Genomic DNA, 125,753 nt, shown 5'->3' with positions numbered 1-125,753 from the left:
CAGTAGGATTAGCAACCAAAAACATACAGTTTTAGGGCCAAGTTGGCATACATAAGCATTGGTTACCACATTTAAAAGTGCCATTGACCAGTCAAAAACATACAATTACAAAAAATAAATGTAATAAGCTTCCAAAAGTGTAGATTCCTTCTAAAAAAACAAGTGGACCCCTTTATATATATAGATTCCTTTTCAGCTGGCATGGAACTTTGAATTACTTTGAAATATAGGGGGACTCAAATAGTGAATTAAAAAATAGAGGGATGATTGTTGAAATTAAGCCAAAAACTTATATTAATACTATATTTTGCACCAAATATTCAAATGAGCACTTGGGTGTAGTGGTAAAGGAGTGTGTTTTTCACTTTAAGGCCTCAGACATTTTTAAATTTCTTATTTTTAAAGATCAACTTTCTAGTCTAGTCAACGTCTAAAAGTTAACCGTCAATAGTTTATGGGAACTTAGACAGTGAATTTTGAAATATAGGAGGACTCAAATAGTAAATTAAAAAAATAGAGGGACGGATTTTGTAATTAAGCCTTAAATTAAAGTCAATTTACAATTTTAGTGAATGCATAAGTTACACATTACATCTTATTGGGTTTTGCTTAGTAGACTCCTTCTTGCTCCCCACCTCGGAGGCCCTACTGTGGTTTGAACTCGGCACGTGCACTTGCACCACCTCCTACATGTGATCCCTGCTCATCGTTGCGTGGACACTTTGATCGCATCAACACAAAACTCATCCCCCAACCCGACCGTTTTGAACTTCCCACAAAGCCCTTCGTTGTTGGAGAAAGATTATGCGTCGAACTGCAACATGGCAGCGGGGATTTCTCCCTGGAGCTTGTTGTTCGACATGTCCAAGGATTTTATGCCTTACTTAAGCTCCGGGACCAGGGCGAAGAACTGGTTGTTCTCGAGTTGGAGTTCGGAGAGGAAGCAAAGATTGGTTAAGGAACAGAGGATGGGGCCGGAGAACTTGTTGGTAGAAATCCATATTTTTTTTAGGAAAGCTAATTGAGAGAAGAAATTGGAGGGGATTTGGCCGAAGAACTAGTTGTGAGCTAAGTAAAGGGCCTTGAAGGCTCCAAGTTTGTTGAAGGGAGGAATTGGGTCGAAGAAGGAGTTGTTGATGAAGCTGACTGAATGGAGAGTGGGGATTTGCGTGATGTCAATAGTTGTAGGTATGACTATGAAAACATATGGATTCCATGTATTGAGAGTTGGTGTGGATAACTAATAATTTTTATTAATCAAAGTATAGTCTTAAATGCACATAAGAAATTGCAATTGGTTACTATTAAACATCTTTTGGTTGCAGAAACTTTCTCTTTTAATCATTGAGTCATACAAGGATGCACACTAGAAGGGTGTCCAGGTAAAAATCTCTATATTCAAGAGGAAGATTGGAAATTCATTTGTGTAAGTTGTTATTGGTTTTGGAAAACAAGTTCCTATTTAGGAATGCTGCCAGGGCTCAATGAGGGGTTGAAGTCATGACATTGACAGTGAGATGAACCTCATTTTGCATACAAAAACCCTGTCAGAAAAGGCTTATTTGTCCTTTGATAGTGATTTTCATTTTGCAATCTTATTTATTCAAATTATGTACGAACAACTGGAAATGGTGGTGAACCTTCTTTTCCCTGTTTCTTTTGTCCATGTCCTATTTTGTTTAGTGGGAAAAGTCAATTATATATATATATATATATATATATATATATATATATATATATATATATATATATATATATATATATCAAAATGGGTTTTTTTGTCCATTTTGAGAATAGTTTGAATCTGAATCAAAGTCCGAGTTGGATGAAGAACTCCTCTTTTCTTGCTTACCCTTAATCTTTTTCCTTAACCCGCCCGTTAGATGATCATATTGTGCATACGGTGATTGGTATTGATTGTGGAAATCTTCAATCAGTTCAATAAGTGGTTCCTTCTTAGAATGTTCTACTAGGGTACCATCCTCTTCACGGTTGTCCTCTTTAATAAGTTTCAATATCCTTTTCACTTTGTCTTCAATTTCTATAGGAAAAGTAGAAAAAAATTAAAATCATAGGTATGATCATAAGGTGATACATCATACATGCAAATCATAGTAAACTCTTAATCACTATTTTCAATGATTTCATATCATGATGTCATGGTAGTAGCTGAATTTAATTTTTCATAAAAATTGTACTTGTTTTAGCTTCCTGGAGCTGCTCTTCCTTATGGGTTGTTAGCTATATTGAATTATGTTTAAGTAACTTTATTGCTACTAATATTAATATATAAAACCAAATGATTTCTAAGTTAATTTTGGGTGATGAATAGTAGCTGATTCTATACCAGCTTATTGTTTTTTATGTTCACTTGCGATGGATTTGCTTTGTACCAATTACAAGTCAGGGTTTGATCTCCGTTTACTCACCATTTGATCATGAGAGTAGAAATTGAGTTGGTCCCTGTAATTCTCCACATGGTATGGATTGGTGAAGAAGACAAAACATAATCTCCTCCCCTATTTTGTGTGCATGACCCTGAAAAAGTTCAATGTTGAACATGCTCTTGGCACAATTGACATTACCTTAGTACCTTAGATGTTCAGAGTTAGGTCAGGTATTCAACTTCTATTCCAATATGCATAAAAAATTTTCACGCCCCTAATGTTAAAAGAACTTCTACATATCAATTTATTACTATGTACCAAAAAAATGTGGAAGCAAAGCTTCCAGGCTTATTTTGATGATGCCAAAGACTCAAGTCAAGAATCAAGAGTCAAGCAAGTTTCAAGAATCAAAAAGTCATTTAATCAAGAATCAATAGAAGAATCAAGATATGCAAGAACCATTAAGATAAGTATAAAAAGAGTTTTTCAAAAATATTGAATAGCACAATTTGTCCAATAGAATTTTTTCAAAGAAAAATCCTTTTATCAGAGTTTTTACTCTCTGGTAATCGACTACCAGAAGCCTAAACAGTTTTATAACTGTTTTACAAAGGAGTAATCAATTACCATGGGCATGTAATCGATTACCAATGTTTTGAACATTGGACTTCAAATTTCAAGAGTCATAACTTGTGATAAAACTTTTTCAAACTTGTGTAATCGATTACACAACATTTGTAATCGATTACCAGCGTTTCTAAACGTTGGTTTTCAAATCTAAACATGAAGAGTCACAACTATTGATGTGTAATCAATTACACTATAATGGTAATCTATTATCAATGACTGGTTTTGAAAAATAAATTGTCAAGAGTCACGATTTTTAAAGTGACTAGTTTTTGAAGAATTTGCCAAGAGTCACAACTTTTAAAGTGACTAGTTTTCAAGAGAGTCACAACTTTTAAAGTGACTAGTTTTGAAGAAATTGCCAAGAGTCATAACTTTTAAAATGATTTCTTCAAGAGCCATCAAATGACTATAAATATGTGACCATGGCACGAATTTCAAAAGATACTGATTACTGATTTCATTCTCAACATCTTTCTAAAAGTTTTTTTTCAATACTTGCTATGTCAAGAAAAGTTCATTGGGCAAAAACTTGTGTTATTCTATTTTCTTCCTCTCCTCCATTCTTACAAAAAGATTTTCAAGAGACCTACTTTTGGTGACTATTTTTCAAGAGAAGGTCTTCTTGGTTAAACACTGGACTTAAAAGATTAACCGCTTTTGGGTTCATTGCAAGAAGTGGGTACAACTTCTTGGTTGTTATCACTGGACTCAAAAGACTAACCGCTTTTGAGTTCATTGCAAGAAGTGGGCATAACTTCTTGGTTGCAATCACTGAACACAAAGGAGGGGATTCCTTTGTGGTTCATTGCTTGTAAAGGATTTTACAAGGATAGTGAAAATCTCAAGTGGGTTGCTTGGGGACTGGATGTAGGCATAGGTTGTGGCCGAACCAAGATAAATCCGATTTTGCATTCTCTCTTCCCTTATCTCTTTTACTTTCTGTTGTCTTTATATTTCCGCAAGTTATTTTCCTTCATTTATTATTTCAGTAACTTGCTAACAAAGAAATAATTGAATCTAGGGAATAATTAAGAAAGGGAAATTTTCAATTAGGAATAGTCAACGAAATCTTAATTCCAGCCCTCTTCTTAATATTTTCGAGGCCACTTGTCCAACAAAAAAGAATTATCAATTTATTTCCATCATAAGTTGGGAAACAACTATTCTTTATATAAAGGACTCATATAACCAAGAAACATCAAGCAGCACACAAGTCATAGTAGCAGTTTTATAAGACTTTAAATTAACATGTATAAGAAATTTGAAAGAGAGATAAAGAGAATGAAGGACTCATAAGAGCAATGCATTAATGCACCAAAGGCCTATAGTCTAAACAAATGTTTTGCCTCTCTAATAAAACAAACATTTACTACAAAAAAATTGTTTGTTTTGTAATTGATTGTTCTGCTTCTCAATGAAAAATGTTGTAAATAGATTTCATACACTAAGTGACACTCCATACATATTCCATGGTGCTTCTGGACAGATGCTATGTGTTTTTGGTTTGGTATCTACTCCTAAATTGATACTAATAAAATGCACAAATGTTAATAGTTTAAATACTCTAGTCTAGTATTGCAAATGATATAGTTGACAGTACAAAATGAGTAAATACTAAATTTGAGTAGTGTGTACAATACAAGACCCTGCTCAGTTGCTCTAAATGATAATTATGGTTAGAGTGAAAATTTTGCTTTTGTTCAGCCTAATGGTATCCATTAATCCATGTATTTGATAATGAATAGTAGAATAAGGTTAGGATATAATCAATGTATTTTGTGTACAAGATGTCTTTTAATACTTTTATTACTAGCCATTGGTAACTAGAGAGTACAGAAAAACTGTAATAGTTGTCAATTTCAAAATTTATGAATGGTATTGGTTTGAGCGGTTCTTTAGAGAAAAAAGATTACAATGAACTACAAACTCAAACATTACAAGTAGATATAATTGTTCACAACTGACTTTGATAGATGCAGTCCTTCACATGCAACATTAAACAGTTGGTTAATGAATAGTAGCTCATATAGTCTTCTTTTATAAAACTATTACCTCTAAATTAGACTACTGATATTGTTTTAAGATGATGTGTCATACTTGTTTTGTTTATAGCTGAATTGAACATAGTCTGTCAAGTATAACAAAGTTGTGTAGGACTCTAGATGATTTAGTTAGAATGTGATTTGGCACCAATTAAACTACATAAATTTTGGTGTAATGAAACTTTGATGCGAAGATGCCCAATGAAGATATTTAACCATCAAAGGGAATATTGTATTTGGATTGGTGTAATGAAACTGCACATATATGTATTTGATTCTAATATACTTTTTGTCGCTCTAATCTTGAAATTATGGTTTTGGTCCCTATGCTTTTAAATTTTGGTTTTTAGTGCCATAGGTTTATAAATTTTAAACAATTATATACTACTGGATTGAAATTATGCAAGTTTAATCTGTCTTTAGAATTTAAAAAGAAATATGTAAATGAAGAACTAGCAAAAACAAGCCAACAAAGATATGACAAATAAGCAAAATTTAAAGGATTTTTTCAAAAAACACCAGTTCCGGTAGTTAAGCCTATTCCAAAACCAATTCCAATTGTTAAGCTAGCCTATTCCTATTCCAGTATATAAACCTATACCAAAATCAATTTTCATAATCAAGCCTATTCCAAAGCCGATTATTACACCAATTCCTAATGAAGAAGAAAATTTTAAAGGACTTTTTCCAAAGCCTACTCCCATAGTGAAGCCTGTTACGAAACCAATTTTTATTGTTAAGATAATACCAAAACCAATTCCTATTTCAGTATACAAGTACGTACCAAAAATTTGTTCCTATTATTAAACTAATTTCTATTGTTAAGCCTATGCCAAAGTTAATTTCTGTTGTTAAGCCCATTCCAAAACCCATCCCCACTGTTGAGCTAGATTCTTGGATTTTCTTCCTACACCATACATAATCTTTCTACACCCAACATTTTTAATAAAATTCCAAAGTTACCCCTATTAACTACTTCTTCGTTTGTTGGTTCTTTAATTTTCTTCATACACCATTCATTTTTGTTTTGTTTTGGCTGAGCTCCTCCTTCCGTGTCATGGTTGGTTTGGTCGAGGTGAACTGTTGCGGTGGTTCGTTCGCAGTTTGTGGTTGTGATCATGGTGGGTGTTGCAGTGCAACGGCAGATGAGGTTAGTTTTTTTCATCTACAACTTCAATTTTGATCTGTGCAAATCTGTAAGAAACATACAAATTTCCAATTCGTAAGTTGTCAATCCGTATGAACCTTATGAAATGTCAATCCGTATGGTTCTTACGGATTGTCAATCCATATGAAACTTACGGTTTGTCAATCCGTATGAATCATATGAATTGTCAATTCATATAAGTTATACAAATTGTTAATCTGTATAATCTAAAAAAATTTAAAAAATAAAATAAATTTTATTTTTAATGTTTTTTTAATAAATTTAGCTATATTTTTTAATATATTTCTATAAATATTATTACATTAAATAGTTTATGCAAGTGCATAAAATATGAAAATTTAGATATAAATTTTCATATATATGCTTATCAATTTCAATGTAATATATTAGTATATGCAGTAAAAAAAATAATAAAATTGTGTGATAGTATATGTTAAAAAAACATATTTATTGATATGTCTGCATACTTATCTAGTGTGGAAGATTTTAAAATAAATTTCAACATGAAATTTTTTTAAAATAAATAGATTTATTTATAAATAATTAGAATTATGTATAGTGTCGTTAGTTGTCGTTAGTTTGTCATTGAATTTCTTTTAATATTTTGTTAAGATGGATGAAGATCAGTGGATATACGAGAGCATGATTTTTTAAGAATTTAATATGAATGAAGACAATGAAGAGGAACTTAGTGTGTTTGAAAATATTGATTGTTCTGATACCTTCAATACTTCTCAGATACTTATACGATTTTTTATTTTGGTAAAGTAAGTAAATGAATGTCCCTTGAAGACTAAACATGTATTATCCCTTTTATAAGTGTTTGCTACCCGTGATGATGTTTTACATTAGGCTCGTTCTATTGCATATGATATTGGTTTTGTGGGTATGATAATGAGGTCAGACACAGCTACTGGAAAATATAGAGCATATAAGAAAGATTTAGTACAAACGGTGACTGACAATAGAAAATGTAGGTGTTCCTTTAAGCTGTGAACGAAACCAGTCTTAGGAAGTGAAGGGTAGATGGTAAAGTTAATATGTGAGACTCATAATCATGCATTGACTAAGTCATTCGTTGGACATCCATATGCTGGTCGACTAATTGAGAATAAGAAGATTATTATTGGTGATATGACAAAATCAATGGTCAAACCAAAGAATATTCTTCTCACTTTGAAGGAGCACAATGCCAATAGTTGTATAACAATGAAGCAAGTATGTAATGCAAGATATGCATATTGTTCTTCTATAAGAGGCAGTAATAGTGAAATGCAACAACTAATGAAGCTTCTTGAACGCGATCAGTATATTCATTGGCATGAACTGAAGGATGAAGATGTTGTGCATGATATATTTTGGACTCATTCAGATGCAGTGAAATTAAGCAATACCTATAATTTGGTATTTTTCATAGATAGTACCTACAAAACAAACAGATATTGGCTGCCTTTACTTGACATTGTTGGTGTGACACATATTGGGATGACATTTTCAACTGCATTTGCCTATTTGGAAGGAGAACGTATAAACAATGGTGTTTGGGCTCTGGAACATTTTTGAGGTATTTTGCTAAGACGTGATGCAATCCCTCAAGTTATTGTTATCAACAGAGATTCAACATTGATGAATGCAGTGAAAATTGTTTTCCTTGAGGCAACTAACTTGTGTTGGTTTCATAATGATAAGAATACGAAGGTAAAATGTAAAACCCTTGTGGGTCAAAAAATGCATGGGATTATGTCATGGAAGCGTGGGGGAGTCTGGTGGATTGTCCTTCTGAGCTAGAGTTTGATGATTGTCTTATGAAGTTTGAAATTGCTTGCTCACCATGATCAATGTTTGTTGACTATGTCAAAAAAACATGGTTGATTTCCTACATGCAAAGATTTGTTAAAGCCTGGACGAATAAGGTAATGCATCTAGGAAACACAACAAGTAACACGTATGAAAATTGTAAATGTATATTGGTTTTACTAACACATCAATGGATAAAAATAATTGTTTGTGTTTTGCAGATGCAAGGTTGAGTCAGCACATTGGGCCTTAAAGAGACTACTACAGAATCGCCTTGGAGACCTATGTAGTGTTTATCTAAGCCCGAAGTTTGCATAACCAAAGAGATGGAAGTTGTAACACCCTGAAATTTCAATAATTGAAAATAGATGTTTGATGTTTTTATTGTGTTATTTGATTACTTGATTATATTGGATGAGTTAAGCTATTGTGTGAATTATCCATGTGTGATCTGCTTGATGTGAATGTTGAGTTATGTGGACTTTTATTGACATAGGTTGAAATTATGAGATTTCAAGTTTTACTTAAACCTGTTCCACTAAAACCACATCCTGGATTCGTTAACCGTTGGATCTCTTTCAAATATGGATTATAGGCTCGCAACCCAATTTTGCACATTCTTACCGTTGGGATTTACAATATAACATCTTAAGTATTAGATATGATATTTTAACCGAAGTAGTAAAATTTAAGCTGGATCAGCTCGCCCAGGCAAGCCAAATTTTGTCTGGGCGAGTCTTGTAGGCTATAAATACGTCCAGAAGCGTAAAAGAGCCATTTCTTTCTCCTTATCTTCCATTAAACTCTCCCCCAACACCCTGAACCTCCTCCTCCACCACAACTGACCACTGGTGACCGCCCCGAGCCGCCTTTGCTTGTCATCAGACCACCGCATGGAGAAGAACAATTTAATCGGAGCGAAATCTTCAAAATTCAACTCTTCTGACTTGGGTACCTTTATTGGATTTTTTAATTACTTTGAAAAACCCTTGGAAAAAAAACATTGTAAAGTTTCCTTTTTATAAAATAGACTTTTTTTGTAACATTTGTTGAACCCTGGTCACAATGTCGTGATCAGAATTTCAAAATGACCTCTCTTTGATATGAATCTCAAAACACCACGTTAGCCCCTTTTTAAATTGAATAGGTATTTAACCCCAAAAATTAATATTAACCTTGTCTTTGAAATCTATATTGAATTATCTTTGATTTGGTATATAGAGCTCTGCATTTGGACGAACGGACGTGAACCTAAGAGATCTTAGAACAATGCCACAAGGAACTAACAAAGAGATATAGATAGGTGAGGGAAGTTTATTGTTTGTTTACAACTTTTGATACCATAGTTGGGGTCAAGGAACCCTATTATGGGGATGTATGTTTGTCCCTGTGCATGATTGAAATTGTCAATGATGTTGTTGTTGTATTGATTGGAATTTTTGGGAAAAGTCTTAACTATAGAGGAGACTCTGCCCAAAATTTTATGTTTTTTCTTCTAGTTACTTCTTTATTAAATTTTAAATGGGCATAAGAATTTGTTTTGAATACCATAATTTTCCTCTTTAATTTAGAATTTTCCCTTAAAAATATGAGTCTCGTGATACCATAGATTGTTGTTGTGTGAGGTTTATGTTGCCTGAAGACCTGGGGAATGTGAATCCCGGGCATGAATTTGTATGTATGCATGTGGAATGTGATTGCTTGTGATGTTGATGATGATGTTGAGATGAGATGATGTTGATGTTGATGATGTATGTTATGTATGTACATAGGGGGTGTGGTGACCATGTTGGATATCCTAGAGGAGGAAATAAAGTGTTTTAAAGAGTTTTAAGCATTCTTGGAGAGAGAAGGGGATGGCTTAGAATCTTTAACTATCCATGGTCAGTGCATTGATGATGCTCATGTTTTATACTTCATATTGCATGGAAATAGTACAAACTTTGTCAATAAGTACTCGTAGTTTTTCATGAGGAAAAATACTTGTACTTGGGGGCATGTCACTCGGTTTGAAACTTCCTTGAGATAAGGTTAGAGACAAAATCCGTAGCCAGTCTGCTAATGGAGACATTCCATATGAGAATTTAAGTTACGGTCAATTAATTTCTTATGTCTAGAAAGCGGCCCTAAAATTCTGTCAAGATGACAAAATTCAAAGACAACTAGCCAAAGAGAAAGCCCAAACAAAGAGAGATTTAGGATCATTCTGCGAACAATTTCAACTACCAGCTTGTCCCAAACTTAAGAAAAAACAAAATTTTAGGAAAAAAACCCCAAGAAAATAAAACTATCCATAAAAAGAGATGTTCGAGAAGGAGATACTCACACAAACCATTGACCAGTAAAGAAATGGAAACTCTTAAACAAAAATTAAAATCCAAAATAACATGTTACAACTGTGGAAAACAAGGCCACATTAACAAATACTGTAGGTTAAAGAAATAAATTAAGAAACCTTAACCTAGAACCAGCCATTGAAGAGCGGATTAATAATTTGCTCATAGAAACTTCGGAGGAAGAAATAGAAACTTCATCCTCCATACTCTCCGATGAAAACCTCAACATGATTCAACAAGATGACCAACTATCATCTGCGAATGATGATAATGAAAAGCAAATCAACACTATAACAAAAGAATAAGATCTCTTGTTTGAGGCAATCAATTCCATACCTGACCCCCAGGAAAAAAAGGTTTTTCTGGAAAAATTAAGGAAAACCCTAGAAACTAAACCCAGACAAAAAGATTTTATTACAAATAATAAATTTGATGTTAGCCACATATTCAAAAGATTAGAAAACACTTTAGTAAAACCAACAACAATTCAGGATATCCAAACAGAGATTAATAATTTAAAAAGAGAAGTTAAAGAACCTCGTCAACAACAAGAAATTCATCAAATCATCCTTTGTCAGCTTGAAGAAAGCAGTGATTATGAAAATACTGAAAAGGATATAGAAAATGAAAATGAAAATTTAGAAGATGAAATGTTTATGGGATTAATCAACAAGATTAAAATCCAAAAATTTTACATAAACATTAAAATCATTATTAATGATTTTTTCTTAGATATGATGGCCCTATTTGATACAGGGGCTGATTCAAATTTTATTTTGGAAGGATTAATTCCTACAAAATTCTTTGAAAAGACTTCAGAAAAACTAAGTACAGCAAATGGATCAAAATTAAAGATTAACTATAAGTTATCTAATGCAATTATTGAAAACCAAGGCCTTAGGATTAATACAAACTTTCTTCTGGTAAAAAACCTTAAGAACGAAGTGATCCTAGGTACTCCTTTCATTATAGCTCTGTTTCCTCTTTAGATATCTAAAGAAGGGATAACTACAACTCATTTAGGCAAAAAGATTACATTTGATTTTTCTACTAAACCAATATCTAGAAATACAAATCTTATAGAAATCAAAATTAACCAAATTAACTTCTTAAAAGAAGAAATATCTTTTAAGAACATCCAAATATAATTGGAAAAACCTCAAATAAAAGAAAAAATTTAATCTTTATTACATCATATTGAATCAACTATCTGTTCTGATTTGCCACATGCATTTTGGAATAGGAAAAAACATATTGTTGATCTTCCTTATGAGAAAGACTTCAGGGAAAAACAAATTCCCATGAAAGCTAGGCCAATTCAAATGAATGAAGAACTCCTCCAATACTATCAAAAAGAAATCAAGGATCTGCTTGACAAAGGCCTGATAAGAAAGAACAAAGGCCCATGGTCTTGTGCTGCTTTCTATGTCAATAAACAAGCTAAGCTTGAGCGGGGTATGCCTCAATTAGTCATAAACTATAAACCTTTAAATCAAGCCTTACAGTGGATTAGGTATCCTATTCTCAACAAAAAAGATTTAATTAACAGACTAAATTCTGCAAAAAATATTTTCCAAATTTGATTTGAAATCTGGATTTTGGCAAATTCATATCCAAGAATCAGAAAGGTACAAAACAGCCTTCACTGTACCTTTCGGGCAATACGAGTGGAATGTAATGTCATTCGGTCTGAAGAATGCCCCTTCAGAATTCCAAAAAATCATGAATGACATTTTCAATCCTTATTCAAAGTTCGTCATTGTCTACATAGATGATGTTCTAATCTTTTCTCAAAACATTGATCAACATTTCAAACACCTACAGACCTTCATCCATATCATCAAACAAAATGGTCTGGTAGTTTCCAAATAAAAAATCAATCTTTTTCAAACTCGAATTAGGTTCCTTGGTCATAATATATATCAAGGCACAATCATTCCAATAGACAGATCAGTAGAATTTACCAGCAAATTCCCTGACCAAATTTTGGACAAAACCCAGTTACAATGATTCTTTGGTTGTCTGAATTATGTAGGAGAATTTGTCCCATATTTAAACAACATTGTCAAACCATTGCATGATAGGCTGAAGAAAAATCTGCCTTCCTGGTCTAACCACCATACTCAAACAGTCAAAGATATCAAACTCAAAGTCAAATCCATAAAATGTATGTATCTTCCTATCCCACAGGCATTCAAAATTGTTGAAACTGATGCATCCAACATAGGTTATGGTGGCATCCTCAAACAAAGAGTCCATGGCCAAGAACATGTCATTGCATATACATCAAAACATTGGAATTCTGCACAACTAAAATATTCAATTGTCAAAAAAGAAGTTTTTGCAATTGTTTTGTGCATTTCCAAATTTCAATCGGATTTGTTAAATCAAATTTTTTTAATCCGGGTTTATTGTAAGTCTGCCAAAAGATATTTTACAAAAGAATGTTAAAAACCTTGCCTCAAAACAAATTTTTGCAAGATGGCAAGCAATTTTAAGCGTTTTTTATTTTGATATAGAATATATCAAAGGCACCTCAAACTCTCTACCTAACTACCTTACCCATGAATTCTTACAGAAAACCGGTAATGCCGCCTAAGGCAGCAGGGACCTCCCTGAGGGGAAGCAGGAGTTCAGGCAAAGGTTTTAAGTTGGCTCTACCAGAGCCAATTATCTAGAAAAGTCCTTCAATATCCTCTAGGTCACCAACCCAGGCTGGGTCTTCCACCCAGATAACTAAAACAGAAGGGTCATCGACCCAAATCATCACTATAAAACCTGAGTCATCCACTCAGGCATCCCCCAAATCGACAACCGCCAAACAAACATCGGCCGACTATGCTTGGTCAATTCAAACACTTCAGGCCCTCCAAGAAATGGGTCTGACCAAAGTTCCAAGGTTAACCAAAAAGACTTGGGTAGATATGGCCTCAAAATCCGACAATGATTCTGAAACAAACTTACAAAACATTATTCAAGAGGCAAAAATTTCAAAAGCAACCAATTCCAAAGGGAAACAGGCCCTAACCCAAACTCAAACACCACCCACCAAACAAACCAACAGTTATATCTATAAAAATAAATGTTCAACTGTTTTGCAGATGGAACCTGAATTCTGGATAAAAACCCATTCAAGGCGACAGCCAAGGCTTTCCCGTCAGGATTTCATTTCAAACCAATCGCCATCAATAAAACAAGAAATTTTTATGAACTTATATTGGTAGAATCAAATTCAGTGTCTATCAAGCACTTCAAGGACCCAATGGATCAATCGTTGAACACTCACTCAACAATTCAAATCTTAAAAGTTCTTCAACCAAGACATTTTGGTCCAGACCTTAACAAAGGCAAGAAATTCTCGGTGCCATTTGATCCTGTAGGTTATACCTATTAGGATTACGTTGATGCTTGGACCAAGGTTTTTTGGCACCAGAACACCCGCTTCAAGCACTCATGGCTGATATATTTTAAGACTAACACAATCAATAACTTCCCAAACTGGTTTTTTCAATGGTGGGATTTCTTTGGCCCAATACCAGAGATCTTCCCAGAGCAGGTTCAACAAGGATTTGCTCAATTTAAAAAACAATTCAATTCTCAAGAATCACAAATTCCAGTAGACCTTAAATATTTTTCTAGTTTTGCTCTGTCATGGATTTTTTCATGGCAATATCATTACAGTAAAACAAAAAGAACAAATCAATTTCAATCACTACAGAGGCATGCTTTTGTGAAATGGTGGACACAATTTGATTCATCAAAGGCTGACCCAGAACAAGTCAAGCTTTGGTTCCAATCACATCCAGAACTTCTCAAACCAGTTGATCCAGAAACTACGATATTTCTGAACCAGAAGTCCTAACTTGTTGTGTTTTTAGCCGGCTCAAAATCTAAAGAAAGTCTAGCTAAGAATCTTAAAGAAGTTCTCCAAATGTTACAACAAGAAGAAGAAGGCTCTTCCTCAAAGAAGGAAGAAACAAGTTTGTTAGAAGAAGAAGAAGACCCTTGTTTCGCGGCAAAAACTTGTTTGTGAATAATAATCTACGAATGATAATCAACAAGTGTACTGAGTCGCACAAATAATATAAAACGGTAAGAACCGAGTATCGAATCACAGGAAACTTGTTTCATTCAGAAAATATGCGTTCAAGTGAGCAAACATTTGTTTAAAGCTAGTAAATAATCAAAAAAGGGTTTTTGTCTACAATTCTAATTAACTACAAACTAAAGTATCTAACAGTGAGAGGTGAAAACAATTAAGTAAAAGCGTTGGGTCATTCTACTGAACCTACTTTGATGTTACTAAATATTTTTCTCTATTTAACGTTGTTTTAGCGTTCTTAAGTTGAAGCAACTACCCAAACCAAGATCCTTCAAGTGAATGGGCCTAACTCTATTTAAACTTCATCCTTGATCCCTCAAAAAACTTGGTCTAAACGAGTTGCATTAAGATTATAGCATAATATAAACTAAATCACTGCACTTCGTCCCCAGACATACAGTCTAGCCTGCTCTATCAAGTTCTAAGGTTTTAAAGCACTTCCCAGTACTAAAAATCCTAACTTTACATACAAATGGGTGATCAAGCCACAAGCATGCAAGAAATAAGCACAGATAGAAGCAATGAACACATAAAAATAACTATAAATAGATAGTAAGAAGATATTACATCAAGTGTTCAACATAAATCCCCAACAAGAGGTTTAGCCTTCCATTGCAAGCTAGTAACTTTCAGCACAAAGGATAGATTCTTGAAGAAAAACTGAGGTTACAAATGGATGAGGATGTCTCCACCACCCCTAGAACCCTAAAATCACTCCTAAAACCTAAACTCTCTTGAAGGTTGGAGCTTTGCATTGTTTTTCATCTCTCTTGGTGTGTCTCTTCGTTTCCTCCCTCTCTGTATATCTTGTCTTATGCCAACTTCAGTGTTTTAAAGGCTCCTTGACGTTTCAGATTCTGAAGGCTCGCTTGGCGCCATTTTCTCGCTAAGCGCGAGTTAGTGAATTTTCGCTTAGCGAGCTGGGCGTGCTAAGCGCGAGAAGGGACAATCGACTCGCTGGGTGAGCTGACGGTGCGCTGAGCGCGGACATCTGTGACTGATCCTCTTCTAGGGTTTCTCCACGCACTAAGCGGGCTGAGTGTCTCGCTTAGCGGATGTCACTCGCTAAGCGCATATGCCTCGCTTAGCGAGACACCAGCTGCTAGACCTCTTCATTTGGCCTGAAACTGAAGTTGATTCACATTAATTCACAAAAATGGGAGTATCTACTGAGCAAAATCAAACTAAACATGAAAATATGTACAAATCCTACAAAAAGAACCATAAATTGAGGGAAAGATGCTAATTTCATATAACTATTCAATATAAAAGTTAGTCGTAAATGACGACTAACAACCCTTTCTACCAGAAAGAACATGATTGTTTTGGTATTTCTTTGAATGATGATTAAATTGTTAATTGTATTATCGATCACATAACCTATTGTATGTGTTACTGTAGAAATAGTTCCGGTCAAGTAACCGGTGCTGTAGCAAATAGTGAATTTTTCAGCTATAAAATGAGTCATCGGCCATAATGTAAGACACCCTTTCAAATAGCCATTTTCCAAGTTTTTAGAGAGAGGTGCTCTGCATTAGGAAATCTTTTGTAAGCTCTTCTTTCAATTTCAATTCGAATAAATTCAAAGTTTCTTTTATTTCTCTTCTCCCCCCTCACAGATCCTGTGCGGCTCTGTTGCCGCTTCTATTTCTTCTAATGTTTTAATTTATCTTACTCTTCTATTTCTCTTTTGTTTTCAAAAATCTGAGATTTGTAAGCCTGCAAAAGTGTGTCCTTGATATCTGCTTTTGAAATTGTATAATGCATAATCTTTCCATTATATTGCATTCTTACTTCCTATCTGTCCGTTGGATCCCTTCCGCAATATATATATATATATTAACACACATTCTATTATTCTATAGATTATTTTAAAATACACTAATGTAACAATTATCCTAAAGAAATAAGGATCTATACCTTAATAAATGTTAATGGATTTGTTAACATACGCATCGTTAATGTTAATGAGTTAACAAATTATAATTAACGGATATCTTAAAATATATTAATACTATAACTTTTTAATATATTCATACTAAAAAAACATAAATGTATAAGTATGTACATCAGTAAATTCACATATATAGAGAGATTTATTAATATACACGCTCTTCATTTTTAGGTGAGTTGGAGTGCATTATCATTATGCAACAAAATATGTATGAAAAAAAAACCATTGTTTTTATTTTAATTTATTTATTTTAAGAATAAAATAGTAATTTATGTTTAATTTAATTTAAATTAAAAAGTCTCGTTTCTCTTTCTTCTACATGCTTCACACTTTTCAACCCATTTCCTTTTTCTTGTTTTCATCTTCTCTCACCACCACGACTTGTACATGCCACCGTGCAACAGTAGCCACTCCAACCCATTATAATTAAATAAAATGATAGAAAACTTTAGTCAATTGAATGAAGATGATGAGCAATTTACATATACGAATAAGATCCCAACGAGAACGATAACGCAGCTTGCTTTTAGCAACTTTCAACTCTGTTGTACAATCTGCCTGCGTCGACATCGCCGCTTCCATGTACTATCCGATCACACCGCCGTCGTTATGCATCACGTTCCTACAACCACTAATGCACGCGTTGGGGGCAGGACCATGATACCAATGCTCAAAGTCAGATCGGCGTTGCATTGTGCGTAGTTGGGGCTTAAAAAAAAAAAAAAAAAAAAAAAAAAAAAAAAATATATATATATATATATATATATATATATATAAACTTTCTAATTCTCTAAAATATAACGACTATATTAGCACTTTTAAGCAAAGCCAGCTACCATTGAATCTTAGAGAGACACTGCTATAGAAAATTATTTTTAGCGATTAAAGAACTAGTTCAGTGATTACAACCACGAACAAGATCAGCACGAAAAAATGGTAATAGGTGTGGGTATTATTATAAGGAGAAAGAGATTTTTCAAAGTACAAATAAAATAAAAAAGGAAGATAAAGGAAGCTAAATAAAAAGTGAGTGTACAATTAATTCTATAAGAAGAGAGAGAAAGAGAGTTAAAGCAAAATAAATTATTGAAAAACATGGTAGTTATTTAATGTAGGGGTTATTTAACCCAACCCGTTAATTTGGTCTGATATGAGGTTGATTTGAATGAGTTCAAAGCTTTGAATTTTGAAAATGGATCCGATGCATTTTTTTTTAAGACGAGCAAGGATTAGTTTTGGGTTGTCCTGATAAAATTAGTATAATGTCTTAAAAAAATTAGTCAACTTGGACTTTTCTCATGTATTTTAGATCTTGATCGAATTGAATCTAGTTTGAGCAAGGATAAATCTAATCCAATCACTTAATGAGGCCAATGCTCACACCTAATTCAAAGAGAGGTTTATTTAATAAGAATAAATGACAAAAGTGTTTAGTAAAAAGTGGACATCAAATTGAGATATACCCATTATAATTATAGTTATTAAAAGACAACCTGTATCTTTTGATGTAAACAATTCTTATTAAAAGATAATATTTGTGAGATATACCCATTATGAATAATAATTTTTCTTAATTTATGTCACTTCAATATTAAACAACTTAATTAATTTTCTCTCCAACAGGTATGTTTATTAAAAAATTGATTAGCTCACAAATATTTTATTTTTCTCCTATATTCAATACAAAGTTAGCAATTCATGAGCAATAATTGTTTATATAAGCAACTCTCTAATTTTAAGCAATTCAAAATCATATGTGACACATTAAAACAATATTTTTTGTTTTATTAAACAACCCATTAAACAACACTCATTGTGGATGTTCTAACGCAGTCATAAGGATGCCCATGCCAACCATGATATGCTTGATAACAATATAATGGATCATCTTTACATTGTTTGATAGGTTGAACTGGCATGAAAAGAGGAAGAGAGTGAAAGTAAAAGAATGTTGGTGCTTAATAGATTGAAATGTGAAGAAATTAAAAAAAGCAAAAAAAAAAAAAAAAACATGTGGATCACACATAATTTTTTTTTCTATGCAAAAATGAGCAAAAGTGCACAAAATTAAGTTTCAAACACTACTAGTACTTCATCCAGATTATTCTATACCATAATAATAATAATAATGTTTAAATACATTTTTCATCCTGACAATTTAATATTTTTTTTTATTTTCGTCCCTATAAATTTATTTTCCGTTTTAATCTTTATAAAATGTTTGTTTTATTTTTCATCCTTAAAACACTATTTATAATGCTTTAAACAATAAAAAAATATTTTGAGCAACAAAAAAATTATTATCCAAAACACGTTAAAGATAAAAAAATAAAACAAATATATTTTATAAAAATTAAAACAAAAAAATGTCAAATTACAAGAACTTCTATTCAAATAATAATAATAATAATAATAATAATATTCAATATTAATTTCTCTTTACTTTTTTACCACCAAATAACTTCTATTCAAATATTTTCTCTCTATTCCACTTTTAAACCAAACCTTTATATCTAGTATTCTCACCTACTACTCTTGTTATTTTTCCCCCGCATATTCCCTTCCTTTCCTTCCTCATAACCACACACCATTAATTTAGTATAGAATGTAAAAGGATGCATTTAATAGCACAGAAAGAAAGGTTATCATAAATAACACTTTGTGCATGAATTTCAACAAAACAATCCGACATTGCAGATATCCAAAAACTAATTAGGTAAATCCAATACAAAGAAAAGTATTGAACTCCACGAATTAAGGCACAAGAAAAGTACTGAACTTCACAAAATTGACTATACTAATTGCTGAAATATCCTGGAATGTACATCTGACGAATCCTGAACTAATCCCCCTATCACCCAAAAAGAAAAAAGGAAAGAAAAAAGAAAAATATATCCTAAATGAAAATGACTAAATATTTAATATGGCACATCCTAATTTTAGAGAATTCCTAGGCTGGCTCTCAAGGTGGAAAACCGAAACTATGCAATGTACAATGATCCTACTCCAGTTATTTTTGCTGCCCAATCTTTGGCCGTGATCTCATGCTAGCTCTTCTTGCTACATCCCATGCCTTGGGTGGAGCATATACACCGAGCTGTGAGGCAAAAAAGGATTCATACCCAGGTGAATCAAAAGCAAACCCAGTGTGCTTTGATATTTCGCGTGGGAGTTGAGATATAGCATGACTCCTTGCCTCAGCTGGTGTAAGCTGGTTCCCTATCTCCAGCAGCTGTGCTCTACCAGTGCTATCTACCTCATCTCTATGCATTTCTTGAATAATCTGATAATCATAGGGGAAGAACCATCTTTGAACCCTGTAGCCAAATGAACTAAAATGAACAAAGCAGGATGAATACAAAAATATTGGTGGCAGGAATAGATGCCACCATTTCATAAGGGAATATAGTTAATGAATGTCAAGTTTTTTACATGCTCTAAAGCTATCGGTCACATACATACAAATAACATAGGATACTCACTTAAATTCACTATGTTCACCTGTCCATAAAATATGTTTCCATTGTTAAAATGCAAAATATTTCAAGTACAATGAGAGATGATGCCGCAGTGTCCATTTTATCAAATGAACATTATAAAAGATTAACATCTCTTGAAATTGAGATCCTTTTCATGTATTAACAGTTGTACTTCCAGAGCATGACGAAACATAGATATTTATCATTGTGTTTCTTGATCTTGAGTTCTGATAGCATACTGTTATCTTTATCCATATTATGCATAAACAAAAAATACAAGTTCTTCAAATCTGAACCTTACCCTTGGTAAACAAAGTCACAGAAAAGTGCAGCAATAGGAACTAGAAGTAGCATGACATAGAAGTAGAATGTACTCATCAAGACATATATGACAAAATAAATATTCTCCTGCAGAAAATGAAACAGAACTCAAGTTAACAGCATTCTTAATGGGTCATAAGGAAATTGCCAGATTTTCTTTTTCAACACAACACACCCAGAGTAGAAAGAGGGAATTCACCTGACGATCATAAGGAGTGCTAATCCCTGAATATATAAAAATAAAAATAAACCAGGCTAATATACTTCCACCAACACTAATATAGTGCCATCTAGTGATCGAATTACAAATCATAAGCAGTCGCAAGTTGACGGTTATTACAACACAAGTGAAGGCCATTGTACTGACATCCCAGAGTCCAAATACCTTGCCTGCTGAGTTTTTAGCACTTAAATTTGTAGTACTCACAAAATAGAAGAATATTAGAGACTGGTATACAGAAAAGAAAGCCCATATGGCCACAACTTTCCATTTGAAGAAAACATTTCTTATTCCTTCCATGTATAGTTCAGGATATTTCTTGGATAGAGATGAACTGACATCCTGGCAAAGGCACAAGAAACTAATCAAAACATGCCATCCATGAAGAAAAACTGTAATGTAACAAGTGGAGCACAACTGCAAAAGTAACTGTTGGAACGAATATCCTACCTTGTCAAATAATCCAACAATGATTACAGGAAGTGCTGTGAAGATAACATTATATAATGACTGAAACCAATCATCATAGAATCTCTGACCAGAAAACCCAGTTTGAAATGTAAACCAAAACTGAGTAAGAGTGAAGGTGAGGTTCTTGTAAAAGAAGTATATCACAACCTGCAATAACCAATTTGAGTGTTATTACAAATAAACAGTAACACTAGCATAAATTGCAGTTAACAAAACATTATACCTTGCATATTCGCAAATATGACCATCGGCCATGAACAAGAAGCAAATCTGCAAGGTAACGGAACTGTGCAATGGCAAAATCGCTGGCCATCACAGCTTGCATTCCCTCCATCCCACTTATGCCAACGCCAACATGAGCAGCTTGAATCATGCTAACATCATTGGCTCCATCACCAATACTAAGTGTAATTTTTTGTGCACCTTTCTTGACCATACTCGTGACCTGTAAGCAGATATAGTGAACAAATAATGGAAAATTTTCATAAGCTAAACAACGCCAAATTCTACTAGGCAGTTACTTTAAGCAACTCCTACTCACTAAGCCAAAAATTAAATCAAAAATAGCTTCTTGGACAACATAAACACTCTACATATAAGCAAGATTAGTAACTGAGCAATAAGTCAACAAATAAGTTATTGACACAATACAAACTTTACCTGTGCTTTCTGTAAAGGAGAAACTCGGCAGCAAACTACAGCGTGACAATTCAAACTTAGATTCAGCAGCATCACTCTCAAACTTGGATCCAATGCATACATTAGACATTTTCCATCAATTACAAGTGCTAATTTTGGTCCAGATAGGGACTGAAAAGAGCTCTGTGCTTCCTCGAGGCATTTCTTCAGTTCTCTTTTCACTTCTTCTTTAATAAACCGTGCAATTTCCACTTGGTCACCCTAAATAAATTACAAAACAATGCAACTATTGCAGTCAGAAAAACTAAGAACTATGAGCAAAACATGATAGCGAAAAGTGACAGTACCCTGTCTTCAACTTCTCTAATTGCATCAGTTTCTGAACTAATAACAAATTGCTTCATCTCATTGTTTATCAAGTTGCATGCTGCAGCAAGGTGGAAAAAAGATATAAAATGAGATAACTGCTGCTACACTTTTGGGCAGATTAACATAAGCATAAAAAGAAGAAAAAAAATGGGTCTAATTCAAAACAGTCTCACCATAGGCTATGTTTATCGCTGTTTCAATCTTGTCCCCTGTAAGAACCCAAATTTTAATACCAGCTCTTTGCAGAGTCTCTATGCAAGCTGGTACTCCCTCTTGAAGCTTGTCTTCAATGGCTGTGCTACCAATTAAAATGAGATCATTTTCAATAAGTTCTGCCACCTGTATCATTTCTAGACACGTCAGTAAGAGAATAATTCACATTAGTAACTTAACACAATGAAATCCAAGCATTCTGCACTCAAGTTAATCTTTTACAACTAGGGATTTAGTAAATTGATTATTGTTATAATTGATTGTGACATAAGTCTTATTCTTTGGAGGTTCGTAAAAAAATGGTTTTAAGATAATCTATTTCATTTGAATTGTCTAAAAAAAAAATGTTTTTAGTAAAAGCAAAAATACAAAAGAGAGTGTGAAGTTATTTGTCGTAGTTGATTTTGTATTTAAACTAATTAACTGTTGGGAATCAAATGGAAAAACAAAAGTTAACTCAAAAATAATCTGTTAGCTTTAATAATCATAATTTCCAAAATTTTGTTTGTCATAAAAGACCCTTTTTCTTTGTTAAGATTATAATCTCGGATTCCAATTTAAATTATCAAAAACTTTGAATAGTAACACTGACAGTTATTTTCTATCAATCAGATTATAATCTTGAAAATAAAACACATCCAAACATGCAAGCAGTTTCAAAAAGGAAATCATTACCATAAAAAATATGGTTGCAAACTGTGTAGCTAAGAATATTAAGAATAGCATAATTTTTTTTTTCTAATCATCATATTAGGATTTCACTCTCTGGTTGCAGCATTTAATTTAAGAAACAATGAAATGAAGCAAACTATTATCAATTATTACTTCAAGAAATTAGAGAAATTTAAGAGAAGGTAAGATGGAATTTTTTGTTTCTCTGTTTTGGTGATGTATTCTTAAATTTTCATACTGTCATGGTTTAATGTTTTGTAGTTTTTTAATAGGGTCCAAGTGGAAAGTGCAAAGTTTATTGATTGTTAAAACTAGCTCAATAAGTAAGTGCCTTGTGGGCACAGGGCCATTTTCACTTTATCAGAACCAAAATTAGCTCAGGTAACTGGTGGCAACTGTCTAATGTATGCATTCTGTCCAAGTTTGAGAGTAATGCTACAGAATTTAAGAATCTGCTGAATAGCATAGTTCCTTTCTTTTGTTCTGTGGCTAGTGAGGTTTGGTTTAGGGTTAAGGGTTTAAATTAATAAGACAGTGCATCAGTTTCTTTTTAATCTTAACTCTTTAGAATCCAATGATGTTGGACTGATGCAATGAAAAGCAAGCAAGCTACCTAACTTGACAAAATTTTACAGAGAAATCATCAAAACAATATTTTAGTGAAATTTAACTACTTATTGAGGTAATCCATTCAAAAAATATAAATTGTTTGATGCTAAATATGCATATAGAAGCTTCTGTGCAAGTAGGATAAACTTAACCTCATCCAATTTCTTTTCACGATCATTTAGAGAAGACTTGGCCTGGATAAACTTCTCATTCCAGCTTTCATAAACATCAGGATGCAATTCTTTGTAGGCTAGGCATAAGGTGCGTAATCCAGCAGATCCAAATTGTTCCAAATGCTCCCTGGTGACTTTCTTGATATTATTATTACCATCAGCTAGTCTCTCATAGACTACATTATCAGCACCCTGCGAAAAGCAAGCTCCATGTAAGATGTCATCATAGCCAAATCCAAGCAAATTTTTGAGAGGAAGCCTCAAGAAATTATTACCTTACAGTATAGTACAAGCCTTCCATCAGGATAACGACAAACAACAGACTGACGCTTCCTTGTACTATTAATGGAACAAAGATTACAATGTTCAGAAGAAAATATAAAAACCATAAAATTTAAAGTGTACCAGTAGGGGGGACGGTTACCTATTAAACTCGAGCACATTTAAAATCTCATAAGACACATCTTGAACTTTGCCCATTTTCTCAACATGAGATTCACGAACATATATCATTGTAGGTGTGCGTCTGACAAAGAATCATAATGATTTGCATCAACTCAAACTGAAATAACTTTAAATCTAACAGTTATATAGACAAACCAGTGGCAGAAGCAACAATAGAAAGGCATATTTGGCATTGTAAAAGGATTCATGCACTCATGTTGCCACTTTGCATATTAAATAACAGTTCAACTCAGATTTCAGAGTATAAGATAGACGAATAACTAAACCGGAAGAATAATATAACACTGTAAAATTTGGGTCCTACAATGCAGTATTGGTCAAGCTAACTACATTTTCAAGACATCCAATCCAAAAATTCAACTGAACACCTAATGTACACAAGAATATCTCTTTTATATTCTAAACAACGTATTAGTATTTAGTACTTAGTAGCACACATGCCCACTAACTAGATGTTCTCCTCATATCTAGAGTACCATTCATTTCTGGCGTCTAGATATAAGGATTGTATATCCCTTTTGTATTAGTACCTCTGGTACTGTTTCATTTATATATATATAATACATTTATTTTGCTGATCAAAAAACAAAACACATGCCCACTAACAACTCTGGATTATATATTATCATATATGCCTACAAACAATTAATAATAGCAGATGAACAATAAACAAAGTTCAACCATGGAGTTTTCCTTTAACATACAACTCGATATGTTCTCTATTGATCTCTCTGTGTAACTAACTGAATACAGTTCATTTAGCTGTCAAACTGCCAGTTATGAGTTAGTTTTCTCTATAAATAGCTTGTTCTGGAGTATTATAGTTGAGTTTTTACATTTTAAGCTCAATACACATTTATGATTCACTTTTCATTTCTCTCATACCCTAATATGTTCCAAGCATATGAATTTTTAAAATGATAAATACAAAATTAAGAAAGTGAGGAGTTATAATAAATCAGTTAAAGAAGTTCAGGGAACTTCAACTTAACCCAAAAAAAAAATCTTGCATTCCATGTAATTCTCATTATAACTTTTTACGATCATTTTGTCCCTACTAAAAAGGATGCAGATTCTGTGTCCCAACTGTGACTCTTCATGCTCATTACTCACTCAGTAACAAGTCTTTTCTTTTATAGCCACTTAAGCAAAAGACTATAATATATCAAGATTTTCATAGAGAGTTGGCATCAACCAATCAACCTTTCATGTACTGTTCCCATCAAGCTATGTTTGCTGCTCCTATAGAAGCATGCAATCCTTATTTTGTTGGAAACATGTATCAACGAGTAATTAGTGATGTCACAATTTTCATCCAACAGCAAACCATCCAGCATGAGTCTAAAGGCTCACTTGCATCTTTAATTTAACTTCTTTATTCTCTGATTTCCAACTTTTCAGTCAACAACAGAGTATAATGGGACTTCATGTTATAATTTTGAAATTGAAATTTGGATGAAAGACAAGTGGCAGGATTACTGAAAATCTATTATGTTGAGACAGAAAAGGTGAACACAAGATCTCCATCCTATTAACATGGGGATACCACCAATGAGGTTGTAGCTGGTTGTGAAGTGAATGTTGGAGGCTCAATACTTAACCATACCCACCCACCCACCCACCCCCCCCCCCCCCCCCCCCCCCCGCCCCCCAATTTTTACCTAGATGTTATGAAGATAAATAGAACATAATCAAGAAGTTTGAACATTGAACCTGTAGAAAAAGAAACCAAAGTGTTTTGCAGCAATAACCAAAGCAGCCTCATCTGGTGATGCAGCTTGATATCTGATCTTTTCAGGGGACTCATCACCCTCAGGCAGTACAGTATGGCATATAGCAAGGCATCTGAAGAATTCCTACATAGCAAAAAACAAAAAGGAATATTACATTGCTTTACATAACGTACTAATTACTAAACCATGGCACAGTTCATATCATGAGCATATTAAACAATATGAATATACATATACTTCTCTTCCAAAATGAAGAATCTAGACTTCGCCAACAGTGCTTGAATATTAGGTTTATAAATATAAGATCTGATGATTACCTAGGAATCGTGGATATGACACAGGACATGCATACATCAATACGACACAAACATTTCAAGAAACAATCTTTATATTATAATAAGACAAGCTAAGATTTAAGCCAACTATTTGCCATTATAAAAGAAATATATTAAGAAAAGTAAATGGATACATAGAACCTTTATAGTCAGCAAGGGTCATACTTATGAAGCAAGAAACCCAGAATTGAGTTGAGAAAATGAACAGACACAGCCACTAATACAAAGTAAAGCAGCAAATTCATTTTTACCTTGCAGACATCAGGATTTGGTTCATTCCTCCAAGCTCCTCTCATAATCCTAGCATCATCAAAATTAAAACCCCTCTCGTGCACTGCATTGGGAGATCTATTTTCCTGTAGAGAAAATACAATATAAGCACAATCCCTTGTTATAGATGAACTGCTTTTACACAATGCATATATATTTTACCTCAATCTTCATTCCATTACGCTCTGCTAATCCTCTCTCAATTTCAGTCACACCATTTCCATAGACCTCTCCTCCAATTGAACACTTAAAGAACTCCATCAAATTTCTTGTCAGAGTCCCAGTTTTGTCAGAGAAAATGTATTCCACCTACTCAAATCAGAATGTAGAATTGAAGTTAAAATTGTTTCTTTTATTTAAAAAAAAAAAATCATTCCCATTTCGAGCATAGTTTGTACTCTCTCTTTCACTTTCTTCCTTTCTCATTGTCATCGGTAATAATTGTTTTTCTTTCAAGCAATAAATGAGGCAGCAACTTACCTGCCCAAGTTCTTCATTCAGATTTGAAGTTCTGGCCAATGCAGGTGTATTGGTTTCATTATGGTACATGCACAAGTCCTTGTTGATAAATTGAGTTGACTGAATAAATTTTATCATCTGGTACAATAACCAAAATAAATTACATTTTCTCTTTATAATCATGACATTGGCATTTATAGGGTATAAATAAATGAGTGAGACACAAACCTCTATGGACACATAAAGTGAAATGGGAATGATAGTCGAGTATAGTGTGATTAGGGTAAACATAGTTAGGAGAAAAACCTGACAACAAAACATAGAATTAACAATAATAATTTAAGAGAGAAAGCAAGAAAGGAGATGGCTATTCATCCTGATGGAGTAAGCACACAGTACCAAAAATCTGTTTTTGGGGTTGAACTGTGCTGAGCCCTCCTCTGATGAATCAAGATGTAAGTAAAAATATTTTTTGTTTACGAAGATAGCACTGCAGTTTACACAAATACAATAATGTCATTTAGAAATAAACTATACTATTACACAATAAGGGATTACCTGTCTCAGTTTAAGTTGTCCAAAATATCATCATCATTTAATTCAAAATATATAAAAAATGGATACAGTCCTCCATTTCCCACTTTGTAATAACTGCTTTTATAAGATTTTATAGTTAGAAAAGGTTAATCATTATTCTTTTATAACACTATCTAAAGATTGAGGAACTACATGTAGTGTCTTAGATTCTTAGAATTTAAGTTTAGGCCTAACTCAACCCCAAAAGCTAGTTCAAGGGGTAAGGGTTGTCCCTCACTTATATACTCTAACTTGGCTTTATTTTTAGCCGATGTGGGATTTGGATTTTTCCCAATACAACCCCACACGCCCAGCATTTCTTGGGCTTGGTGCGTGGATAACAATGGTGGGTGACCCTTTGGATTAATCTTGGATATGCTCTGATATCATCTTAGATTCTTAGAATGTGAGTATAGGCCTAACTCAACCCCAAAAGCTAGCTCAAGGGGTGAGGGTTGCCCCTCACTTATATACTCTTGCTTGGTTTTATCTTTAGCCAATGTGGGACTTGGGTTTTTCCCAATATAGTGTCAATCAAAACACATTAACAGTAATAAATACACTAAATCTAACGCAGGGTTTAAACAAATCAATCGCAGCCTTATACTAATGTACTTGAACATTAAAGCCCAGTAAACATTAGCAACAGATTAGAAGGGTCCAGGCAAACTCAATTGTCTAACTCGCCTGCCTACGGCTCCAATGAAACACATCACAAAGAGAGTTGCAAATAGAGTTAGTATGAGCTTGTCAAGTTTCCTCTCCAATGTACTTCTTTTGGAAGGAACATTCATTGTATTCATCATCACCTGCAATGTTATTACAAATATCTGTAAAACAGTATCCACGAACAATCACAGTAGGAAAATACAAAGCAACAATAGAGTAAACAACATATCCTGGAAAGGCAAATATATAATAAGACCAAGTTAAACGAATCTGAGAGAGAGAGAATTGAGGTTTAGGGAAAACTCTGTTAAGAGTTTCTGTTATTGAATTGTAAAACCCAATGATTCAATACAGTTTACAAGTACATATAGTTAGACTAACTGTCTAACTATCCTAACTAACAACAGCTGTCATGACAGCTGTTGTGTAGTTAAGAAACTAACTAATAACTAACCTAAAGGGTTAGATAACTAAGGAAAGCAGTAAGGGCAAAATAAAACTACCCCCCCCCCCCAAAGCTCATGAAGGGTTGGCCAAAGGCTTGTCAACAACTCTGAGCTTGGACCTGTACACAATGAAAGTGGGGAGTGAAAGGGCTTTGGTGAGAATATCAGCTCTTTGATCCACTGCTAGAGCAAGTACAACCCGAACCTGCTTTCCAATAACCTTCTCTCTAACAAAAAACAGATCCAGCTCAATACGTTTGGTTCTGGAATGCATGACTGGATTGTGGGCAAGTACCATAGTGCTTTGATTGTCACAGAAAATGACAGGAGGAGCATGAGGCACTTTGAGCTCAGCAAGCAAGGACTTGATCCAAGGCACTTCAGCTGTAGCCAAGGCAAGACTCCTATATTCAGCCTCTGTGCTGGATCTAGACACAACAGACTGTTTCTTGGACCACCAATACACCAAATTAGGGCCAAAGAAAATAGCAGCCCCAGATGTAGACCTTCTGTCATCTGGATCCAATGCCCAGTCAGCATCACAATAGGCATGGACAGAATAGTGGGATTTGGAGAAACTAGGTTGTAGAAACAAACCAAAGTTGATGGTGCCTTTGAGATACCTCAAAATTCTCTTTACAGCTTGCCAATGCTGATCTGTTGGAGCACTCATAAAATGGCAGACTTTGTTGACAGAAAAAGCTTATTTCTGGCCTAGTAGTTGTTTCATACTGCAGTGCACCAAGTACTGACCTGTAGAGTGTAGGGTCAGCAAAATCTTCAGAACCTGTCTTAGATAACTTAGAGCCACCAACCATGGGCGAAGAGATAGGATTAGCTTCATCCATTTTAGTCTTAGTTAACAACTCCTTAATGTATTTGGATTGTGTAAGTAAAGGAGAGGCATTGGACTGACTCTTGACCTCTACGCCCAAAATATAATCAAGGTCACCCAAATCCTTGAGAGAGAACTCCAAATTCAGCGTTGAGACCAAGGATTTGATGAAAATGGGATTGCTGCCAGTGACAATAATGTCATCTACATACAACAACATATAAACCACAGTAGATGAATAATTGTGGACAAAGAGTGAGGGATCACATTTGCTAGGTTGAAAATTGTAAGAGAAAAGAGTGCTCTTGAGCTTTTCAAACCATGCCCTTGGGGCTTGCTTTAGACCATAGATAGCCTTGTTGAGCTTGCAAACTAGGTCCTTGTTAGGGTGCTCAAAACCAGGAGGTTGAGTCATATAGACTTCCTCCTCAAGAATGCCATTTAAAAAGGCATTGTTGACATCTAATTTCTGTAGCTTCCAATGATTTGTCACAGCAAAAGTGAGGAGAATCCAAACTGTTACAGGTTTAATAACTAGGGAAAAAGTTTCATTGTAGTCATACCCCAACCTTTGATGGAAACCTTTGGCCACAAGTCTGGCCTTATACTTATTGACAGACCCATCAGGGTTTTCCTTAACCCCAAAAACCCATTTACAGCCAATGGGAGTTCTAGAAGAGAGCAGATCAGGGTCCAAGTGCCATTCTTGATGAGGGCATCATATTCAGCTTGCATAGCTGCATGCCAAGTGGGGTTGGAGAGGGATGACTTGGCTGACTTTGGTTCACCATGTGTGAGAAGCAAATTGGGTTTAAGTCTAGGCTTGAAATTCGAGCCTTAGCTCTAGTAGTTATAGGATGGTTGTTATCTTCTCTGACTAATGCAATAGGTGAGGGTACTTCAGAACTAGAAGAATTAACTGAAGAGGTGGTAGATGATTCAATGAAAGGGGAATTAGGTGATATAGGTGAAGCTGGTTCAGAAACAGAATTGGGTGGCTCAACAGGGATAAAAACAGGTGCAGAAGCTGCTGACTGACTAGTGAAATCAGAAACAGCAGCCTCTGTAGGAAAAGATTGAGGTGAGGCTTGTGGTGAGCAAATAGGATTAGTGGCTGGGTGAGAAGAAACAGAAGGAGCAACAGTGGTATGCTCAGAAATTGTGGGTGGGTTGGCATTTAGAACAGCTAAAGGATTGGTGAGTGTAGGCGGGATGGAAGGGGAAGTAGTGTCACTAGGGAATAAATGAGTATAGTACTCTTTGAAAATAACATCCTTGGAAATGTAGATTTTACCATCAGCTGCAAGACACCTATAACCTTTGTGGGACATTGAGTATCCCAAGAAGCCACATTCTTGAGACCTTGGTTGAAACTTGTGAGTGTTGTGGGGCCTTAACAATGGAAAGTATTGAAGAGACTAGAGGTTGTGAAATGCTTGAGTGCTTAACCCACTCAGCTGATCTATATTTATATAGACTTAGGGAGTAAATACAATGTGAAATTTACAAGAATATTAATGAAGTTATAGTACCTATGTACATACATGTGAATCCCTAGATACATGAATATGTGACTAACTAGGTACATTAATAACTATTCTTTGTTGGAACAACTACCCATACAATGTGTGTAATTCTAACACTCCTTAGAGATTTTGAATTCTTGGAACAAATATTTTGAATTCTTGGTCCCCTTAGAGATTTTGTAAAGATGTCTGCTAGTTGATCATTAGAACTAACGAATTCAGTAATAACTTCCTTAGAAAGGACTTTCTCCCGGACAAAATGACAATCAATCTTAATATGTTTAGTTCTCTCATGTAATACTGGATTAGAAGTTATATGTAGGGCTGCCTGATTATCACAACATAACTTCATTTGTTGAGTATTTCCAAACTTCAATTCTTGAAGAAGTTGTTTAATCCAAATGAGCTCACATGTGGCTACAGCTATAGCTCTATATTCAGCCTCTGCACTAGACCTTGCAACAATATTTCGCTTCTTACTCTTCCATGAGACAAGATTTCCTCCAATAGACACACAATATCTTGAAGTGGAACGCCTATCAATGGGTGATCCTGCCCAATGTGCATCGCAAAATCCAACTATTTGAGTGTTTCCTTTGTCTTCATAGAGTAGTCCTTGTCTTGGGGTAGTCCTTTTAATGTATCTCAAAATTCGAATTACTGCATCCCAATGATCATTATGAGGAGACTGTATGAATTGACTCACCACTCCAACTGCAAAGGAAATATTTAGCCTTGTAATAGTGAGGTAGATAAGCTTTCCAACCAATCTCTGATAGCTTTCAAGATCAGAATAAGGCTCCCCCTGATTGGGTAGCAATTTTTTATTTGGATCCATGGGACTATCAGTTGGTCTACAATCTGACATACCAGTTTCTTTAAGTATGTCTAACGCATATTTCCTTTGTGAGATGAAAATCCCATCTTTTGACTGAGCAACTTCAATTCCAAGAAAATATTTAAGTTTTCCCAAATCCTTAGTCTGAAAATGACTAAATAAATATTCCTTCAATGGAGCAATTTTACCTTTGTCATTTCCTGTGATGACTATATCATCTACATAGACCACCAAGTAAACACATGTACTTGATGAAGTATAACAATAAAAAACTGAATGGTCTGCTTCACTTCGTTTCATTCCAAAAGCCTGAACAATTGAGCTGAATTTTCCAAACCAAGCTCGTGGGGATTGTTTGAGTCCATAAAGAGACCTCCGAAGATTGCAAACCAAGCTAGACTCCCCCTGAGCAACAAATCCCGGTGGTTGCTCCATATAAATCTCCTCTTCTAATTCCCCATGTAGGAATGTATTTTTAATATTGAACTGATACAATGGCCAATGACGAATGGCAGCTATGGCAAGAAAGAGTCGAACAGAAGTAATTTTAGCCACAGGGGAGAAAGTATCTCCATAATCTAGGCCATAAATCTGCGTATAACATTTGACTACCAATCGAGCTTTGAGGTGATCAATCTGTCCATTGGCCCCAACTTTTATAGCATATACCCATCGACAACCAACAGGTTTCTTTCCTGGGGGAAGAAGAACCAGCTCCCACGTACCATTATGCTCCAAAGCCTGCATTTCATCAATCACGGCTTGTCGCCATCCTGGATGATCAAGTGCTTCACAAAGATTTTTAGGAAGAGAAACAGAAGATAAAGAGGAAACAAAAGAATGGTACGAAGAAGAGAGACGATGATAACTTAAGAAGTTATAAATAGGATAAGGATTACATGTAGACCGAGTACCTTTCCTAAGAGCAATGGGCAAGTCAAGATTCTCTTCAGGTAGGTCCATGGTCGGGTTGTCTGCTGGAGTAGGAAATGATTTAGCTGGTCTTTCATTACCTTCAAGTTCTGTGTCAGGAATTCGAGGACGACGTCAATATACGATGGGTGATCTTTGAGTCTGCTCAAGTGGAGGATTGTTAGGAATATCTATGGTAGAATCTACAGTTGACTCTGATTCCTGCAAAGAAGGTGATGGACCAAGATGGGGAATAGGAAAAACTTCTTGAAGAGTATTGGACTCAATCATGGAGGGAGCAAAGTATGGTTTTTCTTTAAAATAAGTTACATTTGCAGAGATATAATAACGATTGTGAACAAGAAAATAACATCGGTAACCTTTCTGTAATCTGGAATATCCAAGGAAAACACATTTGATGGCTCGAGCAGCAAGCTTATCAAGACCTGGAGACAAGTTATGAACAAAAGAGGTGCATCCAAAAATACGTGGATCAACACGAAACAACGGTTCTTTAGGAATCAAAATGGAATGTGTTATTTTATTTTAAAAGAGGAAAAAGGCATTCGATTTATCAAAAAACAGGCTGTCAAAACTGCATCACCTCAATGTCGGACAAGTACATTGGCATGAAGTAATAATGTCCGAGCAGTCTCAACAAGATGCCTATTCTTCCTTTCGACAATGTCATTCTGTTGAGGAGTATGAGGACAAGAGGACTGATGGAGAATGCCCTACACTGACAAAAAAGAAGAAATAGCAGAAGAAAAGTATTCTTTCGCATTATCATTCCTAGGGATCTTAATTGTCTTACCAAACTGAGTTTTAATTTCATTAACAAAAGAAGTGAGAATGGACCAAATTTCAGATTGTTCTTTCATTAAGAAAATCCAAGTACATCGAGAAAATTCATCAATGAAAGTAACGAAATATCTATAACCCATAGACGAAATACGACTAGGATCCCATATATCAGAGTGAAACCGAAAAAGGGGAATCAACACGACTTTCAACATGCCTAAAAGAAGAATGGACATGCTTTCCTAGTTGACATGACTCACAAAATAGGTCCTTTTTTTTTTTCAAGACTTAAAACCATTATTTTTAAATTAGATAAATGTGGGTGTCCCAAACGTTCATGAAAGAGCTTTGGAGATGTGGCAGCACTGCAAACCCAAGAAAGATTAGGCTTGAGGTAGTAAAGACTATGAGATTCATGTCCTACACCAATCGTCCGACCCGTACCACGTTCTTGTATGACAAAGGAGTTAGCATCAAATGTCACTGAACAATTACGAGAACGAGTAAGCTGACTAAGAGATATTATATTGAAAGGACAACCAGGTATGAGCAAAACAAAGTTTAAAGACAAAGAAGAAATGGGTGATACATGGCCAATTCCTGTTGCTGCAACTCTAGAACCATCGGCTAAAGTAATGAAATGAGGAATTTTAGGAGGAGAGAGGGATGAAAATAAAGAACTATTACCAGCAATGTGATCAGAAGCACTTGAATCAATTATCCATGGACTTTGATTATTATGAGATTGGGAAATGCAGGCAGTGGAGTTATGAACACTTATAGTAGAAGATGTTCGAGATTCCTTGACAACTTTTAGCTGGAGATACTCTTGATAGTCAGCCTTCGAAAACTTTATCTCAGATGTTTCAGACTTTGAAATATTCACCGATTTTTTGGGGAATCCGTGAATAGAATAACAAGTGTCTTGTGTGTGGCCCACTCTCTTACAGTAAGACCATTGAGGGCGACCTCCTCTTTCAGCTCGTCCTCCTCGATTTCCACGACCACCTCGTCCCCCTCGATTAGATACCATGGCAGAAGTTTCAATCCTGTCAACTGAATTTTCTCCTATTTTTGGTGAGGGGACTCGAAGGAGTCGGGTAATTAAATTCTCTAGAGAAGGAACTTCTTGGCCAGTTAAGACTTGGTCACGAATATGATCAAAATCTGGATGCATCCCACGTAGTACCAACACCATATATAGATTATCAAGTTTCATCTTTATGTCTTCAAGTTTATCTGCTTCCAATGATAATTTTAACTCCTCCACTGCAGATTGGGCTTTTGAAACATAGGCAACCATGTCATGATCAATTTGTTTAAGAGTGGCCAATTTCTGAGTAGCATCATACAATTGTTGAATGTCATTAACAAAAATACTTTGTGCCTTTTTCCAGAAAGAATAACAAGTTTTGAAGGCTCTGATATTTGTCAATATAGTTGGCTCAACAGACTGCCACAAGAGAGCACAAAACTGATAATCAAGTTTCTTCCACTGCTCGTGTTTGTCTTCTGAAATCGTTTCTAAGGATTGCTCTAGATGTTCATGATAACCTTGGCCAAGAAACCAAAGTTCAACAGAGGCTGACCATGCCAAATAATTTTTTCCATTCAATTTTTCTGAAGTGATTGTTGGTGTTCCAAAGATAGAGAAGGTAGAACCATCAGTTTTCTTAGAGTCTAAAGCCATTTCAGCACTTGTCAAAGAGTTGTCTAATCGAAGAACTGATCACCTAGGAAAGAAGAAGAGAGGCCGGCGATTTTTGGTGAGGGTGACCAAGGCAGCCTTGGATAGTGGGCAGGTCGGTGGAAGGGACTTTTGGATATTGAGGTTGCTGTTTGGACAAAGGGACAAAGACGGGACTTTAGGTTCTGCTGACCAAATGCAGAAACCTTTAAAGAACAAACAAGGTGGCTCTAGATACCATATTGAAGAGATTAGAGGTTGTGAAATGCTTGAGTGCTTAACCCACTCAGCTGATCTATATTTATATAGACTTAGGGAGTAAATACAATGTGAAATTTCCAAGAATATTAATGAAGTTCTAGTACCTATGTACATGCATGTGAATTCCTAGATACATGTGACTAACTAGGTACATTAATAACTATTCTTTGTTGGAACAACTACCCATACAATGTGTGTAATTCCAACAGGAAGCCAGAGCACCCAAAGACTTTTAGGAACTTATAATCTGCCAGCTTCTTAAACAACCTCTAATAAGAAATCTGCCCTTGTATAGTAGTACAAGGCAACCTATTAATCAAGTAAACACTGGAAACAACTGCATAGTCCCAAAATGTTAGTGGCAAAGATGCTTGAGACAGCATAGTAAGTGTCATTTCAATAATATGCCTATAACATCCAAATTTTCGTAAACTAGATTAAAAAGAATTTTTATTTACAAATAAATAGAATTTTAAAAATAATGATGACATTTTATAAATAAATAAATAAGGAGATATAATTATTAATTAAAATAATGATTTCAGAGAAAATAAAAAAGATATTTTATTTATTTGTTTGATAGAGAATAAAATAAAGTTTGTTTTTATAAAATAATAAATAAATAAATAGAGTAAATAATAGGTCGAAAATGCCCCTAGCTATAAATAGCAACATGATAGGTCAGCTTTCAGACTGACTCCTCAGCCTCCTCTGCCTCACAATTTCGTTTTTTCTCTTTTCTCTCAAAACCCTCTCTTTTTCCCGCAGGTCACCTAACCTGTCTCAGAAAAATGACGATCTCGGACTCATTCACCGTTGGATCGTCGTGAAATTTGAGCATCACGTTCGCAACCCAATTTCGAACATTCTCACCGTTGGGAATTTCGATATTATGTCTGAGCTAAGAGAAATACCCTTCGCATTGTAGCCTTTTATTTTCTCGCAAAAACCCTAAACTGTCTCAGTAAAACTACAATCCCGGTTTCGATAACCGTTGGATTTTCATGAAATTTGGATATGTTATTCGAAATTCAATTGCGCACACTTCCACCGTTGGGATTTTCGAGATAATATTCGTGGAGGGAGAAAAAGAAATCGCATGAAGACAGTACAAGTGGAGGTTTTAATCTCTTCTTCGTCTCTCTGACGTTTGGGAATTCTATCGGAGCAGTCGGAGGAATAACTGAAGGAATCTTGAAGGAATAATTGAAGAAATATCAGGGAACCGCTAGAGATGTTATTATCGCTAGATGAAGACACGTGAGTCCGCTCAGAGGTAAGGGATGAGTTTATCGCAATTGGGGGTTAGAATGAACATGTGTAGGGATCCTTAGAGGACTAAATTTGGGTTTATTTTGGGATGTTTATTGAATTATAATTTTTCTTTATGATTATGAATATAATATTATTGTGTTCTATGTACCAATTGATGTCCTGATAAGAATTGATTGATAAACTTGAGTGCTCTTGATGTTTTTGTGTTAACCCATGATTTTGATTAATTGATTTTGATACAATTGTGAGGAACTATTTCAGAGGTTTTACATTCCATGTTGTGATAAAATATTTTGTATAAATTGTTATGTTGAGGTTATGAAATGATGATTCAAACTGTGAGTATGTGATAAATTGAACATGTGACGGATGATGAAATACATGTGTATTGAGATGAGATGTGTGTATTGAGTTGTGAACTATGAATTGTGCAATTACACAATTGTAAGACCCTTTAAGGGCGACGAGTATTATGATGGGATCCACTGTGGGAACCCGACGAGTTAAAATGATTTTGAAAACAATTGAGTAGATGTGTGTATTGCATAGTTCATAGGTAAAGTGTATATGATTCATGAGGTGTAATAACATGTTAAATTGAGATTATACCATTGTGATTGGGATTAAGTGTATGTGATAAATTGAGTATGTATATGATTGAGATATATAAGTGCATTGAGTTGTGAACTATGAATTGTACAATCACACGATCATAAGTCCCTTCAAGGGCGACGAGTTAATGCTAAATCCCTTTTAGGGCGACGAGTTGATGTTAAGTCCCTTTTAGGGCGACGAGTTAATGCTAAGTCCCTTTTTGGGCGACGAGTTAATGTTAAGTCCCTTTAAGGGCGACGAGTTAATGATAAGACCCTTAAAGGGCGACGAGTTAAAATTATTTTGAGAACAATTAAGGAGTCGTGTGTTTTGTACAGTTCATAGATAGAGTCTGTATGCTAAAATGTTTTCTAGGTTGGACCTGAATCAGGAGGGAGAGGCCCTGATGGACTCTTCGGAGTGTAGGCCTTGGGGGTCACACGGTTTGAGTGCTCCTTTAAGCCTATGTTGATCCCATATGGTAGGAGAATTCTCGCAAAACACTGTGACCCTGACTGGTCTCCCTATGATATTACCTAGTGAGAGTAACTTGACTTACTATTGTGTGGTTTGTCTTGTCATGTACTCCTAGGCGCCCGACGAGGTTTTTCACTGACATGGTACCACATTGCATATAGGCTTGAGTCTTAGCATAAATTGTCTCATGCGCTTGCTAATTGTTTATTATGAAATTGAGGTGTTATTATGTCTTGATCAGAACGTGTGATTCTTGTGTAATGTGATTGATGATTGAAAAGTGTGATTGACAGATGAAAAGTGAATTTTGAATGACAAAGTGATGAAATAATGTGAGATATGCTAAGTAAATTGTATTTGGCTACTATATGTTGTTTTGTTTCTCTCTAGTAGTTAGGAATGTGATAACTCACTCCCGGTTTGTTGTTTGTGTTTGGATCCTGTGATGATCTTGAACCTTGTGTTCGGGGGAGCAGATGGCTAGGTGAAGTGCTTAAAGGAACCTTGTGCTGAAGGACGTCGGGACATAATGCTCTGATAGGATGTGACGGTGGGGCATAAGTTTTATATTAATTGCATAATGTTAGTTTATTTTATTTTATCTCACTGATTTAACAAAATATTTTTGTAAATTTTGACGGCCTTGTTTCGAGCCGAATATATTTTTAATAAGTTTTAATTGATAATAGTGAAGTGAATGTGTACCTTTTACCCGTGTGAATTTGGTTACCGATATTTTTTATATTTTTTATGTATTTATATGTCGGGGTAGAGGGTGTCGCATTTAGTGGTATCAGAGCAGGTCGAACCTTTCGGCCAGTGTGTTATGTGCTTATCATATTCTGGTGTGCACTCTGTGTGGTTACTTATTACTAGTTTTGTTGAATATGCTTGAATTATTATTTTTATTTTCTCCTACATGATTAAATGAGACTTAATAATAATGCTTATATGTGTCTTGCATCCTTAATGTTTGCTATACCATAAATCCACTGTTGAGTCGTGAGTTATGAGACTGGCCATCTCTATAATTTATGAGACTGACTAGGTGTACTGAAGTGTACAGCAGATAACATAGGCAGTGAAAAACCAAGCCCAAATAAAAAACAATACAATACAGTAACAACTGACAAGATATGTCAAACCCCACTAAGAGACTTCCTCCCTCAAATTAGTTGACCAATGGTTAAAATGAGTATCAAAACCCTTCTCCATACACCTTAGCCATGACCAAGTATGGAATAAGGCTTCATCCACGACTTTTTAGGGGATGAAGAGCTGGTTATTAAAGACCACGTTGTTTCTGTGATTCCAACTAGTCAAGGACAGTGCTATCCATAAGGCCTCTCATCTCTTGTATGTGCTTCTTTTCGAATTCCAGTGTGAGAATTGCAGGAAATGATTCATTGGTTCTATGGGGAGAGGACCCACTCTATTGACCCAACTCATAGCCTCCCACCAGAGATTCCTTGTTTTGGTGCAGTTGAACAGAACGTGACTGGCAGTTTCCTCTTCAGATTCACATAGAGGGCAGCTATATGAAGGCATCTCCACCTGTCTCCTTCTCAAATTAGCCCTAGTGGGTATCCTATTTTCGAGTAATCTCCATGAGAACGCAGTTGCTCTTGGAGGGATTTTCAAAGACCAAATGATCTTCGATGCACTGTCCTCAAGAACCTCCCTATCAGCTTCCTGCAGAAATGTATAAGCTGACTTTGTAGAGTAAATACCATTAGGGTCAGCTTTCCAAATTAGAGAATCCCTGTTGGACTGATTAATGTGGACATTCTCAAGCTCAACCAAGAAAGCTGCTACCAAGTCAATCTCATGGTCAAAAAAATGCCTCCTCCATTTTAGCTTCCATTCCCAACTCTCTTTGACAAATTCCCCCATTAGGTTGATTGTAGAAGGCTGCTGACTACTCATTTGATACAGAGTAGGATATTTTTGTTGGAGTTAGATTATCATTCAGCCACTTGTCCTTCCAAAAGCTGATTTTATCACCAGAGCCCACCTTCCACTTCAAATGATTACTAATGGTGTTGATGTTCTATTGCTGGAAGACAACCTTGAGATCTTTCCACCAAGGAGAGGATACACTGTTGTTTCTACCAGAAATCAAATCCTTCCATCCACCATATTTAGACAATAGAATTCTAGCCCAGGGTTGATTCTGATTATTTGCTAGCTCCCACCCCCATTTGCCAAGCAAAGCCTCATTGAATTTAGTCAAATCTTTAATCCCTAACTCCCCTTTACTCTTAGGGAGGCAAACTATGTCCCACCTCACCCAAGGGATCTTGTTGGCCTCTTGATGACTTCCCCATAAAAAGTTTCTTTGAATAGAGACAATCTTTTGCACCACATGTTTAGGAATCTTGAAGAAGGACAACAAATAGATGGGTAAAGCTGTTAAGACTGAATTAATGAGGGTTATTCTACCCCCATTGATAGATTTCTTTGCTTCCATTTTGCAAGCTTGGCCTCAAACTTCCTAATAATAGGCTGCCACACAATCCTGCTTTTAGACCTCACCCCTACTGGAATTCCAAGATAAGAGAAGGGAAATTCCAGTTGACTGCAGTTGAGAGAAAGAGCTGCATCCCTACACCAGCCTTCAGATTTACCCAGGCACCCGAATTGGCTTTTATTGTAATTTATCTTAAGACCAGAAACCAACTCAAAGCATTTCAGAATACATTTTAAAACTCTAACATTATCATTAGTGGCAGCCCCAAAGAACAAGGTATCATCTGCATATTGTAGTATATTAACTTCCTCTTTTTGCCTTCCCACTTGATAGCTGCTGAGGAGATTTTTTGCTACAGCTGACCTCATCAACCCGGTAAGGCCTTCCACTACTATATTGAAGAGCAAAGGTGCAAGGGGATCACCTTGCCTTAAACCTCTCTTAGGGACAAATTCCTTAGAAGGACTTCCATTAATTAAAATGGATCCTGTTGCTGTAGACATACAACCATTTATCCATTTCCTCCATCTTTCGCAAAAGCCCATCCTCATCAACATGTAATCTAGAAAGCCCCAAGAAACTGAATCATATGCCTTTTCAAAATCCACTTTAAAGACCATGCAAGGTTTTTTCCTTGATTTAGCCTCACCTATAGCCTCATTAGCAATCATAACACCATGGAGAATGTGCCTCCCCTTCATAAACGCTGTTTGCCTTTCATCAATAAGATGAGGCAGCACGAGGGCCAACCTTTTAGTCAGAATTTTGGCCACAATTTTATAGACACAACCTATGAGAGATATAGGTCTATAATCATTAAGAGATTGAGGGTCTTTGAACTTGGGGATGAGAGCTAAAAACGATGCATTGCTGCCTTTTGGGAAGGAGCCATTAATGTAAAACTCGTCCATGAACCTTATAAAGTCAGGTTTCAAAGTCTCCCAGAAAAGCTTAATGAAGTTGAAATTTAAGCCATCTGGACCAGGGCTTTTGTCCCCACCACAGTCCCACACAGCTGATTTAATCTCCAATTTTGAAAATCTAGCTACAAGACTTTCCTTTTCTCTTTGAGGAAGAGAAGGGAACTTTACACCATCCAGGGTTGGCCTACTAGTATTCTCCTCAGAAAATTTGTGTTTGAAATAGTGAAGAGCTGCATTTTTAACACTGCTAGGATCAGGCACCCACACACCATCTATGAAGAGCCCTTGAATAGCATTTTGTCTCCTTCTATGATTGATCAATCTATGGAAATATTTGGAGTTGTTGTCCCCTTCTTTTAGCCACTTCACTCTAGCCTTTTGTCTCAGCATATATTCAAATGCATAGGCTGCATTCCAAAGTTGGTCCTGAAGTGATTTCTTAAGGTTGACTTCATCTTGAGATAGAGTTCTGTTGGTGAGACCAGCCTCCAAAGCATTCAGCTCCCTTTTTAAATTGATGACTTTTCTAGCACTGATATCGCCATTAGATAGACTCCACTGCCTTATGCACTCTTTAATGAACTTTATTTTCTGTTTTAGAACAAAAACCCCCATCCCGGAGGGTGATAATTGCCCCATTCAAGTTTCACCAAGTTTTGGAACCCTTTATCCTTTAACCACCAATCCATAATTTTGAAAGGTTTAGGCCCCCAATCAATGGTTCTAGACTTCAACAGGATAGGGCAATGGTCAGAGAAGTCCCTTTCCAACACAAATTGGGTAGAATCCGGCCATTGGGACAGCCACTCATCAGATAGTAAGAACCTGTCCAGTTTGCTCATAGCACTACCATTAGGTCTACACCAAGTGAATTTTCTCCCAACAGACCTAACCTCCTCTAAGGCCATATCTGAAATCCAGGAGTTAAATTCAGATATGCTTGATGATGTACCCACTGTCTGAGATGAACTCGGCCTCTCTTCTCGATGCCTTATGGAGTTGAAATCACCCAACACACACCAAAGGCCTTCTTGATAGGATGATTTCAACTGCAATAGCTCAGCCCACTGCTCTCTCTTCCCTTGAAGTTCACAGGGAGCATATATATTAATAATGAAAACCCTCTTATTCTCTTTAATCCACATGCCTTCCAGCATTATGAAACCTCTCCCTAGCACCCTCCTATCTACCAAGAAAGATCCATTATTCCAAATGCATAATAGTCCTCCAGCAGCATTAGAGGAAGGAACACACTCCCAAGAAACACTGCTGTCACCCCACAGGTACTGACATAACTTTACATCAACAGATTCCTTTTTGGTTTCTTGAATGCAAAGAATGTCCATGTTGTTTGCCAAGGTCAACTTTCTGATGCCTGACCATTTGACACCACTACCCAGCCCTCTAGAATTGTAGGACAAAATATTCATGAGGCATTAAATTCATTTCCCAACACAGCTGCTAATGTTGAAGGATTTTCACTGTTGTCCATGTCAGTCATCATCTTTACAACATTGCTTTTGTTCTCTGCGAAAGAGACTCCCAATTCTTTGGCTAAGTCCCTATAAGCATCATCCTCATCCTCCATGTCTTTTTTATTGAAGCTACTTGAAAGGGAAGGGCTTTGTTGGAGCTGGCCCTATTTTGGAGACACCAAGGCTTCGTCCGAACCACATGAAACAGCACTGTCCTTGTGGTTAATGGGGTTGTCTACAAAATCCAGTGTCTTTGGGTTGATCTCTTTCCCCCTATCCTGAGCCCATTTCTTTGAACACCCCTTTTTCCTCGAGTAAACCTGCAAGGCACTTACAAGTTTTTTCTGCTGGGCATTTTGCTGGTTCGTTGGGGTTGTGGGTCTGTAAGGGCCCATATTAAGGTTGGGCCCAATTAAGTTCACGTTAGTATCACGTGACTTATTTAAAAAATCCCCCAGAGGTCCGTTGCTATGGTTTTGAAAGCTCTCCCCCATATGTCCTTGGTCCAAGACAGCTACCTCCCCTTTTTGGCTCTCCCCTGTGCTAGCCGATAACCCTTATAGGTTATCTTTCCTTTTTTTCGTAACTTGACCTACTGCCCCTGCAGGTTGACTTTCCATTTCCTCGTACCCTGCTCCTGGTAATATCGGGTTACATTCCTCAAGGTTAGTCTCCTTTTCATTTTCAGCTCCTGGGTGGCTAAGTGCTCTGCTAGGTCCGCGTGCCCTTCTGCTACGGGCAATACCCAATGGAGTACTAGTACCGCTTTGACCGTTGGTTTTTGCCAAGCTTTGCTGGAACGTGGTATCACCGTGCATTATGAAGGTGGTAGATGGCAGCGAAGTATCGGTCTGCCACGACTGAAAGGTGTCGGAGTCTTCAAAGTCAGAATAGATTTCCTCCGATGACCCCCAAACACTCCGACGGTGTCGCGCGCATACTAACCCCGCGTTCCAGTTCTCCTCTACGATTGAAATTTTGTGGACGTCTCCGTCTATATGGGTTGTGACCATGTGCTCTACTGTCGGTCTCCACGGTGTTTTGACCAGTACCCGTGCTCTATCAAGCCGCTGCATGTCTTCGAAATCATCGTCGACTTCAACAAAATCGCCCACTGCAGCCACGATTTTGCGCAAATGATCAATACTCCACGCAACTAAGGGGATACCCCAACATTGCACCCAAATCAGCCTATTGCCTGGTTTAGTCTTCGAGTTCCATTTCTCCAAGCCGTAGAACGCAGATGTGTCGTGATTGATTTCTTCCTTAATCAGCTCTTGGGCCTTTGTGTCTAAAAGCCCGATAAGGAGAACCATGTCGTCTCCGAGATATTTGGGCGATACTTCTGAACCAAGGATCCATGAGAGTTCATCTTCTACTCGATCAAACACATGTTGTCTCTTCAGTCTTCCTACCCATGTATCTGTGTATCTTTTCTTCACCTCCTCCGGAATCTCGAGAAGGATCGAGGAGTGTGTTCTCCCATGCGCCGCCCTCAGGGAGGAGGTGCGTCTTCTTCGTTCCTTGTTCTCTGCGTGTGAAGTCACAACCTCCACGTATGACCTCTTCGTGTTTGGATCTGCAGCCACGCTGCGCCTCTGATTACCACCCTCCTTCTGCCCCCCTTGTTTGGCTGTGTTTAGTTCTTTTATCTCCTTTCCTCTCCCATACTTTGGGATGTTCACGTGCAATTTGAGACCCCCTACAATAATGTTATCTAACTTTTTTTCCATGTAACTCGCGTTTGAGACTCCTTTGTATCTCACGAACCCATACCTCCTTCCTTCTTTGTTTCTCTGTTTAGGGATGAAGATTTCCCTCACGTCCCCCATCTGCTTGAAATGGTACCACAGCTCCTTGTCCGACGCATCCTCTAGGAATCTAGTGAAGTAAAACATCGTGATATCAGCTCTGTCACACCAGTTTGCTTGATGGTGGTTACGTTGTTGTCCAGTCTGTCGTTGCCGTTGTCCGTCGTAGTGTTGTCCGGGACCCGCCGTCGAGTGCTGCCAACCTCGTTGCCTCTCTCTCTTTCGGCTCCTCACGATTGTCCACTCTCTATCTCTGACTGTGTCTCTCTCACACACTCTCTCTCTCTCTCTCTCTCTCTCTCTCTCTCTCTCATCTTGACTTTCCTCCTAACCCTACTCAGCACTATATCATCTTGGGTGTGTGCTATGGTGGGACTGCCTAGCACAGACACCCCCAAGCATCCCTTAGTTACAGCAGCTGGCGGAGGCAACGCAAATCAAGGAACTAGCAAGTTCTTCCGCAGAAGTCAGGAAACTAGTAGACCACAATTTGAGTACATTTTTGAAAATTTCAGAACTAGGATGACCTAGTCTAGAGTGCCAAATAGAACAGGAATCATCACTACTAGAAGCTATATTTACAAAGGAAGAATTTAGCATTCTATTTACAGAAACAAAACTCAAATTGGTGGGATTCACAGGGGTATGAACAGAAACAGTGGCTGGAGCAAGCTTCCTTGGAGGATGTAGAAGGTTGGGAAAGTGATACAGACCATCTTGCCCCACCTTTCCTTGAAGGAGTACCTCTTTAGAAATCTGTGATTTGACAACACAATAAGAGGGATGAAATTCAAAAAACACCTGAGGAAATGAAACAGAAGAATTAAAAGGTGAGGAAAAGGAAGCAAGAGCTGAGGAATTGATGTAGAAACCTTGACCATTTCCAATGGTGATTTGATCAGGGCCCTCAAAAGGACTCACTTGCTAAATATTTTGTGAGACATTAGTAACAGGGTGAGAAGCCCCTGAATCGGGGTACCAGCTATTAGAAGTAGAGACAACACTGGCCACATTGGCCTGAGAGACAGAATTGGAATGGTAGTGTTTGGCTGGGTTTGATTTGGTGGAGGATAGTAGAACGGTGGCATAAAAGGAAAGTATGGATAGTAAGAGTAAGGTTGGTTTGATGGAGGATAGGGATAATTGGGATAGGATAAAGATGTTTGGTTTGTAGGCTTAGAAGTGTTGCTTGGAGTGGGATTTTGTGTGTGCTGGTTTGAATTGGTGTGTTGATTCTGAGAATTAGACTTAGGCTGAGAGGGGACATAGTTATCATCATGACAATGATAACAATATGATGCTTCATGCCCATATTTGAGGCAGATTAGGCACTGAACATCAGCAAAGCGGCCATGGTCATGCCACCTAGAGAGAAATTCTGGCCACCACCTCGTCCTTGATTACTGTTATACCCACTATCATAACCAGAACCAGAAGAAGCTTGCGTAAGGTGCACCCTATGCTTCAAAATCTTGCGTCTCAGAAATTGAGGTAGCTTCAGCCATATTCATAGTACCTAGGTTCTTTTTGCAAGACTTTTCAAGGCAAGACTCTTGTGCAAGCAACATCGAAGTGACTTCATCAAGAGTCAGAGGCTCAGTTTTAGAGCCAAGAATAGTCACAATCGTCTCATACTCCTCGTGCAAGCCATCAAGTATGATGTCGATATGCTCATTCATTGATACAGAATCCCCAATCAAAAGCAAAGAATCGAGCAGTGTCTGAATATGCAGCAAATATGCCGTAATTGAACAATTATCGAGGGAAATGGAACGAAGTTCACCTTGAATTTGCTTCTTCTTGGCGCAAGCAATGGAGAGAAAGTGCTCATGGAGCTTATCCCAAAGTTGCCACGATGTCAAGCAATAAATCAAACGAGGGAGAATGGACTCAGAGACGGTGGATTGAAGCCAGGAGAGGATTAGTTGATCCTGTTGCTCCTAAAACTGATACTCAGGAGTAACAATATTATGATCCCGATCATGAATAGAAGCAAATTTCTGAGGAATTTGCAGTGCAAGTATGTAACTAAGAATACCAAGGCCCTTAATCACAGGCTGAACCTGAGATCTGCATTAAAGATAGTTCGAATCGGTCAATTTTGCAGTAACAGTGTGCAAAAAAGCCATCGAAGTTGAAGAAGACCCAGTCACCGCCAGCAATGTAGGTGGCGGTGTGGGAGGAGGCGGAGAAGCACCATTGTTGGTTGCGGAAGCCATGAACAGAAGATAAGGATCGAACCTTGCTCTGTATACCATAAATGAATCTAAGAGAGAAAGAGAGAATTGAGGTTTAGGGAAAACTCTCTTTAAGAGTTTCTGTTATTCAATTGTAAAACCCAATGATTCAATACAGTTTACAAGTATATATAGTTAGACTAACTATCTAACTGTCCTAACTAACAACAGCTGTGATGACAGCTGTGGTGTGGTTAAGAAACCAACTAATAACTAACCTAAAGGGTTAGTTAACTAAGGAAAGCAGTAAGGGGAAAATAAAACTGTACAATGGAGTTGAATACTCCTATACAGGTTAATTTATTTTTTTTATCAACAAAATTAATGTATTATATATATATAGAATTAAACAGTACCAGAGGTACTGATACAAAAGGGCTATACAGTCCTTATATCTAGAAACCAGCAATGAATGGTATTCTAGATACTAGGAGAACATCTAGTTTGTTCTATTTGTATCACCCATTACATATACAAAACCTTGTCTAATATTGCTTGACCATTGATTTAGATGAATTGAGAAGTCTTTCTCAAAATGTCTAAGCCAAGTCCAGGTCAAGAAAATAGCTTCATCAAACAATCGATTAATACCCATAAGTCGTAGTTACATCTTTTGAGCATGTTTGGTTTGTTTTCATTTACAGCTGATATGTTTTCAATTTTTCATTGACAATTACAAAAATGCCACCTTGCTTTCATTCAGTTTCCTGTGTTCAAAATTTTGTATAGGAAATGACAGAATATCCATGAACAATCACAGAAGGAAAACCTGTAAGCAACAGTCACATTTTCTGAGGAGGGCGTTTGGTTTCTTATTTACATTCAGTTTATAATTATTACAAAAATGTTGCCTTGTCTTCATTTTGTTTCCTTTTATCAATATTTTGTGAGGAAAAGGATGTAAAGAAACAGGAAATTCATTATTATGTACAAAAATTTTAAAACCTGGAAAGTGAACAAAAACATGGAGACTTTTTATATTTATTAATTGAAAGCATAAAAACTTCGTACCCCATTGCCCAGAGGCTCTTCGCTATGCGAAGGTATGGGGGAGGGATGTTGTACGCAGCCTTACCCTTGCATATGCAAAGAGGCTGTTTCCGGATTCGAACCCATGACCAACAAGTCACCAAGGCACAACTTTACCGCTGCACCAGGGCTCGCCCTCTATTAATTGAAAGCATATTAATTGAAAAATGAGAACTATAAACAGATTAAAATAACACCCCCTTAAGTTTCCATTTTCCAAATACAAGGAGATCAATCCATAGTCATCAAAACAAAATTTTCAGTTGTTTTCTTTTCCCATATCCCTGGACACCAAGGATAATTTTCTTGGTATTATATCCAAATTAAATATTTGAAATGCTAATGATTTATGAATGCATAATAAGTGCAAAACAATATCAGTTTGTCACTAGCAACATATTAACAATCAATGCATTACTAGCATTACATGTCTTTGGACAAGATGCAGACCAAGGGCTACGAAATTGATACAGGTATTATCATTAGGCATCATTTTATAAAGCAAACCTTTGTTTCATGTCCTGTAAATATAACAACCCCAACAATATACTCTGTATTCCTGAGACTGCAACCCTGAAAAGGCAGGATACTCCAAGTCAATGCAAGTTCAGATTCACAAACTAAGTAAACAAAATATTGGCATATAGTACAGAGAAATTTGTGTTGTTTCAAACTGAGGGAAAATATCATTTTCGTATAACCTAGTTAATTTTCAGTTTCTGCCAGCAGTCTCTTATTTGCTTTGAAGCATGGGTACTTCTAAAATCCTACCATACACCTACCAGGTACTTGTTGGGTACTCGTGGGTACGTACCAAAAATATTTTTCAAAAAAATAAAATTGGGTACTTCACTTCGGTACATATAGGTGCCCGTACCTATGTCTGTATGTCACGAAAGAAATTGAACCACATATTTCTTTATCCATCATGTGAAAAAAAAAACAAATAGGCTCAATCCAAAGAGAGATGAAGATTTAGTTCTTATACATACAAATCTTCATCTCCTCTTAAAAAAGAGTAAGAGTTATAAAGAGGTCAACATTCTTAAATTCAAGTTACTACTCTTTATCTTGACAAACCAGCTATAGAGACAATTCTTTTAAGTGACGATGGACAATAAAATGATGAGATTGAAACGGTTAAAATGTTGTATCATAATACTATTAAAATATGATATAATATGTATTATAATTTTTTATTATGAGATATTTTTTTGTCATATTGAACAATTTAATATCCTTTTATATTATGAATTATGCTTATCTGTGTTTAGTTTTACCACTTATAAGATTTAGTCATACAAATTAAATTCCATTTTTTATATACATACATGTTTTTTGAAATATATTAACGTACATGTACCCTAAATTTTTGAAAATTTCATCCATGCAACATAGCTTATTTGTAATTCTGTTAATCAGTTGTAAGACAGTTATAACTGTCACAGCTGCAATCTGTTAGGATCTGAAGCCTCTGTTCTATAAATATATAAATCATAGTTGTCAATCCTGTCATCGCGGCGCGGAATGGTCAACCCCTAAAGTGGGATAGCGGATAGTTGGATGACCTCAATTTTAATCTATATTTTTTTACCTATTCTGAATTTTTAATATATATATATATATATATATATATATATATATATATAAAATTGTAGATTTTTACATACATTATACATATAATTTATATTTTTTAATAATATTTATGTTCTTTTTTTACTGCATTTATATTCTTTTTTACTTATGATTTAAAAAAATTTATTATTTAGTTTCTTATATTATATATTATGTTTAATTTAGTTTTTATTACTATTATTAGTTAGTTAATTATATTTTTTTATTACTATAATTTTTAATTTATTGTATCATATATTCTGCTCTATTTGGTGTATTATATTAACAGTTTACAGATTTATTTTACCAGAGCAGTTTAGGTATCAAGTTAAAAAGTAACACTTGTAAAAATATCTGGCAGATAAATGGTGGACTTGAGACCCAAGGTCCAATAGATTAGAAAAGAGCAAAAAAAACACCCTAAGGACCCGATCCATCTACCCATGTTCTGTTTGCTGAACCGTCACTGTTAAAGTGAAAAATTGAAAATCACGACTCTCAAATGGAAGGGGGAGGTCGGCGATTGCATAAGGGAGGTCAGAGGTCGGCTACAACTGCATGAGAGAAGTCAAAGACTGTCCGGCACGGCGGTGGCATGAGGGTGTTTTTGAGTTTTCTTTTGAAATCCAAATCGCAGTTGTGAAACTGCTACAGAGCCCACAATAGCGCTGTCCCGCTCCGGTGCACTAGTGGACGTGATAACCACTACTTCAATCTGCCCCACAACAAAGGTCTTCGTCACAGCCAGGGGCCTACGGCCTGATAGCGGCCGCTATTGACTACATAGATATAAATGCAAGCAGAAGCTTCCACTGTACGATTTACTCTCATCAGAAATGCAAAATATTATCTCTATTTCCCTCTCTCTCAATCTAATACAAACCAATCCAACAAAGAAAAAGCACTCTAATTGCCTTATCAAATGAGACAATTATCACTAGTTTATCAATAAACACAGTTCACCAGAACAAAAAAACAGAAAATGTCATTTTGGGGGGGATAACATACCCGCAACAAAATTTGATTTGGACTGAGAGGCAGTGTTTGCTTTTGAGTTATAAGATTTCCAGTAAAGGTATACAATGAATTGTTTGGTTGTTCACATTGAATTTCACCTGCACATAGTTAGAAAACTAGTCAGAACTTGGAACAGACAAACAAGAAATCAAATTTTGCATTAATCATTGGAATTGGCATTCATCAACCTGATATGAAATAAGTCTTGCATAGACTTCAGAATAATTTTCCCTAAAAAAATTAAAATTAAAGACAATCCTTTCAAAGAGTCAAAAAGTTCTATGAAGACCAATTACAAATTAGGAATTTTTATTCAAAAAAAAAAAATACCACCAGTTGATGAACAGTTAAGCTCACAAAATACATCAATTTATCATGAACATAAATTTACTAGTATCTTCCACGATTCTCCTGCTTAAATCCAGTTGTGATCCCAAATTTAACACTTCCATCTATTTGGAGGATTTATTCAGTTGGATATATGACACAATCAATTACACAATTTTATAATACTTTTACTCAGCCTGAAATCTGAATCCTCAACTGTTCTAATGCTGGAGAATAGTGAATGTGAACATTAACATTTGAATATACAAATTGGAAAATGAGATTATAAATTTATAGCAACTTTCAGGGAACGTACAAAAACAAGAAAATTGGAGTAAAACAATGAAAATCCAACAGTAAGTGCATTTTTAAGTAACTAGAACATATCTATAAGATACTAATATACCATTTCACCAACTAAACTTTCCGTACAGAGAAGAGAATGCCAATTCAAAAGAAGATTTACATTTCTGTAGTCATACAACATATGAAATTAGAAGCAGAATTACAACTCAAAGAAACCAAGGCATGTAGCCAGTCCATAACAACATACAATAAAAGCTAACAGTGAAGGCCGAGGTGTTTTACAATTCAAGACTGGTTTGATGTCTGTCATCAAGGTAGAAATTTATAGTCTACTTTTATGTAAAATAAAAGTTAACAATTAAGAAGATGAGTGAGAGAGAGACAGCTAGAGAGAGAGAGAAAAGCTGAGAGAGAGAGAGAGAGAGAGGCTGAGAGGGGGTGGGAGAGAGTTAGAAATCGCAGACATAGGAGAGAGCACGACACCGACAGAGTGATAGGATATCCCCATCGGAACCAGAATCGGAATACAAATGGGCAACACTATAACATAACCAACTGGAGGGATCGGACTGAAATCACTTCCTATTACTTCACAAGATTCTCTGACGAAGTGACAGAGAAGGACTTGTGGAAATATTTCAAGAAGTGGGGAGATGTCAGGGAGGTATTCATATCCAAACAAAGGAACAGGAACGGTAGGAGATTTGGGTTCGCCAGATTCAAAGGGGTAGAAGACGAATGTCTGCTGGAGAAACAATTGGATAGCATCATTGTAGGGGGCCTGAAGCTATACGTCAATCTCCCACGCTACGGTAGATTGAGGGGAGGACAACCGAAACCGGGAGGGAGAAGGCAGGCACAAAGACAGGAGAAGAAAATAGTAGACACTAACCATACGCACAGAGGGGGCAGGACAAAGAAATGGTCATATGCGGAAGCAGTGGCAGGTTGTAGCAGTGAGGGAGGATCATCGTCAATCTATATTGAGCCAACAGAAAGAAATCTGAAGTGGTTGAAGGATGCGTGGGTTGGTAGGCTGTCGAACCCGACAATGTTTGATAAAGCGGAAGATGAGTTGAGGTGGGACTATGGGCTGGACATTTCAACCACGTATTTGGGGGATGATATGATATTAATAATCGGATTGAATGAGGAAAAAGCTGAGCAACTGTTGAAGGAACTAAACCAAAGAACGCCTCCTCTGTTGTACTCCCTGCAGAAATGGTCACCGACTTTACGCCCGGGTTATAGGCTAGCCTGGGTACAATGTTGGGGAATCCCAGCCATAATCTGGGATGATGTGGCAATCAAAAAGATATTGGGGTTACTTGGGGATGTATTGGAGTTTGATGAGGAAGTGGAGGAACGAAGAAGGATGGACAGGGCTAGGGTGCTTCTCAAAACTCCATGGAAGCCATTTATTGATCACACTGTCAATGTGCATGCAGGTTTCGAGGTCTACAAAGTCGCGATCTCGGAAGAACGAGGCCCAAATGATGACTTGTGGAACAGAATGAGAAGGAATGGGACGACGTCGTCGGACGAAATCCTTTCGGATTGCAGCTTCATGGAATCCCCGATATTGGAGAAAGCACGGTCATGGGTATCTGTGGAGGGGAGGATGGATGAAAAGGAGCAGCCAAACACCATGGCTCAGAGCAGGACGGCGCTAACCGAGAACGGCGAAGGCATCGGAGGACGACCACCTTCCCGGGAGGACCCACGAGGCCGACCACCTTCCCGGGAGGACCCGCGCACCCACGTTGACGACTTCGAAGACCTTCAGGACCATCGGTAGGGCTCGAGCACACCGGTTGTCGTGACCGACGGGAGCAAACCGCCTATACCCAGCGGTCCTAGCGTTTCAGAACACACAATGGATAAAGGCTATATCCAGGGGATAAAAAGGGGGAGTCAAAAAAGTGGAGCATCACCGACAAGAAGGCACAGTATGGCAGAACAGGAGGCGGGATTATCGAAGGAGCTTCATCTACCCTTGCCATACGAGGCAACGCCCCTACATACCTCAGGGGGTGTCGGGTCAGGAAAGAAATCAGAGGATGTCACCGAAAAGGAAAATCAAGCAGATGAAAGGAAGAAGAAAAAGGATTTCGAGGACAGCTGGGGGCAGAATAACTTTCGGGAGGAGCATGGGGTCAATATAATTTCAAATGAATTGGGCCCTATCATATACACCCCCCCCCCCCCACAAGCCCAATAACCCAACCTGCCAACACACTCAAGCAGCATATAGACGTAAACACCCCCTGGTTGGTTTATTCTCGAAATAGGAGGTGCAAAAGGCAAGACAAGGAGCGCAAGGAGAATACGGAACATACAATGGCAAAGAAATCACCACAAAAACAGACATGTAGATGGCAGCAAAAGAATTGTCAGGTTGAAGAACAGCAAAGTATGGGCAGCAATCACATGATACCACAGAACATAGACATGATTGAATCTATAGGAAATTGCGAGAAACAAAATATGGAGGAGAACACATAAATAGAAGAAAAGGAGAGGCATGAAGCAGAAACCTTATGGGACTTGGCAAAAAAATGGGGGTCAATGAAGAGGAGGAAAGCAAGCACATAGTGGGAAAATTTCTGTCAATGGAACAAAGAGACAGGAAAGAAGCAGAGAGAGTGGGGTGTATACATCACTCCTCATGAACATTATCACATACAATGTGAGGGGGCTAGGGAAGGGGGTAAAATGGGCAGCTATAAGGAGGTTAATTGCAAAGGAGAAGGCAGACATGATTTGTATCCAAGAGACCAAGAAGGAGATGATAGACAAAACAACATGCCAAGCATTGTGGGGAGACCCAACGGTGTCGTGGGAGATGCTGCCAGCAAGCAATTCGGCGGGGGGAATCCTATGCATGTGGTCTCACGATAATTTCAAGCTAGAAAGCAAAATCAGTGGAAACGGGTTCATAAGGATGACAGGGCAGTGGATTAAAGAGGCAATGCAGGTTCATATTGTTGCTGTTTATTTGCCATGTGATATACAGAACAAAAGAACCCTATGGAATGCCATTAATGAAATGAAATCAGCAAACAATGGGGGCCTATGGTGCATTACGGGGGACTTCAACAGCATTAGAGATCGTGTGGAAAGAGTTGGAGTGGCCCAAAGGTCGATAGAAGAGAGTATCATAAAAGAATTTAATGATTGGATAGACGACTTGGAGATGGAGGAAGCTCCTTGGATTGGTAGAACTTTTACGTGGTATCGACCCAACGGAACTGCAAAGAGCAAGTTAGATAGATTCTTAGTGTCTCCAGATTGGCTCACAAGATGGCCTGCAAGCATACAGCAACCCCTGAATAGGAATTTTTCTGACCATTGTCTTGTCTTACTCCGCTCTAAGTGTGTTGACTGGGGTCCTAAACCATTTTGAATACTGGATTGTTGGTTGTCGGATAAATCTTTTCATTCAACAGTGAGGGAGTGTTGGCAGACACACCAGCAAATTGGATGGGGCGGTTTTGTATTAAAAGAAAAAATAAAGAGATTGAAGGCAAGGTTAAAAATATGGAACAAACAGCAGTTTGGGGACACCTTCAAGAGATATAAAAAGATTGAGGAGGATTTGAATAGCTTGGAAGTGAGCACAACCAATAGACAGCTAAATGACCAGGAGATAGCACTCCGGAGACAGCTCCAAGAAGACTTGTGGGTAGCTGCACAATATCACGAATCATTATTGCGTCAGAAGGCGAGAGCGAGATGGGTTAAGGAGGGGGATTCTAATTCCCAGTATTTTCATTTGTTAGTTAATGCAAGAAGAAGAGGTAATTCCCTACACGGATTATGGATTGATGGAGCTTGGGTTGAAGAACCGGCAAGGGTAAAGGAGGCAGCTCGGCAATTTTTCATCCACAGATTCCAAGAAGTGGTCCAAAATAGACCCCTTCTAGATGGAGTAGACTTTCAGTCATTAGACCAACACCAAAATGACATGCTGAGTGGGAGATTCAGGGAGGAAGAGATAAAGGAGGCAGTATGGGACTGTGGGGGAGATAAGAGTCCGGGCCCAGACGGAATCAATTTCAAATTCATCAAGGCTTTCTGGAACTTAGTGAAACCGGATGTCCTACGATTTATGGATGAATTTTACATTAATGGCATCTTCCCAAGGGGAGGTAACGCATCCTTCATTGTTTTAATCCCAAAGGTGGTCAATCCGCAGTCGCTGGATGAGTATAGACCGATCTCACTGATTGGCTGTATGTACAAGATAGTGGCCAAATTGCTAGCCAACAGAATGAAGAAGGTCATACCATTTATAATACATGAAACCCAATCTGCGTTTATAGAAGGGAGGCATCTTTTACAAAGTGCAATGATAGCTAACGAAGTGGTGGATAAGGCAAGGAGAAGTCAAAAGCCATGTCTAGTCTTCAAAGTAGACTATGAGAAGGCCTATGACTCGGTTTCGTGGAATTTCTTGATATATATGCTAAGGAGGATGGGCTTCTACGCCAAATGGATTCAGTGGATAGAGGGATGTCTAAAATCTGCTACCGTATCAATACTGATAAATGGTAGCCCCTCGGCGGAATTTTCACCACAGAGAGGCATCAGGCAAGGTGATCCATTAGCACCTTTTCTATTCAACATAGTGGCAGAGGCATTGAATGGACTAGTGAGACAGGCGCTCAAGAGAAATCTGTATCGAGGCTTCTTGGTGGGATCAAACAAAGTGGAGATTAGCATCCTCCAATATGCAGATGACACAATTTTCTATGGGGAGGCTTCTCAGGAGAATGTCAGGGTGATTAAAGCAATTCTGCGAATTTTTGAACTTGCATGTCTTAAGATTAATTTTGCAAAAAGTGGGTTTGGTGCATTTGGTATGACAGAGAGATGGAAGTCTAATGCAGCCCTTAGGCATACCTATTGGGGCTAATCCGAGGAGGGCTCAGATGTGGGATCCTATCATAAAAAAGTGTGAGAGGGCATTATCTAAGTGGAAACAGAGGCACCTGTCCTTTGGGGGGAGAGTCACCCTTATCCAATCAGTCCTTAATTCTATCCCTATTTATTTCTTGTCTTTTTTCAGGATACCCAAGAAGGTGGAGGATAAGCTAGTCAGCTTACAACGCAGATTCTTGTGGGGTGGAGGTCCAGATAAAAACAAAATAGCGTGGATCAAATGGGATATAGTGTGCAGACCAAAGGAAAAAGGAGGTCTAGGCATGAAGGACATAGACACCTTCAATCTTGCTCTACTTGGTAAGTGGAGGTGGAACTTATTCCAGCATGAAGGTCAGCTGTGGGCAAGGGTCTTGCAATCCAAATATGGTGGGTGGAGGGGTCTAGATGAAAAACCTGGCAGTAATAAGGACTCTTTGTGGTGGAGGGATCTAAAGATAATTTTTCAGAATACACAACAGGGTGAGAAGATCAAAAAAGGGATCTCGTGGAAGGTGGGGAGAGGGGACAGGTTCAAATTCTGGGAAGATGGGTGGATACAAGGTGAGGTCTCATTAATCACAAAGTATCCCAGGCTGTTTGTAATCTCTCAACAGCAGAACAACTCAATCCAGCAGATGGGAGGCTTCAAGGATAATGTATGGGAGTGGAACTTGTCATGGAGGAGGCCACTGTTTGATAATGAGATAACAATGGCTTCAAATTTCTTAAGGGACATTGAGCGGAGCACAATTCAGAGGAATAGGAGGGATGAGTGGGTGTGGAAGGCAGATCAAAGTGGTCATTACACAGTACAGTCAGCATACAAACTAATGACAAGGGAAGCAGGTGAGGGGGAAAGGGACTGAGCATTTGAGGAGCTGTGGAATCTAAAGGTGCCAACCAAAGTTGCAGTTTTTGCGTGGAGGCTCCTTAGAGATAGGCTGCCTACTAAAGCAAATCTATTTAGGAGACGAGTAGAGGTTGTGGATAGAAACTGTCCATTTTGTGGAAATATGGAAGAGGAAGCAGGACATGTATTTTTTCACTGCAGCAAAATCCTCCCAATTTGGTGGGAATCATTATCTTGGATGAATACTTCAGCAGCTTTACCGATTGAACCAACACAACACTTTCTCCAATATGGTTCCATACTACCTGGTGGTTCAAGGATTAATAGATGGAAATGTTGGTGGCTGGCTGTAACTTGGACAATTTGGGAGAAGAGAAACAAGATTATCTTCAACAATGATTCCTTTGACAGCAACAGAATGATTGATGATGCTTCTTTTCTTTTATGGACATGGTTATCAAATTTGGAGAAAGGTTTTGCAGTACACTTCAATCAATGGTCTACTAATATGAGACAAGGCTTTTTGTATTAACATTGTAATTCATGGCAGGGTGCAGCCTCTTGGTTCCTTTACAGACTCTATTTTAGTCTGACTTGGAACCAGATTATGGCCATCCAACTACATGTATTTCAAGTACCTCTGGTACTTTTTATATTTTTTTTTGGAAGGCTGCAAATATATATATATCATTAATAGGTAAACCAGTACCAGAGGTACCAAAGAGCAGAATTACAAGGCACCAGAGTGCTACCCTCCAAAACAACAACAAACTCAACAAAAATTCAGACCCAAACCCATCTAATCAACAAAAGTAGATATATTAGAAGACCAGTGATGGAAATTAATGCTGAAATCTTTATCATAAGCCTTTAACCATGACCAAGCTAAGTAAATAGCATGATCCATGACTTTATAGGGATCAAAAGGTTTTCCTTGGAAAATCAATTGATTCCTATGCTGCCAAATAGAAATGGTTAAGGCTATCCACCACCCAATGGACTGAGTAATGTGAATCCTTGTTCTCATTACTCAGATGAACCAAATTTATAAAATGCCGCAAAATATTACAGTAAGCTTAAAATAAAATTATTAAAAAACAATAGCTGAAATGTTGTCATTGTAAATCCATGTTCACATATGTAAAATCACTCTAAACAAATTAAGTAAAGGTTAGAGGAACTGTATAGATTATAGGTAAATCAATTAAAAAATACAAACCTTTAAACTCAGATGCCTTCTCTGGAGTCACGTAATCCCAAGTCTTTTCCAATGCTTTCCTAATCTTCAAATTTGTTTCCCCATCCAAATTAGCAGTCTGTCACCCAAACCAAAGTTAATAAACTGCACACACTGTTAAAGAACATCAAGAAAACACCCATACCAGATTGAAAATTAAATAATAAACCTCAATGTAGCAGACACCATCTGCATTAGTGCTAGCCAAGAAAAGCAGATCTGCAGGAAAGAATGCATCCTGCTTAACCTGCAACATATAGTAAGTATTGTAACTAAATAGCAACACCCACAATGGAATCATGACAAACAGCTCAGGAGTACAAACACAGGGGTCTTATATTACACACAATCTGCAAACCAAACTTACAGTTAAAAATTAAAATCATATATAGACAAAGCAAAATAGAACGGTAACAAGAATTGGTGAGTTCCCTGCACATCTTTCTAAGGAAAAAGAAAATTCCAAAAATATAATTCAGCAGCTCAGAAATATAAAAAGAAAAATAAAATACATAAAAATTGTACTATAGAGAAAGAAGCATACCCATCTCAGCCACATATATTTAGGAATCCAAAATAAGAATTTAATGGAAAATGTGAGCAAACTTAACATTATAGGCAAAATAAATTAGCTACAAAATTCTGAAACTAAACAGAAATAAATGAAGGGTACTAGAGTAAATTATTAAAAAAACAATGATATTGTCATGCCATGTTGATGAATAATAAAATAAAACTAAATAAATCATTACTATTTAATATTGTATAATGCAAAGTAGGAAACCTATTGTTATCTAGAAATGGATCCATGATGCAAAAAATGAGTTCCACCTATTAACATCACCATGTCAGTAATGACATATTTATGGAATAGAAGGGGCAATAGCGTATTTAGAACATATGCAAGGAAAGATTGTTGCCCACAATCACAACATATAATAACCAACATCCAGTGACAGTTTAAAACCACAATATGAATTGTAGATATCCTTCCTTGTAAGTACTAATTCAAAACATAGACACGTCAAAATTAAACTAGCACATAAACATATAGCACACTCACCTTAACAAGGTCTCCAACCTGCAACTTTTTCCAGGGTATAGACCCCCACTTTTGATCTTGCAAAACATCTATTGTATTATTGTTTACAGACATGTCATTTTGAAAACGCTTCTGTTATACATAATTTAAAGGGGGGGGGGGAAGAAATTAGTAAGAAGAATACACATACAAATCTATTGGCATAATACAATCTGTAACAAAGTGTGGACAATTTCCAATTAAGGGTGCCATTAAAAAAATGAGAAGATCATAACTGCATTCTTCAAACAAAATATGTATAATGTTTCACAAAATTGTAAGTACATTGTACAATAAAATGCTTATTTCTACATTATACTATAAAAAATATCTCCAACATTCCTCTATAACATCCTCAGCCAGAATTTCTTTAAAATTCCATCTGAAAGATGAAACTTTAATCTCCTTGCCTTTAAAAAGTAAAATGTGTTAAAAAGAAAGCAATGTGCAAGGAGAGCAAAATATATTCTTACCCAGTCCTCAAAAGCTTCCTTAATAAGAGAGACAAGAAGCACCAGAGATAGAGGAAGCACATTAGTTATTGGAGACACAGGACTACAACATCACAAAATTTATAATTAGACTTAGTCTAACTTCTTTTTTAAAATTTATAAAATTAGCCAAAAGTATAAATGAAAAGCATTCAGCATAGGAAGACATATTACTGATAACAAACTTCATCATAATTAACACAAGGCAGGAAAGTAAAGCAAATGCAATATCCAAGAAAAACAAGATAAATGATACCATAGCCATTTGATGAGAAGTTCGTTGTAATAATAAGAGTAATTAAGTAATTAACTTATGAATGATTAATAAGAATTTTGTTAGAGTAGGACTCCACTAATAAAAAGCTAGGCTGTTAAGAAAGTCAAGCTAGATCTAGTAGATTTAGGTTGTCCATGTTAGTCTATTAATGTTTCCGTTGAATTTCAGATTTTTTTCTCTCACCCAAATACTGTTCTTTTCCTCCCACCCTCTTATGGTGTATCTATTTAGCATGTTAGTCTATTAAAGTACCAAATTAGATATAGCACGAAAACCATAATTAGGTGCTAAGAACAATAAATTGAATGGGAAATTTACATGCTAACAAAATCAATATAATTCTTAAAGAAATTGTTAGGGGGTGTTTGGTTTGACTGTTTTCTGTTTTCATTTTCACTGAAAACAGAAAATGTGTGTTTGATTGGATTTTTGAAAACATTTTCAGTGAAAATGAAAACAGAAAACAACCAGAAAATGAAAACAATAAAATTTCGTTTTCAGTTGAAAACAGGAACCTCATTTTGGGTAAAATGAAAATGCGATGACAAGGAATGTAATTTTAAGATAATCTAAAAATACAAAAAATACAAGAAGTCAATATATCATAAATTTTCAGTGTTTTTATTTCTTAGAAACAGAAAATAAGAAGTCAAACCAAACATATTTTCAGAATTCTAATCTTTTGAAAATGAAAACAGTTTTCAGAAAATGAAAATGCAAACCAAACACACCCTTAGAAATTCAACAAGACACAAAACAGACCATGCAGAGAGCATTTCAACAATTACAACTTCAACCAACTTAATACTTTGTCAACCAAAATCCTCAAACAATGCAGAGAAAATTTGAAAAATCAAAAAACTAAAAAACAAAATGAAGAACCAAAACCTTAGCTATTTCTTGCTTAATTTTCCCCAGACCGAAATTCTAATGTCATAGCCTCACAGGTATTATTCACAGCTTTCTAATAGCCACGAACTTGACCCTTAAATCCATCCAAAGGCTTCCAAATTACCCTAATCCTCTGATTACATCAATTTTCACCAAGAATTAACCAAAAAAAAATCCTGAATGCAACCAATTAAATCCTAAAACTTTCACTGTCCTATATAAACCATGCATGCATTACAAAATATAAATTCCCATATCAAGATCTATGAAAAAGATTAAGATCCAATGCAGCCATAACATATCTTGTCCATACAAATACTCTAATAAAAGGTACCTAAGTATTCGAGAGCTACTACCACCTTCACCATACAGATAGCAATGAGCTTAAGAAGATAATTTTCATGAAAAAGTAAGATGGTACAGTGCCCCTCCAGTGAGTACTGATTGCTCACTTATCTCAATAATGCTTGCAAAATGCAAAATAATCTTCTAAATTGTTAAGTTGACTAGTATTTACATACCTAATTGGTGTGGTTGACAAAATTGAGATCATAAGAAAGTAGAGATTGGCCACCCGTCTGAACTGCAAGACAAATAGGAATTTCTATCTTCTGAGTAACTTTAGTCAATAATATACGAACTTACAAAAAATACCAGAAAATTAATTTGAGCACAAGATGCTTTAATTTCACAGATTGTAAAGCACAACACAAGAAGAGCCAATTCATTTTTCTTTGTGCACAAAAAAAATCAAAAAGCCTTTTGACTCCACCCCACAAATTTGTAACAGAACTGGTGGCAAGAATGCTAATTTAAAAGGAAAAAGAATGACACAAAATAAAACAAACATAATCAGCAGTGTAAAGAATGTCTAAAACAATTACATGCCAAAAAAAAAAAAATTACTCCTTGATTAGGTTGGTAGTTCATACCCTCAAGACAAACAATTATATGAACAATCAATCAGGCATATTTAAATGTTTATTAAAAAAAATGAACCTATAAAAATGTAAAAAGTGCTCCACCATAAATGTAACAAATCATATAGGCCAAAGTGTGCCATCTAAAAGAGTCGCAATGTACTTTCAAAAAATACTGAAGAATATTAGTTTCCAGAAAATGCAACCATGTATGGTAAGAAAGCCTCATTTTTTTTAAAACTGGAAATCAATTGCATCTCACATGCTCTCCAAAATCAGAAGCTTAGAGTAACTTACCTGTTCAAATAATCCTTTTGGCAAAAAGGTGAAGAAGTTATATTTCGTAGTTGATATAGAATTCCCCTGTCATAATCAATATTAACTAATAAAAATTACTAAATATAATCAATAATATCTCAAAACGGAAATCTCCAATTTCTTAAAGCATGTAAACAGAAAATTAAGAAATATTCTCAAGTTGTGCACATAACAGTAAAATTACAAGAAAAAACAGAAAATAGAATCAATTTGAATCCATATTGATCAATCAACTGTAAGCCATACTGTACTAACTTCCTTAACTAGAACAACAGACATCCATGTTTAAAGAAAACTTATGAAAAGGAGGAACATTTCATAGAACTGTCATTTTCAAATGTCTGACCCATGCATGATGGCAATGTTATACTTATACATTGCAATCTTTTTATGTAAATTCTTCCATCCTAGAAAATCTGAAAGCTCCAAACTGGTAGAAACTATGCTGTCTAGGAAATAAAAAATCACTCACCAATAACCTACATGTTATGCTTCACAAGATTTTAACTTCTTTCATATCAATTCAACACTTTAAAAAACTCTTTAAGAATTTGCAATCAAACATTTGCAAGTCCACCTCATATTGCATATCTCATTACACAATGTCATAATTATAATACCACCTTTTGAATAACTATAATACATTTTCCTTGTATTTTTATTTCCTGTACATGATAGTAAATTACTTTTTAGGAAGAAAAAAAACTGTTTTTATTCAGAAAAAATGCTACAAAAAGTTCTAAAATGGAATCAACTGCTATTCCTACCCTGCTCAATCTTAAAATTGAGAAAAAATAGAACAGTGCAATCAAAAGGTGTAGTTGAACCCATGGTAGTTCAATTAATCTGTCTTCCTCCACTCTTCCTCTGTTCAAACCTCAATTTGCTGTACAGGAGTGGGTTCACTTTTGGGCTTTGTTGTTCTTGTTTGTTCGAACTTCAAACCCATCCTCACTTCTTGTTCAAACCCACACAGCCACACACCAACCTTTATGACATGTAAAGGAAACTTGAGAGAGAATTTCGAAAACTGAATTGAGGTGAAAAGAATGATATTACTCAACCCAAGAGGAAACAGATTACACCTCAGTTTTTATAATCAGTTACACAACTGTAACTGTCAACTAAATATAAACTAACTAGTAATTGTAGTTTAGCCTTTATAGATTAGCTAAGAAAAGAAAACTACACTACCGAGTAAGTATACTACTATACCCCCCCGCAAGCTCATGAGGGGTTGGCAGAATGCCTTTCAACCACTCTGAGCTTGGACCTGTATGTAGTAAAATTTGAAGGAGTACGAGCCTTAGTCAGAATGTCTGCTTTTTGATCAATAGCTGGAACATGGATGACTTGATGTTGTTCAGCCATAACTTTTTCCCTGACAAAAAACAAGTCCAACTCCACATGTTTAGTGCAAGAATGCATCACTGAGTTGTGAGCAAGAGCAACAGTGCTCATGTTGTCACAAAAGATAACTGGTGTGGCATGAGGAATGTGAAGTTCAGATAGAAGAGACTTTATCCATGTAACCTCTGCTATGGCCAAAGCTAAGCTGTGATATTCTGCCTGTGTTTCTTGGACCACCATGACACCAGATTGGAACCAAAATAATATGGCAACTCCAGAAGTAGACCTTCTGTCATCTGGGTCAGAAGCTCAGTCAGCATCACAGTATGCATGTAAGAGAATGGAGGTCCAGTGGAAGAAGGAAGAAACTTCAAACCAAAGTTAATGGTGCCTGCCAAGTATCTGAGAATCTTTTTTACTGCTACCCAATGCTGTTAGTTGGATCTGATATGTACCAACAGACCTTGTTGACATAAAAACTTATCTCAGGTCTAGTAATAGTTGAATACTGCAAGGCTCCCACAACAGACCTGTAGTGTGTGGGATCAGGGAAAGATTCATACCCTGACTTAGTCAATTTGCAACCACCAACCATTGGAGAAGAGATGAGATTAGCTTCGTCCATCTTTGTTTTACTCAACAAATCCCTAATGTACTTGGACTGAGTTAGAATAAGAGCACAATTGGGCTGAGATCTGACTTCAATTCCCAAGAAATATTCAAGACTTCCTAGGTCCTTAAGAGAAAACTCAGAATTGAGTTTAGTAACTAGTGATTTGATGGAGAAGTTGTTTCCAGTGACAATGATGTCATCAACATACAGTAGCATATAAACCATTGTTATTGGAATCAGTGTAGATGAATAAAGATGGGTCACACCTGGATTTGAAGTTAAACTGAAGTAGAGTAGCTTTTAACTTCTCAAACCAATCTCTCGGAGCTTGTTTAAGACCATAAATTGCCTTATGCAGTTTACACACGAGGTGCTTGTCGGAATTTTCAATCCAGGAAGCTGAGTCATGTAAATATCTTCTTCAAGAATGCCATTAGGGAGGCATTGTTGACATCTAATTGCTGAAGACTCCATTTGTGAATAATTTTTTTTTGATCGGCAAAGATATATATATATATATAAACTGAGTACCAGAGGTACTAAAGTACAAATATTTGATTGCCCGTGCTACTGGTTCCAAATCAGACTAAATTAAATCTAGATAGCAACCACAGCCAGGCCACACCATGGTAGTAAAAGCTACTGCTAATCTATGTTTCTGTCCTCTACTGATACACAAACCCTGCTCTAAGATTACTAGACCATTGATTGAAATGAATTGAAAAATCCTTCTCCAAATTTCTCAGCCATGTCCACAGTAGGAAAGTTGCCTCATCCATCAGTTTGTTGCTGTCAAAGGAGTCATTGGAGAATATTATCTTGTTCCTTTTCTGCCAAATAGTCCAAGTCACAGCCAGCCACCAACATTTCCACCTATTAGCCCTTATCCCATATTATCGATCCATGTTGGAGAAAATGCTGTCTTGGGTCTTGCGAGAAAACTCCTGAATTGTTCACCCAAGACAAGGATTCCCACCAAATAGGGATGATTCTACTGCAGTGAAAAAACAAGTGTCCTGCTTCCTTCTTCGAGCTTCTGCAAAATGGACAGCTCCTATCAATGACCTCTACTTGTCTCCTATGTAGGTTTATTTTAGTTGACAACCTATCTCTAAGTAGCCGCCATGCAAACACGGCAAATTTGATTGGAACCTTCAGCTTCCACAGCTCCTCAAAAGCCCGATCCTGGATCCCCACTATTGCTTCCCCCCTCAACATGTTGTAAGCACTTTGCGCCGTGTATTGCCCACTTGGATCTGCCGTCCACACCCACTCATCTCTTCTATGTATCTGGATAGGCTTACTTTTTTTTTTTGGAAGGCTGAAAATATATATATTATTAATAAGATGACCAGTACCAGTGGTACCAGAAAAAGAGATTACAAAGCACCAAGGTGCTACCCTCCAAAAAAAAAAACAACAACAAACAGCCAACCAGCAACCAGATCCACCCCCACTAAGCAACGAAAGTGGATATATTAGAGGACCAATGGTTGAAACTAGTACTAAAATCTTTATCCTTAGCCTTTATCCAAGACCAAGCTAGATAAATAGCATAGTCCATGACTTTACAAGGATCAAAAGGTTTTCCTTGGAAAATCAGTTGATTCCTATGCTGCCATATAGAACACGTTAAGGCAATCCACCACCCACACCTTGTAGTATAATTCCCATTTGTCCCAAACCCATCACAGAATTGATAGAAGTGGTGAACAGGATTAATGGAAAGTGGACCTGCTCCCCGAACCCAGCTCAGAGATTCCCACCACAGTCCATTTGTCTTTTTACAGTTAAAGAACAAATGAGCCGCATCTTCTTGCACACAATGACATAAGGAGCACGTGGTTGCCTGAGTAAGAACATTTCTTCTTAAGAGGTTGACCTTGGTAGGGAGTCTATTCTTAAGAAGTCTCCAACAGAAAATGACTGCCCGAGGGGGAATATGCAGCTGCCAAATTGTCTTAAAAATCTTGTCTTCAGAATTTACTGAGCTGGTATTCATACATAAACTATAAGCTGACCTGATGGTGTACTGTCCATTAGGTTCAGGCTTACTTTCAATATCTTTTAGGAAATTAACAGCCATTGGTATCTCATTGCCAAACAATGGCCTCCTCCATGATAAATTCCACTCCCAAAACAACTTTTTGCAAAGTTAATTTTGAGGCCTGATACTAGTTCAAAGGTCCTCAGAATTGCTTTGATTGCCTTGACATTCTCCATTGATGCCTCTCCAAAAAATATTGTGTCGTCCGCATATTGGAGGATGCTAATATCCACATTGTTTGTGCCCACTGGGAATCCCCTGAATAAGTTTTTCTTCACAGCCTCTCTCACCAGCCCATTCAATGCCTCAGCAACAATATTGAAGAAAAAGGGTGCTAATGGATCCCCTTGCCTAAGCCCTCTCTATGGAAAGAACTCAAACGAGGGACTGCCATTTACCAGTACCGCAATAGATGCAGATTTTAAGCACCCCTCTATCCACTGGATCCACTAGGAACAAAAGCCCAACCTTCTGAGCATATAAACCAGAAAGTCCCAGGAGACTGAATCATATACCTTCTTGTAATCCACTTTGAAAACAATACATGGTTTCTGCCTTCTTTTAGCCTCCTCAACCACCTCATTTGCTATCAATGCACTTTGTAACAAGTGTCTTCCCTCTATGAATGCGGATTGTCTTTCATCTATTATGAGTGGCATGATCTTCTTCAATCTATTGGCCAGCAGCTTGGCCATTATCTTGTACATACATCCAGAAATTGTGGATTCACCACCTTAGGGATTAAAACTATGAAAGAGGCATTACAACCCCTTGGAAAAGTTCCATTGACATAGAACTCATCCAAAAACCGTAGGACATCAGGTTTGATTATAAGCTAGAAACTCTTGATGAATTTAAAATTAATTCCATCTGGGCCTGGGCTTTTCTCATTCCCACACCCCCAAACTGCATCTTTTATCTCTTCCTCCTGAAATCTTCTCGATAGCATGTCATTTTGATGATGTCCAATGGTCTGAAAGCAAATACCATCTAAACGGGGTCTATGTTGGTCAACTTCTTGGAATCTATGGAAGAAAAATAATTTGGCTGCCTCTTTTACTCTTGTCGGTTCTTCAATCCATGCTCCATCAATCCACACCCTATTCAAAGAGTTGCTTCTACGGCTTGCATTAATCATCAAGTGGAAATAACGAGAGTTGCAATCACCTTCTTTAACCCATCTAGATCTCGCCTTCTGCCTTAGTAAAGATTCATGAGATTGTGCAATTACCCACAAATCTTCTTGGAGTTGTTTCCTGATTAACAATTCTTGAGGAGAAAGTTGTCTATCAATTGTGCTCACTTCCATCTTGTTTAACTCATCCTCAATCTTCTTGTATCTCTTAAAAGTATCACCATACTGGTCCCTATTCCATATCTTCAGCCTTTCTTTCAATCTCTTAATTTTTTCTTTAAGCATGTACCCTCCCCAACCCCTTTGCTAGTGAGATAGCCAACATTCCTGCACAATTGAATTGAATGATTTGTCCAGGAGCCAGCAGTCAAGGATCCTAAACGGCTTTGGGCCCTAATCTATAAACTTGGACCTAAGCAAAATCGGGCAATGATCAAAAAAGTTCTTATCCAGTGGGTGTTGTGTACTTCCAAGCCATTTGGCAAGCCATTCTGGGGATATCAGAAATTTGTCCAACTTGCTCCTAGCAGCTCCATTGGGTCTGAACCACATGAATTTTCTTCCCACCCATGGCACGTCCTCTACCTCCAGCTCTTCAATCCATTAATTGAACTCATTGATATTACTCTCCCCCACCCCCCTTTGACAAACTCCCAACCTTTCTTAATGATCTCTAATGTTGTTGAAATCCCCCATAATGCACCATAGTCCCTCCTGATTTGATGTTTTCAGTTGTTTGATGGCATCCCATAGAATTCTTTTATTTTGAATATCACATGGTGAGTATATGGTTACAATATGAACTTGTTGTGCCTCCTTAATCCACTAACCTGTCAACAAAATGAACCTATTTCCGATAACTTTCCTTTCTAGTTTGAATATTTTTTCACTCCACATGCATAGGATTCCCCCTGTTGTGTTTGATGTCGGTTGCACCTCCCAGGACACTTCTAGATAGACATGGCAATGGGGCGGGTCGGGTACGGATATTGTCTCCTCAATCCCTTACCCCGACTCTTCAACATATCCCCATACCCATACCCGATACCCGACGGGTTTGAGTTTATTGTCCCATCCCTGTACCCGTCGGGTACCCGTCAGGTAACGGGTATCCCCAACCCCGTTCCACACACAACAACAACAACAACAACAACGCCTTATCCACACACCATTTAGAAAAATATTTTTTTTTTGTAAAAAATATTAAAAATTTGATTTTAGAAAAAAAAAATTGATTGTTAAACATTTATTTTTAACTACTTATATATCAATAAATTTATTATAACGCGTGAGTCTACATAAATAGTTAAGAAAATAATATTAAATTATGTAAAAATTTTAAAATAAAATTAACTAGTAATAAAAATTATATGCTTTTTGATTAAATTATGCAAAAATTCTAAAGATTTTAAGTGGCGGGGCGGGTTCGGGTTCGGGGTAGGGACGGGTCTAGTAATCTCATACCCATACACGTACCCGACTTTTGGTTATCAGGGAAAACCCGAACCCGAACCCATACCCGGTCAACTCGGGTATTACCCGTCAAAGTCGGGACGGATTCGGGCGGGTACCCACTGGTACGGGTTTTCTTGCCATGTCTACTTCTGGATCCCCCCACAATGCCTGGCACATTGATTTCTCTATTGTCTCCTTTTTAGTTTCCTGAATACATATCATATTTGCACTCTCTTTTTTAACCAATCTCCTTATTGCTGCCCATTTCACCCCCTTCTCTAACCCTCTCACATTATATGTGATAATATTCATGGGTTATGACTCTTATTCCCCAATCTCTCTACCTTTTTCCTATCTCTATCCTCTTGTCATGATTTTCTCAACCATCCTCCCCTGGTCTGCAGCTCCAATTGCCCCCAACTGTTTTGCTAATTCCCATATCTTTGTTGCATCTTGCATCTTATTTTCGCCTAATCTTGTATCCTCCACTGCATCCTGATTTGGTATTACTCCTTTGTGACCAGTATTGTGCTGGTGGCCCAATCCTCCCTTGTCTTTGTCCGTTACTTGTTTCTGCTGTGTACTTATTTTATTTTGTTGTTGTTGTTGTTGTTGTGTGCTTGTTTTGTGTAATCTTGAGTCAATGTCTTAGGCTTCAGATTTTGCACATCCCTCCTTCACTTGCTTTTGGTACCTCCTGGTTCGAGAATACACCTTCCAGGAGGTAGCTGTAGCTGTCTTATTAATTTGTGGGTTGTGAATAGAAAAGCCCATCTCATTTGAACTACCTCCCTCTTCCACATTGTGATCGCGTGCCTCTTTCTCCTTCCAGCTAAGGTCCCCTACCACACACCCACTCCTTATAGCTGACCCATTTTCACTTTTATAGCAAGTATCATGTTCTGTTGTGCATTTGTCCCTCCCGACAGACTGCCCCCTACAAACTTTGCACCTTTCATCATTTGAATGGTTGAATTCTGTCCTCCTCGATTGGCACGGGGCCAATTCTGCGCCCATACCCTCTATGAGGTCCTCTACGTTTCTTTTCTACCTAACCTCCTTTGTCCGCGGGAAATTACTATTACCCAGTGGTCGTGTTTTGATTTGACCACTGGGTAATTTCGTGCGTTGTTCTTCAACGCCCCCACTGTCGAGTCTGGAGTTGCTCCGTCATGGACCCTCATTGTTTGCATGCGCCTCCATGTCCCACGCACTGACATCGATCTCTGGCGCATGTGACCTCTCCATAGTCAAAGATCCCATAAAACTTCCGTCATAGTCAATTTCCTCCGACGACACTATAACACTGCTCCTTCTACAATGGCACATGTCGGTGCTATATCCATATTCCTCCAGTATATGCACTTCGTAAACCTCTGAATCTATGTAGACATCTACCGTGTGCTGAATGGCGGGTTTCCACAATGTTTTAATGAGCACCCGTGCTCTGTCCAACCGCCGACATTCATCGACATCATCGTCAACCTCCACCAACTCTCCCATGACACCCACTATCTGCTTGGTATACGTCGTGTCCCAGGCTAGAATCGGAATTTCCCAGCACTGGACCGAGGTCAGCCTGTGGCCCGGACGCAAGCTCGGCTTCCACTTCTACAACAAGTAGAACAAGGGAGGCGTTCCATGGCTTTCTTCTAGAATCAATTGTTCTGCTCTTACGTCAATCAGACCAAGTAGCAGGACCATGTCGTCCCCCATGCATTTGGGTGAGATGTCCACTCCAATATCCCACCTCAATTCATCTTCTACCTTGTCAAACATCGCCGGATTTGTCAATCTCCCTACCTAAGCTTCGCTGAACCATTTCTGCATATCCGAAGAGGTCTCGAGGTATACTGATAATAGCCCACCTTCGCGACTGTGTGGTGCCTTCATATTTCCTTTCCTCGCGACCACCTCTGCATACGATCCATGGTTTGTTCTTGCACCTCTTTGTATAGGACGAGATGCTTCATTCTCATTCCTTTGCACTTTCCCCTTCTGTTTATCTTCTGAAATTGTCTTTCTACCCCTCTGTCTCCCGTATTTTGGGATATTGACGTATAGCTTCATACCTTCGATAACAATGTTGTCCAATTGCCTTTCGAGTATGTACACGTCATTAACACCTTTGAATCTAGCAAACCCGTACCTCCTACCATTCTTATTTCTTTGTTTGGATACGAATACCTCCCTCACATCTCCCCATTTTTTGAATTGATACCACAGGTCCTTCTTGGAGACATCGTCGGAGAATCGCGTGAAATAGAAGGATGATATCTCGTTTCGATCCCTCCAATTTGTTTGGTTGTAGTGTTGTTGTTGCCCATCCCTGTTCCTGGCTTGTGTCCGTTGAGAATCCACTCTCAGTCTCACTCTTTGTCTCTCGAAGACCTTGCCTCTATGCCTAACTCTCTCCCACCCTCTGATTCTCTCTCTACTCATTCTCTTGATCTTTCTCGATGTCAAAGGACACTGAGGAGTTCCATTTGTGAATAATGGCAAGAGTAAGGAGGATTCTGACAGTAACTGGTTTGATTAGAGGAGAGAAGGTCTCAATGTAATCATAACCAAGTTTCTAATGGAAACCTTTGGCTGCCTAGCCTTGTACTTGCTGACAGTACCATTAGGGTTTTCCTTTACCCTAAACACCCATTTGCAACCAACAGTAGACCTATTAGGAGGAAGTTCAGTAAGGGACCAGGTACCATTCTTAATCAAGACCTCATATTCAGTTTTCATGGCTGCAAACCATGTGGGATTAGAAAGGGCTGTCTTGGTAGACTTCGGTTCAGAATGAGTTAGATGCAGAGTGGGCTGAAGTCTGGGTTTAACAACACCAGCTTTGGCCCTAGTACACATGGGATGAATGTTATCAGGTCTGAAAAGCACAGCAGGAGAAGAATCACCAGCTTGAGACAAGTTCTCTTGCACAGAAACAGTGACTGAAGGCAAAGTTTCTTGCACTGGAAGTGGTAAATCCTGAGAAGCAGAAGCATGATTAATATTCACTGATGTTGAAGCTGCTGGTGACTGAATAGAGGCTGCTGGAGAAGCAGATGCAGAAGGAGCAGATGTTAGAGAAGCAGAGACAGAGGAAGCTTCTGTGTGAGAAATTGGCAGAACAGTCAAAATTTGTTGACTGTGTGAAGCAATAGAAGAAGGTTCTGAAGCTGGTTCCCCCATTAACTTGGGAAAAGGAAACCTAAGTTCATCAAAGACTACATCTTTGGAGATGTAAACTCTTCCATCTGCAGCCATGCATTTATAACCTTTGTGAGAAAGAAAATAGCCCAGAAAAATGCATTCTTGAAATCTTGGTTGTAATTTGTACTAATTGTTGTATTGATGCTGAGAAGAATACTGATTATATTGGTTGTGCTGAGGTTGATTAGAATTCTGATTGGGATAGCAATTAGGGTTCTGATTTTGATCCTGATTGGGAGAGGGATTGGGATTTTGGGTGAAGGCAGAGATTGAGAGTAATTGGGGTATTGGTTGGGGTAATCCATTGGTTGAGTGGGAACATAATCATCATCATGCCTGTAATAGCAGAAAGAAGCCTCATGTCCATTTTTATGGCAAATCTGACACTGCACATTGGAGTAGCAACCTCTGCCACGGCCACCACCACAACCAGAGTTAAAGAACCGATTTCCACCATTATAGTTGTTGTAATTCGATCCAGAGTTTGATGAGGAGCTAGACTGGCCCTGAGCAACTTAAGCTTGCAGATTTGCAGAAGTAGAGTTGCCAGAAAACACTTGTTGAGAAGAATTAGGCTAAAACTAGATTTATCAGCTTTAGTAAGATTAATCAAAGTAAGAGCTTTCTTGCAAGATAATCGAGTCTCATGAGCCAAAAGTAGGGTTGCAACCTCATCAACAGAGAGAGATTCAAACTTTCCACTAACGAAAGTAATAAGAGACTCAAATTCATCAGGCAAACCATCAAGTACTATGTTGACATTTTCGGATCCGAAACATATTCTTCAATCGACAAAAGCGAGTCGATTATAGTTTAAATACAAAGCAGATAATCAGAAATTCAACTATTACTGAGAGAAATGTTACGAAGATCATTACGAAGTCGACACTTCTTCGCACGAACAATGGACTGAAAATGCAAATGAAGCTTGTCCCAAAGATGTTAGGATGATTTGCAACCAACGAGTCTTGGAAGAACTTCGCCGGAAATGGTGGATTGTAGCCACAAGTGTAGGAGCTGATCTTGTTGCCCCCAAGGTAAGAACTAAGGTGAGGTATTTCCAATATCACAATCGGCAAGGGTGGTGTATCGAGCGGAATTTGAGGATTAGTGAGAAGATGATGAAGACGATGGCCTTTGATCACAGATTCAACCTGTTGACACCTTAGAAGGTAGTTGGAGTTTGTCAGCTTCTCCAAGATCCAGTGCGAAAACTCTTTTGTAGTTGCGCCAGTTAAAGTTACACCGGAGTGCCACCGTTCCTTGGTGGAGGAGGGGGAGGAGGAGGATTGGAAGCAAAAGCCATGAAAAATCTAGAGATCAAAACAAAGCTCTGATGCCATAAAGGAAACTTGAGAGAGAGAATTAGAAAACTGAATTGAGGTGAAAAGAATGATATTATTCAACCCAAGAGGAAATAGAGTAAACCTCAGTTTTTATAATTAGTTACACAACTGTAATTGTCAAGTGTCAACTAACCTAAGTTAGTTAGTGACAGTTGTCAAATAGCTGTCCTAACAGTTAACTAACTAACTATAGACTAACTACAAACTGTAGTTTAGCCTTTATAGATTAGCTAAGAAAAGAAAACTACACTACCGAGCAAGTATACTCCTATAACGTGGCACATTTGTTAGATTAGACATTTAGATTCTAGGATTAGAGTATTACTATTTGCTTTTGGTATTTAAGTTTTATGCCTTTAATGTATTTTGTACTTGTGTTTTGGAATTGTTAAGTTTCTTACTACTTTGTTGGTCATGACTTATGAATATGATGCTTGACATTTATGGAATATAGATTATGAATTTCATATCATCCTACAATTCAATTTACAATTTTAAGATTTACCTCCAACTCACCTCCTTTTGTCATGAAAACTTTAAATCCTACACATTGTATTCATAAAAATAAATACTTCAAAAACGATGTCAAATCACAAATGTCATTCCTACCAGTTTGGATTATAGGGATTTAAGTAAAGGAGGAAAGAGAGAGCAAACTCTGAATATTAGAATATGATAGTGATATATGGCTTGTAATAATATGTTGCAAAATACAAAGAGCATCAATCCCTATTTATTCTAATACCGGATTCCTAATGCTAATTAAATCATTTTTTTGGTAGAGTAATGCTAATTAAATATGAAATAAACTAGGAAATAAAATGAAACAAGGAAAACATTCCTAAGAAATCATTTGAGGGCATATTTGGTTTAACAAAATGTTTCAGTTCCCAATTTTAAGTTTAAAAAATGACATTTTATTTCTTATTTTCAAAGGTTTTTATTGATTTCACTATTTCCTATATAAATATGAAAACAACTTTTTATTGATTTCACTATTTCCTATACAAATCTTAGAAAATAAGAAACAAAGTTAAAATGATTTGGCATTTTTATAATTAAAATGAAAGCTATTAACAAAAACATAAACCTTTTTCTCAGAGAAAACAAGCAGTTAGATACTCTAAAATATTCCAATAAGATATAACAATGATATTATGACTTTGAGATATTTTCTAAATATTCTAACACTCACACTCAAGCTAAACTTTACTAAGCTTTAAGCTTGTTAATTAGAATTTAGCACACTAAAAGGAAATATGCTGAAAATATTCGAGTGGCTAGAGATGTGGCCAACATCTATGACTAGAGAAGTGGATACAAACTACAAAGTCCAGACTGCAATGGGAAAAAGATGGGGAGAGACTGCATCTGCGACATTTATAGTACACCTCTAGCAATTCGGGATAAACTTCATCTGATCTATTTTCTTTACGAGGGCTTCTACAGGTCTTCTCTATACATGTTTAAACCACCTAAGGCAAGCTTCTACCATCATTTTTACAATAGGTGCTCCCTCAACTTTCTCTCTAACATTGCCATTATAAACCTATAGTCTAGTAGTAAGAGAAATTTATTTCAGAAGAAACTAGAAAAGTAATTTACTCTTTAAAAAACTTGAAAAGAAAAGGACACATCCAGCCGGACCTTACGTCATCTCATAATCAAAACATTCAACTAAGAATCTCCTTCAAAGAAAAGGAAAATGCCAAAACCAAGTAATCCCTGCTTCTCTTATTATTCTATTTGATTGAAATTTGAAACGCTCAACCATCAAGGTGGATGAATTTCACTAAGTATGTTTGGTTTTCCATTGAAGCCACCAAGTGTATGTTAAAAAAAAAAGTGAAAAATCCAAAAGCTACATTGTGTTGCTTCACTATTAACTTGAAATTTTGAATTAATTTTGCTAAAAGTTAATCTAAACTAAACATACTAAGTAATTGTCTCTTATTAAGTAACTGAAAATGCATTCCTCAAGCAAACCCCACAGGTATCTTCTTCCAACAAATAGATCCAGTAAAAACAAAACATTAGTTTGTTTACAATTTCGAAGTGTAAAAGAATACATCCACAGAGAAATTCTTCAACCAATTTGAAGATCAATCAAAACAAACACTTGTTTAATCCACAAACACATCTACTCACCAAAGCTGAACTAACCTCAATCTTCGATCTTTTTTCTAATCATACATAAACAAAACTCACTAAAACAAACACTGAACGAGACATCATCAACATCAATTAACCACAAAACACAACAACGAATTGAAATATATTTGAAATAAAAAAGCAATCAGAAAAGTCAGTTACTCGCAACAAAAACAAAAAAAAAACGAAATCGAAGAGAAAAATGGTGGAACCTTGAATCGGATGGGAAGATTGGCCTCGCGATCGTTGCAGAAGATGGTGCGGTGAGTCGGAGCCTGAGGCTGAACTCGGCCGAGTCGAACCGTTCGCGAGGGAGGTTGTTGTTGTTGTTGGCCCAACGTGGAACTCGATCGAGAAGAGAACGAAGATTGAATCCCATCCCATCCCTTCATCCTTCAATTTTTCATGCGATCGCTTCTTCTTCTCTCTCTCTCTCTGCGAACGAATCAACCAACCAATTTCGCTTTTAAACGCGAACCAAGAAAGAAGAATGAAGAATATCTCGGGCGCAACGCAAACGCTACTTGGGTTGGGTTGGTGCTTCTTCTTCCAAACAACGCTGAAACCAAGAGATTCAAGTTCAACTTCAACCCCCCAAATTCTTGTTTTGACGGTTTTGCCCTCGCGTATATTTTATTTTTGTTTTTGTTTTTGTTTTTCTTATTTTCCGGAACCCTCGTTCGCGTAATTAGGCGTGCTAAATTCCCTCCGGGCCCCGCTAAATTCCCTCGTTCGCATCATCAAAAAATTCACGCGTCCCCTTAAAACTAAAAATACTGCAATAATTCCTTAAAAAAAAAGTACTGCCATAATATTTGAATTTTTTATTACATTAAATTATAAAACTATTTAGTGTCCCGTTATATTATATTAATTTATAATTTATACTTTTTTAATGTATTTATCTATCATATTTTAATTAATAAAAAATATATATTAATATATATATATATACACACGATAGTTTTATTTTATAAAATACACACAATAGTTAATGATATTAATATTTAACAAAATATTAAATGTTATAAAAATCATACCAAAATTTGGTATGATATATATTATATTTTTATATACATGTATCAAGTTTGTATTTTTATAAAATTTTAAACTTCATAAAAATTCTATCTCATAAATTTTATTTTATATTTAATATACTTTTATATTAACAAATTTATATTTTTAATTGAAAAAATTTGAACATTAATCAAATTGTTAATTTAAAATATAAAAATATTCTTGAATTAAATAAATAAGGAATAAAATTGATTTTAACTAAAAAATCATTTCAAATGGACGAACATTCTTATTCAACTTCAAATGTTCTTTAATATTTGAAAATATTTTTATTAATTAATATTTAAATATGGTTCACCGATTTAATATTTCTTTTTTATATTTCATTTTTATAATTTTTAATTACATGATGTAAAACATGAGTTTATTCTTATTTTTTTAAATTGATATAACTTAATATATATTGTCTAAAAAAGATATATTGTTAATTAAAAAAATATTAAAAAGGAATAAAATAAATTGATGATAGTTTTTCCTAGTATATTATTAAACAATATTAGGATTGTTATTATAAATACATAAATTAAACAAATAGGATGATCATGTTTTTACCTAAACAAAATAAGTATCATACACATGATCGATACATATTACGCGATGAACAAAACAAACTCTTGGTGGTTGACTTTTAAGAGAAAAAATGTCATGCTTTGTTGGAGAGAAAGAGAAACAAGGATGACATTATATCTTGATGCAATCACATATCCCATGTTAGTTATATTCATTCACTTATCCATGGTAACCTGCATGTAACAGTTATAATTACATTTATTTAAACCAAATTTAATCCAACAAAACATAACAAAAATTATATACCATGGATAATCCATCAACAAGTAGGGATCGCTTTAATTCATCAAAGTTGTCTATGCTACTAAGCAGGTTGATACACTCATCAGATCATTTTGCAAGTTCTTTAAGCAAATGGTTGTGCACCAAAGACCATGAATCTTCACTCATACCTAATAAGGCAACAATTGCACGATATCCACAATTACTATTAGTTTTGACATCAATAATGTTTTCAATGGAATCATGAATGCATGGATGAAATTGATCCAACATCGGCATGGTCCTTCTTGGACTTGCTTGCTCAGATGATGATGCACTATGTTTGACTAAAGAATTACTATTTTGCATAGAATGTAATGCAACAACATACTCCCAGTAAGACGAATCACGCTTTGTTGATCTTTGATGTTTGGTCATCGGTTTCTTCTGAGCACCTTTTGTTTTGACCTTTTATGGAGGAGGACACATAGGGTTTAGATCTGGGTAGGCAATTTCCCGAAGTTTACTCTTTAGAGTAACTTTGCCACAAACATCAAGTTCTTCAAATCGCTTGGATATGGTTTTCATCTCTTCGATTATGCTGACTTCGGACTCTGATAACCCTTGGTCTGAAAAACTTAGCCTTTGCCAAAACATATGGATTACACCTAGAGGTATGCTACCGACAATATATCTAACTAGCTCACATGCACAAGGAATACCATGAGTATTTCTCATTACACATCCACAACGAGAACTATCAATACCAACATAACTCACATGCTCATACTCAACATCAATCTAATTTAAAGCATACCTTGATATCATGCCAAGTAGTTTCTTATATAAGGTAACTTTAAAAACATGTCCAACCACATGTGTACTTGTCTCAAAAGATGCCTTAATTTCAGTTTGTTGCGGTGTGATCATGTTGTTCATGGCTTCCCGAACACTATATAAGTCTCCAAAGCTATTATGTAGTAGTCTTTTTAAGGCCCAATGAGCATATTCAACCCTACATATGAAATACACAAAAAAATAAACAGAGACAACTATTTTTATCCATTGAGTCATAAATCCTAAACAACAAAAAAGGTTTACAATTTTCATACCTGTTAGTTGTTGTGTTTCCTAAGTGCATGACCTTATTCATCCAAGCTTTAACAAATCTTTCTTTGTGGGGAATTATCCATGTTTGGTTGACATAGTCAACAAACATTGGCCATGGTGAATAAGCAATTTCAAACTTCATAAGGCACCCATCAAACTCTTCCTCAAAAGGACAATCAACCAAACTCCCTCAGGCTTCCATGACATAATCCCATGCATTTTTTTACAAACCAGGGATTTACAATTTGTCTTCATATTTTTATCAATTTGAAATGGACACAACAAGTTGGTACACTCAGGGAATACAGTTTTCACGACATTTGTCAATGTTAGATCTTTGTCGGTAACAATAACTCTAGGGAGGGCATCACGTCTGAGAAAAAGACCTCGAAATCATTCTAAAGCCCAAACAACATTATGTAGATGTTCTCCCTCCAAATAGGCAAAACCAACAGAAAATGTCATCCCTATTGGTGTGACACCAACAAAGTCAAGTAATAAAAGTCTGTACATGTTTGTTTTGTAGGTATTATCTATAAAAAAAAAATACCAAATTACAAGCATTGCATTGCTTGACTGCATCAAGATGACTCCAAAAGATATCACGTACGACATCTTCATCCTTCAATCAATGCCAATGAATATACTTATCTTGTTCAAGAAGCTTCACTAGTTGTTGAATTTCAGTATTATTGTCTCTTATGGAAGAACGATATGCATTTGTTGCATTGTATACTTGCTTGATTGTTGTATAACTATTGGCATTGTGCTCTTTCAACGTTAGCAGAATATTTCTGGATTTCACCATTAACTTTGTCATATCATCAATAATAATCTTTTTATCCTTAGTTAATTGACCAATGTATGGATGTCCAACTAATGACTTGACCAATTCATAATTGTGACTCCCACACATTAACTTCACCATTCATCCTTTGCCTCCAACCACTGGTTTCCCACATAGCTTAAAGGGACACCCACATTTTCTATTGTCAATCCGTATGATACTTATGGATTGTCAATTAGTAAGTAACATATGGATTGTGAATCCGTAAGTTACTAATGGATTGTCAATCTGTAAGTTGTATACGCAACAAAAAATCTAGATCTAATAGAAGTTGTAGCTTACCTTCATCGCTAACAGCCACACCAACCAAAACCACTTGTCGACATACCACCGTAACACTTGCAACTCGACCAAAGCGAACATAAAGCACCTCTCCTCTCACGAGAATGAACGAAAACACAAAAAAATAGAATGAATGAGTGAACAACGTAAAAGGAAGAAGAAGAAGAAGAAGTAATACAAGTATTTTTGGAATATTAAAAGATTGTGGGGTGCATAAGTAGAATGTTAGGTGCACAAAGCAAAAGCCTTGATTTTATTATTTTGTTTAACCAACCTTTTTCGATCAAGTGCACATGTGGACAACAAGACAAGACGCTTCCTTCACCCAATACTTACTATTTACACCTCTCATTTTTTCTAAGTACATTGCCTCACCCCCTTTTTATATTTAAATTACTCATTATACCTTTTTCTCTTAAAGACATACGCCCCTTGGATCCCCTTAACAAAAATATGATTCCATTATGTTTTTCATTTTTTATTTTTTATAATTATTTATGTTATTGTTTAATTTTTTTCTCTTAATTTTAATTTTTAATTAGCCTTTTAAGATGGTTCGCACAAAAATAGCTTCTCGATGCAGAAAGGCAAAGGTAATGACATGTGACTATGTCAAGACAACATGACGCAACATGCGGCTCGGTGACAACAACAACACAACCTGAGGGACAACATGAGGCATAGCTTGAGGTACAGACATAGCCACAAATATCGCCTGTTGACCGTATCATCGAACTGTCATTTGGAGGTGGCCCTAGGGATTTGGCGTTGCTTTTGTCCTATAAGGACTGTGTAGTTGAGCATGTTTGGATCAGTGAGCCCAGAGCAAAGTTGAAGCTGGTCAACCATGGTGGTAAGGTTATGCCTTATCCTACCCAAGCAATGGTGAATGCTTACGTGGATGGGTCATGCCTTTCGAGCTTGTATGATGCGCGATACACAACTGCAAATAAAGGCATAATGAACACCTTTATTGAGAGATGGGACAATGAGACCTCTTCCTTCCACCTATAATTGGAGAGATGATCATCGTTCTCAATGTTGTGTCATGTCTTTTGCATTTACCTATCATAGGCCAACTCCTTGGTTACACACAGACGAGGTACACTAAGGAGGAGATTAGAGCATTGTTGAGGTTAGAGCTTGGTATTATGATGGACCACAAGGCAAATGATGTGTCATCAACATGAAACAAGGTGCAACTGACTTGGTCACAAAGGTTGTATCACACATATGTTGCTAGTCAATCTTATGTCTAGACCACTAGGGCATATTTGCTGCATTTGTTTGACAATATGATATTCACCAACAAAAGCTTGACACATGTACACATATGCTACCTAGAATACCTTAATGATCTAAATTACTACAAGCAATATGCTTTGGGAGTAGTTGTAGTGGCATTTCCTTATGATTAGTTGTCATATGCGAGCTTGTATGACAAGCAAATGGGAGGTTATATGACACTACTCATGGTAAGAATTTTTTTTTGTATACATAATTGTTTTGTTTGTTAATATCTACTTTCTCTATAAGAATACAAACCCTTATGAAAATTACAATTCTAACGCCTCAAATTTTGACACCTGCCCAATTTTAGGGTTAAAATGTAATTTACACACTTTTGTCATTTTCCATCATCTAATTTCAAGCAAATGAGTTGAGGTTGGGAAAGAAAAAATCAACTTTTTTCTCACACTCTCCCATCATGAACATAAATAAAGAGAAAGGGTGATAACAACTGTCGAATTGTTCCAAAAACAAATAAAACTAGGAAATTTTGTAGTACAAAATTAACCTAGGTCGACTCAGAAATATGATTCAATACGTTCATTCACTTACAAACAGCAAGGGGGGGATTTCATCGAATAGTTTGTAAGCGACTATGAAGGAATGCGAAAACACAAAAATAGAGATGAAGAAATAGAACAAAACAAAAACATAATACTAATCAAGTTTAATAGCATCAATCTAATTCACCAAGCCAATGCAAATCAAATTATCATAGTTACTACGAATGATGTCCAATTTGAAAGATCATTCAAATGCACTAGAGATAGTTCAATCAAATCAATCCCTAAATTGTTTGAGATCACAAATTAGGTTGGAAAATGATTCGAACAACCTGTGATTAAATTTCGAAATTAAGAAATGAATCCATGACCTAATCCGTTTTTAATCCTAAGCATAATCATAATCATGAAAATAAAAAATAGGATTAAAGAGAGAGATGAACATTCACGAAGATTGGAAATACTAAACCATAACTCAAATTCAGCCTTGCTTGAAGTGGATCCTTGAATTGATTAAGTATTCAGCCTTCCATGATCATCACCAATGAAAAAAACATGAAATTTTGTCCAAGAAAATGGAAGAATAAAAGTGAAAAGAGGAAGAAGAATGAAGAACAGTTGAGAGAAAAGAGTTTGATCCTAAAGCTTGCACAACAAGTAACTAATTCTGTTTTTTACAAAATGAAGTAACTAACTAACTAACTTCCACTAATATATAAAGTGAATACTCAAAAGGAAGGGATGTTCCTTGATTAGGCCCATCTAATCTACCTAATTAAACTAATTACACAAAACAAATCCTAAACTCGCAACCCAATTATTCAAGTGCAGAGGTTCTAACTTTCAAGCTTAATTTGACCCTCTAAATTGAATAATTGGCCAAATCTTATTTGTGATACAATTGAAGATATTTTTCTTAGCTTTCCAGGACTACTCACATGCTCCATTTTGAGTTTTTTAGTGTCCTTGAGGCCCTACACAAGGAAGATAGGTCAAGTAAGCACAAAATCTGAAAATTAACTACAATTCTCAATTAAGCTCAATCATTTGCATAAGACCAAGACTAAGTTAAGCTAAGAAAATAAGGGTCAAAGAGATGTCAATTAAGCTAAGAAGAAAATAAAAATATTAAACTACAAATGCTCGATCAAGGGGTTAAAGGTTCCCAAAAATCATATTGACAAGAAGGGACTGAGTACCCTAAATTTCAAATTTGACAAAACCCTCTTTCTCTTCTCCCTCACACCAAAAATCCTTATTTTCTCCTTATAACCTTCTTTCTCTTCTCTTTTCTAAAAAATCATTTTTCTCTTTTTATTAACACTAAAAAACCCACATTACTTAGATGACTCGAATTTGTAAGTGAACGAGCACAAGCGAAATAAGTTCGAGGGAGAACACAAGACATTGAGGTAGGGAACTTTTCCATTGTCCTTCTCTTTTTTAGGTTTTAGGGGATTTTGAGATGCATTTTGTTTTTTGGGTTAGGGGTTTGGTTTGGTTTTTTGTTCTTGCTGTTATTTTCATTTCTTTGTGTCTTTTTGAGAGTTATGTTTGTGATCTAAGAAAGATTTGTTTCTTTTGGTTGGGGTTTTGGGTGTTGTTTGTTTGGCTTATTTTTTGTACTTATTGTGTTTTTTTCATCTGTTGCTAGGGTTTTGTTGGTGAAGAATTGGAAGCAGAAAACGTGAAATGAAGGTAGCCTATTTTTTTTGTTCTTTTTCTCTTCTATTTTCTTTTGATGGTGATAGGACTATGATTTTATTTCGGATTTCATAATTTTTGTGTTTGAGAAAAAAAATTAGTGTTGTTAAACACGGCTCGCCCCGACCAGTTCGACCCATTCAATCAGGAACCATACCAGTCGTTGAGTTGGTTCCCTTGTTCGATCATTTGTTTTACTGGCTTGGTGAAACATCATCAAATTGGTCTCAACCCGATGTTTGACTCAGACCGAATCGAGACAGGTCAAGTAAAAATAATCTACCACTAAGCTAAAAATCTATTTTGTATTATTTGGTGCAAACACAAATATTTAGATATTTATTTGTAATATTATAATTTAATTATATTTTATACTGAGTCATGCAAGTCAACTAGTTACTCATTGAGTTGACCCCTGACCCAATGACCCGGTACTCCACTAAGTGAATGACTAATCCGAGTTTAATAACTGGAAAAAAATGTTGTCTTATTTCACCATTTAGTTAATGTTTACGATTCATGTTTTGATATTTCACCATTTGCTTGCAATGTTTAATGCTTCAATATGTCTTATTTTTAATTTTAAGTTTGTGGTTTAATTCATGGTTTTGTTAGGGTTTCATGTTCTATTAATGTTATGAGATGTTTCAATTTGTTGTGGTTTAAAATGGATAAACCTTTCATTTCCCTTTTTTTGTGTGTTAGAGTTGTAGTTTTAAATGGATAGACCTTTCATGTTCTATTATTTCTATGTTAGAGGGTTTTCTACAATCTACAACCTTAGGAAATATAGGATTATGATTTCTCATGTAAAGTTAGCAACATAGAAACCATATAACAATATTGTTATATTTATAGTAACAAATGAACATAACAGATATTGTGTTTTGACTTTAGCAAAAATGATTGATTGGTTTTAACTTTAGTGCAAATATGTTAGATATTTCAATATCATGTAGGGTTTCATGTTTTGTTATTTGGTCATGAATTTGTTTGGTTTTGATATTTCAAATCTGCTTGCATTGATTGATGTTTTAATGTGTCTTTATCTTACTATGCATTATTGTGGTTTAAAATGGATAGACCTTTCATGTTCTATTGTTTCTATGTTGGAGACTTTTCTACAACCCACAACCTTAGGAAATCTAGGATTATAACACCTTTTTTGTTGTCACATTATTACAGGGAATGACACACAACTTTTATATGGTCAAATAAATTGATAGCAAAAGAGAAACATTGAACTAGGAGTTAGAATAATAGATATGTGCTACGTCCAAAGCCGTGAGAATCCAGTAAAGTATCTCGAAATGATTCTCATGGATTGCAAGGTATTACTTGAACACCGTGTTTAATATTAAAAATTTGAGGTATGTACATCTCCTAATATATATATATATATATATATATATATATATATATAAGCATACAATGCTTCTTTAAGTTGTTTTAATCGAGAGTCATGTTTAATGCTAAACATTTGATGTATTTATATTATATTTCCTATATCCTACATTTTGAAAAAATGTTTTGCTATTAAACTAATCTTTTGATTTTTGTTACTCTAATGACAATGTAGTGGCAAGGTTCTTAGTTGTACTCTTTGGAATAATCATGCCAACAAATTCCTTAATTATTATAACCAAAATCAAAATACTGACTTGGCGATCATTTTGTTGTCCTGAGCACGAATTAAGGCCACTACAGGTTAACTAATATTTTGTTATCTAATTGTTACCATTTTTTTTCGTATCCAAGTTATGTACTATCATTAAGTCACATTCATGTTTATGATGCTAGGGTGACCAATGTCAGTATCAAACTCCTAGCATGGCACTAAGCAGCTAATCAATGAAGATCTACTAGAGATACAAGACTTGAAAAAGAAGTTCAAAGAGTAAAGTTTTGTTCTATTGAATTACATGATTTTAATAATTCTAAGTTTTGTGTATTATTTATATCTTATAATTATCCATTGTAGGGATGGTTAAAATGAAATGAATCCAAGCTAGGACCTAACCCAATTCTTTGGAAGTTCCCAATATTCTGAATAGGAAAATTTCATGTGTAAGGCCCAGGTCAAAAACATTTCTCAGATAAATCGGATTTGAAAGGTATCTCTTTGTGAAGCTAATATATTGTTCTCTACCAATTTTATAATCCGTTGTTATTCTTTATCAATATTTGTCATAAATATTTGGAGTAGGAGACACAATTTGTGACTATAGGGACTACTACAAAGTTGATAGTGGGAAACAAAGACTTGCATTATCAGTCTTGCAACAAATGAAACAAAAAAATTATGAAATTGCAACATTAACCTGTAAATGTGGGACAATTAATGAGAAACATGTTCTGAGGTTGTTATAGTATTATTTTCTTCTTACTAACTTATAATGCAAGTTTGTTATAGTATTATACTTTGATTAATTACTCATAATACTTTTATTTCTAATTCGTTATTCATTAATTTTCTTTACTAAGTACAAGTTAGACATTGAGGTGTGGCATGGTAAACACAATGCAAGATTAATTGTTTGGGATTGTGATTGTGTTGAAATCATCAACAAATTAGTTGTTGATCTTAGAAATATAATGATTCAAGTATGTATGGAGAAATTTACCTCTTCAATGTTATGGGTAATGCAATATTATCTAATTTGTTGTCATTTGTATTATCATTGACTTATAATTGTGACTGCGTTTTTTTTTTATTATTTATTTATTTAGGCTGGTGAAGATGACCCGAAATAGTATCCATAGGACCTGGATAATACGATTGGTTTGACCTTAGCTTTGAAGGTCAATATTGTACCCATCTACAAAAGTGCATCTACAATGAAGTTGTCTTTTGATGCACAAGTCATTCAATAGATCAAAGACCAGCTTGGACCAGAAAAGGTATATACTAAGGAATGTACAATGTTACATTACTTTTTACTAGCACACAACTACAAAATCAATGTTCACATCTTGGATGGATGCAAACAAAATGTACCATAAAGTAAGGAATCCGATCTATAGCCAATTTGTATCCAAGTTTGTCTATGTAAAAAAGAACAGATGTTGAAAGACACAAAAGGTGGGTTATACTATTGAAAGGCTTATATGGGTGCCACCAAGTATCGATGAGCATTTTTACTTAAGGATAATGTTAACTATTGCAAAAGAGCCTTTATCTTATGAGGATATTAGAACAATTGCCAACATACAATATCCCACTTTCAGAGAAACATGTTTTGCATCAGGATTCCTTGATGGTGATAAGGAATACATTGAAGCTATTAAAGAAGCCAGGGACTTGGGTTGAGGACACTATTTGAGAAATTTGTTTATTGCAATGCTTTTATCAAATGGTATTAATAGGCCAAATGAAGTATGTGAACAAACTTGGGAATGCCTTTTAGATGGGATTCTATATGACTAAAGAAGATTGTCTAGCATACCAGATATAATTGTTTTAAATAACCATATTTTTATTTTTAGCTACTATTTTCAATTATAGACAACTTTTATTAATTACAATTATTTTCTATATGTACTTGCATTTAAACAATGAGGAGGTGCATAATTTAACTTTGGTAGACATTGAAAATATATTGCAATCAAACAAGAAGAACTTAAAGGACTATCTGTCAATGCCATATCCGAATGGTTTTGTCATTTCTCATTTAGGAAATATGCTCGTATATGCATAACTTGATTATGATATAGTTGATTTGAAATCCTAATTCCAATCATACTTTCATTCAAATTATAGGTATACAGTTGAATTTTACACCTATCAAATTTCTACATAATTCAATTCAATAAAATTAAGGAAATATAATTTAGATAATTCTATTTTTTTATTTGTTATCTAGATTAACAAAGAAACATATTTGACAAGATCATGAAGGTAGTAAACAAGCAACAAGGTGCAATATTTTTCTTATATGGCAACAGTGGCATGGGAAAAACTTTCATGGGGAAGACATTAACTTCCGCCTTACAATCTCAGCACCAAATTATGTTAACTTCTTTTTTTTTTTTTGAAAGGGAAAGGTGTGAACTTTCATAAAAAGGCCACAAAATGTGGTCCTAAAAGTTAATTACAGTAGCTCTAACATGATAAAGTGCCTAAAAAAATTCAAGATAAAATAGGCTGCCTAATCCTAAGAACATCCTTAGCCTAGCTACATTGTAATATGTCTCCATAGAAAGTATTATTATATCCTAAGGCACTCTAGTGGGTCAATACACCAATTTGCAAAAGGCAAATCTCTATTACAAGGTCCTGATAGTAAGAATCATGTCCATGATAGGTGTTGAATATGTGATAGAATTGAGAGAGTATGAGGCTTTACTCCATGAAAAATAGATTTATTCCTTACCAACTACAAGCATCAGCAGGTGTAGTGACTTAACATATACGAGAACTTAGTTGTGCCTTTCCTTTTAAGCAATCCCTCATGTTGTATGTAGTGTCATTGAATAGAATTGTGTTGTACAATTGTGAATCCCAACCATCTATACACTAGAGACCAAACTTGATATGAGAATTGCCATTGGATAAGCAAATTGTTTGTTTCTTCGCCATGATGTGTGCAAAAAATGCATTGCAGAGAAGACAAATTTACACCATGGCAGAACAATGTTGTCGAGTTACAATCCTCTCCAAAATCACTTTCCAAGTGAACCCCAAAACTTTGGATGTGCTTTGAACCTGTAATGACTATTATGTATGTAGAAGCCACTATAGAAGTTCTTAATGGATCGACCTTCAATTCCCACGAATCCACCATCTCCTCCTAAGGGAAAACATCATTAAGCAAGACAACCATTTAATCTAACAATTCTTCCTCCTATGTGAATTAAATTATTCTCTAAGACCATACCTAAAACCACCCTTCCTTTCTCCTTTCCCCTTTTTGAAAAATAGTTCCATACCCAAATTGTGTTAACTATTGCCTCAAGTAGAGTAACATCTTTGATTTTACCAAGAGGAAGAACAACACACTATGAATTTAAGATTCTAGTTCCCACAATTGACAATTCGGTTTGCAACATTCACCAAGGCAATAAGCTCACTGAATTATTGAAGCAAACTAAGTTGATCACATGGGATGAGAAACTGATGGTACACAAATACTATTTGAAGCGTTGGATGGAACTTTGAGAGATATAATGAGAGTTAACAATAAATTTGATTTGATCTTTGGCGACAATGCCATCATTTTTGGAGGGGATTTTAGGAAAATCTTACTGATCATTCCTAGAGGAATTCTATCAGATGTTGTCCATGTAACAATTAACACATCTTATCTTTGGGATCAATGTCAAGTATTAACCCTCACCAAAAATATGCATTTACAAGGGGGGTTAGAAAATACTATTACATCAAAACTTAGAGATTTCTCGAAGTGGATGTTGAAGATTGGAGATGGCAAGTAATTCAAATTGAATGATGGTTTTGCTGAAATTGATATTCTAGAAGAATTCTTGATTACTAACTTTAGTGACCTCGTTGATGCTATTATTCGAATCACATATCCAGGATTACTAGTTTAATATAACAATCCATATTATTTTGCAGTCTAGGGCTATCTTAGCACCAATAATTGAAACTGTTGAGGAAATCAATGAATATGTGTTGTCCTTAATTCTGGGTTATTTTTTTTTTACCAAGGTTGTCTAATCCTTCCTACAAGTTACATTCCATTTAATTTTTGTAACTAGAAAAATCTGTTATTCTTTGGGTATTATTGTAAGCAAAGGGAAAGAATATCTTAATGCATATACTATTGACAATTTAGAACTTGTTGAAAGTCAAGCTTTTGATGCACTTACATCAAAAATTTTGAGTTCTCTTAGAACATTTGGTCTTCCAAACCGTAAGATAAAATTGAAGGTTGGCACATCAGTCACACTATTAAGGAATTTGGATCAATTAGAAGGGCTATGCAATGGTAGTTAGTTGGTTGTCACAAGGCTAGCAAATTATGTTATTGAAGCAAAGATCATGTCTGGTAACACAAATGTAAATGAAATATATAAACCATGCATGTCTATGTCTTCATCATAGTATCTGTTAGACCCTAATTTCGTCTGGGAACTATCATTCACTGATGTTTTGATTCTCGCTAACTGAAAGATGTTATTCGACATTAGTTTCTGCACAAGGCATGAGATCATTCGACGCTTTGGTCATGGATGCAAAAAATACCCAAGGGGAGGGGCAAAATGGTCATTTCAGGTAATTTTCTAGACCCTGGCTCGCCCAGGCTAGCCTTTGGCTCACCTAGGCCCCCAAATTGCTTAGGGCTGAAGGGACTAGCTCGCTTGGGCAAGCCAGTTTCTTTAGGACTAAGCATTAGCTCGCTTGGGCGAGTTGCCATAGTCCTAAATGCCCTTATTTCCTATAAATAGGCGTGAGGGAGGCTGAGGAAGGGGTTGGGCATTTAGCATTGAGTGGTTTCTGAGAGAAATTAGAGAGAAGAAGGAGAAAGAAGAGAAAAATGAGGTTGAGGCGCTACCAAATTACGATTGTAATCAACTTCTACGTTGTTCTTCGTTTGGTGTTCTTCGTTTGTCATCCGGTTAGTTTGTGTTTTAAGGATTTGGATACGATCTATGCACCCTTAGGGGTCCTCTTTGTTGTTTTGTGCATCTTCATCTCCTTCTTCTATCATTAGTAATCTTTTTTCTTCTTGTAAAATAAACTTCAACCGATTATTAGTGCTGTAAATCATCTTTTTAAAGAGATTGAAAGTTAATGAACAAAACCAAGATAAAATCAACATATAACAGAATTTATCTCCATTAAAGTCATTTGAGATCGTTCAAGGTCCAACGCCTTAATGACCTCTTTTTGTTCTTGTTAGTTAAAAATGAATCTTTCAAAAGCCTAAAATCAACTCAACACACAACTTTCTCGCTTTAAAGAACTACGTAGGTCTGAATTCCTCATTGTACCTGAGGATATGTAGGAGCAAGGGCAACACCCTTATCGATCCCAAAAAAGTCAAAAAAATATAAAAAAGGGAAAATAAATAATCTTGAAGTCACGTTGCGCGCACTCGATTAAAGGCTACTGTCCCCTATGATGGGCGTGTTGAGTGCTAATACCTTCCCCGCACGTAAACAACTCACGAACCCTTACTTTTGAAATTCACAGACCTTTTTTTTTTGTTTTTCTAATGTTTTCCTCGAATAAACGTTGGTGGCGACTCCTGCGCGTTCTCCTTTTTTGGAAGACGCACTTTTTTATCTCGCCCCGCCCTTCCGTCGAAGGGTACGTTGCGACAGTTGGCGATTCCACTAGGGGGCAGTTGGAGAGTTAAGTCTTTTAATCTGTGTGCAATGTATATCGTGACCTTTTCTTTATTTAGTTTCCCTTTTCTCTTTTATGTTCTTGTTTTGTCCATATTTATATAACCCTTTTTTCTATGCTTTTGTGGTTGGTGTGTGGCTGTCTACCTATTACATGCATGATTAGGAATATTTGTTTGTTATGCACACATGACACCTACACCTTTGCATAAACAATGAGTTATTAGGCCCTATACCCGAGTCTATGTGAGACATAGGAAGTGGAGGTCGATTTGTGGTCATGCAGGGTCTCCGACTCGCTTAATAACAGTGAAGCCTCATCTAGAGTTTTCCTCTTTTGATGATACGTTGTCGCTGGTAGTCCCTACCACCACAATGTTTGATATCAAAGAGGATGATATCTCTAGAAACCTTTGAAAGTTATGTATGACCACCCTTGTGAGTTGTCACTAAATAGCAAACTTTTAATTTCTTCCATTAGGTTCCTAAACTAGGGACACGAAAAAAATGCACTATGTTTTGTCTCCATGATTTAGTCATGCATATCTTTATGATGTCGTGATTGTGTACATCATTCCTGTGTTTACCATGTTATTATGTTCACACATGACATTTTAGCATTAAGTCATTGCGTTGTCATGCTCATTCGTTTGGCATGTTCTCTTTGTGCTGTCGACCACATACTCTTTGTTGTCATTAGTCATTACTTTCACGCATGCATACTCATGCCAAGTCATTGCTCATGCCTTGCATTTGTTTTCGTCGTCTGCGTCATGGGAAGCCGGAAAGTCTGCATCGCCTTCTTAATTGCATGCATTGGGCACCATGGTAATGACTGCAAATGAACCATGATACCCAATGCATTGTGGGTAAGAAGAGATTGTCTTATTAGCTCTTGTGTTCGTAGATAAACGCATTTGTCATGCATAGCATAAACATGCCCTGATGCATTCATCAGACCTCCTCTATGATAGGGTGTTGATGTATTGATCATCATAATTTTCATTCCCGCAAACATGGGGTCAGACCAAATGCCCTCCTTTAAAAAGAGGTTCTATCATGTCAAAGTCAAGAACCTAGAACTAGCCAGCTTGCGAGAACTAGGACAGCGGATGGATCAAGTTCGACGTCAAGCCTTCAGCAAGGCGTATGGGAAAATCTGGGATTTGGCCATGGTAGAAGTGTCCGTTGAAGCCATCGCATCCCTCGCTCAATATTACGACCAATCGCTCAAATGTTTCACTTTTGGGGATTTTCAGTTGGCGCCGACCATAGAAGAGTTCAAAGGAATCTTAGAATGCGCCTCTAGGAGGAAGGAAGCCATACCTTTTTCGGGGTTCTATCCTTCTATGGCAAGAATAACAAAAGTAGTCCAGATCTTGGAATAGGAGCTAGAAAGGTTGAAGGCAAAAGCTTTGCCGCCACTGAGATAGACCTGTGTTCAATTTCCCATATGGTTCCTTTTTCTCCAATTTTTAACAAATATATTCAAGGGAAATGAAATACTAGAAAGCTCACCGGGTCGTCAAGTATTTAAAATTAAAACGAAGTGATCCGAGTATCGAACTAAGGGAACTTGCTTATTAGACAAAGTTTTATTCAAAAGTAAAACATTGTTGGAACAAACATTGATAATTGATGGTTAAAAACAGAAATAGACTAATTCTTATGGTAAAAACAGTAAATGCAAGTAAGTAAAAGTTGACAACAATAGGTAAAAAGCATTGGGTCTTTCTAACAAACAAGTTTATGCATATGAGGATATTTCTCTAATTAATAATGTTCTTGTGTTCTATGTTGTAGCCTAAAGTACTAAACCTCGATCCCTCGTAAGTTTAGACTAATTTAACCTAAGCTTTGTCTGCAGATCCCTCTTGTAAGACTAGGCTTAACTTAAACAGCATTATCATCACAACATATTTAGAAAACGATAACCCCACAATCCATCCCTGGTAATGTAGTTATTTAGTCCTGCTTCTATCAAGTTCTAAGGCAACAATACATTTCCTAATGCTAAAGTCACCTAACAGTACACATAAATGGGTGATCAGACCAAGGGCATTCATTAATTAAGCATTGAAAGAAGCATTGAACACACAAAACACAATTAATTAGATATGAAAAGTAATTACATCAACTGCTCATTAGAAATCCCCAACTAGGGTTTTTAGCTAGCCATACACATAAACCCTAACACAAATGAGATAGAGAGTACAGAATAATTGTTGCTTACACAATAAGGGGGATCCCTCCTCCTCTTCATGGCACTTCACTAATCTCTCTAAAAATGTAGAACCCTAGGCTTCTCTGCACAACTGCTCCTCTTTGCTGCCTCCAGAGCACTATTCTTGAAGTCTGTGCAAAAATATGCAGCTCTGGTCTCTCAAAATCCTCTGTTATGTACCTTAGTTCTGACAATTTAGGCTTAAATAGGCTCTGAAATTGTGACGTCGCGCTTAGCGCCACACTCACGCTTAGCGTGAGTAAGTGGATTTGGGCTTGGCGTCAGTCGTGAGCTGAGCCTGGCAAGAGACAAACGTCTTGCTTAGTGAGCTGATCTCGCGCTTAGTGTGTGGCCTTGATTCTTGCTTTTCCAGATTCCCTTGTCACGCTAAGCGCGCTAAAGTTGCGCTTAGCGGTGGATACGCGCTGAGCCCACAGGGTCTACTTAGCGCGACTGCTCCTTTTACCACTTCAAGATTTTAGCCTCTTTTGACCTGAAATTGTGCAAATTTTATCATTAAATCACATGGGAGATACTCTAAAGACAACTATTCAAACAAAACAAGATTTATATACTAATACCTACAAAATAACTATAAATAGGGGAACTATACAAGTTTTAGAAAATGTTTTCTATACAAAAGTTAGTCGTATAAGACGACTAACAAACTCCCCCAAATTTATAGATTTACTTGTCCTCAAGCAAAGAAAGAACAGTTCACTTGTCCTCAAGTGACAAAATACAATGGTTAATCAAAGTGGTGTTTATTTCACAGAAAAATTTAATCATATGAAATGAATATCATGGAATGCTTCAATCAATGTCACTTCACAAAACATGCAGCTTTTCGAAGATAGGAACATATGTACTAGAGTCACAACTGAAATAAGCTAGTAAGAATGACAAATATCAAGGAAGGATCATCAACAAAAACCTCACAGTCATTATTTCACTCAAGCACAAGTGTTTAGGCTCATTCCATCATACACAACTAACACAAGTCCTAACCTTTGCATTTCATCTCATACCATATAGAAATAAACACACCAAATGAATCCAAAGGACTTTCTACGCTTGTAATGAGGTTGGTATTGGATTTCCCCTGCAGTTACTTTTTGGTCCACTTTTTCTTTATGCAAATATGTTCAAGGGAAATCCGGTTTACCGGAAAGCGCACCGGATCGTCAAGTATTTAAAATTAAAATGGATGAATCCGAGTATCAAACTCAGGGAACTAGTATTAGACAAGGTTGAATTCAGAAATAAAGCATTGTTGAAAGAAACATTGATAATTGATGATTTAGAATAGAATTAAACTAAGCCTAAGCTAAAAATAGTAAAAATGCAAGAAAGTAAGATTAACAGCAGTAGGTAAAGGTGTTGGGTCTTTCTAACAAACCAATTGATGTATATAAAGATGTTTCTCTAATAATCATGCTTTTGTGTTCTATGTTGTAGCCTAAATTACTAAACCTCAATCCCTAGTTAGCCTAAATTATCTCTAGCTCTCCAAGTCGCCGGCACATGGAGAGAGACATTAAATTGATAATAGCTCCGAAGTCTATGACAACTTTACCCATAACAACCTCGCCAATGGAACACGGTATAGTGACACTTCCAGGATCTTTGTGCTTCGAGGGAAGGATGCGTTGAATGACCGCACTACAGTTACCTTCCACTATAATAGTATCACTATGTATGTACCGATTCTTCTTGGTCAACATGTCTTTTAAAAATTTGGCATAGAGGGGCATTTGTTGGAGAGCCTCTCCAAAAGGCAAAGTATTTTCCAGTTTCTTAAAGATGTCAAGAAATCTGGCTAAGTTTCGCTCTTTGTCTTTTTGGGAAGGTACCAAAGGGTATGGTACTTTCGTGCCTTCAGTTGGAGTAGTCTCTTTCTTCTTCACTCATGTAGCCTCACTCTTGCCCTTCTTTTTCTCCTCATCAACCTTCTCTTTTTCTTTTTCCTTTTTCTGATTTTTTTCTTTTTCTATTTCTTCTTTTTCTTTCTCTTTTTCTTTTTCTTTGTCTCCTTTCATCTTTATTTCTATTTCACTCTCTTTTATTGGTGTCTCTCTCTCCTGCTGGTCATCTTCATCTTCCACAACTTCCTTAAGTTCAACAAAATCAGAAACTGGTTCTAGTGCCGGCTCAGCTGTCAACTGTTGTTTATATCCCTCCACATTTTCTTCAGCTCTACCTTCATCAGCCTGAATTGCCATTCTGCTCCTTGTCATTACAGCTTTACATTTTTCCTTTGGATTCTTCTCAGTGTTAGCACTAAAGCTGCTTGATGGCCTATCCGCCAACTGTTTTGCCAACTGTCCCACTTGGACTCCAGATTCTTAATGGCTGACTCTGTGCTCTTATGGTCTGACATAGATACCTGCATAAATTGAGCCAGAGTTTCTTCTAGCTTCGTTGTTCGATCATAGAGACTAAGCCCTTGTTGTTGTGGCCTGTTAGATGGACCACACTGGTCTTTGTTGAACTGGTTTCCAGGGTGATTCCTCCACTGTCCCTGTTGTGCATTATATTGCTGGCCATGCTGAAACCTGGAATATCCACCTGCATTGAAATTTTGTCTTGCCTGGTTCCCCATATAATTGACTTCATGAGTTGGTTCTTCATTGGGGATACAGCAGCCAGAATTGTGAGCTCCACCACAGATGGCACACCCTGCAAACTGCAAAATAGTAGATGGTAAAGATTGCGCAGAATGTATTTGAGTTGGCAACTTACTTAGTGTTTCGGTCAATGCTTCCAATTGCTTGGACAACAACTTGTTATGTGCCTACAACGCATCTTGCGATGTAAGTTCCAGAAGACTTTTCTTTGTTGGTATGTGGGCTCTATCTCTGAGAATAACAATGTCACTTGTAGCCATATTTTCAATAAGATCCATGGCTTCTTCGAGGGTCTTCAACTTTATTTTTCCCCCAGCAGAAGCATCTAATAGCTGCTTGGACTGTGGCCTTAACCCGCTAATAAAAATGTTGAGCTGAATCGGTTTTGAGAATCCGTGAGTGGGTGTCTTTCTCAATAGACCACGGAATCTTTCTAAGGCCTCACTCAGGGATTCATCTGGAAATTGGTGAAAAGAAGAGATGGTTGTTTTTCCTTTTGCAGTCTTAGACTCCAGGAAATACTTCTTCAAAAATTTCTCAACCACTTCATCCCAAGTCTTAAGACTGTTGCCTTTGAACGAGTGAAGCCACCTCTTAGCTTCTCCAGACAATGAGAATGAAAACAAGCTCAATCGATTTGCATCTTCAGGCACACCAGCCAATCGAATAATATTGCATATTTCAATGTAAGTGGCCAGGTGTGCGTATGGGTCTTCATTTGGTAGACCATGAAATAGATTATTTTGAATTAGTTGTATCAGAGAAGGAGGATATGTGATTGTTTGTGCCTGAACTCTGGCTGCGCTATATTGGAAAAGAATTGTGGCACAGTGGAACTTGAGTAATCTTCCAGGGTCACTCTTCTTGGCTCTCTAGCCATAATAACTTCTTCAATTAAATCTGTATGAGATTGCCCTGGAATAGGAAAGCTAGAAGATGCCTTGGAAGATCGAGGTTCTCCTCCTGGAGTTGCTGCTGCTTCTAAGTCCTGCAAAAATTTTCTAATTCTCTCTGTGTTGCGTCTCGTGCAAGTAGCGTTAATCTCCAAATTGATGGGGATCAAATCACCTGCAGTAGATCTTCTTTGCATACAAGAGAAATAGAGCAACAATTATCCAATTCAAAAGAACAATGAATTTGTACAGTAACTAAAATATGAACAAAAAGAATCAATGAATCAAAGAGAAAAATATAAAGCAATGCCGTAAAACTGAACTGAACTCTTCTAATGAATTAAGTTCCCCAACAATGGTGCCATAAATACTTTGTTCAATTTCCCATATGGTTCCTTTTTCTCCAATTTTTAACAAATATATTCAAGGGAAATGAAATACTAGAAAGCGCACCGGGTCGTCAAGTATTTAAAATTATAACGAAGTGATCCGAGTATCGAACTAAGGGAACTTGCTTATTAGACAAAGTTTTATTCAAAAGTAAGGCATTGTTGGAACAAACATTGATAATTGAAGGTTAAAAACAGAAATAGACTAATTCTTATGGTAAAAACAGTAAATGCAAGTAAGTAAAAGTTGACAGCAATAGGTAAAAAGTGTTGGGTCTTTCTAACAAACAAGTTTATGCATATGAGGATATTTCTCTAATTAATAATGTTCTTGTGTTCTATGATGTAGCCTAAAGTACTAAACCTTGATCCCTCGTAAGTTTAGACTAATTTAACCTAAGCTTTGTCCGCAGATCCCTCTTGTAAGACTAGGCTTAACTTAAACAGCATTATCATCACAACATATTCAGAAAACCAAAACCCCACAATCCATCCATGGTAATGTAGTTATTTAGTCCTGCTTCTATCGAATCTTGCTTAACTTAAACAACATTATCATCATAGCATTATCATCACAACACTTTTTTATCTCGCCTCGCTCTCCCGTCGAAGGGTAGGTTGCGACAGTATCCATGGCCTTTTAAGCTTATTAGGAGACAATTCCAATAATTGTCTCATATACGATGAGAATCAATAAATCTCAAGGTCCATCACTAGCATTTGTGGGTTTGTACTTTCCTAGACCAGTGTTTAGACACAAACTATTATATATGGTAGTTTCAATAGTTCAATGTAAACAAGGATTAAAGATTTTAATTCTTGACTAGGAAAGAAAACCATTGAAGTCTACTACTAATGTTGTTTTCAAAGAAGTGCTCAAAAACCTTTAATAGATATGTCCATAAGTGCTTCTAAATATGTTTGCATCAACTATCATTTGATTTATAGTACTTACTTATACATCTTATATGCAAGTTTCCTTTTAGAGTTGCTGCATTATTTTGGTCCTTGGTTGGAGTTACATTTCCCCCCTCTTAGATGTAGAGAGATGAAAATATCATGGTTCTTAACATAGTGCGCCAGTTGAATTATGTGGAAACAATATGAGGGTATCCGGTTTCTCCCCATATATTTATTGCTTAAAATTTTTGTCAATAGGTTATCTTCGAAATGTGGTCAAACTTAGGAAAAAGTTCAAACATGATCATATTTCTCCCCATACAATAACTTACACTTAAATTATTTTAGATTCAATCTTAACAGGCCTTATATGACCAAAAAAGATAGGTTTCCTACTCAGTTTTTTCTTAGGTCACTTATTGATAACAAAATGTTAAGTGTAGGATGTTTGGTTGAAATAACTAGATCTTTGGGATTTTTCCTAGCTAAAGAGACATTAACCAACATAGTGGTTAGTTGTTCTTAACTATATATAATTTTTTCAAGATTTATCTTCCTTTTTGATGCAATCCTACCCCGCAAGGGCATTGGATAGAAGACTCCAAGTAGATTGGGCCAGGGATGCAAAAGAAGGCCCTAAGGTTCTCATGAGCCTTAGGGCAGATTTCGGGCCCGTGGGCTAAGTATGAGCCCACTTATCTTTGTACATATTATATTAAGGTTTCATTATTTTTGGGTCTTGTATTTAGGGCTCCATAATGTAGGTAAGGTACCCTAGAAATGTAGGATTTTTCAGCCCTTGTATTTTAGGGCACCTAGACTAGTTTTTGTATTAGGGGTTGTAATTTCACATGCATTAAGTGAATATTTGATGTGTGTGTTGGAAAATGAATTTAATTGAATTGGGAGAAGCTCAATCCAATTAAATTTTAGAGGGGAGGTGAGCATTTGCTTGCTACACCCCATTGCCACATCATATAGTCATACTTTGTGCATGTCATTCATGCTTTACATGCCTCATGCCACCTAAGCATACTTAGTGGAAAATGTTGGACTTGATCTTGAATTGGTGGGCTGAACCATAGATAAAATTAACTAATCATAATTAGTGAAAATTTGGCTCCACAAATTCAATTTCAAATTCAAGTGAAATTTGAATAGAAATTCAAATTTCCTTCCAATTTTGTGTGACAGTTAGGCTATAAATAGAGGCCTTGTGTGTGAATTTTTTTCAACTTTGAACATTTGAAAATTAAACTTCAGATTTCAGAGCTCTTTTAAAGCACAAAATTCTGTGCTCTTCTCTTCCTCTCCCTTCATTCATCTTCTTCTTCCTTCAAGCTCTTATCCATGGCCTCATATGGTGGTGAGCTTTTTCTAGACTCATCTTCTCCTTGAAGTGGCGTCTCCTCTCTCTCTTCCTTCTCCATTCCATTGCCATTCATCTTCCAAGAAGCACAGGAATCCATTGATGAAGAAGATCCTAGGCAAACAAGCTCCAATGGAGCTTACATCACTTTTTAATTTTTGTTATCGTGGGACTTGATTATTTAACCTTGATCCATAAAATCTCTAGAAAGAACCACTTGGTCACATAACTTTTTATGGATCTCCAATTTGTATATTTAGTTCTTTTCCAATATCTTGATCCCCCATTCATATGATTCAAGATCTACTTGATTTGGTAACACAATTCTGCAGCAACAACAATATTGTTGAATTGATTACATAAATAATCAAGCCTTTACACATGAGGTTCAAAATGTTGAACACCATAGTTGGTTTTTGATATAACCATACTTTGTTGGACCTTGTGGCCTCAATAATCTTAAGAGGGATAGGCTTAGAATGCAGAAGAAGCAACAACAATCAATTTAATAATGTTCTATAAACATGCAAGGCAAAATTGATTGCAATAACATAAATGAGATAAGGGAAGAGAGAATGCAAACACAGTTTTATACTGGTTCGGCCACAACCCGTGCCTACGTCCAGTACTCAAGCAACCCACTTGAGATTTCCACTATCTTTGTAAAATCCATTACAAAGTCTGAACCACACAGGGACAACTCATCCCTTGTGTACAGGAATCCTTTACAACAAGAGACTCACAGTCTCTTAACCAATCTCATTGAATAAGAAGAAGAATGGAAGAAGAATTCTCTCTTTAAGAGAAGAATATTACAATGAATATCATGTAAGAATCCTTATAGATTTTGCAAGTGTTTGATCAAGGATTTCTTGAGAGAGCATTTGACAATGAAGTTCTTTTGGAATCTCTCTCATTGTCTTTTGAGAGGATAAGACATTTTTGCCAAGCAAAACTCTCTGCATAAAATTTGTGCCCAAGTCACCTATTTATAGGCCTTTGTTGGCCATTCACAAATCTAATGAAAAGATGTGACTGTTGGCGATATTCCTTGAAAATCCTCTATGGTAATCGATTACAGAATTAGTGTAATCGATTACATAGTTGTTTTTCTTGAACAGTTGTGACCCTTCATTTAAAATTTGAATTCCCAACGTTCAGAGTCTCTAGTAATCGATTACATATTATGTGTAATCGATTACACACTTTCAAACCATTGGTAATCGATTACGTGTATTGGTAATCGATTACATGTGCCTTGAATGACTTGAAACCTTTCATTGTGAGGCAAGGCTTGATCTTGAAGAAATCTTGAATCAAGGCTTTGTTTGTTGAAACAATCTTGTATTAATCTTGAAGCAAAATGAGCCTTGTTTGATTCTTCTTTTGACATCATCAAAATCATGTATACATACATTCACATACTTCCTTGACACATTTCAATATGTCTTTCCAATAAATTCATGTTGAACCTCCAAAAACTTGCCATAAGTGTATGCAAATTGAAATTCCCTCTCAATTGGAGATTTGATAATACAAGCCTGACTGTTACTACATGAATATATGTCAACTATATACTACTTCAACCCTTATATTGCAAAGCATTATCGTACTGATCAACAAATTGCTTTAGAGTTGTTAGCCAACATACATATCCATAAAAAATGCATGCATGCTTTATTGATTTGTCTCTTTAGCTTAGTCCCCACTACTCCACCTTTGAATGAGATCATATTCTCTAATACTTTCAACTATTTTATTCCTTATTGATAAAGATAGTTTAGCATTTTTTTTTGCATGAAATAGGATAAAAAAAACATCAATATTTGTTAGTGGCAGCTAGCACAAGTTCTCCTATTCCATACCAGTAATAAATAACCTCCACAAGGTCATTCTTTCCATTTTTCTTTTAATAAAAGAAGTGCAACGTAGCATAGTTAGGTAGTAATGAAAGCTAATGTATGTAAGCTTAGCATGTCTAAATGAAACAAGTTTTTTCTTTATAGAAACTTTCTCCAGTAGTTGTTTTTCTTTATGTGCATTACACTCTTACACCTATAAAGAATAAGATGCACAAAAGTTAAACAGTAAATGATCAATATCAATTAAAAAATTTCCAATTAGGATTGGTAAATTGTAATGATTCTTATGTCTTATCTTATCAACCATAGAGATGTATGATTTAAAATGTCTTTTACAAACACTCATAAAAACAGTAGCCTATACTATATTAGTATATTATTTTTCTCAGCTTTACAAGATGAACCCCAAAAGATTTAGATATCACTTTTGTTACTGATTAATGATTAGAGAATTTTGGTACAAAGAGAATGATTTTATATCTAAAGGAAATTCTAGAATATTCAATGAATGAATAGTTAGCCTACCCTGTAGATTGTTAGACAATGGGTCCAAAAGATCAAGGATATGTTCATTGTATATCTCCAACAAAAAACATTTACATGTAGATATTATCTTTTCATCTTTTCAAGCCTATTTTTGTTGGCATATTACAACAATAACATATTACTAATTTCAATTTGAATTTTATAAATATAAGTCAAAACCCCTCAATCTTATGCATGCAAGACTAGCCACCAAAAATCTATTCCTATATATATCATTCATAGACAATATATGATAAAACAAGACACATAATAAGCTAAACACTAACATTGCACAACTTTATGCTATAAGACATATAATAACACAAATATGAATGCTACACAATGCTTATTTCGGTCTAATTACACACGAGTATCAACTTTTTTTATTGAGTTTTCTTTTTATGATAAATAGAGATTCCAATTTAGTATACATTATTAGTAAAGTGATATTTAAAAGTTAGTAAACCCATTTTTTGATTTCAATAATTTACATAGAGTTAATAAATATATATTCATTTCCAAAGGTGAATGCAACATGTGAATGTTCAATTAGATAGGTCATTGTTGCGTACAAAATTTCACGAGCCACTGCCAAAAGTCATGCGTTCTCACATGGGCTTAGATGGGACTATCCCATGCAACACAAATTTTAACCTTTTTTCATTTCTACTTTCCTTTCAAAATTAATTGATAAATGATATCTTTAAGCACTAAACTACAAAATATGACACAAGCACTAAATAAAAAAATATACATAAGACTTCCACAAAGCTATCATGTGTTGCTTATCAGCTTGTGTGGGTTTCACGATAAGATCCCATTTTTTTTGAAAAAGAATTTGCTGCCAACCACCAAAGATTAATTTATTTTACCATAGGACAAGCAAAACAAAACAAAATTCATTCACATGATTCTACTGCATAATTGAAAACACATGTCAAGTCAATAACATTATTTGCAATTGGTTTTTGTATACTATATACTAATAAACAATACCATTAGTCATAATGTACTCTAGCCTCCATTTCTTCTCCTTTGCTCCAGCCTTCATATCTTCAATAGAAAATACTCTACTGACAATCACTTCATTTCCAAACAACAATAAGTTCATCCCATGGCAATCTCATCAAGGTGAAGGATATGTCTCCACATATACATTCATGGGCCATATAGGTACAGGTTTTAAAAATGTGGATTATGATAGATATTGAGTTTGGAGAGCAAGTTCCTTATTTGAATTTAATTTTCACATATTCAAAGGTATGTTAAAAGTTATTCATCATACATTATAGTTTATTACATATGATAATTTTTTATTACTTTCTTTAAGTCTTCCTATAATAATATAAACTTACATACCAAATGTTCTTTTTTTAAAAACAAATTGTAAGGGGAAAATCCATGTTTCAATTAGACTTTGGAAACTTATTAGTTGTCCCAAATGTGAACAACGACAAAATCATAAATCATGATTATAATTTTTTTTACTATCGACTCTATGATTACATTAAATGAGTGTTTGAGATTCACATAAATGGATTTACAACATGTAAATCTTGGTGATATCTCTAATCTGAGCCAATATGCAAATTATCTGACAGGTGATCATATGCCCAAAAAAAAATTTCAATTTATTATTTTATAATTAAAATTGGGGCTAAAACATAAAGGTCAAAAGTTAAAAAATATACCAAGTATGGACAAGATTTGTTGAAATATTGCATTGAAATATTTGATCCAATGTATGGTATCTACTTGTGTATTTTTAAATCAATTTCTTCTTTGCCTATAATGTTATTCTCTACTTACTAATCATCTTTCAAAATGGAAGGGGTACAATTGGGTGTTTTTTGAAGAGCATGCAAATATTGTACTAAATTATTTTTGTAATTGTGATGAACTTGTTCCTATCATAGCCATTCAATTTGCAAAAATAACCTCCTCTACACCTATGTGATTTGGTAAGTTATAACATAGCATACTACTTGTCATCGTTATTGAATTGCTATATCATTTTTAAAATTTTTTTTATTACAACATTTTCTTAGGTAGCACTACAATTCATCCACATAACCAACATTAAGTTTAATCCACATATCTCCCAATTTGTTACATTAAGACAAAGATATACACTTAATTAATTATAATATAATTTTCATTGGGCTTAATTTATTTTAAATTTTAATTTTAATTCATATTTTGTAATTCAGATTGGGTGAATACTATCAACAAATAGGAGGACAAGTTCGTTATGCTCCACAAAACCAGGTTGGATCTTCATATGCAAATCGTTAATCTGGTGATGATTTCAGAATTATGTTATGTTTATCATTTGTGCATTGCTAGTTATGTTCTATTTAGGATTTTAAAACAATGATCTGTAATATATTTGATCTTAACTCAAGACTCCATGCATGACTATTGTTCTTTCATATTATATATTGTTTTCTAATACTTCAATTCACATCTTTTTTTCTCATTTACAAACCCTATTCAAATGTTATGTTATAAATTTCTTCAACTTTTTAGACGTTTTCTCTCTAGAAATATAAGTATATTTTTTTATGTTGTTTCAATATGCTATAAATGATTCATTTTTTCTCATATAATCTATTGTTCACTTTTAAAGAAATTAATTTTACACAAAAATATTTTTCAAACATGTGTGCACACAACAAATGTGTCTCGTGAATATGCACATGTTATGACTAATTAATATTATATGATGCTTAAAGTATATTTTATGTTTTATAGGAATGGGTGTGAGAAGGGTATTGACACGTGCTGATTCAACTAGGCAGGCGTTGGACCAGTTGTAGATGACTAATGTTGTCTAGTCTTCATGTGCATCACGTAAAGCCCTTGAACCTCTCGAGGACCAGAGATACTACTCCGGATACATTAGAGTTGGGATAAACATGTGGCCATATCTCCCCAAGAGGGTTTTGAGGTAGTTCGGGTATATAAAAGGGATTCCTTTGGTACCATCCCCATGTCCACTATATGAGAAATGCAATCAAGCATTGGATGAGTGAGATCAACATTTGGTGTCATTGGGCGAGGTTGTGCCACATAGGGCTCTATAGGCCTGCACTACAAACTACTTGCCTTGGTATTGTAAGCATTCACACCTATACTTGCTTCTACCATAGGAAGGAGATGCATAACGTAATCATGTACTCATTCCGCCATAACCTGGTGGTGGTGAGCTACCAGATTATGAACCAGGTGCAAACTACTCGTGTCAGGTAATGCAAACAATATTGTCATCTTTTTGTTTTAATTTTTAATAAAAAAATAATTATTAATTCTATTATTAAATATTTATATAGGATCGATTCCAGATGATGTGAGCATCCATGCAAGGATTGTTGGACATGAGATTGTACTTGAAGGTATAGATAGTCATTAGGTCATGCAACAGAATTTGTTGATGGCATAAAAGGGTCTTGTGGTTGGGTGTAGCTCGGGCGAACAGAGACTGAGGAAGAAAGCCGACAGAGGTGGTTGATCATTGTTTTGGACATTTTTTATTTGTTATTATTATTTAACTTATGATGTTGTTTGTACACTTTTTTAGTGTTCTATGAACTTATATTTAACAGTTTATGATTTCCCTATTATTATGTTTAAACAACACATATTTAGTAATGTAACAAAGAACGATATTTGATTAAATTCATAAAACAAACAAACAACAACAACTAACATAATGGCACTTGTACAAACATTAAAAAAATAACCAACATAGATTTTATTAATTAAAAACATGACTACATAGAGTTATCATCCTTATTAGAGCTTGTTGTTGACATTTATCCACACGTCAAAGCAATAATCTCCTCAGTGGATCTTGGTTTATGTAGTAGGACAAAGATTTCTTTTGCAAATTGACCAACCATTGGATACAACTTGATCGATCCTTTAGAACTAAACTTCGAAAAGATGAGAAACATCTTTCCAACATCATTATCGTCTTTAAGCTCTATACAGTCATACTCCATACAACCATCACCTACATATACAAGTTTACGCTAAAAAATGTTAAGTAAGCTTCTTCTACCTTTGATGGCATTTGTAATTGCTTTTCTCAAAGTAGGAAGCGACATTTCCTCACTAATTTTAATGAATTTAGGACCATTAGGACAATTAAACAATACCTCTTTAGAAGCTAATACCATATCCCCATCATAACACACAACAACAAATCCCTCCATCTTTAAACCAATATGATGAATATCAACATAATGCAGTGAGTTGTCTCAGACAACCACTTGCATTTACAGGAGTATTGCTGGCTTGTTAGACCATCATAAATATGGTTGTTTAACCACGATATAAAACACTTTTTATATAAACAAAACAAAAGAAACACAAGAGAATCATGATTTCATTGGGTTACAAAACAACGAAATAAGGATTCCGTTATACAGTCGAGGGTGGAAATAAAATACACAACAAAATCATGATTTAGTTGTGTTGTTTGGGGGTGAAAAAAAATGTTTGATAGAACGAAGATTTTGTTGACTTGTTTGGGGTGAAAAAAATATATACAATGGAATATGATTTTGTTGAATATAATCCACAATAGAAGTATGTTTACATGAGAAGGATAATTTTGGAAATAAAAGTCCATAGATGACATGACTTTAATGAAAATTCTTGAATTTAGGTGGAACTTGGATTTGGAGTTTCAAATTGAGTTCCTAAGTGTTTACATTTAAAATCACTACAATAGTAGCTTACAATTTGATAGATTATTGAAAGTGCAATTGTGTAATCCCCATGCCCATAAAAAATCTTACCATCTGTTAGTCGTTATTTAAGACTAACATTTGTATTGAAAAGTTTTTATGAAATTTATATCTTTTCCCCAATTTATGGTTCTTTTTGTAGGTTTGTACATATTTTTATGTTTAGTTTAATTTCACTCAATAGATATTCCCAATATTGTGAATTAATGTGGTTCAACTTCAGTTTCAGGCTAAAGGATGAAGAAGAAGAAGGTTGAAACAGCTAGTGTCTCGCTAAGTGAGACATATGCGCTTAGTGAGTAACATCTACTAAGTAAGGCACTCAGCTTGCTTAACGAGTTGGGGGAATCTGGAAGAGAATCTGCCATTCATGCATGCGCTTAGTGCGCCAGCTCGCTCAGAGAGTCATTTGTCTCTTCTCGCGCTCAGCGCGCCTAGCTCGCTAAGCGAAAATTCACTAACTCGTGTTTTGCGAGAAAATAGCGCTAAGCGAGCCTTCAGGATCAAAAAGCCCTTGTGGATCAAGGAATGACTAATTTTGCTTTTAAGTTGGGATTCTGGAATGAAACCCACACACGCTTGTGATTGTTGAAAAAAATATATATATATATTAAAAAAAAGAGAATCCTCGAGGTTTCGCACTTGCATATTTGAGAAGAAAACTCATTCGACCAAGAGCTCGTGGAAAATGCCCAAAGATAATTGTGATAGTAGGGTACATTTGATGTTAGTCGCTCATGCAGACTCCTTAGGATTCCTTTTAAATCTAAGGGTGACCTTTGTTGTATAAATTCTTTCAGGATCAGCCCATGTCATCAAGTTTCAGTGGGATCGACAGACCCTTGGCATCACTCTACGATCTTAAGTCAAGAAAGTTTCATTTGGTCATACACCAAAGTGTAACCATCCTTCCATGGTGCATGCGATCGGTCCCAAAGCCTTATATGTTCTTGTTGTACAAAATCGTCAAAGTTTTAAACAAAAGGACAGAGGAAAACCCTAAGATCAATATTTCGGTTGATTGATTAAATGTTAAACGGCTCCATTGCCATCACTCCAAAATTGTCAAGCGATTAAATCAAAACATACACTCTAAGGGAGTCCCCAAAGAGATTTGCAAAAGATAGGATGATGTTGCATGAGTTATCACGTCTTTCAGAAAGAGACAATCAATCTGTGTTTTCCACAAAAATAAAAATAAAAGCAAAAAAATCAAATAAAAATCAAAATCACAAAAATAGGAAAGAATGTCATGAGCATTACATAATTTTCATGATTCAAAACCTTTTGCATTACTAGCATTTCAAGATGAAGGTTGCATGCATTTGCATCCCAAAAATCATGTTCATATTAGGCTATAAGTGCATACATTTATGTTTATATACCAATTTCCCAAATCTAATGTCCTATCTATTAAGTTTAGGATAGAGGCCCTCTCAAAGAGTCAATCTCTTGCTTCTCATAAGGTTGAGCCCTTTGGTACTAGTGCCTATTGGCTTGTTTCATAGGACTCAATGTCCTTTGCTTTATCTCTCATAGGACTCAAAGTCCTCGCCTTTATCTTTCATAGGACTCAAATTCCTCGCCTTTATTTTTCACAGGACTCAAAGTCTTTGCTTTTATCTTTCACAAGACTCAAAGTCCTCGCCTTTATCTTTCACAGGACTCAAAGCCCTCACTTTTATCTTTCACAGGACTCAAAGTCCTCGTTTTTATCTTTCATAAGACTCAAAGTCCTCGCATTTATCTTTCATAGGACTCAAAGTCCTCTGTCTTTATGCTTTCATAGGACTCAAAGTCCTCTATCATTTACATTTCAAAGACTTTAATTCATTTACACTTCAAAGACTTCAATGTCTTTAGTCATTTACGCTTTCAAAAGACTACAATGTCTTCATTTACATTTCAAAGACTTCAATGTCTTCAGTCATTTACGCTTTCAAATACTACAACGTCTTCATTTACACTTCAAAAACTTCAATGTCTTCAGTCATTTACGCTTTCCAAAGACTACAATATCTTCATTTTCATTTCAAAGACTTCAATGTCTTTAGTCATTTACACTTTCAAAGACTACAATGTCTTCATTTACACTTCAAAGACTTCAATGTCTTCAGTCATTTACGCCTTCAAAAGACTGCAATGTCTTCATTTACATTTTAAAGACTTCAATATCTTCAGTCAGTTACGCTTTCAAACACTACAATGTCTTCGTTTATAGTTCAAAGACTTCAATGTCTTCAGTAATTTATGCTTTCAAAAGACTACAATGTCTTCATTTACATTTCAAAGACTTCAATGTCTTCAGTCATTTATGTTTTCAAAGACTACAATATCTTCATTTACACTTCAATGACTTCAATGTCTTCTGTCATTTACGCTTTCAAAAGACTACAATGTCTTCATTTTCATTTCAAAGACTTCAATATCATTAGTAATTTACGCTTTCAAAGACTACAATGTCTTCATTTACATTTCAAAGACTTCAATATCTTCAGTCATTTACGCTTTCAAAAAATTACAATGTCTTCATTTACATTTCAAAGACTTCAATGTCTTCAGTAATTTATGCTTTCAAAGACTACAATGTCTTCATTTATATTTCAAAGACTTCAATGTCTTCAGTCATTTATGCTTTCAAAGACTACAATGTCTTCATTTACACTTCAAAGACTTCAATATCTTCAGTCATTTACACTTCCAAAAGACTACAATGTCTTCATTTACATTTCAAAGACTTCAATGTCTTCAGTCATTTACGCTTTCAAAGACTACAATTTCTTCATTTACACTTCAAAGACTTCAATGTCTTCAATCATTTACGCTTTCAAAAGACTACAATGTCTTCATTCTCATTTCAAAGACTTCAACATCTTCAGTCATTTACGCTTTCAAATACTACAATGTCTTCATTTTTATTTCAAAGACTTCAATGTCTTCAGTCTTTGAAAGTGTAAATGTCTTCTGTCTTTTACAATTTACTAGACTTCAATGTCTTCTTTCTTTTACAATTTATAAGACTTCAATGTCTTCTACCTTTTATAGGACTCAATGTCCTTGTCTTTGTGCTTCTTAGGACTCAACATCCTCTGTTTCTATGTTTTTTAAAAAACAAAAAAAAACTTCAAATGTCTTCTGCTCTACATGATTTCAATGTCCTTCATTTTACGTTTTATAAGACATCAATGTCCTCTTGTGCTTTCAGTTTCACTTCCTTAGTTTTTACCAGTTGCCTAGTTGAATAGCAAGGTCACTTGAATGAAATTAGTGTCCTTATCTTTACTTCCCTTTTATTTCCAATAAAAGATGAGTAAAGAGGGGCAACTTGATGGAAAATTGCTTGTGGAGCTTCTATGGAGGCTGGATCTTTGAGCTTCAATGAGGTCCTTTAATGGTGATTTTCCACCATGGAGATGCAGTGGAAGACAAAGGAGAAGAGGTGAGAGGAGGCGCCATCCACTAGGGAATAAGCCATGGAAGAAGGAGCTTCACCACCAAGATGAGCCTTGGATAAGAAGCTTGGAAGGATGCTTCAATGGAGGAAAAGAAAGAGGGAGAGAAAGAGAGAGGGGGGAGCACGAAATTGAAGGAAGAAAAAGGGAGAGAAGTTGAACTTTGAGTTGTGTCTCACAAGACTCTCATTCATCAAAGTTACAACAAGTGTTACACATGCTTCTATTTATAGACTAGGTAGCTTCCTTGAGAAGCTTTCTGAAGAAAAATTCCTTGAGAAGCTTCTTTGAGAAAACTTCCTTGAGAAGCTAGAGCTTAGCTACACACACCCATCTAAAAACTAAGCTCACCTCCTTGACAAAATACATGAAAATACAAAAAAAAGTTCCTACTACAAAGACTACTCAAAATGCCCTGAAATACAAGGCTAAAACCCTATACTACTAGAATGGTCAAAATACAAGGCCCAAAAGAAGGAAAAACCTATTCTAATATTTACAAAGAAGAGTGGATCCAACCTTGACCCATGGGCTCAAAAATCTATCCTAAGGTTCATGAGAACCCTTGGGCCTTCTTTAGTAGCTCTAGCCCAAGCCTCTTTGAGTCTTCTATCCAATACCCTTAGGGGTAGGATTGCATCACAACTGTCATACCCTAATTTCGTTCGGGGACTGTCATTCATTGATGTTTTTTATTCTTACTAGCCAACCTGTGTGGTTTAACACCAATTACTCAAAAAACGAAGTGTCATTCAATGTTTTGATCAAGAATGTGAAAGATACCAAAATGAGGGGCAAAAGGGTCTTTTCATTGAATTTCTTGGCCCCTAGCTCGCCCAAGTTAGCCTCTGGCTCGCCTGCTTCCATGTTAAGTTACCAGCTCACCTGGGCAAGCCAGTGGCTTCATGGCTAAGTCTCAGATCGCCTAGGCGAGCTTCCATGGTCCCAAATGCTTGTTTTTCCTATAAATAGGCATGAATGGAGGCTGATCAAGGGGTTGGAAGGTCCAAAAGGTCAGGAATTGAGAGAAGAGAGAAAGAAGAAGAAGAAAGAAGAGGAAACGAGGCTGAAGTGCTATCAAATTGTGACCGCGATCATTCCTCACTTTGTTTCTTATTTGGCGTTCTTCGTGCGATCGCCAGATAGTTTTTTATTTTTGAGGATTGAATGTGATCTATGTACCCTTAGGGGTCCCCCTTGTTGTTTTATGCACATTCATCTTCTTCATCTATCATCTCCAATCTCAATTTCTTTGTAAAGTTCAATCTTAAACCAAACACTAAGTGTTGTAAAGTTGTCTTCGAAAAGATTGAAAGTTAATAAACAAAACCAAGATAAAACCAACGCATAACTAACTTCTTTTTTTTTTTTATCAAATATCACTTGAGATCATTTCAAGGTCCAACACCTTAACGATTCTCTTTGTTTTTCAAGTTTAAAAGATCGTTTCAAGGTCCAATGCCTCAACAATTCTCTCCGCTTTTCATCAAACATCACTTGAGATCGTTTCAAGGTCCAACACATTAATGATTCTCTTCGCTTTTCAAATTTTAAAACATCGTTTCAAGGTCCAACGCCTTAAACGACTTTTGTTCGCAATTAAAATCAGTCTTTCAAAAAACATAAAATCAATTTAACACACAAACTTTCAAACTTAAAGAACTACGTAGGTCTGAATTCCTCATTGCACCTGAGGATACGTAGGAGCAAGGGCAACACCCTTGTCAACCCCAAAAAAATAAAAATAAAATAAAAAGGGAAAATAAATAATATTGAAGTCACGTTTTCGCATACTTGATTAAAGGTTGTCGTCCCCTGTGACGGGCGCGTGGGGTGCTAATACCTTCCCTATGCGTAAACAACTCTCAAACCCTTATTTTCAAAATTCGCAAACCTCTTTTTGGTTTTTCTAACGTTTTCCTCTAATAAACGTTGGTGGTGACTCCTACATATTTTCCTTTTTGGGAGACGCTCCTTTGGCTTTTCGCCACACTCTCGTCGTAGGATAGGTTGCGACAAGTATAACCAAGTAACGCTACCATTTTCCTTTAACATTACTCTTCTTAATTAAACTTTTCTTTTAATTAAAACTTAGGAGTTGTACTACAACCCTCAAGTTTCATTATATAAAACACACAATACGAAATCAACAAGTGCATATGAAAGTTTACATAATAGTCTTACACAGAGGTCTTTGGCCTCACCAAAACACAAGCATAAATATATCACAAGACAAAAACATTAGAGTTGTAGAGTTCATTGCATAATAATACTAAGATCATAAGGTTCATACAAAATAGTACGATATTCATAGAATCCATACACCTTCATACATACAATTAAGGTATTAGCCCTCGTGTCATCCACAAAACATATAATATATCATATTACCACAATAATAAAATCATAAGATTAACCGCAATACCATCAATAAGACATGTATCATATCATGTCTCCACCATTATAAGACTATAAGATTCATACATTAATTCATAACTTCACTACAATTCATAAGTCATAGAAACAATTACTTCATTAGGAAATCTTTATTCACTACCTCTGCATAATTTATCACTTCCCTGATACAATTTTATAGCAACTTCTCCTCGTAATTTCAATGACATATAACACTATTCAATAAGCATTATAAGTATAGTTCATGGAATAGTATCACAATGCACAATTAAGAATCTATACAATTAGTAATGAACCACAAAGTAACACATACTTTGTTTTATCATAGTGTTGTTCCTCCATCTTATAAAATCATTATCTCACTTCTCTCTTAATGTAATTTCATAAACTTTATCGCTATAGAAATCATTATATGTCAAGATTTGAAAATGGTATCACACATCATTATAGTGTCACCACAAACAGAGAACTAATTATTTTATTAACACATGTAGGAACAGGACAACAATCCAAATCCGTTGCACGTGCTCCTCCCCATTTTAATTAGCTTCCTAGTCATATTAGTGAATTAAATTACGAGTGACCCCAAATTTTAAATATTTTCATGTATATTTTTCAGATATATTAATCAAAATCACGTATAATTTCATAATCATTCTTAGTTCACAAAACAAGCAGCAAAGGTTGAAAGAAAGCATCCAACAAAAGGGTCATTTTGTAGAAAGCATAGAAAATTCATTTCTTGGGGGAATCTTATGAAATTTGTCAATATAGAAAGCTTTATGAATCTATTTTCGAAATTGGTCTCAAACATCACTACACAGAGAGAAATTGGTCTCATACCTCATAAGTACTAGCTTGAAATGCAACAAAAATGGGTTTCCCTTGTAGAGAATTTCTTCCTCTTCAACATACTTGAAATTGGATGGATGAGCCTTTGTGGTAGTGGAGAAACTTTAGAGAGAAGTTATGGAGAAATAGAGAGAAGTTAGAGAAAATGGAGAGAGTTAGAGAAGAAAGGAAGAGAAAATGATCATGAAAATGAGTGTGAGAGACGAGAGAGGCTTTTAAAAATAAAAATGACTCCCCTTACCCTTATTATTGGACAGTGCACCCTTCCATGTCTTGAGGTCCAAGTTTTGATTTCAATTGGGCCCATACGATGCCCAATTAAGGTTAGGGTTAGGGTTTTTAGGTGTTTTTGGTCCCTTTGGGTCTCAAGCAAACAATTAACTGAATTTTACATAGTACATTTTCCCTAAATTATTTTTCCAAGGCTCAATTAAACTTAATTATGTTTAATTACCTTAATTACAAATTTCTAAATCACTAATTACCTTAAACAATTAATTTCACTAATTGAAATCATCATAAACTCTTAAGCAAACTATTTGTGCGATTAAAACTCTAATTTTCTATTCTTGACAATAGTTACACATATTTATCACAATATCATTAATGAGTTGACAAAAGTCAATCCCTTCCCATTGACTCTAGTAGTCTATGGTTGACCTTGTTGACTTTTGTTGACTTTCTCTAATTCTTACTAAAAATGAGTTTTTTTTCCTCATTTTTTCTTTATTCCTAATCTATTATAACTCCATTAATTTAATAACTTCCTTGCTAAGCTATCATTACTATTATTTCTAATAGTAATACCTCAAAAATTACTATAATTGCATTTTTTGGATGTTACATATCGTTCAAGTGTGTTGCTTTCCAGGTCCTCGGAATTACCTTTCCAACAAGCTCTTCAAGTCGGTATGCTCTATTTTGCATTTTTGCAGTGATTCTAAAGGGTCCTTCCCAGTTTGGAGTAATTTTTCCTCTAGCATGGTCCTTCTGTGCTTCTCCTCTCATTCTCTATACAAGATCGCCAACTCTAAATCCCTTTTTATTCAATTTCGACTCATGCTTCCGAGTTGCTATTCTCTTACAAGCTTCTTCTTGAATCTAAGTGTGATTTCTCACCTCATCAATCAAATTAGGTTCCAAGGCTAGATTTTCATTGTTAAGTGCTTCTTCAAATTGGACTCTTTTTCCCGAGGGTTCACTGACCTCCACTGGAATCATAGTGTCAGTACCATAAGTCAAACTAAAAGGAGTTTCTTTTGTTTCCGGGTCACAGGAAACACAAATTCCTCCCTCCATTCCCTCTGGATCATTGTTCTCATCAGAGGAATAATGTATACGGTACACAAACCTCTTTTCATCTTGTTCCAATGTAGACCCAAAATTCATAGATAAGGAGTTCTTCTCAAATGAGAATTTTGAATGCTTCGAAGCTTTTGAAAACTCCAATCTTATTCCATTCATGTCTCTAAAATTACCTGTCTATTCTGAATTAGTCAAAGCTTTCTATTCTAATTTAGAAATTCATGAAGGTATCCTAATGTCTGAAATCTATGGGATTAAGATGGTCATTGACCAATCCCTATTTTATGATTTAACAAAATTGCCTAGTGAAGGTGTGCCTTTTGAGGGTGCACTGATTGATGATTGGAAATTCAATTTTTCTGTGCATGATGCCCGCCGGTTGGTTTGCACCAACCAAGCGGATATGACCGGAAGGCTTCTTGCCGGTTCATTGGCTTTTGAGAGCCGCATCCTCCATTACCTTATTGTTCGCATCTTACTCCCTAGATCTTCAAACCTTGCTCAGGTTTCTGAAGAAGATCTCATTGTCATGTGGGCCTTTCATAAAGGTTTACAAATTGATTGGACACACATTGTTAGATATCGCATGCATAAAGCATTGCGATTGAATGCCCCATTGCATTATCCTCATCTTGTTACCCTTTTCCTTCAACACTTTAACATCCCTCTTGATTCTAAACCTTATGTTCCAATCAAGAGATCATTCCTTATAGGCGCTTCAGTCATAGCATCCTTTGGTTATATAAAGGAGCATGATGGCTCTTGGGTGAAGAAGGGTGCTAGAAATGTTGGTGAAGAAGGACACGAAAGAGAAGATTCATCTCTTCTTTCAAAGATTATGGAAAGGTTTGATGGTCTTCAAACCTTTGTTGGTGAGAGGTTTGATACTTTGGAATTGCAAGTGGATATGTGCTTCAATGAAATGGAGTCAAGAATGACAAAAGTTGAAGAAGATGTATCTTACATCTGGTCAAGCTTTGATCTTCCACCACCACCGCCACCATCATCTTAGAATTATATTTTAATATTATTAGTACTTTGATTTTCAGCCTTGTATTTTGGCTATATTATTATGGTATTTGAACAATTTACTATTTCCTTATTTGCATGGTATGGTTGAACAAGTATGTTATTTGACTATGTGGATTTTATAGTTAATCTATTTATGATTGTTACTTCATGATTCTTGCTTCATGGTTTGGTTGATATTTTTCCATGAAGATTGTATGGATGTTTAAGTTATATCTGTATACTTTAAGTTTGATACGCACTTTGGATTTTTGTTGATGCCAAAGGGGGAGAGAAATGGGATTAAATCAAGAATTCACATGAGTAATCAACTTATTTTTAAAGATAAGCATAAATTCAAAAACAAAGGGGGAGAATTTATGTGAGTGATCGACTAGGAAAAAGTGTGTGTGTGTATTTCTTGATTTTAGAAGTTGTCATCATCAAAAAGGGGGAGATTGTAGAAGCAAAGCTTCATGGTGAATCAAAGGTGATTCAAAGGTGTTTTGATGATAACAATGATGATAACAAAAGATGATGACAAAGATGATGACAAAAAGTTCAAAGATCAATCAAAGAACAACTCAAGTGAATCAAAGATCAATCAAAGAACAACTCAAGTGAATCAAGAACAATTCAAGAGTTCAAGATAAGAATCAAGAAGAATTCAAGACTCAAGAAGAAAGTCTAGAGTCAAGAATCAAGATTCAAGGTTCAAGATCTCAAGAATCAAGAATCAAGATTCAATAATAAAGAGAAGACTCAATCAAGATAAGTATTAAATTTTTTTTCAAAACTTTGAATAGCACACGAGTTTTTGACACAACCTTTTACCAAAGAGTTTTTACTCTCTGGTAATCGATTACCAGATTGTTGTAATCGATTACCAGTAGCAAAATTGTTTTGAAAAAGTTTTCAAATTGAATTTACGATGTTCCAATTAATTTCAAAAAGCTGTAATCGATTAAAATGTTTTGGTAATTGATTACCAGTGGCTTTGAACGTTGAAATTCAAATTCAAATGTGAAGAGTCACATTCTTTCACACAAAAGCTTTGTGTAATCGATTACACTAATTTGGTAATCGATTACCAGTGTTTGTTTCTGAATAAATCAAAAGATGTAACTCTTCAAAAAGGTTTTGACTTTTTCAAATTGGTTTTAAGTTTTTCTAAAAGTTATAACTCTTCTAAGTGGTCTTCTTGACCAGACACGAAGAGTCTATAAAAGCAAGGCTTTGTTTTGCATTTTCAATCAATTCATTCTTTCAATCTTTCTAACAATCCAATCAATCTCTTTGAACTTCTTCTTTTTCTTTGTACCAAAAGCTTTATGAAGTTTTCTGGTATTCCAAACCTTGAAAACTTGTGCTTTTCATTTTTTCATTCTCTTCTCCCTTTGCCAAAAAGAATTCGCCAAGGACTAACCGCCTGAATTCTTTTTGTGTCTCTCTTCTCCCTTTTCCAAAAGAACAAAGGACTAACCGCCTGAATTCTTTTATGTCTCCCTTCTCCCTTGTCAAAGAATTCAAAATGACATAGTATGAGAATTCTTTTGATTCTTCCCATTCCCTTATACAAAAGTGTTCAAAGGACTAACCGCCTGAGAATTTTTTTGTATCCCCATTCACAAAGTATCAAAGGCTTAACAACCTGAGATCTTTGTCTTAACACATTGGAGGGTACATCCTTTGTGGTACAAGTAGAGGGTACATCTACTTGGGTTTGACTGAGAACAAGAGAGGGTACATCTCTTGTGAATCAGTTCTAGTGAAGGGTACATCCACTAGGGTTTCAAAGAGAACAAGGGAGGGTACATCCCTTGTAGATCTTTGCTTGTAAAAGGATTTTTATAAGGTTGAAAGAAATCTCAAGGACCACAGGTCGCTTGGGGACTGGATGTAGGCATAGGTTGTTGCCGAACCAGTATAAAAACTCTTGTGTGTTTGTTTCCTTCTTCCCTACTCTTTTACTTTCCGTTGTGCATTTAATTTCCGCTTTTACTTTCTGTTAAGTTTCTCTTCTACTCCTCATTCTCTTAACAATTTAGTAAAAGCCTTAGAATAGTAATATTTTAATTAGTAAAGGTTTAGAAATAATTAATTCAACCCCCCTTCTTAATTATTCTGAGGCCACTCGATCCAACACACCCGACTTCTTTTCCTAATTTTAACCCTACAATCAAAGCCTTATACTCAACTTGATTGTTATAAGTTTTGAAATCAAACGTTGATGATTGTTCGAGTGAGATATCTCCAAGTCCTTCAAGGGTTATTCCTGCTCTGTTACTCTTGGGGTTACAAGCTCCTTCAACATCGAGCATCCACTAATCACCTCCATCACTATTGCTCGATTTAGGAGGAAGCTTTGACATTAAGTCAAGCAAGCATTGAGCTTTAATAGGTTCTTGTGACCGGAATTTCAATCCAAACTCAGATAGCTCCATGAACCATGTGACCATTTTTCCAGCGAGCTCTAGCTTTTGAAAAACTTGTCTAATAGGGTGGTCAGTCTTGACCTTAATTTGATGACTTTGAAAGTATAAAGTCAACCTCCTTGCTAAGTTCACTAGCGATAAAGCTAGCTTTCAATCATCTAGTATCTTTGTTTAGCCCCTCGTAAGACTCTACTAGTAAAGTAGATCGACAGTTTTTTTTACTGTCTTCGTACATCAATATTGAACTAATAACTATATTTGAAATAGATAAATAGAGTAGGATTTTAGCTATTGGTGAAGGTTAAGTTAGGATTGGAGGAGTCGCCAAGAAATTCTTAAGTTCTGTAAACATTTTTCCACACTCGTCATCCCAAACAAAGTCACTCTGTGATTTCTTCAACAGTCTGAAGAATGGTCTTGCCTTCTCCGCCATCTTGGGCAAGCATCGAGAGAGAAAGGGGCTAGCTTCCTTGTCAATTTTTTGACTTCATTCACATTTTCTAGACTCCTCATTGCTATGACAACTTCACATTATTTTGGATTTGCTTCTATTCCCCTGTAGGTTAACATAAAAGCTAAAAGCTTACCACCTTCAACCCCAAAAATGCATTTTTCAGGGTTCAACCTCATGTTGTGTTTTTTGAGCTGTATAAAGATCTCAACCAAGTCACGAGCGTGCTAATCAGGAGAAAGTGACTTCACGACCATATCGTCTACGTACACTTCTATATTCTTTTCGATCTATTCCTTGAAAACTTTATCCATGAGCCTTTGGCTTTGGCACATGGCACCTGCATTTTTAAGGCCGAAAGGCATTACCTTGTAACAAAAGTTGGCTTCATCGGTGATCAATGTTGTTTTTTTCTTAATCAGGTGGAAACATCTTGATTTGATTGAAGCCCGAGTAGACGTCTAGAAAACTAATTAATTTGGACCCATGTGCTTCATCAACCAATCTATTGATGTTGGGCAAAAGATAAACATCTTCGGGGTAGACTTTATTGAGGTCAGTCTAATCTACACACATCCTTCATTTCCTAGTTGATTTCTTCACCATGACTACATTTGCTAACCAAGTGGTATAGTCTACTTCATGAATGAAGTCAGCCTTCAACAATTTATCAGTTTATGCTTCCATAGCCTTTCTCCTCTCTTCAACAAGTTTGCATTTTCTTTGAGCTACAAGTTTCACATAAGAGAAAATTGCATGCTTGTGGAAAATGAAGTTGGGGTCAATGCTTGGCATCTCAGGTGCGTTCCAAGAAAACAGGTTGGTGTTGTTTAGGAGCACTTTCTCTACTTCTTTTCGCATTGCATCCTCCATTTTCTTGTCAATTTTGGTGCATTGATGTGACTTCCTGCCGATCTAGAAGGGCTCAATGTCTTCTATGGGTGCTGGTGATCGATTTTCGAAATTTGATTAGGGATCAAGATCCTCCAAGGTAGTGACAACAATGTTGATACTAGATATCAATGCCTTCTCTTTCTCTGCTTCTTTCTTTATGTTGTATGTCTCGATTTTGAAAAATTTTATATATCATTAATGAGCATCGACTAATCAACCTTGGCAGTGACAATTCCCCCTACGAATAAGGGGAACTTCATTGCTAAATGAGGTGTAGAAATAATGGCTCCTAACTTGTTTAAAGTAGGCTTACCAAGTAGGACATTATAAGGTATCTGATTCCACCAAAACATAAGGCACCGCCAATGATTGGGAAAGCTTTCCTGAGCCAAAAGTAGTCAATAAGTCTATTTTTCCTCTAGCATGAACTCATTTGCTTGCAAAACCTATTACAAGTTTCTCACGAGGTTGTATAAGATTGTGAGAAACATCTAATTTTTCAAAGATAGACCAATATAAAATGCTAGTAGAGCTTCCCTATTCAATTAGAGTTTTCCGAACTACCCAACCATTTATTACGATTGTAACCGCCATAGGGTCATCTTATGTTGGATCATTCCCTACGAAGTCTGCATCTATGAATGTGATTGGTGGTCTGCATCTACAAAGATGTCATTTTCTGGTAGAGTTTGTACAAACTCCACCAGCAAAACCACTAGTAATTGATCACACCTCGAATAACACCAAGGGGATTTTCTTGTTGTCTTTGCTCGCCTTCTCCCTCAAGATGTTGATTATTGTTGCCCCGACCTCCAATGTATCCACCTCTGAATTTGCCTCTGCAGCCACCTCTGACTCCTCTTTTATAACTACCACGATTACAAAATGATTTAAACATCCTCTTTAAACCAATTCTTCAATTTTATCCTTTATAATTATGCATTCTTTTGTACAATGACCATAGTTCTAATGATATTTGCATTGTTTGGTATGATTGGCCTGGCTATGAGAATTCGCCGATGGTGGTAGCACAAGTATTTTTGCATTGAATGCTTCCTTTAGGATACATGCTCGACTTTCAAGGAGAGGGGTATATGTTGCATACTTCGACTGCCTTGGCTACCTTTTGAAATCTTTCTCTTTGATAGGCTTTAGCCTTTCTTTGTGAGAATAAGGCTTCTTTGGCCGTTAGCTTTATCATTGGTTGACCTCTTCTTGCACAAACTGTCTATGAACGCTTTTGGCTTTAGTGTCGCTATCATGGCATGAAGGGCTACTCTAGGTTCGAGATCTTGGATTCTAATCACGATTTGTGAAAATCGGGCCATGAAATCGTGTAGTGACTTGTTTATATGCTTACTGTAGGTTGATCAGTGCTACCAATACTATGATGAGGTTGACATGTGACATATTGGGCACCAAAACATTCAGCAAGTGTGTCAAAAGAGTCGATCATTCGAGGGGGAAGTTGATGCAACCTTGTTAGTGCGGGTCCCTTCAAGGAACTTGGAAAGACCCTAAATGTAATGACATCACCTTTAGTGTATAAATTTACCTGGGCAATATATGCCTCCAAGTGTTCATCATTGTTTTTTGTTCCATCATATCGATCAATGTTCAAAGGCTTCCATCCTAGAGGAAGGGGAGCATCAAGGATTCTGTTGAAAAAAGGATGTCGTCTACGTAACTTGATCGATTGTCTCTTAGAACTATGATTGGATCGTCCAACCATTTTTGTATGACAATTGGTGTCATGTGAAGAGTGTTTTTCTTATGCTGCTACACTGTGGTTTGGAACCGTCTATTGCGTGTTCGCATGTGATTGTTGTAACTACACTTGGATGACCTCGTTTTCTTGGTACAGAGCTTGCATATCTACTTCTTGTTTTTGTCATAATGCAACCATTTCCTTTGCATTCTTCTTCTGTAGAGCCTCCAATTGCTATCTAAATCCTTGTGTTCCTGAACTTCCTTCCATGGTAGTTGACCTTAACATTGAACTCCTAGTCGCTACCATATACTTTTGTGATTGAAGGAAATTTCACTCTGGCCCCACTGTGAGTGCCAAACGTTCTCACCAGATTCTTCTTAGTCTGATCTGTGAGTAGACTTCTCCCATTATTTCTGAGCTCCTTCTCTAATGGCGGGGTGAGGTACCTAAAAAGGGACTCTGATGTTAAAGTCAATGTCTATTTAGAATGAGTATGGTGAATGGAATGTAACTTACCTATTCATACGTCGTTCATTGTCTTATAGGGATTGACAGTGACCAAGTTGGTAACTACCCATGATGTCCACTAAGACATTGTCTGGGTAGTGGTGATTAGTTGGTGGGTATTGACTACTCACAAGTCTCATATGGTACAAGTTTTAATTCTTAAAAAAAAACACAAAGTTATTTTAATAGGTTCATTACATGTTAATATGTTATACTTACTTGAAAATTCCACAGTTGTGCAAATATGTTAATATGTTAATATGTTAACATGAATTTAAGGATATAAAATATTAGGGGGGAAAACTAAATCTTTTGTACTTTCTATTCACATGTCATATTTTAATTTGAATACAAAGACAGATAAAATGAAAAATAATTTCCACCCATTTATGAAAATAATATAAAACAACATAGAAAAAAACTTAATACACAACTATATATTTTTTGGGGGCCATTTCAGTCATGACCATGGACTGTCTCACCTCTGAACTATGCCCAAGGCCGACCCTATGTTTGTTTCACGAAATGATATTATATTCCTATGAATCATATGACAAGGAATGTTATTCCTGAATATATTTAAAAAAGTGTTTGATTCTAGGATTATTTTTTAAAATTCAAGATAATTTAAATAAAATTTACATGTGTATTACAAAATCACTTCCCATATTTCCATGAGAATATCACATGCTCATCCCTCTTAATGGGAATAAAATCACGGAAAAACATACTCCCCCATTCCTAAATAATTGTTATCCTAGGTCGTTTTACATAGAACAAGAAAAAATAATAAATAGATGAAAGGGAGTGATAGTTTTACAAAATTAACCTTATATCATTATTAATTTATTTATAGATTTTGTTGTCCATCATTAATACTATAAGGGTTATAAATTGAAAAAGATAATTAATGTTACGTTAAAAAGCTAAAATAACAATTATTTTAGAATAAATTTTTTCTTACACGACAATTATAATGAGATATAAAAAATAGTAAAAGAGAAAGTAACCACATTCCTATGAATCAATAGTCCTTGAGAATAGTTTTTTAAAATTTGTATAACTATGAGAATGTTACATTCCTATGCTTACTTTCCCGGGAGTAGATTAATTTGTGAAACAAATGTCCCCTAAACAAATCTCTGATAAAATCTATAGATTAAAAAGGGATAGAGTAATGAATATGTAAGGATAAACTAATTTTTTTTTTCTCTATTAGTTGATCAACAGGTGAAGATGATCGGATACTATCATTGGAAAGCGTAATCAAAATAAAATAATAATAAAAATAATGTTACATTATCACTTAAAAATTAAAGTGAACAAAAATGACCAAAACGTCACGTGAATTTTTTTTAAGACGTTGATCTGTCTTCACAAAATTTAAGGAAGAAACTTATAAATGTTAACAATATATAAATGAAAAAAGTTCTCTTATCATATGGTAAATAGTTAATTGTTTCATCCCTCTGGTGCAAGTGTTATTATCTCAAATCAATTATATTTCTTTTTAAATTCCCAAATTTAAGAAGAGTGGATGGCTCTCCAGTGCAAGTATTGTCTTTAAAAGATAATCTTGATTGAAACAAAGTCAAGTAATTAATATAGATATATCTTTTTGCAAAAATTCCAATCTTATTCATCGTTAGAGGCTTATTCATTCCACTAAATCTAACTCAATTCAGTATCTCTATTCCTCTTTTATGTTTAGTAATATTAATTTTTTTTCCACTAAATCTAACTCCATTCTTTCCACTTTATATTTTTTAAAAATCAATTTTTTTCAATAATAATATCAATTTGAAACAAAAAATAATAATTTTTTTATAATTTTAATTTTTTATCAACTTTTTTTTAGTGACCAAATATTTTAAATAAAAATAAAAAATATATTAATTCATTAAAATAAATATTTTAAAATGAAAAAAATAATAAATAAGTAGAATTCCAAGCTTCATATAACTAAGAAAATAAATATGTCAATTTAGTGTTTGTAAGAATGTTAAAAAATAAGTAAAAGTTTTTATATTGAATAAAAGGATAAAAATAAGTTTCAAATAAATTAGTGAGAATAATATTGAGAAGAAAAAAAGAATAATAACCGATAAGTTAACTTATTTTTTATAAGTTATTAAAATAAACTAGTATAAAAAATATTTGGTCAAAGTTACTTAAGTTATAAACTCCTCAAAAACCTTACTAAACATATACAAATCCCTCTGTCCCAAAATAAATAATTATTGTCTCAAGTTGTTACATGGACAAAAAAATAATAAATAGACTAAAAAAAATTGTAATTTTATAACATTAATCTTGCATCATCATTAATTCATTTCTAGATTTTATAGTTTATTATTAATAAAGTGATATAAATGAAAAATATAATTAATATTACATTAAAAAAATTAAAACAACAATAATTTAGAGATAATTTTATTCTTGCATGCCAATAATAATGGGACAGAACCGAATAACTCAATTATTTATTAAGGGGAGTTATTATATATCTCAAATAATTAAGATGAGTTATTATTTCAAATCATATAACTCTCTTATTTATTAAGAGGAGTTATTATTAGAAATAAAAAGTCTAATAAAAAAAGAAAATTCAAACAGTGTGAAATTTTGAGAAAAAAAACGTAGGAGGTATCAATGCAATTTATTTCATTATTCCAACATTAAAATACGACACCGACCAATGTCTAATATAAAAATGTTTTTTATTATTTTCATTTAACATGTACAAAGCATTTTCTTATTAGATTACCAGAAAAAGTGAAAAAATCAGCTGCTGGGGCAACCCCATTGTAATTGACGAAAAGGGTTATGAATATAGCAACAAGGCGTTGGTATTATAAGACATTTTTGGATTCACCACACCCAAATACGGACGTTGATAAAGATACTAAAAAACTTTACTTTTACCTGAGCGTGTGAAACGACGTCAGATAAACGCCAAACGTACAACAGCCACAACCAGTGGAAACCCGGTCCACAAAACTCTGCACCATTTTTTTTCACACGCTAGGCCAATCACATCCCTCCACGTGGCATGTGCCTCACCTACGTGGACCCTCCCCTCTCCAACCTGTGGCACCAATTTTTTGCCTTCTTCAGCTGCCAACTTTCAACGACTATTGTGGTTGTTGTATGAGAATTCCTTGTTTTGGGTGATTCGATTGTTCTTTGATTGATCAATATGAGATCAAGCTTTGAACTTTATCAAGTTTTGCTTTCTTGGAAATGTCAGACACACATCACACACATGTTAAAAGAAATTAAAATAGGACTAAATAGTTTATAAAATGTTACAATTAGGTTTATTTTTAAATTTAATAGGCATGCATAGAAGTTTTTACACTTTTCACTATTCACTCTTTCTATTCGTTTTTAAGTGTTAATTTTTCCAAAAAAAGTAATGTTTCTTTTTATTTGTCATTTCTAAAGTTTGAAATAACATTACTTATTTTATTTTTTAAAGAGGTTTTTTCTTTATTAATTATACTCTTACTTGCTATCTAATTTAATCATAATTACAAATGAAAGGAATAGTAATAAAAATCATAATAATAATATGATTTTTAAAATAATTATTATAAAAATTTCATTATTCTAATATTTAAATAATCATTATAAAAATTAATAAACTTATATATGTAGTAATTTGTTATTGGAATGACTTTTTAAATAATCAATGGTACTCTTAAAAAAATAATCAATAGTATTATAGCTATTATGGAAACTTACTATGCAATTATATTAAATATTTGAAAGAAATTTTTTACCACTCATAATAATTTTACTGATTCAAATTATCTTCCATAAAAGATATCTATCCTTTATAAAAAAAATTATTATAAAACTATTCAACTACCCTTTTGTTGATCCAAATATTGGTTGTATGTGTTCATATTAAAAGTATGGGCCGACACATCCTTTGCTTCGATTTTTTATTACTCTACACTCTTTCTCATTATTAAAAGCACGAACCAACTGTTTTCTATTCCTACCCGGAGTATGGGAGTTTTTCTTATGAATTATGATAGTACAAAATATTTATCAGATTTATTAATGATTCACGGTAAATTTACTAGACATCATTATTGATGTAATTATTTAATATATTTATTATTATTTTTATTTGACGTTAAAATATTTATTATAAAAATTAATTAGTTTGTTATATATAATAAGTTGTGATTGAATAACAAAGAATATAATAAGAAAGTTAATTCTATTTTTCACGGGTCAATCTATTATTTTATTCTTACCTTTTAATAAAATTATTTTAGTTAAAATAATATTTTTCATAAATTATATAATTAATATATTTAATAATTAATTAATATTTTTTAAAATACGAAGGTTGCCTTAATTATAACAGGTACAAAAAAAAGAGAGTAGAACTTCTTTCTCCAACCTTAAAATTAAATTCGAGGTTGCTTGAAGGTCCGTTTCTTCTATTTTTTTTCTTTCTTTCTCCTTCCAATGTTGTTCTTGTTGTGTTTTGTTTAATCAACCTCTAATATGTTCTTGTCACAGTCACATTTTTCTACGTGACAGAGGTGTTGGAATGGTGGTGTGTGTGGTAGAAGGCTTAGTCAGGCTTGTAATATACAGTATTAGACTAATATTCTCTTTTCAATATCAAGGGATGTTTTGAAATTTAATTGTAAAATAAGCATTTGTTGTTGGATTAGTCCCTTTTCTTCACAGATAGTTCCTCTGAAGAAGTTTAAATTAAAATTTGTAAATGGGAACTGAGTTAATTAGTGGATATCTATTTCAATGAGCTAAAAAACTATTTTCAGAAATCCTTATTCCTCAAATGTTGTTAATTTATGGCAGCAGGATCTATTGAGGAGGCATGGTTTGATTCAGTTGCAGTATTTGACTCAGACTGTGATGATGACTACCAGAGTGTTATTGATGGTATTATTTTGGATATTTTAAAATTAATTTTAGATGTGTAACATGTGTTATTTTAATGCATTGTATATGATAAGATCACCTTTGCTAATATTGATATATGCTGATGTGATA

General features: G+C 35.6%; 1 protein-coding gene and 1 pseudogene across 1 annotated transcript; one reads left to right on the top strand and one right to left on the bottom strand.

Annotated features, from left to right (window-relative positions):
* Positions 1-19,041: 19,041 nt before the first annotated feature.
* LOC114395340 (phospholipid-transporting ATPase 3-like) lies at positions 19,042-75,818 on the bottom strand. The gene is made up of 27 exons (XM_028357091.1): positions 75,455-75,818; positions 61,921-61,986; positions 61,225-61,286; positions 59,518-59,599; positions 59,027-59,137; positions 58,133-58,210; positions 57,946-58,042; positions 50,309-50,415; positions 48,194-48,259; positions 28,108-28,229; positions 27,244-27,334; positions 27,073-27,150; positions 26,866-26,982; positions 26,548-26,694; positions 26,367-26,471; positions 25,761-25,903; positions 24,007-24,108; positions 23,858-23,921; positions 23,562-23,774; positions 22,089-22,254; positions 21,894-21,973; positions 21,568-21,807; positions 21,131-21,352; positions 20,887-21,054; positions 20,416-20,778; positions 20,197-20,303; positions 19,042-19,733 (listed from the first exon to the last, which is right to left on the bottom strand). Exons 1-27 carry the CDS (start codon positions 75,632-75,634, stop codon positions 19,427-19,429), a joined length of 3,684 nt encoding a protein of 1,227 aa, XP_028212892.1. The 5' UTR covers positions 75,635-75,818; the 3' UTR covers positions 19,042-19,426.
* Positions 75,819-125,551: 49,733 nt separating this feature from the next.
* Positions 125,552-125,753, top strand: part of LOC114397026 — a 6,580-nt pseudogene continuing 6,378 nt past the window's right edge.

This window comes from Glycine soja, chromosome 18 (assembly GCF_004193775.1).
Source record: "Glycine soja cultivar W05 chromosome 18, ASM419377v2, whole genome shotgun sequence".
Lineage (NCBI taxonomy): Eukaryota > Viridiplantae > Streptophyta > Magnoliopsida > Fabales > Fabaceae > Glycine > Glycine soja.
Note: the sequence above shows the minus strand (reverse complement) of the source record. Positions and strands in the feature narration are given on the sequence as shown.

Bases quoted from the DNA above. Each gene is read 5' to 3' on its own strand.
- LOC114395340 (XM_028357091.1), bottom strand. From the start codon at position 75,634: ATGAAGGGATGGGATGGGATTCAATCTTCGTTCTCTTCTCGATCGAGT. The intron at 61,287-61,920 runs GTAAGTTACTCT...TTTGTCTTGCAG, and splicing joins CAAAAGGATTATTTGAACAG to TTCAGACGGGTGGCCAATCT. The intron at 26,695-26,865 runs GTAAGTTGCTGC...TGATTTGAGTAG, and splicing joins TGAATGAAGAACTTGGGCAG to GTGGAATACATTTTCTCTGA.